The 144,179-nt window shown below is 44.3% G+C and overlaps 2 protein-coding genes across 2 annotated transcripts; both read left to right on the forward strand.

Annotated features, from left to right (window-relative positions):
• The first annotated feature begins 9,357 nt into the window (after positions 1 to 9,357).
• LOC139539326 (protein TsetseEP-like) lies at positions 9,358 to 9,987 on the forward strand. The gene has a single exon (XM_071342150.1). It carries the CDS (start codon positions 9,358 to 9,360, stop codon positions 9,985 to 9,987), a length of 630 nt encoding a protein of 209 aa, XP_071198251.1.
• A 22,009-nt stretch (positions 9,988 to 31,996) lies between these two features.
• On the forward strand, positions 31,997 to 92,588 carry LOC139540015 (transcription factor Maf-like). Its single transcript, XM_071343504.1, has 3 exons — positions 31,997 to 33,434; positions 42,607 to 42,681; positions 86,161 to 92,588. Exons 1-2 carry the CDS (start codon positions 32,455 to 32,457, stop codon positions 42,632 to 42,634), a joined length of 1,008 nt encoding a protein of 335 aa, XP_071199605.1. The 5' UTR covers positions 31,997 to 32,454; the 3' UTR covers positions 42,635 to 42,681; positions 86,161 to 92,588.
• Positions 92,589 to 144,179: the final 51,591 nt, after the last annotated feature.

The raw sequence follows: 144,179 nt of genomic DNA on the forward strand, positions 1-144,179 counted from the left end.
ATAAAAAACATTTGACATGTTTCTACGAACATTACGGATACTTATTGGAATTTTCGTCGAACGGAACGAGGCTGTAGTTTTCTGAACATAACGCGCAACCCAAATGGCGTTTTTTTTGTGATTGCATGATTATAAATATTTTTAGTAATATTTTGTGCCCTGCAATTCAGCGGTTGTTTAGGAAAATGATCCCGCTAAAGGGATCCGTAGCGCAGAGAGGTTAAACAACCTCATTTGGATAGGCGTGCCGCTAGAGGGACACCTCGACAACATCCGGTGAAATTGCAGAGCGCCAAAAGCGTCACAAGTGCAATACATCAAAATAAAGCTCAACTTGTTGTTAATCCAGCCGCCGTGTCAGATTTCAAAAAGCGAAAGCAAACCTTGCAATTAGGAGGACAGCGCACCGCATACCAACACATGAAAAACATATTTCAACCAGGCAGGTGCGACATGAAAGTCAGAAATAGCGATATAAAAAATGTATTACCTTTGATGATCTTCTTCTGTTGGTACTCCAAAAGGTCCCAGTTACATCACAAATGGTCCTTTTGTTCGATAATGTCCTTCTTTATATCCATTAAAACTCAGTTTAGCTGGCGCGCTTCAGTCAATAATACATTTAGTTTCCCTCCATCAAAATGCATACAAAATGAATCCCAAATGTTACTAATAAACTTTTCCAAACAAGTCAAACAACGTTTATAATCAAACCTTAGGTATCCTAATACGCAAATAAACAATCAAATTTAAGACGGAGAATAGTATGTTCATTACCGGAGATAAATAAGAAAGAAGGCGCTTTCCTCCACGCGCTTGGAAACACTACAGCCAAAATGGGAGCCACCTAGAAAAACTACAATTTCTGGGTCATTTTTCCAAAAACCATCCTGAAACTCTTTCTAAAGACTGTTGACATCTCGTAGAAACCCTAGGAACTGCAATTAGGGAGGACCTGGGCTTATAATTATAATACTAGCAATTGCAAACAGTGGTAAGCTGAATTTTTTTGGGGGGGGTGGTTTGTCCTCTGGGTTTCGCCTGCCATATCAGTTCTGTTATACTCAAAGACATAACAGTTTTAGAAACTTTAGAGTGTTTTCTATCTAAATCTACCAATTATATGCATATCCTAGCTTCTGGGCCTGAGAAACAGGCAGTTTACTTTGGGAACGCTTTTCATCCGGACGTGGAAATACTGCCCCCTATCCCAATTAAGTTTTAAGATAGCGATGTGGGACAACCACATATCACAGTTATAGAAAGGATTTTTTTTTCTCAATATTGGAGGAGAAGCTGGTTAAGTTGTGTTTGGGGGGAGGGGGGGGGGGTCGAGGTGAGGAGGAGGATTATGTAAGATATTGTTTGAAGAGGTAGGGTTTCAGATGTTTTTGGAAGATGGGCAGGGACTCTGCTGTCCTAGCTTCAGGGGGAAGCTGGTTCCACCGTTGGGGTACCAGGATAGAGAAGAGCTTGGACTGGGCTGAGCGGGAGCTGCCCTCCCGTAGGGGTGGGAGGGCCAAGAGACCTGAGGTGGCAGAACGGAGTGCTCGGGTTGGGGGTGTAGGGTTTGAGCATAGCCTGAAGGTAGGGAGGGGCAGTTCGTCTTGCTGTTCCGTAGGTAAGCACCATGGTCTTGTAGTGGATGCGAGCCTTAACTGGAAGCCAGTGGAGGAGGAGCGGGATAACATGAGAAGGTTGAAAACTAGACAGGCTTCAGAATTCTGGATAAGTTGCAGGGATTTGATGGCACAAGCGGGGAGCCCAGCCAACAGCGAGTTGCAGTAGTCCAGACGGGAAAGGACAAGTGTCTGGATTAGAACCTGCGCCACTTCCTGTGTGAGGTAGGGTTGTACTCTACGGATGTTGTAGAGCATGAACCTGCAGGAGCGGGTCACTGCTTTGATGTTTGCAGAGAAAGACAGAGTGTTGTCCAGGGTCACGCCAAGGTTTTTTTCACTCTGGGAGGGCGACTCAGTGGAGTTGTCAACCGTGATGGAGAGGTCTTTGAGCGGGCAGGCCTTCCCCGGGAGGAAGAGCAGTTTGTCTTGTCGAGGTCGAGGTGGGGGGCCGACATCCAAGTTGAGATATCTGCCAGGCATGCAGAGATGCGTGTCAAAAGGGGGGGGAAGGATGTCAGAAGGGGGGGAAGGAAAAAAGTAGTTGAGTGTCATCCGCATAGCAATGATAGGAGAGACCATGTGAGGATATGATGGAGCCGAGTGACTTGGTGTATAGAGAGAAGAGGAAAGGGCCTAAAACTGAGCCCTGGGGGACACCAGTAGTGAGAGTATGTGGTACAGACACTGATCCTCTCCACGTCACCTGGTAGGAGCGGCCCGCCAGGTAGGATGTAATCCAAGAGTGTGAAAAGCCTGAGACGCCCAGCCCTGAGAGGGTGGAGAGGTGGATCTAATGGTTCACAGTGTCGAAGGCAGCGGATAGATTTAGGGGGATGAGAACAGGGGGGGGAGAGTCAGCTTTGGCAGTGTGGAGAGTCTCCGTGACACAGAGAAGAGCAGTCTCGGTTGAGTGACACGTCTTGATTCCTGACTGGTTAGGGTTAAGAAGATTGTTCTGAGAGATAACGAGAAAGTTGAGACAGCACGCTCAAGTGTTTTGGAAAGAAAAGGAATACAGGTCTGTAGTTTTTGACGTCAGATGAGTCAAGTGTTGGTTTCTTGAGGGAGGAAGCAACTCAGGCCTTTTTGAAGTCTGAGGGGACGCAGCCAATGACGAGGGATGTATTGATGAGAGAAGTGAGGAATGGGAGAGATGGTCTGGAGAAGGGAGGAGGGGATGGGGTTGAGCAGGCAGGTTGTTGGACAGCCAGACCTTACTAGTCACAGGATGTCATCTGGAGAGAGAGGGGAGAAATAGGTCAAGGCGTAGGGCAGTTCTGTGTGAGTGAGACCATTGGACTCAATAGGAGTGTGTCATGGACCCACCTCTCACCAGAGGGCATCAGAGATCATCCTAGAGACACCTGGGTGGATGCAAGGGGTTCCTAACTCAGTGTTCTCTGGTATTTGAGCTACAATCCTCACTGTTCCACACCGATCGGGCCATGATCACCTACATCATCTCTCTACACTCGGGCAAGGCCCTGGCATGGGCAACGGTGGTGTGGAACAGCAGCCACCATACTGCAGCTCCATATTAGCCTTCACTGCCGGGAAGCGGCCAGCCGACTGTTCAACATCCGCCAAGGGGCCAGACCACTGGCTGACTTCGCCATTGAGTTCTGCACCCTTGCCGTGGGTGAAATACGGAGACCCTGGTCACCGCTTTCCACCAGGGTTTGTCTAACTCCATCAAGGATGAACTGGCCTCTCGCGAATTGGGAGAGGACCTCGAGTCCCTGATAACGCTGGAAATCTGAATCGACAACCGCCTCCGAGAACACGTGAGACAGTGCCTTTTTGACACCAACCCAGTATCCTGGTTTCCTAAACACCCCAAGCCCCCCCGAACCCATCATTGAGGAGCCCATGAGGCTGGGACACACACATCTGAGCCCACAGGAGCGTGACAGGTGCATGCGCGAAGACTGCTGCCTCTATTGAAGAGGTCTCGGCCATCTCCGAGCTACATGCCCAGAGATGACGGGAAACGCCAGGGCTCGCCAGGACAAGGGCAGACCCTGACGAGCTGTGCTGTCACCGTCTTTCATTACCAACAACCCTCCACTGGGACAACCTTCAGCACCATATTCAAGCTTTTGTGGACTCCGGGGCCGCAGAGAATTTCAATGATCAAGACTTCGCCAGAGAATTACAAATCCCATGCATGAAATGTCCCATCCCTCTAGATTCAAGCCCTCAATGGACGCCCCATTGGCTCCAGCCAAGTGGAATATCAGACGAAGCCCATTCTACTGCAGGTTGGGGTGAATCATTTAGAGACTCTTATTTTTCTTTTGATCACGACTCCCGAGAACCCCCTTATCCTAGGGTACTCCTGGCTAGTGCTACATAACCCACTATTCTCCTGGTCCACGGGACACCTACTATACTGGGGTGAGGACTGCCAGACTAAACTTCTAAGACCCCCACCAAGAGCCTCACCATGTCCTCCTGCATCCATTGATCCAAAGTTTTTCATCCAAAACTTCTCCGCTCTCCCTCCCGAATACTTCGACCTCCGGGAAGCCTTCAGTAAGAGGCCATCGTCTATAAGACTGTGCCATAGAACTCCTCCCCGGGGCCGTCTGTACTCCCTCTCGACCCCTGAAGAAGCAGTCATGGACAATTACATCCGGGAGTCGCTGGAGGCAGGTTTCATTCACCCTTCACACCCCCAGCTGGTGCAGGCTTCTTCTTCGTGGGTAAGTAGGATGGAGGCCTGCATCCTTGCATCGATTACAGAGGACTGAACCGGATTACGATCAAGAATCCTTACCCCCAACCCCTGATGTCCGCCGCCTTAGAGTTGGCCCAAGGGGCCCAATTTTTCACCTGAGAATCAGGGAGGGAGATGAGCGTAAAACTGCCTTTAACATCCGTAGTGGTCATTATGAGTATTTAGTCATGCCCTTTGGATTATTGAACTCACCAGCAGTCTTGCAAGCATTGGTCAATGACACACTTAGGGATATGTTGAATCGGTTTGTCTTTGTTTACCTCGACGACAACCTGATCTTCTCCTAAACACCTCTGGAACACATACTGCCCTTCCGCTAAGTCCTGAGACGTGGATGACAAGAAACTTCACCCATGCGTTCACCCTTTTTCTCCAAGCAGTTCTCGCCAGCATAACGCAACTATGATGTAGGCAACCAAGAGCTCTTGGCAGTTAAATGGGCCCTTGAGAGGTGGAGACACTGGTTGGAGGGGGCACCTCATCCTTTCGTGATATGGACGGGCAATAAGAACTTTGTCTCCATTCAAGAAGCCAAGAAGTTGATCGTTCGCCAGGCTAGGTGTGCTCGATTTCACACTAGCCTCTCGCCCGAGATCCAAGAATCAGAAAGTGGAAACCCTGTCCCGCCAACACGATATCTCTAACAAAGAGGGAGACTCCAAGCCCGTCATCCCCAGCTCCCGCGTTGTGGCCCCTGTGATATGGAGTATTGAGACCACGGTACGACAAGCCCAGGCCCGAGAACCTAACCCCGGCGGAGGTCCACTAACAGACTTTTTGTTCCGTAATCAGCCCATTCTCGAGTGCTACAATGGGGACACTCCTTTAAATTAACTGGACATCCAGGGGTCAATGGGACACGGGAGTTCCTGAGGTGGAAATTCTGGTGGCCCAACATGATTGAGGATGTGAGATCCTTTGTTGCGGCCTGCTCCACCTGTGCCCAAAGCAAGTCCTCATGACAGCGACCAGCTGGGTTGATCCAACCTCTGCCCATCCCCAGCTGGCCCTGGTCCCACCTGTCTGTGATTTTATCACAGGGTTACCTCCATCCCAAAGGCTTACCACTATCCTGATGGTCGTTGATCGGTTCTCCAAGGCAAACCGTTTCATCGCCTTACCCAAGTTGCCCTCAGCAAATGAGACCGCTGATCTCATGATTACCCACGTCTTTCGACTACACAGACTTCCCCAGGACATTGTATCAGATCGTGGGCCCCAGTTCATCACACAGTATTGGAAGGCCTTCTGCTCCCTTTTGGGGGCGTCGGTGAGTCTCTCCTCTGGGTTCCACCCATAGGCTAATTGGCAAACTGAGTGTGCCAACCAGGAGCTGGAGAAGTTCCTCCACTGTTTTGTCTACACTTAGGCCAGCAACTGGAGCAAGTTCCTCGTCTGGGCGGAATATGCTCAAAACACACTAACGAATTCGTCCACTGGACTGTCGCTGTTCGAGTGTCAGTTCGGGTTTGCCCTCCCCTGGTTCCTGAACAAGACACCAGGCAAATCGACATTGAAGGCCTCTTCGGCTCCTCCGACTGTGTCAATGAGTGTGGCTCTCCACCCGTGATCTTCCCTTAAAGGTGGATTCGCGGAAGCTCGCTCCACGCTACATAGATCCTGAGTCGTATCAACCCGTTCACCTATTGTCTCCAACATCCCAGGTCTTCCCAGGTCAAGATACTGAGTCGAATCAACCCGGTCACCTATTGTCTCCAAGTTCCCAGGTCTATGAGGGTCTGCCCATCCTTTCATGTCTCCTGTCTCAAGACAGGAGTTAGGACCAGTCCCTTCTCTCCCCCCACACCTGCCCCTCGTCCCCCTCCACTTGTGGATGGCCGCCCAGCCTTCACTGTCCGCCATCTGTTGGAGGCTCGTCAGGTCCGAGGCACCCTGCATTACCTGGTGGACTGGGAGAGCTACGGTCCCGAGGAGCGGGCGTGGGTGCCTGCCCGGGACATCCTGGATCCGGGACCTGTTCGGGACTTCAACCAACTACTTGGTGGTCGCCCTGGCTCCGTGGCTGGAGACACTCCTAAAAGGGGTACTGCCGTGGTTCCACCTGTCACCAGAGGGCGGCAGAGACCGTCCTAGAGACATTAATGACACTCAGGTGGGTCATATTACACATTATGATTTCCCTGTTAAAATAGGTGTGTTTTCTGGTGTCCTTTGCAGAAGCTTGAGTTGTTGACGTGTGCGTTTGTTTCCTGAGTGAGTTTGAGACTTAGTGTTTGTTGTTTTTCCAGTGTACTGTGATCCTACGGCTACTGTTTATCAGCAAAGTATTTATGTTTATCCTTAACCACTGATTCCTCGTCTAGTCTCTTCTCTGCACCTGGGTCCGACCTCACCACGTCACAGATTGAATGAGTAGCGGATGTCGTCAAGCTTTTTTTCAAAGTGGTTGACAAAGTCGTCCACAGAGAGGGGGGAGGGGGAGGATTAAGGAGGGAGGAGAAGGTGGGAAAGGGTTTCCTAGGGTTAGAGGCAGAAGCTTGAAATTTAGAGTGGTAGAAATGGGCATTAGCAGTGGATACAGAGGAAGAGAAGGTAGAGAGGAGGGAGTGAAAGGATGATAGGTCCTCCGGAAGTTTTGCTCAGATGCCCGTAGCCTTGTTTTGTAAGCTCACAATGAGTCACTCAGCAACAGAGCAGGGGGGGAAGGTCAACCTGGCCGAGAGGAAAGGGGGCCGTGCGAGTCATAGGATGCGGAGAGGGAGAGTAGGGTCAAAGAGATCAGGAGACAGGAGGGAGAAGGATTTAGCAGAAGGGAGAGAAGAAGGGATAGAAGAGGACAGGAGTGGGAGAGAGAGAGAGAAGATTGCGATAGAGCATGACCATCTGGGCAGGGGCTGAGTGGTTAGGGTTGGAGGAAAGGGAGACAGAAAAGGAAACAAAGTAGTGATCAGAGACCTGGAGGGGGGTTGCAGTGAGATTAGTAGGTGAGCAGCCTCTAGTAAAGATGATGTCAACGTATTGCCTGCCTTGTGAGTTGGAGGGAATTGGGAAAGGGTGAGATCAAGAGGCAAGGAGGAGAAAGAGAGGGTTGGAAAGAAATTAATTGAAGACAGACGTCAGGAGGTTGAAGTTGCCAAGTAACAAAGAGCAGTACGCCATCGTCAGGAAATGAGCTTATCAAGGTGTCAAGCTCATTGAAGAACTCTCTAAGGACACCTGGTGGGCAACAGATGACAACAATGTTAAGCTTGAGTGGACAAGTGACAGTGACAGCATGGAATTCAAATGAGGAGATGGACAGGTGAGAGAGGTAGAAAAGAGAAAATATCCATTTAGGAGAAATTATTAGACCTGTGCCACCACCGTGACGACCAGATGCTCTCGGACTATGAGAAAAAACATGGTCAGATGAAGAAAGAGCAGCTGGAGTAGTGGTGTTCTCTGGGGTGATCCATGTCTCTGTCAGGGCCAAAAAGTCAAGGGACTGAAGGGCAGCATAGGCTGAGATGAACACTTGACCGCAAATAGGCTATTCCAAACGCTGTCAGAGACCCGCAATTCCACATGGGTTGTGTGGGCAGGCTACACTAAATTAGAAGGGTTGCAGCCAAGGGGTGGGGAGCGTCTGTAAAGCCTACAGGTATAGAAAACACACATATAGTTGAAAACGCTACAAAAGAGCAAAATGAGATCATCTGTAAATAACTAGGTAAAATACTCAAGTGAGAGAGTGGTGTGGAGCCTTCCTCTCTATCCTTCCTCGAACAACTCCACAGAACAGTCTGCCTCGGCAACGGTCTTAGTTTTACGACAAGACCACCGCTTACAGCTGCCGCTGAGAAACCGGGGAGATTGAAGAATAAACGCTAATTGCCTAGCAGAGGTGGAGAGCATACCTCCCTGTACTAATTGCTGATTGCCTAGCAGAGGTGGAGAGCATACCTCCCTGTACTAATTGCTGATTGCCTAGGAGAGGTGGAGAGCATACCTCCCTGTACTAATTGCTGATTGCCTAGGAGAGGTGGAGAGCATACCTCCCTGTACTAATTGCTGATTGCCTAGGAGAGGTGGAGAGCATACCTCCCTGTACTAATTGCTGATTGCCTAGGAGAGGTGGAGACCATACCTCCCTGTACTAATTGCTGATTGCCTAGGAGAGGTGGAGAGCATACCTCCCTGTACTAATTGCTGATTGCCTAGGAGAGGTGAAACCACTCCCCTTCCAATACAGCCACTGATTACCAAAGCACATCACAAATTGCCCTGCCCCTTGATCCTGGTTGATGTGTCAACAACCATCTGCAAGTTATGAGCAGTCAGCAGTTCCCACACCAAGTAGACCACTAGGAAGACAGGCAGCACTTAAAGTAGATGTCCCTAGCTAGCAAAAATACAGTACTAGACCACAACAGATAAAGACATAAAGTGCTTTTCAGAAAAGTGGGAATAACATACCTTGTCATTTGAAAGAGAACGATAGAGATGTTTGAATGTGATGTATTTGAAAGTTAACTGTCTTTGATAAACACCTAATTAACAACAGAACCCCTTTACTTCAAAGACATACTGTAATGTATCGTCTTTACTGTCTGGTTATACATAAATGCCCTGTTTGCTCTTTGAACAAACAAAGCAGTTAGACTAATATGCTCTCTAAACTTTCTTATACATAAAGGAACGGGATTTATTTATATTCTGTGCAGTAGATCCTTGTGGCTGATGCCAAATCAAAGCTTTACATGAAAAACAAAAATAGAGGAATTACCCACATCCAGGAAAAAATAAATACAGCAATGAGAGACAATTTTGCAATGTACCATTTGCTACTCTTAATACATGATCAACATTCTAATTGAATAGAGCTGAAATACTGTAGACTGAGATTGATGCTACTGATTAGAATCATTGACAGTGTTCCCCTCAGTCTGTGCTTGAAATCTTGCAGAAGTCAATGAGGCCAGGGTGACAGTCTGCCTTTACGCAACTTAAGTCAACTCCCTGCCCCTACAGTAACAGGGACAAGGTGACTTACAGATGATCTATAAGAATAAGGAGCCAGGCGGGCGCCAGTCTTTTATTAGATCTCCAATACCCCTCACACACAGACCCTCAGTCCCAACCTTTTCCTCCAACGCTATCCCCCAGCCTCAGCCTCAATCCCAACACCAGCCCCAGCCCTATCCCCAGCCTCAGCCTCAATCTCAACACCAGCCCCAGCCCTATTCCCAGCCTCAGCCTCAATCTCAACACCAGCCCCAGCCCTATCCCCAGCCTCAGCCTCAATCTCAACACCAGCCCCAGCCCTATCCCCCAGCCTCAGCCTCAATCCCAACACCAGCCCTATTCCCCAGCCTCAGCCTCAGCCTCAGCTTCAATCCCAACACCAGCCCCAGCCCAACCCCCAGCCTCAGCCTCAGCCTCAGCTTCAATCCCAACACCAGCCCCAGCCCAACCCCCAGCCTCAGCCTCAATCCCAACACCAGCCCTATCCCCCAGCCTCAGCCTCAGCCTCAGCTTCAATCCCAACACCAGCCCCAGCCCAACCCCCAGCCTCAGCCTCAATCCCAACACCAGCCCCAGCCCTATCCCCCAGCCTCAGCCTCAATCCCAACACCAACACCAGCCCTATCCCCCAGCCGAGCCCCAGTCCCGGCATATAAATAACTAAAGCTCTGCTATAGGGTCCACGTGGAGAAGGGCCATATCACAGTCACACCACAAATCACCTCGGACAGTTGCTTTGACACACGGTAGAATTCTCCCGTCCCTTTAACTGAGGGGCAGGGGAGCAGATAATAGAGATCTGTCAAAGCCTCCTTACACTCCTTCTCTGAGACAGAGAGAGTGAAAGAGACAGAGAGAGGGATCTATCTGTCAGAGGAGCGTAAGGAGTTTTCTAACAGTAGTACATTGACCTTGAGTGGCTACCATTGATTTCCAGTAACGCCTCCCAAACAGCGCTCCGTACCCCGCCTCGCGCTGCAGGTCTTTGATTGGGAACACATTTCCCAAATTCCGATATCGTGCCTCCTGCCTGGGATGATGGATAGTCCTCCTGTATCCCATCAATCCTCACCTGCCTCTGAGGAGGTGACACCTTGGTCTGATTTATCATCATCTACGACACCCTGCCAACCGGCCAACCAGAGGTGGGCATCCTAAACGAAGGCCCCTCCCCCACCCGGAGGGTTTCACTGTGACAAGAGGGAGGGGGTGGGGAGAACGGGGGAAGAGACGGTTACACTGTGAGGCATGGTGAACTAGACCTACAGATCATTGGACAACATGGAAGTGAAGTCTCTCTACTTTACTGTGTCGAATTCATGTATTTGACTCAGGTCTGCAGACCTACTGAAACTGTCTGATCCCTTATTGATCATCAACTCCTTGGACTGAACACCACACCCTGTATTTTCACACACATGTATGTCTTCTTATGTATGTCTGTGTTACACTTCATTTTTTTATGAGATGAATTAATCTGATATTCACCTCTCCCCCAAAACAGAGCATGGAAGCAGAAGAGAGAATCACAGAGCCATGAATTAACTAATCTAATTAATGTCCCAATGTTCCTCCTGCTGCTTTTATGGCTAGTTAAGAACCTTCTGCTATTTTTACGGCCATTACAAGCCAAGTGTGAGCTATCTATCTTTCACTCTATTCTATTCTCTCTCTCCATCAACGGTTGGCCAAACTCTAATCAAAAGCCTTTTAGCCGTTATTCAATGAATTTCCCGATAGTAATTTCAGAAGTGCGTTCTAAATTTCTAAATCAAGTGTCAACTCCCGCCATCCGGAACACGTAGCTCCGCAAATCAAACACACCTCTGAACTTGCTATCCGGAAATCCACTATCTACATTTACATTTACATTTAAGTCATTGAATTCCAGCCTCAGAGCTATCTTCCAAATGAACTTCCTTTAGAGGACTTAGAACTTGTCGGACAAAGAGAACAACCAGTGCTGGAGTGGCTGGAACAATTCACTGACGAGGAATTCAAACTCAGACCAGAGCCCAGTCCAGAACAGCCACAATATGTCTTGGCAAAGCCTCAGGTCTGGCTTGGTCCTTGCCAGGAGTTCCCCGATCACTCTCCCTCTCTCTTTCTCTCTCTCATTCTATCCCTTAACTATTTTTCCTCTCCCTCCCCTCTACCCTATCCCATCCATCCCTCTCCCACTCGCTCTCTTCTCTCTCTTCAGAAGTGGCAGTAGTTTTAGTGAGATTGACTAGGCTCTGTGCTTTACCCTATTGCATTGTCCAAGCAAACTAAACAGCTTAACTACGCAGACCCAGCACCAAAACAGAAAACCGCAGAACAGAAATTCCTCAGAATACGTGGCCACTTAGCCAATACCCCCCAACTCTCTCTATCTCATTCTCCCTTACTCCTTTCCCTTTCCTGCCCCTTTCTGCCCCTCTCCTCTCTCTCTCTCTCTCCCTCCCTCTCTTTCCCTCTTCTTGCCAAAGGAGCCCATGCAGAATGGATTAGAGATGGCATCAAGAGGATAAGACGTATTACCAATCGATTTAAGGGGAACGTGCATTTGTTCTCCTCACAGTGAAACTTTGGATCTGGGCTGAGCACTGATGTCTAATGCTGCTGATTTGGTGATGAAGTTGGAAGGATGGAGTGTTTATCTCAGTCTGCAGCCAGAAATACTGCTGCTGTTAAATCAGTAGAGTAGATGGAATGCGCTATTGGGCTATTGTACTATTGTGCTATTGTCTTATAGCAGAGATGTGTAGCATATAAAAGCTAGCAGATTAGAGCTTTGCGTCGCTCTTAGGAGAGTAACGAAGTTAAACAGGCAGATTGAGAGAACTCTGATCAGAGCTATTTGTGATGATTTTGACTTTCCCCTAAACTGTTTCTATACCAGCCAAACCCTCTCTGAAACCAGTGAAAGACTATATTCTACTGTAAGTACTGTTGGAGCACTAGAAACACCATCAAGCCAGCTTTGGCACATCAGTTGCAGAGATCTGAGAACTAATAGATGTCAATGATTTCACACCTCAAAACCTTTCATATGAATGACTTCCACTCTAATCAAACTGCTCAGTTCACATTGTTCCTGCTTACTGGTTCAGTAAGTGACAAAAAAGAAGGGTTTCCTCACTAGCTGGTAACCGACCTAAAGCCCTGACTCAAGTGGGTCTTGACTTGGGAAGGATTGGTTTTGAGTGGTGTGTATTCTGTGCCCCCTGACTCCATGGTACACCCTATTGACCCTATAGTGTCAGGTTATTAGGGGGAGGGGGGACGGTCATTGAGGGAATGATGCCATGCAGCGTTAGGTCAGATTGTCATTGTGAAGAGGGGCAGGGATGGAGGTGTAGGGCAGAAGGGGAGTAAGGTACAGATGAGGGGTGGAGGTAGGAAAGGAGGGAGGTGGAACAAGGGGGACAGAGGCTGCTGCCATATTTCTTCATGAGGGAAAGAGACAGTGACATAGCAGCACCTTTATGAATGGCCTGTCACAGGAAATGAGGACGGATAGTTCCTGTGTTCTGCGGCAGAAGAATCAAGCATCAACGGGGTGGACGCTCGCTAAGAGGAGGACTCCTAAACCAGCTAATGCATGTGCTAACTGCTAACACTGTGTGACCGCTCCTCTTTCTTCTTTGTGCTCACTATAGGACATTCCACAGTATGTGTCCAACTGTGTTTGACAATTTGAGAATACAAGATTGGGTCAGCCCGCTAAGTTAAAGTCTAGGCATTCATTCAGGGAGCTGTGTCCCTGCGTCAGCTTTTTGTCTCCTCTCTCTCTCCTGCTCCCTTCCCCTCTTTATTATCCTCTCTCTCCCATAATTATTAAGTGAGTAATCTGAATGACATCCCAGTCCATGCATCTCTCTCTCTCTCTTGTTCTTTCTGTCTCTCTGAATCCCTCCATCCCTCCCTCTCTCTAGCATCATTAGTGAATGTCCAACGTTGAGAGCTGAAGGGAGTTTAATGTGAACTACGTCTCCCAGGGGCCCACTCCTTTACTTCCTGCCGGAGGAATAAGCTGCCTATTGATTAGTTATCAGGACCTAATTGGGCTGCGATCTCCCTTGCCACCACACCGCCCTAGATGCAGTATATGACACACACACAATTTACCCAGATGACAACTTCAGCCTCTTTATTCTCTCTCTCCCTTTTCTCTCTTGTCCTCGTCATATACCAGGGGAAGATTATTCAATCTCTCAAATGATATGGCCAGAATGAGGCCCAGTCAGATTTGATGCACAGCGGAAACTATGATCAACTATTTCTGGTAATTTTCTCCCTCCAAATAAACTCTTGCCATTCTAATCACATTTTTGAAATGAGAACGACGCTGCAGCTTACAGAGAGAACTTCTCAGAGCTCAGTAAGCTCACCGCTAGCGCTAGGATAATTCCCTGGGAGGGATTTCAATACAAAGTGAGGCGTTGGAAGCGGATAAGCAACAGGAAGGGTGTGTGTGTTGCTGTGTAAGAGCATCCAAATCTACAGTGAGTGAGCAAAGAGCCATGACTAACCCTGGTTAAGACTGTTCGCCTGTTTTAGGGAGAGCTTATAGAGACTTTTCTCTCTCTCTCTCTCTCTCTCTCTCTCTCTCTCTCTCTCTCTCTCTCTCTCTCTCTCTCTCTCTCTCTCTCTCTCTCTCTCTCTCTCTCTCTCTCTCTCTCTCTCTCTCTCTCTCTCTCTCTCTCTCTCTCTCTCTCTCTCTCTCTCTCTCTCTCTCTCTCTCTCTCTCTCTCTCTCTCTCTCTCTCTCTCTCTCTCTTTCTCTTTCTCTCTCTCACTAGCTCTCACCCTCCCTCCCTCCCTCCATCTCTCTCTCTCTCTCTCTCTGACTCTCTCTGACACTCACTAGCTCTCACCCTCCCTCCCTCCATCTCTCTCTCTCTCTCTCTCTCTGACTCTCACTAGCTCTCACCCTCCCTCCCTCCCTCCCTCCATCTCTCTCTCTGACTCTCACTAGCTCTCACCCTCCCTCCCTCCATCTCTCTCTCTGACTCTCACTAGCTCTCACCCTCCCTCCCTCCCTCCATCTCTCTCTCTGACTCTCACTAGCTCTCACCCTCCCTCCATCTCTCTCTCTCTCTCTCTGACTCTCACTAGCTCTCACCCTCCCTCCATCTCTCTCTCTCTCTCTCTCTCTCTGACTCTCACTAGCTCTCACCCTCCCTCCCTCCATCTCTCTCTCTGACTCTCTGACTCTCTCACTCCGTGTGTCCTAAATGGAGCTTCTCTTCTCTTACTCTCTGTATCTCTCACCCTCCCTCCATCTCTCTCTCTCTCTCTCTCTCTCTCTGACTCTCACTAGCTCTCACCCTCCCTCCCTCCATCTCTCTCTCTGACTCTCTGACTCTCTCACTCCGTGTGTCCTAAATGGAGCTTCTCTTCTCTTACTCTCTGTATCTCTCATCCTCCCTCCATCTCGCTCTCTGAATTTGACTCTCACTCTGTGTCCGAAATTGAGCTTCTCTTACTTGGCTCTATCAATCCCTCTCCTCTCTCCTGCAACTTCCCCAGAAATTAAGACCATTTACACTTAAATTTTCTGAGAAAACACATATACACATGCACACACACCCCCTGAACACACAGACACTTTGCTTGGCTCCCCAGACAGAAACAACATGGCCAACTCTCCATTTAGCAGCTAGATGAACGCCTTTTACAATCCCTCCCACTGCTCTATCGCTCCTTCAAAACCACATCTGACAAACATCTCATTTCTACACTCAATATTGCCATCATCAAAAGTCTACTCGTTACATCCGCTCTGTTCATCATTCAGCCTTCCTTCATCCCACCGTCCACCACAGATCAACCCTCCTCTCTCCTACTCTCCTCATCCCTTCTTTTTCCAGGAGGACAGTGGCTATCCCAGTGGAAGGGTACTTTATTAATTTTTTGTCTAGTACACACACACACACACACACATTCCATCCTAATTACCGCCAGCCTTCTATGTCTTGTCCTCTACACTTCAACTGTCCAATGAAGGTCTTTTGGGCCTCAACGTCATGGTTTTTAACTACAACTTAATAAAATCAAAATGTCTGCTATTGAGCGAGCGTAGTGGCTATCTGTGTTGATGGATGGTTGTGTGAGGCCAGGCCCCCTGTGGGTTCTATTGTCTCTATCTCCCTCTGATGGAGTAGAGAGTGAAACAGAGAAATCTGAATTTAGTGTGTATGGTGACTCACACGCACACCTCCAATCACAGAGCTACTGGGATGATGTTCCAATGAGAAGAACTGATGAGGGAATTATCAGGGAGAGCAACGCCAGCTTTAATGAAACTGTGTGTTGAGGTGTTTGTATTAGGCCTGCTCCTCTCTCTCTCCTCTCTTTCTCTGAAGGGGAAGCAGTATGGTTAGTAGTGCAGAGGGTTAGGCTGGGCACAGGTGTCGTTTGTACGCTGTTACTTGTGAGAAGACAGGAAAATATTCACATACTGATGCATACATCTGAACCAAATAGGATAGCAGACAGGGTGGCATGTAGCCTACTTTACTGTACTGTGCTGTCTCACAAAGACTCACTGTATGTGTTTGACCCACTGAAAATAGCCACGGTGTTCTTGCAGTTTACAGAGAAAGAGAGGGAATGGGTATTTCTGCCATCATTTGGCCTGTCCTGCCCACTCCGTGCAGATGGTGCAGAGTGCCGACATAGCGCCCCCCCTCCCGATGACAGAGGTAGGGGTCTCTGACTAATGAGGAACTTCATATGTATACCGACCACATAAATAATATCCTACAGCATACACACCATATAAATAACAGCATGCACACACGCACGCACAAAAGCACGGACGCACATACACATACACACATACACATACACACACACACACATACACACATACACACACACGTACTGATCATACGTATACATTTGAGTCATTTAGCAGACACATATACAGCAGCTCCCAGCCCAGGCCTCCCTCGGCCTGCAATATGAATCACAGTAGATGATGTTACACTGCTATAATAAGGCATAGTCGCAACACAAACACAACTTGTGTCATAGAGCTAGAAAAATGTGCATATTTACAGGGAAACATCGCATATGAGGATACACATTGCGAACATGTACAAAGCCCTTACATAAAAGTGACTGTGTGGACTAACTTTACCTTTCAGATGTTCTCCTGCATTGGGCACAGTGTTAGCAACTACCTGCACCTCTCTACATGCACACACACACACACACAGGCACACACACAGGCACACACACACATGGGGTGACACATGGTGTGGTTCACTAATGAGCCTAATGATGTAGCAGTGTGTGTCTAATGAGAAAGGATGAGCTCAGGGCCTAGGTGTTATGCTGATGAATGAGGACCCAAAAGCGACGTAATAGTAACAGAGTCTTTATTCCAGTATTAAACAAATAATGATTCTCCTGGATATAATCAATGGTAATCCAAAACAGGAAACTGAAATCCTCTCGTCAATAGAGAGGAACGCCTGGAGACGCGACCACAGACTGCAGGTCGCTTCGGGAAGGCACTGGCCGTAGCTGACATTGACACCTGCTCACACGCAGCATCTGAAGAAGGCAAAGAACACGACAGGGCGAAACAAGGACACAGGAACAGCAAACATCAAACAAGAATCCGACAAGGACAGGAGCGGAAAACAGAGGGAGAAATAGGGACTCTAATCAGAGGGCAAAATAGGGGACAGGTGTGAAAGAGTAAAAGAGGTCGTAGGGAGAATGAGAAACAGCTGGGAGCATGAACGGAACGATAGAGAGAGAGAAAGAGAAATAACCTAATAAGACCAGCAGAGGGAAGCACAGGGACAAGACATGATCAAAGACAAAACATGACAGTACCCCCCCACTCACCGAGCGCCTCCTGGCGCACTCGAGGAGGAACCCTGGCGGCAACGAAGGAAATCATCAATCAACGAACGGTCCAGCACGTCCCGAGATGGAACCCAACTCCTCTCCTCAGGACCGTAACCCTCCCAATCCACTAAGTACTGGTGACCACGTCCCCGAGAACGCATGTCCATGATCTTCCGTACCTTGTAAATAGGAGCGCCCTCGACAAGGACGGGGGGGGGGGAGGGAAGACGAACGGGGGCGCGAAGAAAAGGCTTGACACAGGAGACATGGAAGACAGGGTGGACGCGACGAAGATGTTGCGGAAGAAGCAGTCGCACAGCGACAGGATTGACGACCTGAGAGACACGGAACGGACCAATGAACCGCGGAGTCAACTTGCGAGAAGCTGTCGTAAGGGGAAGGTTACGAGTGGAAAGCCACACTCTCTGACCGCGACAATACCTAGGACTCTTAATCCTACGTTTATTGGCGGCTCTCACAGTCTGCGCCCTGTAACGGCAAAGTGCAGACCTGACCCTCCTCCAGGTGCGCTCACAACGTTGGACAAAAGCCTGAGCGGAGGGAACGCTGGACTCGGCGAGCTGGGACGAAAACAGAGGAGGCTGGTAGCCAAGACTACTCTGAAACGGGGACAGCCCGGTAGCAGACGAAGGAAGCGAGTTGTGAGCGTACTCAGCCCAGGGGAGCTGTTCTGCCCAAGACGCAGGGTTTCGAAACGAAAGGCTGCGTAAAATGCGACCAATCGACTGATTGGCCCTTTCTGCTTGACCGTTAGACTGGGGATGAAACCCGGAAGAGAGACTGACGGAAGCACCAATCAAACGACAGAACTCCCTCCAAAACTGTGACGTGAATTGCGGACCTCTGTCTGAAACGGCGTCTAACGGGAGGCCATGAATTCTGAACACATTCTCAATGATGATTTGTGCCGTCTCCTTAGCGGAAGGAAGCTTAGCGAGGGGAATGAAATGTGCCGCCTTAGAGAACCTATCGATAACCGTAAGAATCACAGTCTTCCCCGCAGACGAAGGCAGACCGGTAATAAAGTCTAAGGCGATGTGAGACCATGGTCGAGAAGGAATGGGAAGCGGTCTGAGACGACCGGCAGGAGGAGAGTTACCTGACTTAGTCTGCGCGCAGTCCGAACAAGCAGCCACGAAACGACGCGTGTCCCGCTCCTGAGTAGGCCACCAAAACCGCTGGCGAATAGAAGCAAGCGTACCCCGAACGCCGGGGTGGCCAGCTAACTTGGCAGAGTGAGCCCACTGAAGAACAGCCAGACGAGTAGAGACAGGAATGAACAGAAGGTTACTAGGACAAGCGCGCGGCGACGCAGTGTGAGTGAGTGCTTGCTTTACCTGTCTCTCAATTCCCCAGACAGTCAACCCGACAACACGCCCTTCAGGGAGAATCCCCTCGGGGTCGGTAGAAGCCACAGAAGAACTAAAGAGACGGGATAAGGCATCAGGCTTGGTGTTCTTATTTCCCGGACGATAGGAAATCACGAACTCGAAACGAGCGAAAAACAACGCCCAACGAGCTTGACGTGCATTAAGTCGTTTGGCCGAACGGATGTACTCAAGGTTCTTATGGTCAGTCCAAACGACAAAAGGGACGGTCGCCCCCTCCAACCACTGTCGCCATTCGCCTATGGCTAAGCGGATGGCGAGCAGTTCGCGGTTACCCACATCATAGTTGCGTTCCGATGGCGACAGGCGATGAGAAAAGTAAGCGCAAGGATGGACCTTATCGTCAGACTGGAAGCGCTGAGACAGAATGGCTCCCACGCCCACCTCTGAAGCGTCAACCTCGACAATGAATTGTTTAGTGACGTCAGGAGTAACAAGGATAGGGGCGGATGTAAAACGCTTCTTGAGGAGATCAAAAGCTCCCTGGGCGGAACCGGACCACTTAAAGCAAGTCTTGACAGAAGTCAGAGCTGTGAGAGGGGCAGCCACTTGACCGAAATTACGAATGAAACGCCGATAGAAATTAGCGAAACCGAGAAAGCGCTGCAACTCGACACGTGACTTAGGGACGGGCCAATCGCTGACAGCCTGGACCTTAGCGGGATCCATCTGAATGCCTTCAGCGGAAATAACAGAACCGAGAAAAGTGACAGAGGAGACATGAAAGGCGCACTTCTCAGCCTTCACGTAGAGACAATTCTCTAAAAGGCGCTGGAGTACACGTCGAACGTGCTGAACATGAATCTCGAGTGACGGAGAAAAAATCAGGATATCGTCAAGGTAAACGAAAACAAAAATGTTCAGCATGTCTCTCAGTACATCATTAACTAATGCCTGAAAGACAGCTGGAGCATTAGCGAGACCGAACGGCAGAACCCGGTATTCAAAATGCCCTAACGGAGTGTTAAACGCCGTTTTCCACTCGTCCCCCTCTCTGATGCGTACGAGATGGTAAGCGTTACGAAGGTCCAACTTAGTAAAGCACCTGGCTCCCTGCAAAATCTCGAAGGCTGACGACATAAGGGGAAGCGGATAACGATTCTTAACCGTTATGTCATTCAGCCCTCGATAATCCACGCAGGGGCGCAGAGTACCGTCCTTCTTCTTAACAAAGAAAAATCCCGCTCCGGCGGGAGAGGAAGAAGGCACCACGGTACCGGCGTCGAGAGAAACAGACAGATAATCCTCGAGAGCCTTACGTTCGGGAGCCGACAGAGAGTATAGTCTACCCCGAGGGGGAGTGGTCCCCGGAAGGAGATCAATACAACAATCATACGACCGGTGAGGAGGAAGGGAGCTGGCTCTGGACCGACTGAAGACCGTGCGCAGATCATGATATTCCTCCGGCACTCCTGTCAAATCACCAGGTTCCTCCTGAGTAGAGGGGACAGAAGACACAGGAGGGATAGCAGACATTAAACACTTCACATGACAAGAAACGTTCCAAGATAGGATAGAATTACTTGACCAATTAATAGAAGGATTATGACATACTAGCCAGGGATGACCCAAAACAACAGGTGTAAAAGGTGAACGAAAAATCAAAAAGGAAATGGTCTCACTGTGGTTACCAGATACTGTGAGGGTTAAAGGTAGTGTCTCACATCTGATACTGGGGAGAAGACTACCATCTAAGGCGAACATGGGCGTGGGCTTCCCTAACTGTCTGAGAGGAATGTCATGTTTCCGAGCCCATGCTTCGTCCATAAAACAACCCTCAGCCCCTGAGTCTATCAAGGCACTGCAGGAAGCAGCCGAACCGGTCCAGCGTAGATGGACCGACAAGGTAGTACAGGATCTTGATGGAGAGACCTGAGTAGTAGCGCTCACCAGTAGCCCTCCGCTTACTGATGAGCTCTGGCTTTTACTGGACATGACATGACAAAATGTCCAGCAGAACCGCAATAGAGGCAAAGGCGGTTGGTGATTCTCCGTTCCCTCTCCTTAGTCGAGATGCGAATACCTCCCAGCTGCATGGGCTCAGTCTCTGAGCCGGTGGGAGGAGATGGTTGAGATGCGGAGAGGGGAAGCACCGTTAACGCGAGCTCTCCTCCACGAGCTCGATGACGAAGATCTATCCGTCGTTCTATGCGGATGGCGAGTGCAATCAAAGAGTCCACGCTGGAAGGAACCTCCCGGGAGAGAATCTCATCCTTAACCTCAGCGTGAAGTCCCTCCAGAAAACGAGCGAGCAACGCCGGCTCGTTCCAGTCACTGGAGGCAGCAAGAGTGCGAAACTCTATAGAGTAATCCGTTATGGATCGATCACCTTGACATAGGGAAGCCAGGGCCCTGGAAGCCTCCTTCCCAAAAACTGAACGATCAAAAACCCGTATCATCTCCTCTTTAAAGTTCTGATAATCGTTAGAACACTCAGCCCTTGCCTCCCAGATAGCTGTGCCCCACTCCCGAGCCCGACCAGTAAGGAGTGATATGACGTAAGCGATCCGAGCTCTCTCTCTTGAGTACGTGTTGGGCTGGAGAGAGAACACAATATCACACTGGGTGAGAAAGGAGCGACACTCAGTGGGCTGCCCAGAGTAACATGGTGGGTTATTAACCCTAGGTTCCGGAGACTCGGAAGACCAGGAAGTAGCTGGTGGCACGAGACGAAGACTCTGAAACTGTCCAGAGAGATCGGAGACCTGAGCGGCCAGGGTCTCAACGGCATGACGAGCAGCAAACAATTCCTGCTCGTGTCTGCCGAGCATTGCTCCCTGGAACTCGACGGCAGTGTTGAGAGAATCCATAGTCGCTGGGTCCATCTTGGTCGGATTCTTCTGTTATGCTGATGAATGAGGACCCAAAAGCGACGTAATAGTAACAGAGTCTTTATTCCAGTATTAAACAAATAATGATTCTCCTGGATATAATCAATGGTAATCCAAAACAGGAAACTGAAATCCTCTCGTCAATAGAGAGGAACGCCTGGAGACGCGACCACAGACTGCAGGTCGCTTCGGGAAGGCACTGGCCGTAGCTGACATTGACACCTGCTCACACGCAGCATCTGAAGAAGGCAAAGAACACGACAGGGCGAAACAAGGACACAGGAACAGCAAACATCAAACAAGAATCCGACAAGGACAGGAGCGGAAAACAGAGGGAGAAATAGGGACTCTAATCAGAGGGCAAAATAGGGGACAGGTGTGAAAGAGTAAAAGAGGTCGTAGGGAGAATGAGAAACAGCTGGGAGCATGAACGGAACGATAGAGAGAGAGAAAGAGAAATAACCTAATAAGACCAGCAGAGGGAAGCACAGGGACAAGACATGATCAAAGACAAAACATGACACTAGGGTTCACAGCTAGGTGTGTGTGCGTGCGTGCGTGTGTCTTTTCTTTTTAAAATAAGGCATGGCTCTCGTCCACAATTAAAAACAGATTATTATATTATACTATTCGAGATAAAAGTGATGTCTGATGAACTGGAATGTATCATACCTTTGAGCTAATTTGGTATCTCTCTGATAGTCCGGCAGTGAGTGTAAACTTCAACCAACAGTCATATTTACACTGTAATCAGACGGAAAAAACACAAAAAATAGGAAAGTACAGTACCAGTCAAAAGTTTGAACACACCTACTCATTCAATGGTTTTTTGTTATTTTTACTATTTTCTACATTGTAGAATAATAGTGAAGACATCAAAACTATGAAATAACACATGAAGCAACCAAAAAAGTGTTAAACAAATCAAAATATATTTTAGATTTTAGATTCTTCAAAGAAGCCACCCTTTGCCTTGATGACAGCGTTGCACACTCTTGGAATTCTCTCAACCAGCTTCATGAGGTAGTCACCTGGAATGCATTCAATTAACAGGTGTGCCTTGTTAAAAGTTACTTTGTGTAATTTCCTTTCCTTCTTAATGTGTTTCAGCCAATCAGTTGTGTTGTGACAAGGTATGGGTGGTATACAGAAGATAGCCCTATTTGGTAAAAGACCAAGTCCATATTATGGCAAGAACAGCTCAAATAAACAAAGAGAAATGACAGTCCATCATTACTTTAAGACATGAAGGTCAGTCAATTCAGATAATTTCAAGAGCTTTGAAAGTTTCTTCAAGTGCAGTCACAAAAACCATCAAGCACAATGATGAAACTGGCTCTCATGAGGGCCGCCACAGGAAAGAAAGACCCAGAGTTACCTCCGCTGCTAAGGATAAGTTCATTAGAGTTACCAGCCTCAGAAATTGAAGTCCAAATAAATGTAAAAAGTAACAGACACATCTCCACATGAAGTGTTTAGAGGAGACTGCGTGAATCAGGCCTTCATGGTCGAATTGCTGCAAAGGAACCCCTACTAAAGGACACCAATAAGAAGAAGTGGCTGGCTTGGTCCAAGTAACACGAACAATGGACATTTGTTTTGATGAATCCAAATTTTAGATTTTTGGTTCCAACCACCGTGTCTTTGTGAGATGCAGAGTAGCTGAACGGATGATCTCTGCATGTGTGGTTCCCACCGTGAAGCATGGAGGAGGAGGTGTGATGGTGTGGGGGTCCTTTACTGGTGACACTTTCTGTGATATATTTAGAATTCAAGGCACACTTAACCAGCTTGGCTACCACAGCATTCTGCTGCGATACGTTATCCTATCTGGTTTGTGCCTAGTGGGACTATCATTTGTTTTTCAACAGGACAATGATCCAACACACCTCCAGGCTGTGTAGGGGCTATTTGACCAAGAAGGAGAGTGATGGAGTGCTGCATCAGATGGCTTGGCCTCCACAATCACCCGACCTCAACCCAATTGAGATGGTTTGGGATGAGTTGGACCGCAGAGTGAAGGAAAAGCAGCCAACAAGTGCACAGCATATGTGGGAACTCCTTCAAGATTGTTGGAAAAGCATTCCAGGTGAAGCTGCATTCCAGGTGACTACCTCATGAAGCTGGTTGGGAAAGTGCCAAGAGTATGCAAAACTGTCATCAAGGCAAAAGTGGCTACTTTGAAGAATCTAAAATCTAAATTATATTTTGATTAATTTAACACTTTTTTGGGTACTACATGATTCCATATGTGTTATTTCATAGTTTTGATGTCTTCACTATTATTCTACAATGTAGAAAATAGTAAACATAAAGAAAAACCCTTGAATGAGTAGACGTGTCCAAACTTTTGCCTGGTACTGTATGTGGACACCTCTTCAAATAAGTGGATTGTGCTATTTCAGCCACAATAGTTGCTGACAGGTGTATAAAATTGATCACACAGCCATGCAATCTCTATAGACAAACATTGGCAGCAGAATGGCTTTACTGAAGAGCTCAGTGACTTTCAACGTGGCACCATCATAGGATTCCACCTTTCTAACAAATCAATTTGTCACATTTCTGCCCTACTAGAGCTCCCCCGGTTAACTGTAAGTGTTGTTATTGTAAGTGGAAACGTCTAGGAGCAACAACGGCTCAGCCGCGAAGTGGTAGGCCATACAAGCTCACAGAATGGGACCGCCGAGTGCTGAAGCGCGTAGCGTGTAAAAAGCGTCTGTCCTCGGTTGTAACACTCACTAGCGAGTTCCAAACCGCCTCTGGAAGCAACATAACTGTTCGTCAGGAGCTTCATGAAACGGGTTATCATGGCCGAGCAGCTGCACACAAGCCTAAGATAACCATGTGCAATGCCAAGCGTCTGCTGGAGTGGTGTAAAGCTCACCACCATTGGACTCTGGAGCAGTGGAAACGCATTCTCTGGCATGATGAATCACACTTCACCATCTGGCATTCCGACAGACTAATCTGGTTTTGGCGGATGCCAGGAGAACACTACCTGCCCGAATGCATAGTGCCAACCGTAAAGACTGGTGGAGGAATAATGGTCTGGGGCTGTTTTTCATGGTTCGGGGTAGTCCCGTTGGGCCAGTAACCGTAAGATTGCTGGATCTAATCCCTGAGCTGACAAGGTAAAAATCTGTTGTTCTGCCCCTGAGCAAGGCAGTTAACCCATTGTTCCCCGGGCGCCAAAGACGTGGATGTCGATTAAGGCAGCCCCCCGCACTTCTCTGATTCAGAGGGGTTGGGTTAAAAGCGGAAGACACATTTCAGTTGAAGGCATTCAGTTTTACAACTGACTAGGTATCCGTCTTTCCCTTTCCCTTTGTTCCAGTGAAGGGAAATCTTAAAGCTACAGCATACAATGACATTCTAGACGATTCTGTGCTTCCAACTTTGTGGCAACAGTGACCTGGCCTGCACAGATGAATTGGAACACCGACTGCGAGCCAGGTCTAATCGCCCAACATCAGTACCCAACCTCACTAATGCTCTTGTGGCTGAATGGAAGCAAGTCCCAGCAGCAATGTTCTACCATCTAGTGGGAATCCTTCCCAGAAGAGTGGAGGCTGTTCTATTAGCAAAGCAGGGACCAACACCATATTAATGCCCATGATTTAATGCCCAGGAGCAGGTGTCCACATACTTTTTTCTCATCTCATAGTATTTCATATAGAAGTGTGTAAATACACTGGTCCAACGCAGATAAACTGAAGGGAAAAGGTGAGGCGGAGGTCTGATGAATGAAGGTTTGAATTAGAGTGCAATAGAGCCAGATGGTGCAAGTGGAGGGGTATTAGAGAGAGAGAGAGAGAGAGAGAGAGAGAGAGAGAGAGAGAGAGAGAGAGAGAGAGAGAGAGAGAGAGAGAGAGAGAGAGAGAGAGAGAGAGAGAGAGAGAGAGAGAGAGAGAGAGAGAGAGAGAGAGAGAGAGAGAGAGAGAGAGAGAGAGAGACGGTACTTTGTTTCCGTGGAGTGGAAGCTTATTATCTTAATATGCATTATTTTATTCCCTTCATAAAACACTGGCAGAGAAAAGTGTGTTACCCATTCTTGTAATAGCTATTCACAGCTCCCTCATTCTATTACAGAAGATACAACACTTAGTTAAAACCCCCCCAAAACACTTCATTCTCTCTGCTGCTAATTAAATGAGTGTCTGAGATCTGATGAGGCCCATTGGAACAGCAGCAGTCTGGTCCTTCCCCATTATGAGCGAGACTAGGATTTAATATACATATTAAATAGAGTTAATACTTGGCATTACATTGTGATTCTTAGTTCATATGAAGCCAACCTCCCATTGGGGCTATAATGAGAGATTATGAAGCACAAGCTCAGTAATGGTGGATTCCTTACATTAGTTAATGTGGGTTTATTGAAGTTACATTGAGTTTATCTGCCATAATAAAGTGTACTGTGAAGTGAACACACAGTATTGTCAGATGAATCGTTAGTGATTCTCCCACACAGACACACACCTCTCTCACGCCCCTTCCAGAGCAACGGAACAACACAACTACAGATGTAGATTAGAAAACATGAACATTACAGGAAAAGAAAAACTTCAAAATGAAGCAGTGCTCATACGATCAGGAGAACCCGGTCACGGATGTAATCATTTGTAAAGTCACAGCAACAGTAAATCACAGGCCAGCCCTGAAAAGAACACTTTTACCCAGGATACATCAGTGCTCTCCTGCGGTGAACTCAGAAAGGTCACATTGTCTCTCATTAACACTATGGGTATTTGGGATAAAGCCGCTCATAGTTTCTGATAAACCCACCCACAGTTTCTGAGAGGACACAGATTGGACAGGCAATTTTTTTGACAGTCCGGGAGCCCTTCTATTTGAGCAGGCCCAGACTGAATCAGTGAAGTGAAACAACAGTGAAACGAAGGGATAGACTGTGTGGATTCCAGGCTAGAGAAAATATCATGACCTAGAAGATCTGTAGGACTACATATGGCTTCCAGAAAATGTTAAAACAATGGAATCTTAGATTCCTGCTTTGTATGGTCCATCCATTCTCAGCAACAATATGAATCATATACATTATTGAAAACGAATAATTACATTATTGCTAATTGCATTATTAGAAGGAAATACCATGTGCATTAGTATTATAGCTATTACTGTGTAGTAAAAATCTACTTGGATGAAGAAATATCATGTTGATTATACGAACAAGATAGTCTAAATTACATTGTTTAAAAATGTGTTTGACTGTTTCATAAGACACTTCATTTACAGAGATTTATCGCAATTACACTTTACAGTTCTTCTGCTAACTAATGATGACTAGCTATGTGTTTACACAACAGCAGCACAGTGGTATCAGAAAGGACAGCTCTCCTCTCTGATATTTATTCAACCCATCAGAGACTCCTCCTCAGAGAGAGCCTCCTCTGTTTGGTGTTTTAATGAATAAAACAGTGTGTTTATCCTCTGTGTTTAGCGTTAAGTCCCCATGAACAGTCACAGGGACCAGGAGAATATGTACTTGTTTTGAGGCACAGGGGACTTGGTGCTGCTGGAGGCTTTGTACTTCTAGATGTTGCTTCCTCGTGAGAATCGCTCCACAGAGAGACACGTTATTTACTCTCCTCTCCTCCGAGGAGTAGCCTGTTCTGTTCATTAGAAGGGGAACAGGCTCTACTGGGGATTCCTCCATATCAGAGCAAAGAGACAGAGAAGTATTTTATGGCCTGAAGGCTGACATTGTGTGTTATGTAGAGTTATGAAGAGCTTATAGTGAAAGTGGCATATATGACATAAAAGTCCTGGTCCTATGTTTGCCTTGTTTTTCTTCTTTCGTCTGTTTAAAATAAGAAATGATCACTTTACCTGCTCTCACATCCAGACTCGAGGATGTGTGGAATTTAGGCAGAACCTGTAGGGGGGAGCAAGTCAAGTCCAAAAAACATGTTTTCACCAAGTCAAATTAATTTATTGTGTGAGAGGTTTTATGATGCTTGTATTTTAACTAGGGATGGGCAACTGGTGGCCATGCGGATCAATTTTCTTTTTTTAGGTACTCGGTCGGGGTCTCAACTTACTGAATAGTAGAATACACAAGGTGCAATTCTACATTTGGTTGTGCATCAGCAGTTTTTCTCTTGCTACGTCAGTCACTGATAGTCATTCAATTAGGCCATGTCAGCTAAACATTTTTAGATAGGTAAGTTAGTCTAGTGGCCAGCTATCTAAACTGGTAACAATCGTGGGCCAGCTCTAAATGCATGTGTGGGTGTAGATGTGTGTATGCAGACTCGCAAGCCTCCGTGGCCCATCATGATGAGGTCAGATCTTTTCTGACCTCCAACCCCATAAAAGTTGCCCATCCCTGCAACAACATTTTTACTAAATTAAATGCTATTTGGAGTACAGCAAAAACAAACTAAAAGGAGCCCAGCAATTATCACTTTGGCTGCTGTAGGTTAATTCACCTCAGTCAATCTACAAACACACTGATCAAAAATATTAATGCAATATGCAGCAATTTCAAAGATTTTACTGAGTTATTGTTTATATAAGGAAAGAAGTCACTTGCAATAAATACATTAGGCCCTACTCTATGGATTTCACATGACAGGGAATACAGATATGCATCTGTTGGTCACAGATACCTTTAAAAAAAAGGTGGGAGCGTGGATCAGAAAACCAGTCAGTATCTGGTGTGACCACCATTTGCCTCATGCAGCCCCACACATTTCTTTCACATAGAGTTGATCAGGCTGTTGATTGTGGCCTGTGGAATGTTCTCTCACTCCTCTTCAATGGCTGTGTGAAGTTGCTGGATATTGGCGGGAACTGGAAAACGCTTCCATTTTCAGCTTCCAGTAATTGTAAACAGATCCTTGTGACATGGGGCTGTGCATTATTATGCTGAAACATGAGGTTATGGAGGCAGATGAATGACACGACAATGGGCCTCAGGATCTCGTCACGGTATCACTGTGCATTCAAATTGCCATCGATAAAATGCAATTGTGTTCGTTGTCCATAGCTTATGCCTGCCCATACCATAATCCCATTGCCACCATGGGGCACTCTGTTCACAACGTTGACATTAGCAAACCCCTCACCCACACAATGCCATACACACTGTCTTGCATCTGCCAGTACAGTTGAAACTGGGATTCATCCATGAAAAGCACACTTCTCCAGCGTGCCAGTGGCCATCGAATGTGAACATTTGCTCACTGAAGTCGGTTACGCCAAACTGTAGTCAGGTCAAGACCCTGGTGAGGGTCTTGCATGCAGATGAGCTTCCCTGAGATGGTTTCTGACAGTTTGTGGAGAAACTCTTCGGTTGTGCAAACCCTCAGTTTCATCAGCTGTCCGGGTGGCTGGTCTCAGACGACCCCGCAGTTTCATCAGCTGTCCGGGTGGCTGGTCTCAGACGACCCCGCAGTTTCATCAGCTGTCCGGGTGGCTGGTCTCAGACGACCCCGCAGTTTCATCAGCTGTCCGGGTGGCTGGTCTCAGACGACCCCGCAGTTTCATCAGCTGTCCGGGTGGCTGGTCTCAGACGACCCCGCAGTTTCATCAGCTGTCCGGGTGGCTGGTCTCAGACGACCCCGCTGGTGAAGAAGCCGGATGTGGAGGTCCTGGGCTGGCGTGGTTACACGTGGTCTGCGGTTGTGAGGCAGGTTCCCGGAGTGGCGCAGTGGTCTAAGGCACTGCATCTCAGTGCAAGAGGTGTCACTACAGTCCCTGGTTCGAATCCAGGCTGTATCACATCCGGCTGTGATTGAGAGTCCCGTAGGGCGGCGCACAATTGGCCCAGCGTCGTCCGGGTTTGGCAAAGGTAGACCGTCATTGTAAATAAGAATTTGTTCTTAACTGACTTGCCTAGTTGAATACAGGTTGGACGTACTGCCAAATTCTCTAAAACAAGGTTGCTTGTGGTAGAGAAATCAACATTAAATGCCCTGGTGGACATTCCTGCAGTCAGCCAATTGCACACTCCCTCAAAACTTTAGACATCTGTTGCATTGAGTTGTGTGACAAAACTGCACATTTTAAAGTGTTCAAGTGTTCAAGCACAAGGTGCACCTATGTAATGATCATTCTGTTTAATCAGCTTCTTGATTTGTCCCCAGCACAAGGTGCACCTATGTAACGATCATGCTGTTTAATCAGCTTCTTGATATGCCACACCTGTCAGGTGGATGGATTATCTTGGCAAATTATAAATGCTCACTAACAGGGACGTAAACAAATTTGTGCACAAAATTTGAGAGAAAAAAAGCTTTTTGTGCATATGGGAAATTTCTGGGATTTTTTATTTCAGCTCATGAAACATGGGACCAAAACTTTACATGTGTTTATATTTTTGTCCATGGTAGTAGCCTATTTTTTGCTCCTGCTGAGATATGCTCCATCTAACGTTAGTTACTTACTTCATTCTTAGCTGGCTAAGTAATACTAGCCAGAGACCTTCAATGTTACTGCAATATAAGTCTCTGCCAGCAGCTAGCCACCTGACTGACTGACATAGGCCTATCAATAAGCGACTATTTACCAGTTGTGCACAAATTCTCAGAGAGACAGTTTTTATTTGTTTAGGGGATGTCTGTAGACACGGCAGGAGTCACGGGACAGTTTTTAAATTGCCTTTTTCCGGCATCTCCCAAACACAGGCACGATTAGAACTGTCAGATCAAGAATATAAGTGTTCCTAAGCTTCAACACTGGGAGCAATATTTACAGTGGGGAGAACAAGTATTGGATACACTGCCGAACCCAATAGAAAATCTTTGGAGGGCGCTGAAAATCCGTATTGCCCAGCGACAGCCCCGAAACCTGAAGGATCTGGAGAAGGTCTGTATGGAGGAGTGGGCCAAAATCCCTGTTGCAGTGTGTGCAAACCTGGTCAAGAACTACAGGAAACGTATGATCTCTGTAATTGCAAACAAAGGTTTCTGTACCAAATATTAAGTTCTGCTTTTCTGATGTATCAAATACTTATGTCATGCAATAAAATGCAAATGAATTACTTAAAAATCATACAATGTGATTTTCTGGATTTTTGTTTTAGATTCCGTCTCTCACAGTTGAAGTGTACCTATGATAAAAAGTACAGACCTCTACATGCTTTGTAAGTAGGAAAACCTGCAAAATTGGCAGTGTATCAAATACTTGTTCTCCCCACTGTACTTTATTGTGTACCAGATATAATTTTGTGTTTTTAATTCGAAAAAATTACCGATGTCCGGACCTCGGTGTCCTCATATCTAGTTATGGCCCTGGTGGTAATATTTAATTCAGTATAGAAATGTGAAGGCGGCTTAACTTACCCTGTCCCATGGCTCAACTTACCCCATACCTGGGTAAGTTTTACAAAGAAACCAGTTTTTTTGGACAAGCTATGTTTTCAAAAATAGTAATGTTTACATTAACTATTTCCAGAGATACACAACATCCTGAAATATATATAGATATCTTTGTTAGAAAGAATACTTGATTTCCCTTGACGGAGTGATGCTGAATGTAAAAGTGACTTAATTTACCCCAATCTCCCCTAATATGTGTTATCGTCAAACAAAGTAATGATAAACAGAAACAGAGAACCCTTGCATCTTCAGAGGGGACCATATCACCCACCTGCCATTACTAATGTTCGTTACCTAGGCCTACTGTCTTATTCCAAAGGGTGGCGCTGTTGGGTTTGCTATCAGCCATGCACATGGCCGGACCCATGCTTTCACTACCCTATCGACAAAAACACAAGTGTACAGTACTTTAAATGACTTCCCTGACCAAGAACTGCTACCAGAGAATATGAAAATCGTCAAAGACAATACGTAGGCTATCAGTAGAACATAGAACGCATAATTGAACATGTCCATAAGGCCAGAGCTGTATAAATAGCTCTGAATTAGGTTTCATACACGCATAGGCTGAGAGAAGTGAGTGCATTGACTGGTAAATGTTCCAAGATGAATCGGTGTTTACGTTAATGTATCTACATCGTTCCACAATGAAAGATGTATTAGTTCTAAATAATTACACGCAACATAATATTCCTAGGGCCTACTAACTACCACCTAGCACTACCCTTCGAGATATTATAAGCAATTGGATATCTTATATTCGTTATAAAACCCCAATGTTTAAAAGGTATAGCCTATACCTCTTTGTTATGCTGACAAAAATAGCCTACAGTTTGATTGATTAACGTCAATAGTGTCATAAACTTCTGGAAACCTGTAAACCTCTGTAAATTAACTGTCTTTTTTATGTTGCTTATAGCCTATGTAGGTATTTATAGACAACTTTATTGAAAGAAACGGGATGAACCTGTTGAAAATCGTTATAACCAATAGGCTATGTATTGTAGTGTTTCTTTATTTTGTTTTTACTGTGTTTAAGTTCTAGTCCGGAGAGAGTTAACTGATAGGCTCGGTTCTTTCCCAAAATATTGGATCATCTAATATTATGCTAATTGTCCCTCAGAGCGAGATAGCCCATTGGCTGTGAGTCCAATACCATTTCATATTTGAGCCCTGACGTCAGGACGCCTATAAAACTCAGCAATGCATTTAAACTCGTCTGCGGGGGTTGATCCCTTTAAAAAAAAAATCTCTCTCCGTCAAGCCTGGCGTGGAGTTTTTTTTGGTATTATTCTCTTCAAGGCACGAATTTGCCAGTGACACCTCACGTGAACCTCCTTCAATTTCGCGCACTAATCCTAAAAGAAGGCATGAAGTGTTAAATGTTAGAAACACACAGAACCGCGTGCAGACAAGGAGAGAGAGGGCGAAAAACGAGAGAGCGACGCACGCGCTGCTCTAGTGCGTCTGTGCAAACACTGCGTTAAAGAGAGAGAGAAAAAGATCCAATTTCAAAAACCAAAAACGTGCGCAGCACAATTAGGCTATAAAACCCCTTATTTTTCCAAATTTTTTAGAAAATAAAATAAATAAAGAAGTCAAGCTGGCTCAGTGCGTGTCACCGCAGCCCGCTTTGACAGGTGCTGGTCAACCCGTTTGGAGGACTGCTGTCAGCAGCAGCAGCAAAAGGATGGCATCAGAACTGGCAATGAGCAACTCCGACCTGCCCACCAGTCCCCTGGCCATGGAATATGTTAATGACTTCGATCTGATGAAGTTTGAAGTGAAAAAGGAGCCGGTGGAGCCGGATCGCAGCATCAGCCAGTGCAGCCGTCTGATCACCGGGGGATCCTTGTCTTCCACCCCGATGAGCACGCCTTGCAGCTCGGTTCCCCCTTCCCCAAGCTTTTCGGCGCCCAGCCCGGGCTCCGGGAGCGAGCAGAAGGCTCACCTGGAGGATTTTTACTGGATGAGCGGCTACCAACAGCAGCTGAATCCCGAAGCGCTGGGCTTCAGCCCCGAAGACGCGGTAGAGGCGCTGATCAGCAGCAGCCACCAGCTCCAGTCCTTCGATGGCTATGCTAGAGGGCAGCAGTTTGCCGGGTCGGCCGGGGCAGGAGGCGGCATGGCCGGGGAGGAGATGGGCTCAGCAGCCGCTGTGGTATCGGCTGTTATCGCCGCAGCAGCAGCGCAGAACGGAGGTCCCCACCACCACCACCACCACCATCACCACCACGCCGGGGGACACCACCCCTCCACCGGGGTCCCGTCCAACGCTAGCTCGGCGGGCAGCCACCAACACATGGGACACCTGGACCTGGACGACCGGTTTTCGGACGACCAGCTGGTGACCATGTCAGTACGGGAGCTGAACCGACACCTCCGCGGGGTCAGCAAGGAGGAGGTGATCCGGCTGAAACAGAAGAGGAGGACCCTAAAGAACAGAGGCTATGCCCAGTCATGCCGCTACAAGCGGGTCCAGCAGAGACATGTTCTGGAGGGTGAGAAGACGCAGCTGGTCCAGCAGGTGGACCACCTCAAGGCGGAGATGTCGCGGCTGGCCAGGGAGAGGGACGCATACAAGGACAAGTACGAGAAGCTCATCACCAACGGCTTCAGAGAAAACGGATCCAGCAGTGACAACACCCCCTCATCCCCAGAGTTCTTCATGTGAGTTTCACAGTTTAGAAAATAGTCACTTTTTTAAAAAAGAGGAAAATAAACTGTTGTTAGTTTTGTCTGGATCGTAAAGTTTCCGTGCGTAAAGGTGGGGATTGGCAAAGACACACATTTATATATTTTTTATTTTCTTTACACATTTTGTGGTGATATTTAATGAGAATGCGGTTAGGTAAATGTTCCGTGTTAAATTAGGTTTGTAATGTAAAGTGTTATAAACTGGCCTTATAGGGTTTGATCACTGGATTACATTTTTAGAAATAGCCTGTATAGATCTTATTCGTTGTGTTTTGCCGTCGTTATTTTGTATTTTAAAAAGGATAAAGAAAACATTTGTGTGCATTTTGTTTCGTGGGGCATCTCCCTCAAAAGTGACAAGTGATCCTTAATAATCTGTGCGTACAAAACTTGCTCAATCGGCCTAAATCTTAAATTTTAAATTTAGGCCTACAGTACATTTAGTCAAATTTAACTGAAAGGTAACTCTTAAATATTTATTTTGTTTTAATGTCTTCTTTGTAGGCTATAATTTACCCCATTTTCATATAATCTATGTTTTTCATGTTTTGAGCATTCAAACAGTAGGCCTATGGCATAATATAGAGACGACGTTATATAGCCTAATCAACCATGCAGGTCATGTGCGGTATTTTGCTGTCCTTTCAGGAATACTTTAGTTACATTTTCTTGGATGACAACTGCATGTTATGTATTTTTATGGACTCATCGCTTTTTGGGGGATTTGGGACCAAAAAGTGTGAGGGACTTCATCCTCCATCAGTCTCCTCAACCCTCAACTCACCTCTCATCCCCTCCTCACCTCTCGCCGTCCCTTCTGACATTGAGCCTCATTCTCTACACACAAAGCCGCTGACGCATTACCTTTCACTTGTCAGGCTCGGATTATGCCTGGAGAAAGACAGACAGGACATTTGGAATTCTATCTTCTCTTGAACGGAGTGCGGTGTGTTACACGGTCGTGCATATAGCGGTGTGTAGCCCACGATTCATCTGATGCCATTTTGTACCCTACTTCTGAATTCCTGTGGATTCCTTTATCATTTAAAAAGGCATATTTTAATTCAGTCAATATTCAGTCAATGTGGTTTTTGTTACGCAACAGGTTGCTTTTTATGTTTGAATATTGTAAGATTATTTTGATTAAATGTAGGCATACTTTTGTATAATTTTTGTCCAAATGCACAACATTTTTTCCTTCTTCTTTTCTTGTCTTTGATACAAGTATCGAAGAAGGACATTACGTAAAGGACAAATCAGATATAGGCTTATATGCATACTCTTAAACCAGGTGAAGCTTCAGTCTGTCTTTATCAAAAGTGTTATGACGAATCACCATTAAGAGGTGGGGAAATCTCTTCATCTGAAAATGTGTCATTCTCTGAAAAAGGAAGGAATTGATGGACTGTATTGCACGCATGTTACCCGAAACCCCGTGGGTCTAAACCGATCGGAAAACTGTTGACTGCTGGGAATTGTTGGAAATATTTAGGTGATATTCAATAACTTTAATGTTGCTATATAAAATGTAATCATGGTGAACTATGGAAATATTCTTAAAAGATGTCCTGGTGTCGAAGGAAATGACTTAAACATTGTTTGGACAACACAGTGTTCAAACTGGAATATCCAAATTCCCACCATTCAACAATAAATGTTTATGAATGGAAACTTAAACTTTCATTAATGTTCATTTTTATTAATGCATGTTTAAATTATTGTTATGCTGACTTTATCACAGGTTTTACTTGCCTAATAGGCTACACTTGTGGATAAGGCCAAATTAGTCCTAATTCTTGGTAAAAATTAAGTTCATAAAAGCATTCGGGAATTGCCTATAGGCCTATAATTTCTGTGTTTTAGTATTATCCCTTTCGTGTAAGCTCAATACACCTTTGCCTCCTGCTGTGCTGTAGGCTATAGACAAATCTTAGGAGGACAATATAGACCTAAAGCAACAACAAAAAAATGTTTCTTGCTTATAAAAGCATACAGTAACTTTATGTTGTGTTGAAGACGCTGTAATAACGTGTCGTATTTAGCTCTTCCGCTGTGTTGTACAGAAATAAGATTTATTTCACCTGTTGCTTAATTGCTTATTAAAGAGAATTACAACAGTCTAAACTAAATATTCCAGTTTATTTAGACATTAGGCCTAGGCTACATATGCGGATTGTTTTATGCACATCACGCCGGGCACAGGTCCCCAGTCCCATTTTGTTCATAATTAATATAAAAGCAAACGTTTGCTCTTTGCTCCGTAGCAGTCGAAAAACTCGACCCTGAACCCTTTAACTCAAAAGTTAAATTCTAAATATGGCATGGAGATATAGCCTAGTATTTAGTTCAATAAAAACGGTCCCTATATTTACCTAAGGTCAATTGAAAGGGAATTAGGCTACTTGATGCGCAGAGGGTAGCCTGGAACGAAGTTCAACATGTCATATTTTTCCCCGAAATAATTTTTAACGAATAGGCTACACATCGCTCACTGTTTGCTTATGGTGGAACATAGGCTATTAGTCCAGTGTAAAAAAAATGAACATGTTTGGAGTCGGAAGATTTTTAATGCAGGGAAAGTCAGATCGTGAACCTCTAAATGGTTGTTCCATTTCATTATCATTCTTGTCAAATTTCTTCGTTCGATTTTGAAATTGGAAAAAGGCTAATCAAATGAGTAGACGAAAGAAATACATATTTCGTTATGACTTTGACAATGTTACAACTACGCGGGACAGTTTTTTAAATGGAAGAATCCAGCATGTGGTGCATGTCTTTGTGTGCTGTGTCTGTTTCGTCCCTTTTTACCCGCAATGCTTGATTCTTTTTACTATCCCATTCTTCTGCATAATAATAGATAATAACATTATCTTCTTACTAATGTTGTTAAATTCTGGTTTGCATAATCATATGTACAGTGCTGACTGGTATGAAGGCTAGGTTATAACAGAACGCGCGAGCCTTAAAAGGAAGGCAAGGCTATGCATTCCTCAGAAGCAGACCTAGTACCTATGGGGACATTGAATGATTTTGTTATTGGCTATCACTTTTTATTTCATCATTACTTCTTAATCTGTAGACATTCTAGTTTGGAAAGAGTGAGAGGCATAGATGGAATGCTTTTCCACATGAGATCACCTGCTGCACCTGCTTTTTGGGCTGTGCTCGTTTGCCTGTGTGCGTGCGAGGTTGTGTGTGAGGGTGCTAAAGAGAGTGAGCTTTTTTTAAGCATGCATGAGTTTGAAACACTTTGGAATAGATATTCAAAAAGCAAATTCATTCTATTTAAGCAGATAACAGTTAACTGATGGTTTCCCTTTACATCCTGGGTTAGCAGCATGGTTGAGATAAGTGTGTGTGCGTGTGTGTGGAATTCAGAACAATCAAACTGATACTGCATCGTAGCTCACTGTCTCTGTCTGTTTGTCCTCAAACTTTGATACCTCCCCCATCTCTCTCTAGTTTTGATACCTCTGCAACTTTAAGGGAAGATGGCCGCAGTCTGTTCCCCACCCCCAGGTGCTGCTCATACACAGAGCACAGAGAGGTGCAGGCTGGGATATCATGGTCCTCCCCCGGCCGGAACGGACTATTTCCCCTTTGACTGAGAGAGAGAGAGAGAGGGAGAGGGAGAGGGAGAGGGAGAGGGAGAGGGAGAGGGAGTGAGTGAGTGAGAGAGAGAGAGAGAGGGAGAGAGAGGGAAAGACAGAGGGAGAGGGAGGCCTTTTGCTTCTTTAAGATGATAAACGATGGGAGAAGCGTCCAGGCAGAGGGGAGAGGGCCTTTTAGTGGTCCCGTGCCATTAATTTATAGCCCTGCCTTCTGATTAAGTCAATACAGTGTGCTATTTAATTACATTTGTGTTCTAACCTGGAACTGGAGACACCATACTTATTTCATGGCACCTCTTTACTCCTACAAGCAGATAGAATTAGTGGGGTTTGCTGTGTGAGTGGAGCTCTGGCTCGGGCACAAGGTACAGGAAATTAGCGTGAGTCTATATACCTTACTTGTGTTAATAATCATATGAAATCATACATTCAAACATTTGGTGTGGAATGCCAGTGTGATGCTTTTTTCAGTAGAACTACGTTAATCATGAACAAGTTTTCATCCTATTTTGGTGAACTTCATATTTTAAGCCATATTTATTTTTCTACATTTCTACACATTACGGTGTTCTTACTCATTACATTTCTGTAATTTGGCCATGGGAATAAGGCAGGTTGTGTATTGGTGCAAACTTGGCGCTAAGCCCCTTTTGCAGAGTCTGTTTTGTTTGTCCACTGAAGTCAGTGTGTATATTTGTGTGTGTGTGTGTGTGTGTGTGTGTGTGTGTGTGTGTGTGTGTGTGTGTGTGTGTGTGTGTGTGTGTGTGTGTGTGTGTGTGTGTGTGTGTGTGTGTGTGTGTGTGTGTGTGTGTGTGTGTGTGTGTGTGTGTGTGTGTGTGTGTGTGTGTCTTTGCTGCTTGTGTGTGTGTGGGAGCCAGAACCAGTATGAGGTAGGATGCTGTGTTACCAGATCACTTCCTGTGTAAGAGCAGCCAAGGCAGAACAGAACAGAGAGGACACAACATGGTCTTTACACCTGTGTTACCGGATGACTTCCTGTGTAAGAGCAGCCAGGGCAGAACAGAACAGAGAGGACACTAGTACCTCTTTACACCTCAGCATCACAACAGATGTACCATACACACACACACACACACACACACACACACACACACACACACACACACACACACACACACACACACACACACACACACACACACACACACACACACACACACACACACACACACACACACACACACAGATATTATATTAGGATTAATTGAATCAGCATGAAGTGTAATTCCATTCTCTGTCCCAGCATATTGACTGGTGTGCTGTGATCATTTCTACTATGTCCAATGATCAGGTTATTACAGATAATGCAGTTGTCTCCTGTCACAATATTGGACTTTCTCTCTGAGGTCAACAATGGGAAATCACTTTGAAATACATTCTTATTGACATTTCAATCAACATGATGTACTTCACTTTAATGCCTTTATTAATGGCACAATGGCTCTGTGTGCATTGTGTGTTTCAAGTTGTATTAGTCGAATGAGCTGTCGTATGCACTGGATACACATGGTACACACCATCCAACGACAGTGCAACAACAATAAGAGATAAGAAAATATGAGAATATGAACATAAAGTACATGGCTCAGTAGAATAGAATACACATTTTAGCATCAGTATGATACAGGAAGTGTGTGTGTGTGTTCTTGTGTGCACATGCGTGTGTGTGTGACTAAGTGGATGTGCTAGGAAGTCAATGTCCAGCATTGCGTCTTTTATTTGACCTTGCGGTGAGAGAGAGTCTATCAAAGCATCCATTCCTCCAATCTGTCTGTCTATTGAGTGTTCAGTGTAGACAATCTATATGAGCAGATTACTTTCTCCCTGTATTATAATGCATTTAATTCAATATATGCATTGTTAGGAAGAAATCTGAGATCATCCAAATGCCCTCAATTCCTCTGCTTGCATATTATATCCTCCAAGAACGATCTTTTGGTATTTGTTTCATTAGTACATTGTTGACATAGTCCCAAAATGTTTTGCTTGTCAGCAATCTATTTTTCAAGAAATGTAACTTTCAAAATACAGAAATCATCCCCGTATGATGCATTTTTCATCATATGATGCTGCATTTTACGTCATATGATGCAAAATGCATCCTACAGGGATGATTTCTGTATTTTGGGACTATGTCAACAATGGACTAATGAAACAAATGCCAACATATAGTTTTTGGGTGGAGTTTTCCTTTAAGAAACTCAGCAACAGAGCAAAGGTTGTAACCACCTCCTCACTTAGTCAAATGTTTCTGTAGTTGTTTCTGAATGCATTATGAAAGCTCCTTTTGTTTAAACCAATTATGCTATTATTAATATTAATTAATAGGAACCCCCCTACACACACACACACAGACACACACACCCAGACTTGCCCTTACAACGGCACCACAAAGGGTTAAACACATAGTATTCACATTCAAAAGAGGAAACAATTTCAATCTCTTCCACTCACTCCCCATCTGCATCTCTCTGTGCGTTGCGATAAACATTTACATTTAAAGTGATTTAAATCAACCGCGTTTATGTACCTCTGTACTGCGTCCATCACTCTGCCCTAGAAATGCAGGAGTGTCTCTCTCTCTCTCTCTCTCTCTCTCTCTCTCTCTCTCTCTCTCTCTCTCTCTCTCTCTCTCTCTCTCTCTCTCTCTCTCTCTCTCTCTCTCTCTCTCTCTCTCTCTCTCTCTCTCTCTCTCTCTCTCTCTCTCTCTCTCTCTCTCTCTCTCTCTCTCTCTCTCTCTCTCTCTCTCTCTCTCTCTCTCTCTCTCTCTCTCTCTCTCTCTCTCTCCCCGACGGCTGAGTTATGTGTCATTTATTTGAAAAGCTAATAATTTAGCATTTCCCCCCTCCTGTCGCGGTGCGGGCTGCAGGGTGAGGAAGCTGTATATTTATACAGGGTCGTATTGCCTTCTCTCTGCCGACTGGCTTGGTGAGACAGCTCCTGGATAGCCACAGATATGTTTGGGTGTTTGTGAATGTTTGATACTGTCGGGTTGTATAACATCTGTCGAAACCCAAATCACCCATACATGTGATACATACACATTTGTTGTAAAATATGAATTTACAAAATCATTTAGCAATATGTGCTCTACAATCCATCTCATGCAGTACTGTACAATCTTAGAAAAAAGGGTTCTAAAGCTGTCCACGTAGGAGAACCCTTTTTGGTTCCAGAGAGAACCCGTTTTGGTTTCAGGTAGAACCCTATGTGGAAATGGTTCTACATGGAACCGAAAAGGGTTTTACCTGGAACCAAAACTAGTTCTGGACAGCCGGATAACCCTTTTAGGTTCTAGATAGCACCTTTTTTTCTAAGAGTGTACTGTGCTCATCCTTTCACTCACATTTGAATCTGTTGGAGAACCCCTCCTGATCAGAATATATAACTAAAGGGCAATAGATGAATGCTAATTATGATAGAGTTCTAATTTAGCAGCACAGTCTTCTGAAACACAGATAAACATTCCTTCAGATTGTTGAGTTGCAGGTCAGAGAGTCTGCTCTGTCTGTGTGTGTGTGTGTCTGTGTGTGTGTGTGTGTGTGTGTGTGTGTGTGTGTGTGTGTGTGTGTGTGTGTGTGTGTGTGTGTGTGTGTGTGTGTGTGTGTGTGTGTGTGTGTGTGTGTGTGTGTGTGTGTGTGTGTGTGTGTGTGTGTGTGTGTGTGTGTGTGTGTGTGTGGAGTAGAGTTGGAGCTGAGCCCGACCCCTGTGTGTTTTACCTGCAGCTCATTGAAGCTGTGAGGTGATTTACCCTTCTACTGCAGTCAGACACTGATTTAAATCAACCGCGTTTCTGTACCTCTCTGCCCCAGGAATGTAGGAGTCAGTCTCTCTCTCTCTCTCTCTCTCTCTCTCTCTCTCTCTCTCTCTCTCTCTCTCTCTCTCTCTCTCTCTCTCTCTCTCTCTCTCTCTCTCTCTCTCTCTCTCTCTCTCTCTCTCTCCTCTCTCCTCTCTCCTCTCTCCCCTCTTCCTCTTCCTCTGTCCTCTCTCTCTCTCTCTCTCTCATCTCCTCTCCTCTTCTCTCTCTCTCTGTCTGTCTGTCTGTCTCTCAATTCAATTCAATATGCTTTATTGGCATGACGTAACAATGTACATTTTGCCAAAGCTTAATTTGGATATTTACTATTTACTATATTTAATATGAAAATAATAAGAATCAAAATTGTCAACGGGACAACAGTAACAACAATAACCAAGGGTCAAAATAACCATACATTGAACAATAACAATAGTGGAAGACATGTGCAGGTTGGTTGGTCTGTCAGACACTGTCCCTCAACTTATGGCAGGCAGCAATGTAGTGCGCTGCCAACCTACAGCTCTCTGCATTCTCCCCCAACAGGACGGGTAACCTACTCTCATCAGAGAGGTCTTTGAAACCGAATAAGGGTTTCAAATTTGGGGAAATGACACTTTCTAATTGTTTTATATTTTTCACATTTTGTCAGGAAATGCAGCTCCGTCTCAGGTTCTGCTGTTGTGCAGTGGCTCCGTCTCTCTCTCGCTCTCTCTCTCTCGCTCTCTCTCTCTCTTTTCTCTCTCTCTCTTTTCTCTCTCTCTCTCTCTCTCTCTCTCTCTCTCTCTCTCTCTCTCTCTCTCTCTCTCTCTCTCTCTCTCTCTCTCTCTCTCTCTCTCTCTCTCTCTCTCTCTCTCTCTCTCTCTCTCTCTCTCTCTCTCTCTCTCTCTCTCTCTCTTTTCTCTCTCTCACTCACCAGTCTAACAGACATTGATCTCCAGCCAGACAAGGTGACCCAAAGTGTTGTTCAGCTCTTCCGCTGTCTCTCTCCTCCTCTCTCTTTTATCTGTACATGGGAAAGACCCTGACCTCACACACTGGTGCCATGTCCTAGCATTCTCTCTGTGTCCCACACTGATGGGTGTGCATGCACCTGTTTGTACGTGTGTTGCTTTCGATTATATCTACCTTCTTATTTATCTGCACAATGTCTGCAAATGAATATCAATTTCTACAGCTCCTGGTCAACTTCCCACTCAGTAGCACACATTAGCAGTGCACATAACAGGACTCAGTAGGCTACTGCACCTTCAATCTCTACAGCAAGTGGTGAAGGGTGTGTGTCATTACCGTCCTGCTTTCTCTCAGAGTGGTGTGTGGTAGTGGTAACTCCTGGCTAAGCAGGACATGGTCCATATGGTCTCAGTGTTAATGACATTACTAGAAAAATGAATGGCTGTCATTGTTGCTTAAATATGTATAAAGAGGCTTTAATGTGCTCTTTCTCGTTCTCTCTCATTCGCCTCCATCCACGCTACACTCTTAGAAAAAAAGGGTTCCAAAAGGGTTCTTCGGCTGTCCCCATAGGGGAACCCTTTTGCGTTCCAGGTGGAACCCCAAAGGGTTATTTTATGGGGACAGATTAATAACCCTTTCAGGTACTAGATAGCACCTTTTTTTCTAAGATTGTACAGACGCTTAGTGTATGTTTTAGTGAAACTATTTTCTGCCTTTTTTACTATGTTTTAATCCTTGCTTTTATTATCTCTACCCTTAGGACGTCGAGAAAGTTCCTGCATCTGTGATAGTGACCCCTGAACCCTGCCCCCTGACCCTTGACCTGGAGTCTGAGGTAACATCCGCCATCTTGTCCCTTCTCCTCCTCAGCTCACTGATCACCTGGTTCATAACACACACATTACTGTTTTAAGCTAGCTATAATATTGCTTTAAAACAATTCTGGAAAAGATGAAAAGTGTACACATTCACAACAAAATCTGTATTGTATTTAATATAATAGTTATTCATATAATTGTATATTATTGTTAGATTATTATTGTTATTTCTAATATTTATTAAACAAATATTTAGCATTTTATGAAGCACAATTGTACAATTTTACTGAAGGATATACATGTTAATAGTATTTACAATTTTGATTCTCATCTTTGAATGGTCTTTAAAAAATATTTATCAAATAACTGTCAGTGTCTCTTATAAAATGGGTTCACTATTTTACAAAATAATTTTGCACATTTCAATAGGGGTTGACTTTGCTGATTTAATTTGAGAAATGTTATAATAATTGTTCACAATCTTCAGAGTGATAAAAACACACTTCCTTACCTCAGAACCTTTTCTGTGTTGATTTTGTTTAGATTTTGGAAGATATTACCACAGGATGTAACCCTCTGAATGTGTCTCTATTCAGTGAGACAGTCCAGACGATAGGTTGGCCTCTGTTTTCTATACCTCTGGTGAAGCTGTGTGTTGATAGTCTGAGATTTCTGGTTGTGAAGGCAGGCAGCGGTAGCTGTACAGGCTCCATACAGATTCCAGTTAAGTGCTAATGATTTTAATGGTCGGCGCGACCAGAGGACAGACAGGCAACTCAGGAGGACGCCTTTCTTGTTGGGACTTCTTTCACCTTCTATATCAGGGATCATCATCTGGCGGCTCGCATCAATTTGCAGAGTACAAATGATTTAGAAGTATGTTCCAGCCCCCCGACCATCCACTCAAGAACATATCTGCTCGTGGCTGAATCTAGTTGATGTTCCCTGCTCTATATGTTGTGATAATCACAATACAAATCTCCCAACAAAGTCCTCACTTTTCACTATGCAGAAATCTGAGGACAGTGACTGTACATAAGGTATCTTTTGAGGAATGTTACAGCATATATTTGACAGGCTCATGTCTCTGTGGCCTGTGTCTGTGACGGAATGCAATTCTCTGTCTGGTGTCCGACAGCACAGGCTGATTGACAGGTGAGGTGTGACATGCCCTCTCTGCTCCCTAGTGGTCATTGGATAGGGTCACGACCTTTCATCTCTCAGCTGACCCTTGACCCTGGGACTCTGTCTCCTGTCTCCATGGGGACAGACTTCACTTCTCACACTGACAGACAGAGGGACGGGTGGGAGTATGGGAGGAGATTGAGGGAGAGAGAGAGGGATGGAGGGAGGGACCTCTCTATCGGGGCAGACAGACAGCCAGGCAGTGAAGGATGGCGTGCGGAAGGAGGAAGGGAGAGGAGGAGGGAAGAAAAAGAGTTAGGGATGGAGGGATCTGGCAGTGGGTGCAGCCAGACAGGCAGGCAGACAGGGAGAGCGCAGGCAGTGACCTTACTGTTGTCCCAGTAGGATCGAAGGGCTTATTTAAAGGCCTGGTCAATGTGGAGTATCACCCTCACATATCACTGTGTCTGAGATAACAGCCTCAAAGCCTGACGACTCATCACCACTGTAATACAACGCTCACATACACACTCAGACACAGTGTGTGTGTCCACTTCGTGAAATAACTCTCCGAAAAGCCCCGGAAATTTTGAACAAAGACAGCATCAATATCAGCGTCACAGTTGCTCTGTGTGTTTGTTAAGTATATGCCCTCAGGAATCGTGTGGCAGTGACAGGGTTAACGCCGATCAGTGCAATATAAGACAGCGGTGTGTGTGTGTGTGTGTGTGTGTGTGTGTGTGTGTGTGTGTGTGTGTGTGTGTGTGTGTGTGTGTGTGTGTGTGTGTGTGTGTGTGGCTGCGACATTAGGACACCTGCATACTTCAGCATTTTCTGCCTGTCAGGAGTTCTGAGGTCACTGGTTGGGGGAGAGGGGAGGTGGGGATTGGAGGAAGGCGGAGAAGAGGGAGGGGGAGGGAGAGAGGGGGGGTTTCAGAAGCAGGCTCAAGCTATAGAGTACGTTACAGGGTGTGAGTGTGTGTGCGTGCGTGCGTGTGTGTGTGTGGTGCCTCCCAGGCTGCCAGCAGGCAGGTTAGGTTGTTATGGAAGGACATAGACACAGCAACATCATGGTGTGTGTATGTGGGGAGGTACTGTATGTGGGTGAGTATATGTCTTTTTCTTCATTAATACAGTATTTGTCTTTGTCTCCTTGTACAGAAAATTCCTTGCATATATATATATATATATATATATATATATATATATACACATAATGTCTCAGAGCACCCCTCTTCTCCTTTCAAATTATGTTAATGTCCAATGCTGTATGTCTCTCCTCCCATGTTTCTAGTTGTGTGAGTACAGAGCCCAAATTTAGTCTGTTTTATTCAGATGTATTTTAATGAGTCTTTGGTGGAGACTTGGGCAGAGTGTGTGGGGCACGTGTGTGTTGTGAGAGGGAAGGTGGGGCAGGCAGAGACACTGTCCTCAGGTAGGGAATGTCTGTTCACAGCATGATTGAGAGAGATGCAGTGATTAGTTGTGAGTTAGTTCAGGGGAAATACATTACACTATCATAGTTCTTAGCCTTAGGGTCTTCCTGTAGCCCACAGCGTTCCCTCATCTCCTCCCTCTCTCCTCTTTTCTTCTATGTTCATCCTCTCCTCACACACACACACACACACACACACACACACACACACACACACACACACACACACACACACACACACACACACACACACACACACACACACACACACACACACACACACACACACACACACACACACACACACAGCCACATTTCTCCTTCCTCTTGTCTTCCCTCTCCTCTCTTCCCTGCAGTGTCTCCCCAGCACTAGCTCGTTAGCTTTGCACCCCGTGTCTAATTAAACTCCAGCAGCCCTTGTGTTAGCGCTGATGCTATAGAGTTGTTAACATGGCACAATACCAACACTCCTCAGGATATATCTCAATACACAGTCCTACAGGAAGAATCCATCTAGCTGCAATACACACCCTGGCCCCGATGCTAATGTTTATTAAAAACCCAACTAGCTACCATTTGAACAGCCACACAATGCAGCACTCTACATCTAAATAGAGATTTGCCTCAGCATAATTGAGCATGGATCCCTGTACTGGGACGTCCTAGCTGTACTGGATATGTGCTTGCGCGTGTGCAAATTCCTGCACGGACTAAATCTTTCACCTTGGCATATAGTGCATCCATAACATTGTGTGTTTATGTGTGTGACTCCTGTCCCTCCTTATATAAATGTACCTACTAGTCCCAGTGCATCCATAACCAGATGCAGCCGTCCATCCCCTCTCTCTAACACCCTTTTATTTCCCTCTCGCAGGGCACACACACACACACACACACACACACACACACACACACACACACACACACACACACACACACACACACACACACACACACACACACACACACACTGGGAACATATTGCCTAGGCCTGGCTGGAACAGGAGGCTTCTCCTGCTTGTTATCTTGATAAATAACCAGGCTGCAGGGAAACTGCTGAATTCTAGCTTTCTCCCTCTATATCCTCAGGATGACATTCATTTGAAGTGTTGCGAGGGAACTAACTAACACAGAGATAAATAAGGAGATGCCAGTGCTAAACACACTCTGCTGTTCCCATATATAAACTGAGTGTACAAAACGTTAGGAACACCTTCCTAATATTGAGTTGCACCCCCTTTTGCCCTCAGAACAGCCTCAATTCATCGGGGCATGGACTCTACAAGGTACTGAAAGCGTTCCACAGGGATGCTGGCCCATGTTGACTCCAATGCTTCCCACAATTGTGTCAATTTGACTGGTTGTCCTTTGGGTGGTGGACCATTCTTGATACACACAGGAAACTGTTGAGTGTGAAAAACTAAGCAGCGTTGCAGTTCTTGACACACTCAAAAGTGGCATGGTGCGTATATCCAAGGAAGCACATATGCCTCAATGCAGTCATATTTGTGGCTAATTGGGGGTGTGACTTTCAGTTAGTTATTTTTGGCCACCCATTCCACGGTCTGTCTCTCTTCCTGTACCCCCCCCCCCGCACCCCCTCCCAGGTTGGAGCATCCTGCTATAAGACACCCCATTATTTTAACAATGTATGGTGTGGTGCATAAAAAGGTCACTCCCTGATATCTAGCTCCATGTAACAACAAGATGTATGGACTAAACCCTGCAGACTCTTCTGTCACAGTCTCAATGTTTTACAGTGAGATAGAAAGAGGGATTCATATACCCACTGGAGTTGGTACATCACACTGTGTGTTAAAGCTTCCTAGCAAAAAGGCTTTGACAAGTTCTGGGTTAACAGTACTGTTGTCATCTGTTTGTGTGTGTTTGGTTCCCCTATAAAGCAGTGTTTTAATTATCCTGCTGTATTTATCACATGCTGTCATGACATGGTCATGTGATCACATGAACCACTGCCAGCAATTAAGCCCTATAAATCACTCATTCACAGAAAGAGGTAGAACATAGGAGAGACAGAGAGAGAGAGAGAGAAAGAGAGAAAGAGGGAGGGAGAGCACAATGGGTGGGTAAGGGAGAGAACAGCAAATAATAGACGTTTGCATTATTCTTCTAAAGTAAGTCATTTCGTTATTCTATTGTATATTAATGTGCTTCCGCTATGTGTTCATGCTAAATTAATTATAGAGAGAAAGAGACAGAGACAGACAGAGAGAGAGAGAGATGTGAGTGAGAGTGAGCCAGCCGCAGAGGCTATATATCAGCTGTACATCTCTCTCTCTCTTTCCTGCTAGACTGACTTATCACTGACGTATCCCCCTCTCCCCTCCTCAGCACATGCTAGCTAGACTGATGGATTCCTCCCTGTACACAGTAGAGTAGACCTACAGACTGACGGATGGCTCTCAACTGATGGCTCTCTTCTCTGCTGCTAGCATCCAAAATTGTACAGCTACTGTACATTACCATATAAGATAGCCTATCTCTAAATAGTCTCTTTAATTTGGACTATTCTCACTTGGCCCTGATTTATCATGGTAAAAGTGGTTCCAGTTGTAATCAGTGAGTTGATGTACTGAAGCTACTACTCAGTGCCTGCAGGGCACGGTGGCTTGCTGGCTGGACCAGGGCTGACCTCTGCATTGCCTGTATCAGTTTCTTCAAACCTGGAGGCAGGGTACATACAGAGACTCAGCCTGGTCACTGGCTTTTAAATGGCTGATTAAACTTTCATGACAGGAAAAGGACAGGTTCTGGTGATGGAAGAGGAGAGTAAAGAACACACATTCACACTCCTAATAGACTACCAAAAATCCTTTAATGCATGCTCCGATTGAGCCTGTTTAACACACACACACACACACACACACACACACACACACACACACACACACACACACACACACACACACACACACACACACACACACACACACACACAGTGTTTAACAAGCAGGTATTCGAGGGATAAGAGTGTTTTAATGATTGGGGAAGTGATTCCCAGCAGATCTGCTCTCTCTGGTTTCCCAGTCCTCCCCTCTGTCGATGTCTCAGATAATGATGTCAATGAGAACGGATGCAGTGAGAGAAGGAGGGAGGAGGAGAAACATGCTGCTAATCGCTAGGCCACAGAGGAATCTCTACATCAGAGAGAGAGAGAGAGAGAGAGAGAGAGAGAGAGAGAGAGAGAGAGAGAGAGAGAGAGAGAGAGAGAGAGAGAGAGAGAGAGAGAGAGAGAGAGAGAGAGAGAGAGAGAGAGAGAGAGAGAGAGAGAGAGAGAGAGAGAGAGAGAGAGAGAGAGAGAGAGAGAGAGAGAGAGAGAGAGAGAGAGAGAGAGAGAGAGAGAGAGAGAGAGAGAGAGAGAGAGAGAGAGAGAGAGAGAGAGAGAGAGAGAGAGAGAGAGAGAGAGAGGCAACGTATTCATGCTCAGAGTACTGGGTAGGCTACATTAACTGTTCCTGTTGTCACAGACACTTACGGGTTAATTCTCCCTTTCCCTCTGCTCCACTCTCACTGTTCTGTTAGTGACCATTTTGGAAGTGTGCTCAAATCTTACATTAACAGGGCAATGTGCCCTCCTCACTTTGCCTCCCCCTCTCTCTCTCCTTTCTCCCCTGCTCCCTCCCCCACTCAATGCTCCTGTGCTCTACTGCTCTGGGTCAAGGTTGACACACATACGGTACAGAGGGAGGGAGGAGAGGAGGAGGCATGCCGGAGGTGGAGCAAGAAAGAGGTGTGCATGAGGGATCTCTCTTTATCTGTATCTCCCTGCCTCCCTCACTATATTTATTTATTTCTCATATGCAAACACACGCGGGTCTATTTTAGAACAGGAAAGTTAAACACTTCCAGCAGGAGTGAACACCACCTGCTCACAAAAACACTTTATTTCCACTAAAAACTCAAATTCTGAGAAATATTTATTTGTTTACATTCATATACAGTAAATTATTTTCTGTCCTTCACATTGGCTTGTACTGTACGTTCTCCATGAGTTCCATTCCCCCAGTGATCTCCAGTGATTGGCTGTTAGATTTAGGGGTGTTGACCTGCTGTCAGTGTTAGATTGGACCAATCAGAGTCATGACAGCAGACAGACAGAAGAACACCTGCTAGACAACATCATGTCCCCTATCCCACCTATCCCACCTATCCCACCTATCCCACCTATCCCACCTATCCCACCTATCCCACCTATCCCACCTGTCTCACCTGTCTCACATATCCCACCTATCCCACCTATCCCACTTATCCCACCTATCCCACTTATCCCACCTGTCTCACATGTCTCACCTATCCCACCTATCCCACCTGTCTCACCTATCCCACCTGTCTCACCTGTCTCACCTATCCCACCTATCCCACCTATCCCACCTATCCCACCTATCCCACCTGTCTCACCTGTCTCACATATCCCACCTATCCCACTTATCCCACCTGTCTCACATGTCTCACCTATCCCACCTATCCCACCTGTCTCACCTATCCCACCTGTCTCACCTATCCCACCTATCCCACCTATCCCACCTGTCTCACCTATCCCACCTATCCCACCTATCCCACCTGTCTCACCTATCTCACCTATCCCACCTATCCCACCTGTCTCACCTATCCCACCTATCCCACCTGTCTCACCTATCCCACCTATCCCACCTGTCTCACCTATCCCACCTATCCCACCTATCCCACCTATCCCACCTGTCTCACCTATCCCACCTATCCCACCTGTCTCACCTATTCCACCTATCCCACCTGTCTCACCTATCCCACCTATCTCACCTATCCCACCTATCCCACCTGTCTCACCTATCCCACCTATCCCACCCGTCTCACCTATCCTACCTGTCTCACCTATCCCACCTATCCCACCTATCCCACCTATCCCACCTGTCTCACCTATCTCACCTATCCCACCTATCTCAGCTATCCCACCTGTCTCACCTATCCCACCTATCCCACCTGTCCCACCTATCCCACCTGTCTCACCTATCCCACCTGTCCCACCTGTCTCACCTATCCCACCTATCCCACCTATCTCACCTATCTCACCTGTCTCACCTATCTCACCTATCTCACCTATCCCACCTATCCCACCTATCCCACCTATCTCACCTATCTCACCTATCTCACCTATCTCATCTATCCCACCTATCCCACCTATCTCACCTATCCCACCTATCTCATCTATCCCACCTATCCCACCTATCTCATCTATACCACCTATCTCACATATCCCACCTATAGTTGTATCTCACCTATCCCACCTATCTCACATATCCCACCTATCTCACATATCCCACCTATCCCACCTATCTCACCTATCCCACCTATAGTTGTATCTCACCTATCCCACATATCCCACCTATCCCACCTGTACTCAGCTCGATACAGGGCCACACAGCTTGCTGAGCAGAGGTGTGTGTGTGTGTGTGTTCTGCAGCTGAGGGAGCCTTTAGAAGAGGTTTAGTTTGCAGTATCACAGAAAGATTGACTGACTGTGTGTGGGGGGGGGGGGCATTTATTTGATGCAGTTTCTGTTGCTTTGTTTTGCGGTGTAGTTGTATGATTAGGGAATACCTGGGACTGATAACACTGGACTGGCATTAGGGTTAGAGCATATGGGGCTCCCATCTGCAGACACACACACTCACGCGCTACCGAACGCACACACACGCGCGCACACTAACTAACGAACGTACGAGCGCACACACGCATGCACTAACGAACTAACGAACGCACACACACACACACGCACGCACTAACGAACGCACACACACAAATTCCTGCTGTGAAGAGCAAAGCCTGAGAGGTCAAGTCCACATTCCATGCCTTCAGTCCCAGAGGGGTCACAGGTGTCATGGGGTGGTCACTATGGAGTCAGAGGGGAGGTCATAGATCAGGTTAATAAGAATCAAAAGGGAAAGTCTACGTTTCTTTCATATCCTCTTGATGTTTTTCATGTAAGCCTTTGGCCGTGTCCAAATACCCATACTTTCTAAATAGTCGGCTTTTTGGGTATGTGAAAAAATTATTGTAAAATGTAGAAAATGTAGTTTGCTTTAAATGCCAGGATGTCATTCTCATTTCAGCTTTTCATCAAGTAGAAGTCGCTGCACATTATTGAGGAAGAGAATTGTCTTTTCACACTCGTGTTTGACAACAGCTGATAATCAGGGGATGCGCTTTACATAAACGAACATATGGTGGGGAACCAGCGTGATTGTGCATTAGATGACCCCTTGGATGAGTAGTATGTTGATATTTGTTTCTTACTGCATACGTTTTTACTAAACAGTATATTCTAAATACTTTGCAGTGCTATTAATACACAGTATGTTGTTTTAGTAAGTAGTAGGCAAGACAGATTTCGGACACAGTCTTTGTCTAAGCAGGGGTTATTGGCAGTGAGGGTTGTGAAGAAGGATAATTTTATTGCATGTCAGCAGAGTTGAAGTTTGCAACAAATAAATGGTATTGTTATTCTGCTGCTAGCTTCAGCATCAACATGTAATAAAGCAGGGTCTTTTCTTTTTTCTCCATGGCTCCTCTCCTCTACCAGGCGCGGATAATTACATGTTCTTTTTCATTTAAGTTCCATTAGAGCGATTTTCCAGAATGTCTTCGTTTTAACTTTATTTTTTTCCATCATCAAAGTGAAATCTAAAAAGGGCGATCATTGCAATTTAATCACGACAAATCCCTTTGTGAATTTCCTCTAGTGTTTGTTTACAAGTGTATTTGCCTGCTTCTGCAGTTTTTGTGAGGGCTTGTGTGTGTATTGCTTGTGTGCATCTCTGTGTGTATGTGTCTGTGTGTTTTAATGGCTACAGTGTGTGTGTGTGTGTGTGTGTGTGTGTGTGTATCAATCGCACTGGGCTTTATGTAAATAGATAAGATGGTGTTTTATTCCCAATCAGAGGAATCTCCTGTCGCATCCCAGTCTCTACATAATAACCTCCAGCATCGCTCTGTACCCCCGACACACATGCACACACACACACAGCATATTGCAGACACTGCACATTTCCTCTCTCAGGGGGGAAAGGCTTTGATAAATGAAAATAAATACTTTTCTTCACATAAAGAGCTAACAGGGAAAGGAAGGAGGGTAGGGGAAAGGGGAAAGTGGTAATGAGAGGGAATAGGGTGAAAGACAGTGAGGAAGAGGGGTAAAAGGGGTATTGAGGGGGGATAGGGTAAAAGACAGTGAGGAAGAGGGGTAAAAGGGGTAATGAGGGGAATAGGGTAAAAGACAGTGAGGAAGAGGGGTAAAATGGGTATTGAGGGGGGATAGGGTAAAAGACAGTGAGGAAGAGGGGTAAAAGGGGTAATGAGGGGAATAGGGTAAAAGACAGTGAGGAAGAGGGGTAAAAGGGGTAATGAGGGGAATAGGGTAAAAGACAGTGAGGAAGAGGGGTAAAAGGGGTAATGAGGGGAATAGGGTAAAAGACAGCGAGGAATAGGGGTTAAAGGGGTAATGAGGGGAATAGGGTAAAAGACAGTGAGGAAGAGGGGTAAAAGGGGTAATGAGGGGGGGTATGGTAAAAGACAGTGAGGAAGAGGGGTAAAAGGGGTAATGAGGGGGAATAGGGTAAAAGACAGTGAGGAAGAGGGGTAAAAGGGGTAATGAGGGGGGATAGGGTAAAAGACTGAGGAAGAGTGGTAAAAGGGGTAATGAGGGGAATAGGGTAAAAGACAGTGAGGAAGAGGGGTTAAAGGGGTAATGAGGGGAATAGGGTAAAAGACAGTGAGGAAGAGGGGTAAAAGGGGTAATGAGGGGAATAGGGTAAAAGACAGTGAGGAAGAGTGGTAAAAGGGGTAATGAGGGGAATAGGGTAAAGGACAGTGAGGAAGAGGGGTAAAAGGGGTAATGAGGGGAATAGGGTAAAAGACAGTGAGGAAGAGGGGTAAAAGGGGTAATGAGGGGGGATAGGGTAAAAGACAGCGAGGAAGAGGGGTAAAAGGGGTAATGAGGGGGGATAGGGTAAAAGACAGCGAGGAAGAGGGGTAAAAGGGGTAATGAGGGGGGATAGGGTAAAAGACAGTGAGGAAGAGGAGTAAAAGGGGTAATGAGGGGGGATAGGGTAAAAGACAGTGAGGAAGAGGGTTAAAAGGGTAATGAGGGGGGATATGGTAAAAGACTTTGAGGAGGAGGGGTAAAAGGGGTAATGAGGGGGGATATGGTAAAATACTTTGAGGAAGAGGGGTAAAATGGGTAATGAGGGGGGATATGGTAAAATACAGTGAGGAAGAGGGGTAAAATGGGTAATGAGGGTCTCTGACGTTTGTTTTGTAAATCCTCACATTTAGATTTTTTCCCCCAATTAATTTTCAAAAAGAGATTAAAATAATGATCTGACATTGGGACAGGACAACATTGTATTTATTGTTTTTAATGTTGATGGGAGAGAGAGAGTGAGTGAGTGAGTGAGTGAGTGAGTGAGTGAGTGAGTGAGTGAGTGAGTGAGTGAGTGAGTGAGTGAGTGAGTGAGTGAGTGAGTGAGTGAGTGAGTGAATGAGGTCTGACTGAGCACAGAGGTTATCATTCAGGAAGCTGCAGCATGCATCTCTTATCAGCTGATCAGTATCTAAAGCCAGACTAGAGAGAGAAAAAGAATGAGATAGAAAAGAGGGAGAAAGATACAGAATGAGATAGAAAAGAGGGAGAAAGATACAGAAAGAGAAAGAAAAGACACTGAAGGTGTAGGTGGTTTATACTGAGTTTAACTAAGAGAAAAACAACACATGATTTAGAGGAAACTGGTTTTTACCCTCCTCTTTCCTTCTGTCCATTTCTCATTCCGCAATGTCAGAGAAGCCCCTTTTTTCCATTATTTTTCTCTCTCTTTCTTTCACCCTCATATCTCTCTCTACCCTTGCTCTTCCAGACCCCATTTAAAAAACACTCCCAAACCATAGACAGCTCTATAACTATAACTCTTTCCACCTCTCCTCTCCACCTCTCCTCTCCTCCCTTCATCCAGAGCTAAATGACATAAAGAAATAAAGAACACTTATCTTATCTACTGCCTACATAGTACAGCCTATCACAGCCACTGTCTCTGGTCACAGCCACTGTCTCTGGTCACAGCCGCTGTCTCTGGTCACAGCCGCTGTCTCTGGTCACAGCCGCTGTCTCTGGTCACAGCCGCTGTCTCTGGTCACAGCCGCTGTCTCTGGTCACAGCCGCTGTCTCTGGTCACAGCCGCTGTCTCTGGTCCTACCATACACTATACTGGCAGAGTAATGTCTTATATTCAACCGTTTTCATTGTTGGGACGTAGTCTCTCTAGACCAGGAATGGGCAACTGGTGGCCCCCAAGACCCTCGAATGCAGCAAACGTGCTTTAAAACGGCAACCTTTTCTCTAAGCTGCATGACAAAATGTGTAGAATTGCACAAAAAATAAAAAAATAAAAAAATGCCTCTCCTCTCTCAAGATGGGGGTGTGTAACATGTAACATGTTTTGCTCACAAGGTAGGTGGGGGGTATGGATGTGGGTACGCAGACCCGCTAGCCGCTGCGGCCCCTCATGATGAGTTCAGATTTTGTGGCCCCCACCCCCATCAAAGTTGCCCATCCACCTGCTCTAGACAGACTGGTTGCCTCCCACGATCTACCAATGTTCCAGTTTACATGTCTAAGTATACCACGTCCGCTTGCCATAGAGGAAAAGGCCTTATCTGCTTGTTGCCCTAGCGTAAACAGCACAATTCCCACCCACATTTTAAGCCCCGCCTACCCAAAACTCTTGATTTGTTTGGAGAGTTGTCCTTTGAAGTTACCAAGAAAATCTGTCATTAATCCCAGACCTAGTGCTGTTGCCGCCCTAGGTCTGGGATTTCCGAGACTAGTTGGGACAGAAAGCTGACAAGAGACAGGTGTCCACTCATTCTGTTCTGTCATGCTGCTTTTCCTCTCTGTTCCTCTCTTCTTCTGCTCTGTGGTTGAGAGAGCCTAAAGCAGGGGATCTGTCTTAGGTGGGGACTTACCGTGTGTGTCCACTAACTCAGGCCCTCCTCCAGGCACTCAGCAGGGATGAGAGACAAGAAAGGATGATGATAGGAGAGAAAGAAGAGCAGTGCTACTAAATCTGTCCACAAGAACTCTATGTCACTAGATCCATCCTCCCAGGATAGAACACTGTGTGCGTACATGCTAATACAAACGCAAATGCACACGAGGCTTGGGCTGTATCCAGATTGACCTACCTTCATATCGACCTTGTAACATCCCGGGATATTCGGTAATACCGGCACTGAACACACGGGGCGCTATTTTCAAACCCCACTTTCTGATATCCGAAAGTTAGTAAGGTTAACAAGTACATGTAAAATCCCATAGCAACTAAATGCTAACGAGCGCATTGGGAACATTTTATACAGTCTCTGACCTAAACTATTTTCAGGATCAACATCCCAGCTCATAGAGTTATACAAGTAACTCAGAAATGCTACTCAGTTTGCTGCAAAAAAAACAAATATTACACAGCAAGACTCTTGATCCAGGAGGCGATCGTCTGCTGTTACTAAGCGAAGCTTGATTTTGCAGGAAGCTAAGCACTTAGCTAAATAGCTAACTAGCTACTAAATTAGCAAACCAAATGCATAACTGCAGAGCATTTAGCACATTTTAGACAGTTAACTTAATAGTTATAAGAGATCCAGCAGGCAAACAGTTAGTTGTGAATTCCATACTGTAACTAGATCACCTGGTGTGTGCTGCACCACGGTGAGAGGCTCACAAGGCTCCGGTCTCTCGTCCTTGTGTGCTTGTAAACAAACACCACGTGACTGGGGACTACCAGTAAGCTTCATAATGAAAAATGATGTGACAGGGGAAATGAAGAACGCAATCTTCTTTATCTCCTAAAATATTGCACAAGTTTATTGCAACTATTTACTTAAAGAGTAGCTACAAATATTCAAAAATATTTTTTTTAAATTCAAAGAAATAGTTTAAACTGTATTGACGGTATTGAAAAACCATCCCGTGGCTATTTCCAAATACCCCAGTATACCACCCAAGCCTAAAACACACACTTGACATGTTACTATAAGGTTAACGTGTTCTTTCCCTAGTGCTCTTTGCACATCCTCTGTTACCGTAGGTAGTATGTAGTGTAGGCGTGGCTATTGATCAGAGTTTACTGTAGGCAGATAGCTCTGCTTTCCTCTTACCATGTAGACAGCAGACACACAGCGCAGGCCTTTACAGGGATCAAAGGATAATAGTTAACTGCCATATTTCACATGCTTATGCATTTGCTTATTGATTAGCTACAGTATATCAACTACTTTACCTAAAGCACCTTGTTTGCTCTATTAGCATAGGCTTGGACTTTTCCTTTTGTTTGCAATTTTGATGGTGTGTGTAATGAGAGTGTGTGTGTTGGTGTGCGTGCGTTAGACAGAGGGATGAGAGGAGCAGTAATTCTCTGTCTACCCTGAGGTCCTCTCAGTCTTGCAGGCCCCCTCTGTATAGGCCCCCTGACACATGCCTGAGCAGAAAGCCAGGACCCACTAATTGGCCCCTGTATTAATGCCTGTGCGTGCGTGCGTGCGTGCGTGCGTGCGTGTGTGTGTGTGTGTGTGTGTGTTTGTGCGTGTGCGTAGAAAGCCAGTGGTGTCAGCACTTCGGGGTGAGAGACGTTCTCTCAGGGCAGACTGAGGGAGACAACATAGCTAATATGGACATTCTTAAACAATTAAAGATTAAGACATGCAATTCTGCTGTGTAGCCAATACAATCCTGACATTTTAAAAGCTTTCAAACACTGTAACTCCAACGCAAATTACAATGTTAGTGAACCGAGAGTGCATACTTCATTCTCTATTTATCTGCTTGTTTACAGAATAATACAATTCACATTTTATTCAATGTAAAATAATTGTGAATAAAAGTTTATTGCTTTGTTTTATGATATTGGTTATTATGCTGTTTGAATTTAATTCCATTCCGCCATAATTATGCTCATTGTTCAGAGGTTTGGAGACCCTTGTTAGCGCTAATTGGTTTGTTATCTCTCTGTGTTTATTAAATGCTCAATAATTGTTAATTACCATGTGAGGATTTCTAAGGATTTGTCTCCAGCATCAAAACAAATTAATTACAGAACACATTTAAAACTACAGTAATAATAACAGCAGGAGCATGGTGTGTGTGTGTGTTTGTTTTAATGCTTGCAAATTAGATTCATAACTGAATGTATCTGCTCAGGTAGTATGCGGATTGCATGCTGATGTCATTTATTTTGCTGTCTACTGAGAGTATGAATAGCAGGGAGGTGAGGTGGTATAGGGATATGAGTATATGGATATCATATGAAAATATCAAACTCATTCATACCTCAGGATAGTTTTGCTCTCTCTCTGTCCCTCTCTTTTTCTCTGTCTTTCTTTACACACACACACACACACACACACACACACACACACACACACACACACACACACACACACACACACACACACACACACACACACACACACACACACACACACACACACACACACACACACACACACACACACACACACACACACACACACACAAACACACACTGCATTCTCTGTCTTATTTCTCCCTCTCCATACTCTCTCTGTCTTATTTCTCCCTCTCCATACTCTCTATCTGTCTTATTTCTCCCTCTCCATACTCTCTCTCTGTCTTATTTCTCCCTCTCCATACTCTCTCTCTGTCTTATTTCTCCCTCTCCATACTCTCTCCCTGTCTTATTTCTCCCGCTCCATAGTCTCTCTCTGTCTTATTTCTCCCTCTCCATACTCTCTCTCTGTCTTATTTCTCCCTCTCCATACTCTCTCTCTTTCTTATTTCTCCCTCTCCATACTCTCTCTGTCTTATTTCTCCCTCTCCATACTCTCTCTGTCTTATTTCTCCCTCTCCATACTCTCTCTCTGTCTTATTTCTCCCTCTCCATACTCTCTCTCTTTCTTATTTCTCCCTCTCCATACTCTCTCTGTCTTATTTCTCCCTCTCCATACTCTCTCTGTCTTATTTCTCCCTCTCCATACTCTCTCTCTGTCTTATTTCTCCCTCTCCATACTCTGTCTATGTCTTATTTCATCTCTGTCTCTCCACAGTTCCAGTCATCTACCAGAGACTCCACACTGACTGATAGACTAGCCTTATGAATCCAGCTGCTGGAGGCAGCTGTGATAGTGTACACACACACACACACACACACACACACACACACACACACACACACACACACACACACACACACACACACACACACACACACACACACACACACACACACACACACACACACACACACACACACACACACACACACACACACACACACTCGCTTTCTCTCATTCTGTTTCTCTATCATTCCTCCCTCTACATATGTCCAGTCCAGCTGTGGTCCTGTTGAAACAGTATGTTTGTATGTAGTCTGTTTCCCATAATTAAACCGATGGGAAAAGGTGCTCTTCACCCATCAGTCTCATCTCTCCATGTGAGTGTGTGTCCTGCTGTGTAAAAAAAAAGTGTGTATTTTAATATCACTAGCTATATAATTTGTTTAATGCCAACAAAAACATTGGTTTGGATGTTGTGACACACACACACACGCACAAATATGGTACATCATTTTAGCTATGCAGTTCTTACCAGGGTCCAGTATCTCTGAGATAGGGTAGTGTATGCAGTTCTTACCAGGGTCCAGTATCTCTGAGATAGGGTAGTGTATGCAGTTCTTACCAGGGTCCAGTATCTCTGAGATAGGGTAGTGTATGCAGTTCTTACCAGGGTCCAGTATCTCTGAGATAGGGTAGTGTATGCAGTTCTTACCAGGGTCCAGTATCTCTGAGATAGGGTAGTGTATGCAGTTCTTACCAGGGTCCAGTATCTCTGAGATAGGGTAGTGTATGCAGTTCTTACCAGGGTCCAGTATCTCTGAGATAGGGTAGTGTATGCAGTTCTTACCAGGGTCCAGTATCTCTGAGATAGGGTAGTGTATGCAGTTCTTACCAGGGTCCAGTATCTCTGAGATAGGGTAGTGTATGCAGTTCTTACCAGGGTCCAGTATCTCTGAGATAGGGTAGTGTATGCAGTTCTTACCAGGGTCCAGTATCTCTGAGATAGGGTAGTGTATGCAGTTCTTACCAGGGTCCAGTATCTCTGAGATAGGGTAGTGTATGCAGTTCTTACCAGGGTCCAGTATCTCTGAGATAGGGTAGTGTATGCAGTTCTTACCAGGGTCCAGTATCTCTGAGATAGGGTAGTGTATGCAGTTCTTACCAGGGTCCAGTATCTCTGAGATAGGGTAGTGTATGCAGTTCTTACCAGGGTCCAGTATCTCTGAGATAGGGTAGTGTATGCAGTTCTTACCAGGGTCCAGTATCTCTGAGATAGGGTAGTGTATGCAGTTCTTACCAGGGTCCAGTATCTCTGAGATAGGGTAGTGTATGCAGTTCTTACCAGGGTCCAGTATCTCTGAGATAGGGTAGTGTATGCAGTTCTTACCAGGGTCCAGTATCTCTGAGATAGGGTAGTGTATGCAGTTCTTACCAGGGTCCAGTATCTCTGAGATAGGGTAGTGTATGCAGTTCTTACCAGGGTCCAGTATCTCTGAGATAGGGTAGTGTATGCAGTTCTTACCAGGGTCCAGTATCTCTGACATAGGGTAGTGTATGCAGTTCTTACCAGGGTCCAGTATCTCTGACATAGGGTAGTGTATGCAGTTCTTACCAGGGTCCAGTATCTCTGAGATAGGGTAGTGTATGCAGTTCTTACCAGGGTCCAGTATCTCTGAGATAGGGTAGTGTATGCAGTTCTTACCAGGGTCCAGTATCTCTGAGATAGGGTAGTGTATGCAGTTCTTACCAGGGTGACCAGAGTTTAACTACAGAGTGGCCTATTGATAGATGCCACCTAGCCAACGTCTCCACTTTATTACAATTAAAGCACAGAAAGCAGCAAATCACCTGCAAATCAATGGTCCACTCTGGGGGACTGGAGAAGGATAACATTAGCTAGAATTTCACACTGCCATAGTGGAGAGAATACTTCTGGGATTCTGCTCTACTGTAATAACAATAGTCTGAAATTAAACAAATTAAGTAAAAACAGGATAGAATTGAATGGAATAGCAAACTTGCCACGCCCTGACCTTAGAGAGACTTTTTTATGTCTCTTTTTGGTTTGGTCAGGTTGTGATTTGGGTGGGCATTCTATGTCCTTTATTTCTATGATTTGGTTTTCTATGTTTGGCCGGGTATGGTTCTCAATCAGGGACAGCTGTCTATCGTTGTCTCTGATTGGGAATCATACTTAGGCAGCCCTTTTTCCCACCTGTGATTGTGGGTAGGTATCTTTGTTAGTGGCACTATAGCCCTCAGAAGCTTCACGGTTGTTTATTTTGTTTCTTGTTTTGTTGGTGACATTTTAAAAATAAAATGTACGCTCACCACGCTGCACTTTGGTCCAGTTCTTTCGACGGCCGTGACATAATTAAATCGTCATTATCATCATCATTTTTAATTCAGTTAATGTCTGGAAGAAGAGAAGCAATGAACATGGTGATACATTCAGTAAAGTAGTCAAAGGGGTATGTGTGTGCTCTCCCCAAAAATCTGTGTGCACATTAGTGTGTGTGTGTGCATGTGTATTGCCAGCATGTGTGTGTGTGTGTGTGTGTGTGTGTGTGTGTGTGTGTGTGTGTGTGTGTGTGTGTGTGTGTGTGTGTGTGTGTGTGTGTGTGTGTGTGTGTGTGTGTGTGTGTGTGTGTGTGTGTGTAGCTTATTTTAACAGAGCTAGATTATCACCCTAGTGAGCGATGCTGCTGATACAGAGAAGATGCTGTAGTAATTAGTATATTGTACCTAGCATACAGAGCCAGGGTCAAACACAGAGCAGTGTATAATGGTATGATGCCTTACCAGCAGTAAACCAGAACAGACAACACTATAAACCTGGGACAGAAACTACACATGGAATCACAACTTACTACAGAAACAGTATATTATAGTGAGAAAGAGTGACGGAGAGGGAGCGGGAGAGAGAGAGTCAGAGAGAGAGTCAGAAAGGAGAGAGGAGAGAGAGAGAGCGAGAGATGGGTCAATATAAATGGCAACCAAGTGAAATATAGTATGGAATCATATCAGAAAACACAACCAAGTGAAATATAGTATGGAATCATATCAGAAAACACAACCAAGTGAAATATAGTATTGTATCCAATCAGAAAACACAACCAAGTGAAATATAGTATTGTATCCAATCAGAAAACACAACCAAGTGAAATATAGTATGGTATCCAATCAGAAAACACAACCAAGTGAAATATAGTATGGTATCCAATCAGAAAACACAACCAAGTGAAATATAGTATGGTATCCAATCAGAAAACACAACCAAGTGTGCACTGCACTTACACACTACATCACACACACACACACACACACACAGTGGCTGCGTTGGTAATTTGTTGGTTGTATTGGCGCAGTGGACTGTAGCGGTGGAGCAGTAACAGTTTGATGGTAGGCTTTATGAGGACAGTATATAATGTGTGTGACAGCGAGTGCCAGAGGGGGAGATATGTGACGCTACGGCAACCAATGCTCCTTTGTGGCCCTACTGGACTCACCTACTACTTGACTAGCTACTGTGAATTAGCCCTCTGATTGGCTACTGAATTAACTCTCTGATAGGCTATATCAATCAATCAATCAAGTTTATTTTATATAGCCCTTCGTACATCAGCTAATATCTCGAAGTGCTGTACAGAAACCCAGCCTAAAACCCCAAACAGCAAGCAATGCAGGTGTAGAATTAGTCCTCTGATTGGCTACTGAATTAATTATGTGTTTCTTTATAGAATTAGCTCTCTGATCTGTTGTATTGCCTCCATTACTCACACAAAAAGTACTACATGTGGGTTATTTGGTAACTCCGCTCTGGGTACAGGGCCGTGCACAGAACTTTCAGGGGGCAGGTGTTCAAGTTGGGTTGTTGGGATGTCCCAAACATGGGTTCATTTAACCATCAGTTGGGTAAACACATTCTTCCATAATATTAAGATCATTTATTACATATTATAATAAGGTATTCCACCTTACTGTATCCCCACAATGGGGAACTGTAAGCGTAATTGAAGCTACAAAAATGTAAATGTTCGACCTTAACATGTGATAACTATACAACAGAACAGATTAACAGGAATGACATTTACTCTCTTGGGTGGCTAAAAATAACTATTTGAAAGCCACGCCTCAACTAAACTACACCTCCAGTCTTCTGGTCTTGTCACGGATCCCCCAGGGAACTGCTGCTCATTCTGTTCACCAGTTCCGGAGGTCGACGTCACCGGCCTTCTAGGCTTCACTGAACGGGATTCATTATCATTAACCCCGGACTGTCTTATTACACACACCTGGTTCCCATTTCCCCTGATCAGTATGTTATATATGTTCCCTCTGTCTTTGTCGGTTATTGTTCCATGTCTGTTGGTGGTGTGAGTACCTATGTGTTGGTGCAGCTGTTATGCTGCGTGCTTTATATATTGTGTATTACGGGTCTTGTCCCGTGTCGTTCAACGATGTTACCCTCGCTCTTTTGTTTGGGTACAGCCCAGTGTTTTGTATACGTGTTTGTTATGGGTGTTTTAAAAAACCCTATTGTGTATTCCTGCGCCTGTCTCCAAATCCTTTATACCAGCGTGACAGGTCTGACCTGCTGGGTCATATCTCAATAACCCAGAACCAATAACCCAGCATCAATAACCCAGTAGTTAAAAAAAGAAGAAAAACATCCCAACTAAGAGGCCCAACGCCTGCAACCCAGCAGTTGGGTCAACAAAACAACCCAGCATTTTTAGAGTGTAGAGCAGGGCTATACACACAAAGCATCAAACTGACATATACCTCTACAGTTGTTCTCTGGAGAGTCATTGTGCTAAAGAGACGATGATCACTGTATGCTGATAGATGTGTGTTTCATCCTAGAATAAAGATGATGGATTGTGGTATTGATTTAGCTGAGCCGTGGCCATGACTGGACTGGCTGTCTCAGACTGACTGGGAGAGAGGAACTTTCACTTATTATTATTCTCTGACTCATTGGGGATCCGTGTGCTGACCCGGGGTGTGTGTGTGTGACAGGCTTAGATCCTCCGTGTCAGGGACAGCGCTGAAAATGAAACACGGCCTCTCTCTCTGTTCTGCTGCTGTTCTCTCTGTCTGTCCCTCACTATCCCAGAGGAGGCTAGGAACACACAGACACAGAGGGAAAGAAAGACAGAGAGAAAGAGGAGTTGAGGATGGAGTTATCGACTCTCCTCTGTTCCATCACCTCCAACCCCTCTAAAGGTGTACCGAGACACACGTCACATGAATACTGAAACACACACACTCCGTTTCTGCATAAGGCAGAGGAAGAGGGATATTGTAATATCAGTAGGCTATCTATTCTCTACTCTGCTAGTGGATCCCAATCCTCTTTGGAAATAACAGCAGCAGCACAAATCTGTGTGACTGGCTGAGACAGAAAGATAGGGCTGGGCTCTGTTTAATACCCTTATGTAAACCAGTAGCAATCAACCCTAACACAGCACCACACAGCACCACTCAGGGAACAATAAAGGACACTCTCTATTCTCTCACCAGATAGCAGCGCTGTGTGTGTGTGTGTGTGTGTGTGTGTGTGTGTGTGTGTGTGTGTGTGTGTGTGTGTGTGTGTGTGTGTGTGTGTGTGTGTGTGTGTGTGTGTGTGTGTGTGAGAAAGAGAGGGAGAGAGAGAGATACTGTACGGTTGTTTCTTTCAGCAGTTAGAGGACAATGCGGCCTGGTTCCCAAGCGTTTGTTGTGCTAGTTTAGAATGTATCTTAAACCTGACCTCAGAGACTAACTACTGTATGTCTGATACGCTCCTTCATTCAGCCCCCACTATCCCTCCTTTCTGATATCTCACTCTCATCCCTCAGCATCCCTTTGTTTACTTCTTCTCCTCATCCCTCCCTCATCTCTGACTCTGGTTCAGTAAACAAAAAGCAGAAAAACAGTCAAATAGAGCGAGGCTCAGATTGTCCAATCTAAATTTTAAAAAACAGCAGTGACACAAATATCCCTCATCTCACCACACCAGTTAGAGCCAAGACAGCAACAAAGGTCAAAGTATTGTATGCATGTGCGTGTGTGTTTCTGGTGTATGAGTGTGTGTACAATTTTGACAGAAAACATATTATAGTGAAATATCTTTATTTCCGGTTGTCAACTTGTCACAATGTCCCTGTGTTTCAGCCATATAGACCCTGTCATAATGTCCCTGTGTTTCAGCCATATAGACCCTGTCATAATGGCCCTGTGTTTCAGCCATATAGACCCTGTCATAATGGCCCTGTGTTTCAGCCATATAGACCCTGTCATAATGTCCCTGTGTTTCAGCCATATAGACCCTGTCATAATGCCCCTGTGTTTCAGCCATATAGACTCTGTCATAATGTCCCTGTGTTTCAGCCATATAGACCCTGTCCGGCTGTATCACAACCGGCCGTGATTGGGCGTCCCATAGGGCGGCGCACAATTGGCCCAGCGTCGTCCAGGTCATTGTAAATAAGAATTTGTGCTTAACTGACCTGCCTAGTTAAATAAAGGTTCAATAAAAATAAATAAATAAATAAAATAATGGCCCTGTGTTTTAGCCATATAGTCCCTACTAGGAAACCATATAATATTCACACAAACTCGGTCCTGCCCGAGTGCCAGGGCAAAAACCAAAACGTACACACACACACACACACACACACACACACACACACACACACACACACACACACACACACACACACACACACACACACACACACACACACACACACACACACACACACACACACACACACACACACACACACACACACACACACACACACACACACACACACACACACACACACACACACACACACACACACACACACTAGCCTGAGAGGGAGAGGGGCATGTGATGAGCTCCTAGAGAATTATTACACTTAAAAGAAACAGAGAACAGGAGAGAGAGATTTAATGTTCTTATTCCAGCAGAGAGAGATCAACAGCTCCGCTCATGATTAAGAGAGGGTTGTTCTGTAAAGACAGGAGAGTCTTGAATTACGACACAGAAGCGTGTGTGCGTGCATGTGTCTCTGTGCTACTAGTGGCTCTCTGGCTCTCTGTCACAATAGGCTTACAGAACTCAGTCACAGCCAATGAGAGGGTGTGTTTGTGTTGCTTTGATCCTTATATTAATGATAATATCGCCAGGTTGGAGAGTTGTGAAGTCATTGGGATTCAACCTAAGAACCAGATTGGTTTGTAGCTGCTCTGGGAAATGGTGGTTGTTGTTATTGATAAAATAGAAGCAGTGTTCCTAGTGTACAGTATGCGTTTGTATTCAGGTGAGATTTTGTTTCTGCCTTTGATCAGGCAGTGTGCAGTATACATCACACAGTTTTATGGCAAGAGCGAGAGATAGAAGAGAGAGTATTATTTCAGAGTCCCAGGCATTGCGGCTGTTGTTGTTCTATAGGCGGTTTTATGGAGCAGAAACCAACTGCCTGTTCTCTGGGTTGTTTTCGCACTGATTGATTGCTCTGGCCTGAGGCTCCTCTGAGTGTGTTGCGTCTTGTCTGGGTGTTTACCGGAATGTTTGGAGGATAAAAACCTGAGTCCTCGACATCAGACTAGACTAGAGTCAGGGAGGAAAAGAGACAGAACGAACGAAACAATGAATGAAAGAGAGAAAGAAAAACAACAGTTCTCCTTTGGCCCAAAGGAGTACATAGCCCATAGAGAACCCATGCTTTTGTCTGTCTCTGTGTGCTGTGGTAGACTGAGCTGCATTCTCAGTCTCTGGACGGTTCTGACTGTGTTCTCCAGTGCTGCAGACCTGTCAGTGGGTCAGAGACAGACTGACACTGAGGCACCAGAAGGGTCACAGTTGTCTGTCCCTATATGTATCACTTTTTTTCATTCAAACTGTCATCCCTTTTATTTAGTCTATCTCTCTCTGTCAGGGAAATTGTCAAGGACCATTTGAAAAAGTTGGAAAAACAATATTTTGCTAGGACGTGTGTGTTCAGTGAAGAAGAAACTATAGTTTGTATAGAGTGTGTCAAACACTGACATCTCAAAGGGTGTTCATGTGAAGTGTGTGTGTTTCCATTGGGCCCGTAGCAGTGGATTGATTTTGATTGCACAATGCTTCAAACCACTGTGTTTTCAGATGATAATCTGCTCACGCCGCAGATTATAACTCAGATCATCTATTTCACAATAAACACAGAAACTATGTGACACTTGTGTGTGGTGCGACACACACACACACACACACACACACACACACACACACACACACACACACACACACACACACACACACACACACACACACACACACACACACACACACACACACACACACACACACACACACACACACACTAGCCTGAGAGGGAGGGGCATGTGATGAGCTCCTAGAGAATTATTACACTTAAAAGAAACAGAGAACAGGAGAGAGAGATTTAATGTTCTCATTCCAGCAGAGAGAGATCAACAGCTCCGCTCATGATTAAGAGAGGGTTGTTCTGTAAAGACAGGAGAGTCTTGAATTACGACACAGAAGCGTGTGTGTACGTGCATGCATGCGTGCGTGAGTGTGTCTCTGTGCTGTGAGTTTTCTTTCTGTTATGTTTCTTAATTAGCTGACAAAGGTTACTAAAGGTCAAGGCGTCTCAGGCAGGGGGGCCGGCACATGCAAATGAGGCAGGAGGTCAGACGGCTTAGTGACCTGCCTTTCACAGCCCATATATGGGCGCAACCACATGCTGTACTGACATACAAATACCCTCAATTCTAAAATACTATCACTGATCTAGGTGATGTATTTACACCAATCACACACAGGCACTGTACTGACATACAAATACCTGAACTAATATTAATACTGAGTTGATGAGAATACTGTAACGGATTTCTATGTAGAGTAATTACCACGAATGCATCACACCTTTGCCATGCCAAACACTCTATCAGATCATTATCACACCTGCAGCCCAATGGGTTTCTGCCTCAGATTGGCCCAGAATAATATTGATACAACCTTCATATCTACCACTTTCACATGACCTACTTATTATTCATGTCTTTAAACACATGACATGTACTCTTCTAGTTCTCTCTACAGCTCAGTAGGCACTACATGAACACCCAGATAGGGTGTCAGTGAGTTCAGGGAGTTGGAGAGTGTTGAAGGAGATAAGATAAGAGGTGAGACAGCAGTAGGTAGTCGCCTGTGCATAAAAAAATGATCCTTGTAGGCTTAGGCAAGTTCTAGTGGTAACACACACACACACACTGTTCCACTATGCTCTGGTGATAAAAGTGATAGAGCGTTAGACAAGCTCTAATGCTGGAGGTGAGAGACAGATACTAGTAGTGACAGTAGATGTGAAGGGTTTTATCTGGCTCTGCTGTAGGTCTGATACCTCCTGCAGCAGACCTTGTCTAAGTCTCCTTTAGACTGTGGGCCAGTGTATCAGGACTATGTCACTGGGAGTTGTGGGAGGTGGTTGTGTGATGATCTGTGATAGGTCCTCTAATAGATGTGTGACTGTCTGAACTATCGCCCCGATAGTGACTCTGGACTAGACAGGACAGCAGGACTGAGACAAGAGCGCGGGAGAGAGGGAGAGACAGAATATAAAAGTAACAGAACGTTATAATCCTCTGAAATAATAAATCATACAATATTCAGGGAGTATAAAGTTCATATTTTCCAGACTAGCGGTTCAAACGTTTAGCCGATTTGGTTTTAGACAAACTCAGCACATCAACATGAATACAAAATAATACTAGTGAGATAATGATTTGTGAATTAATCCAAAACACACTTAAATTGTCACTGATGCTTTTGGGTCCACCGTATTAAAAGTGAAATTGAGAGTCAGTGAAACTTTGACAGGTCCACATCTTCAGTCAGGCAGTAAGGGACTTGACTGTTTCTAGTGCTCCTCCTCATCTCTCTATCAACGAAACACAACCCTGCTATAGTTCTAATCCACTGGCCAGACTCCGCTGCCCCAAAGTCTTAAACCCCAAACTCTCAATCTCTGACTCAGAGAGCACACACACACACGCGCATACGCACACACGCACACGCACACACGCACACACACACACACGCACACACACACACGCACACACGCACACACACACGCACGCGCACACACGCACACACACAGACACACACACACACACACACACACTGTGCATTACTACACAATGAGCTGCTTCTCCAGCACATCTACAACTGTTAATGAGCAGTGCATTAAATAGACTGTATTTCATATAGCTTGTTGTGTCAGTGTGTCTAATACATACATTACCAGTGTTGCCCCTACTCTCCCAGCCTGTGTATGTGATTACAGTACCTCTTTCATCACACTGTACAATAGGCTTTACAATAATAGACCATAAATTAATCCAGTGGCCAGACCAGCTAGCTGTAAATAGTAAGTAGTGATTGTTTACAGTGCAGACATGTCTATGAGTGGGCTGGCTACACAATTATCACACACAGCAGCACTCAATCCTCAACTGCCACTGTGTAGCATCCCATTGAACACTGCCATGATCTCTCACCAGGCTCACAATAACCTTGTCAGTTAGTATTATATCGCTTTTACATAGAGTAATAGTAATATACTCTACATTCTTTCTTAGAGGATTTCTGGGATGAGACTAGCAGGGTTTTTATTTATTTACTTATTTAGATCTGTAACCTTTATTTAAACAGGCAAGTCAAATAAGAACAAATTCCTATTTACAATGATGGTCTGGCAAGAGGCGAGGGGCACTGAATAAATCAAAGTAAAAAGGGTCCTGGCTCCAAGGCTGGGTGAGGGTTATAGCTCTGCTGTACCCTCTTAACGGCAGTGGAGCTCTCTGTCTCTTTAATCCTGCTAGTCTAGAGCAGATGAGAAGGCCTTATTAAAGATTGATTTACTCCACTGTCTGTGCAATCTGGGCTCAGGTTATCAGGGAGATCAGTCAAACACACACACACACACACACACACACACACACACACACACACACACACACACACACACACACACACACACACACACACACACACACACACACACACACACACACACACACACACACACACACACACACACACACACACACACACACACACACACACACACACACACGCTCTTGCTTCACTTCATTATCTCTAATACTGCTAGTAAACGTTTAGCGCCAGCGAGTGTTCTCCCATATGGAGCGCACACAGCTCTGAGCCTCAGTGATGTTAATGGGTTTTTAAATGTCAGGGAATGATAACAGGGGGATCTGTTGTTCTATGTCCTCACGATCATCATCATCGCAGAGCGGAGCAGAGAGTGGTCGCTGTGTGTGTGTGTGTGTGTGTGTGTGTGTGTGTGTGTGTGTGTGTGTGTGTGTGTGTGTGTGTGTGTGTGTGTGCGGCACCCAACCCATGTGTGTGTGCGCAGGTGCGGCCCTACTTCCACCAGTGCTGATGTCAGCATGATTTATGCACCAATCAGATGAGGAGAGAGCGAGAAAGCGAGAGAGAGGGCGGAAGGGAGGGAGGGAGAGAGAGAGGGAGATGGACGGAGGAAATACTGTGTTCTTTAATCATACCTTCTGCTTTCTCACCATAACATTCGAAGGCTCTGGCCTGGTCTTTATTGGTCTCAATATGTGATTCTCCCAGCAGGCTTTGGGTAGTCTGGTCAGTTGGCCCTGCTTCCTGTAACCTAGATCTGCAGAGGGACCTAAAAGGATTCCCTTCATTGAGCCCTGTGTAAGTGATGGACACAGACATACATGCATACGCATGTGCACTCACACAGTGAGAAGAGGGCAGACAACGTTGTCAGGCTTGAGATCTGTGGGAGGAATCTCTTCTCTAGTCCCACCAGGTAAACAGTAAAGCCAGAAGTCTAAGTCATACTTAAGCTCTGACGATAGACTGACTACTAAGGGTGAGAGATAGAGAGGCTGTCTGACACATGAAATAATGGCCCTGTGTTTTAGCCATATAGACCCTACTAGGAAACAATATAATATTCACACATTAGCCTTTATCCCCTAGTCCAGGGGTTCCCAAACTCGGTCCTGCCCGAGTGCTAGGACAAAAAACAAAACGTACACACACACACACACACACACACACACACACACACACACACACACACACACACACACACAGGAATTGATTCTCATTGTGAGAAGCAGAATTGCTGCAGGGACAGTCACTGTTTACTGTAAATAATCAAGTGACACACACAGTCTCCAAGGGGGAAGAGAGCTTAACTAACCATTTACAGGGAAACCACTGGGGTAAATGTCTCACTTTAGTCTGTTTGTAGTATTTTTTTGTTTTGTTTTCATTACTGTTAAACAAGAGCCAATTATAGAAAGAGAGGGACTAAAACAGCAGTATTCTGTGGTAATTATTTGTTTATCTCGTAAAGCTCAATTACATCATGTAGACCAGGGATCATCAACCAGATTCAACCGCGTGGCAATTTCTTCTTGAGTGGGTGGTCAGAGTGCCGGGAACATAATTACAAATCATTTGTAGACTGCAAATTGACCACAAGAAGCCCAAACCAATGTAATGTTTGACTAAAACATCATCATTTCAATCCTTGCTTCCAGTTGCATACGATCATGTGTCTCTCCATTAAGCATGGGGATACTTGGGAACACATTTCCATAATTAAAATCACTTGGAGCTGGTTTTTACAGTCTTATGTTCCCCCCTTTTCCGCGCTACGGATTGAATCGAGCTCTTTCTGTTTCTATACTCCCGCTCTTCCCTTTTGTGTGCTCTCTCACCTAAGTTCTTAAGTGATCAATTCTTCTTCAGACATCGTATTATCATACTTACTGGGAAATACACACACACACACACACACACACACACACACACACACACACACACACACACACACACACACACACACACACACACACACACACACACACACACACACACACACACACACACACACACACACACACACACACACACACACACACACACACACACACACACACACACACTCAACATAAATCAACAGCCTGTCACTCTCACACTGCTGCTTACAGACATTTAAACTCTGTTATGATATTCTATTGTTGGCTAATTTATTAGGATCGAGCTCCATTAGTCTTCTTTACACACAGGTTGTGGTCTCTTGCCAATAACACCATTAGGTCTACTGTCTTTATGTGATCAAACATACAGTAGTAATGGGGAGAGTACAGAGGTAGACAGGAGGGAGTTTCTCCCAATGAGCTGATTATCACACACTGCTGGATACCAACTGTTTTCTGTAATAACCATTTTACTATTGTCACTGATCTAGTCCAGCAGCAGCAGTTTGTCTTTCATGGTGCGCATGAAGAGATCTAGACATAATCAGAGGTCTGAGGACAGAAAGAGGGGAGCTACCCGCTGTTGAGTGGGACTTCAATTTAGTAATTAGATCATTCAATATAATCATTCAATTATAATTTTTTTAAAGTTATTTCAATATAAATATTGACAGCTAACCTTTGTATTGAATGAGAACCTATTTCTTAGGGTTGAACCGGGATATGGGTATGAAGCTAGGGTTATGGTTAGGGTTTAGGTCACAGTTAGGGTTGAACCGGGATGTGATGTGCACATGAAGCTAGGGTAAGGGTTGGGGTTAGAGTTAGGTTATGTTAGGGTTGAACCGATGTATCAGTTTACCCAAATGAAAATAAAGGTTTAGAAACACCAAAATCAGGCCCACAAAATCTTTAAATCTTATGCAGACACACACTCACACAGCCCAGCCCATCTCCAGTGCTGAAGCTGTTTGTAAGGATAAGTAAGCGGCGCCCAGGGTTATGCATCATTTACCAAGGCTCAATAACAACCTCTTTTTCACCGCTCGACCTACCTGGCCACACTGAATGGCGTGCGCACACACACAGAGCACAGCGTATCTCTTCTCCCTTGGAAGCCTTAACCAGGCACGTTATATCTGTGTTGCAGCTATCTGGCCATGACATTATGTATTGTTTTGATAGATATTGATACTCACGGCAGAGAAAGTTAAACAGAGGAGAAAAATATGCTTTGAAAAGCAACATGGCTGCTGAGAGAGCGAGGGTAACGGGTTGCTAACTAGAGAACAGGGGAAAGAGACATGAAGAAAGAGAGAGAGGGAAACAGATAGGGAGGGAGGGATAAAAAGAGAGAGAGAGCAGGGTGGTTTATAAAAAGATTGGTGTCACAACAGAGAAGAGAGAGGACGACAATGGAACTGTGACCTAAAAGAGAAGAGATTAGAAAAGTTGATTTGGTAGTAGAGAACAGTTTATGTGAACAAGGTACCGTGGTAGAGAACAGTTTATGTGAACAAGGTACAGTAGTAGAGAACAGTTTATGTGAACAAGGTTTCGTGGTAGAGAATAGTTTATGTGAACAAGGTACAGGAGTAGAGAACAGTTTGTGTGAACAAGGTACCGTGGTAGAGAACAGTTTATGTGAACAAGGTACCCGTGGTAGAGGATAGTTTATGTGAACAAGGTACAGTGGTAGAGGATAGTTTGTGAACAAGGTACAGTGGTAGAGAATAGTTTATGTGAACAAGGTACAGTAGAAGAGAACAGTTTATGTGAACAAGGTACCGTGGTATAGAATAGTTTGTGAACAAGGTACAGTGGTAGAGAATAGTTTATGTGAACAAGGTACAGTGGTAGAGGATAGTTTATGTGAACAAGGTACAGTGGTAGAGAATAGTTTATGTGAACAAGGTACAGTGGTAGAGAACAGTTTATGTGAACAAGGTACAGTGGTAAAGAATAGTTTATGTGAACAAGGTACAGGAGTAGAGAGCCATGTATGTGAACAAGGTACAGTGGTAGAGAACAGTTTATGTGAACAAGGTACAGTAGTCAAGGATATTTTAATTGAACAAGGTACAGTAGTCAAGGATAGTTTATGTGAACAAGGTACAGTAGTCAAGGACAGTTTATGTGAACAAGGTACAGTGGTAGAGGATAGTTTGTGAACAAAGTACAGTAGTAGAGAACAGTTTATGTGAACAAGGTGCAGTGGTAGAGAACAGTTTATGTGAACAAGGTACAGGAGTAGAGAGCCATGTATGTGAACAAGGTACAGTGGTAGAGGGTACTTTATGTGAACAAGGTACAGTGGTAGAGGATAGTTTGTGAACAAGGTACAGTAGTAGAGAACAGTTTATGTGAACAAGGTACAGGAGTAGAGAACAGTTTATGTGAACAAGGTACAGTGGTAGAGAACAGTTTATGTGAACAAGGTACAGTGGTAGAGAATAGTTTATGTGAACAAGGTGCAGGAGTAGAGAACAGTTTATGTGAACAAGGTACACTAGTAGAGAATAGTTTATGTGAACAAGGTACAGTGGTAGAGGATAGTTTGTGAACAAGGTACAGTAGTAGAGGATAGTTTGTGAACAAGGTACAGTAGTAGAGAACAGTTTATGTGAACAAGGTACAGTGGCAGAGAACAGTTTGTGTGAACAAGGTACAGTGGCAGAGAACAGTTTATGTGAACAAGGTACAGTAGTAGAGAACCATTTATTATTAACAAATACAGTTTTTGTGAACAAGGTACAGTAGTAAAGAACGGTTAATGTGAATAAGGTACAGTAGTAGAGAACGATTAATGTGAACAAGGTGCAGTGGTAGAGAACAGATTATGTGAACAAGGTACAGTGGTAGAGAACAGTTTATGTGAACAAGGTACGGTAGTAGAGAACAGTTTATGTGAACAAGGTACAGTGGTAGAGGATAGTTTATGTGAACAAGGTACAGTGGTAGAGGATAGTTTATGTGAACAAGGTGCAGGAGTAGAGAACAGTTTATGTGAACAAGGTACAGTAGCAGAGAACAGTTTATGTGAAAAAAATAGAGTGGTAGAGGACAGTTTATGTGAACAAGGTACAGGAGTGGAGAACAGTTTATGTGAACAAGGTACAGTAGTAGAGAACAGTTTGTGAACAAGGTACAGTAGTCAAGGATATTTTATTTGAACAAGGTACAGTAGTCAAGGATAGTTTATGTGAACAAGGTACAGTAGTAGAGAACAGTTTATGTGAACAAGGTACAGGAGTAGAGAGCCATTTATGTGAACAAGGTACAGTGGTAGAGGGTCGTTTATCTGAACAAGGTACAGTGGTAGAGGATAGTTTGTGAACAAGGTACAGTAGTAGAGAACAGTTTATGTGAACAAGGTACAGGAGTAGAGAACAGTTTATGTGAACAAGGTACAGTGGTAGAGAACAGTTTATGTGAACAAGGTACAGTGGTAGAGGATAGTTTATGTGGACAAGGTGCAGGAGTAGAGAACAGTATATGTGAACAAGGTACAGTAGCAGAGAACAGTTTATGTGAACAAGGTACAGTGGTAGAGGGTAGTTTATGTGAACAAGGTACAGTGGTAGAGGATAGTTTGTGAACAAGGTACAGTGGTAGAGAACAGTTTGTGTGAACAAGGTACAGTGGTAGAGAACAGTTTGTGTGAACAAGGTGCAGTGGTAGAGAACAGTTTGTGTGAACAAGGTACAGTAGTCAATGATTTTTTAAATGAACAAGGTACAGTAGTCAAGGATAGTTTATGTGAACAAGGTACAGTAGTCAAGGATAGTTTATGGGAACAAGGTACAGTAGTAGAGAATAGTTTATGTGAACAAGGTACAGTAGTCAAGAAAAGTTTATGTGAACAAGGTACAGTAGTCAAGGATAGTTTATGTGAACAAGGTACAGTAGTAGAGAACAGTTTATGTGAACAAGGTACAGGAGTAGAGAGCCATTTATGTGAACAAGGTACAGTGGTAGAGGGTCGTTTATCTGAACAAGGTACAGTGGTAGAGGATAGTTTGTGAACAAGGTACAGTAGTAGAGAACAGTTTATGTGAACAAGGTACCGTGGTATAGAATAGTTTGTGAACAAGGTACAGTGGTAGAGAATAGTTTATGTGAACAAGGTACAGTGGTAGAGGATAGTGTATGTGAACAAGGTACAGTGGTAGAGAATAGTTTATGTGAACAAGGTACAGTGGTAGAGAACAGTTTATGTGAACAAGGTACAGTGGTAGAGAACAGTTTATGTGAACAAGGTACAGTGGTAGAGAATAGTTTATGTGAACAAGGTACAGTAGAAGAGAACAGTTTATGTGAACAAGGTACAGTAGTCAAGGATATTTTAATTGAACAAGGTACAGTAGTCAAGGATAGTTTATGTGAACAAGGTACAGTAGTCAAGGACAGTTTATGTGAACAAGGTACAGTGGTAGAGGATAGTTTGTGAACAAAGTACAGTAGTAGAGAACAGTTTATGTGAACAAGGTGCCGTGTAGAGTACAGTTTATGTGAACAAGGTACAGGAGTAGAGAGCCATGTATGTGAACAAGGTACAGTGGTAGAGGGTACTTTATGTGAACAAGGTACAGTGGTAGAGGATAGTTTGTGAACAAGGTACTGTAGTAGAGAACAGTTTATGTGAACAAGGTACAGGAGTAGAGAACAGTTTATGTGAACAAGGTACAGTGGTAGAGAACAGTTTATGTGAACAAGGTACAGTGGTAGAGAATAGTTTATGTGAACAAGGTGCAGGAGTAGAGAACAGTTTATGTGAACAAGGTACAGTAGTAGAGAATAGTTTATGTGAACAAGGTACAGTAGTAGAGGATAGTTTGTGAACAAGGTACAGTAGTAGAGAACAGTTTATGTGAAAAAGGTACAGTGGCAGAGAACAGTTTGTGTGAACAAGGTACAGTGGCAGAGAACAGTTTATGTGAACAAGGTACAGGAGTAGAGAGCCATGTATGTGAACAAGGTACAGTGGTAGAGGGTACTTTATGTGAACAAGGTACAGTGGTAGAGGATAGTTTGTGAACAAGGTACTGTAGTAGAGAACAGTTTATGTGAACAAGGTACAGGAGTAGAGAACAGTTTATGTGAACAAGGTACAGTGGTAGAGAACAGTTTATGTGAACAAGGTACAGTGGTAGAGAATAGTTTATGTGAACAAGGTGCAGGAGTAGAGAACAGTTTATGTGAACAAGGTACAGTAGTAGAGAATAGTTTATGTGAACAAGGTACAGTAGTAGAGGATAGTTTGTGAACAAGGTACAGTAGTAGAGAACAGTTTATGTGAAAAAGGTACAGTGGCAGAGAACAGTTTGTGTGAACAAGGTACAGTGGCAGAGAACAGTTTATGTGAACAAGGTACAGTAGTAGAGAACCATTTATTATTAACAAATACAGTTTTTGTGAACAAGGTACAGCAGTAGAGAACGGTTAATGTGAATAAGGTACAGTGGTAGAGGATAGTTTGTGAACAAAGTACAGTAGTAGAGAATGGTTAATGTGAACAAGGTACAGTAGTAGAGAACGGTTAATGTGAATAAGGTACAGTAGTAGAGAACGATTAATGTGAACAAGGTGCAGTGGTAGAGAACAGATTATGTGAACAAGGTACAGTGGTAGAGAACAGTTTATGTGAACAAGGTGCAGGAGTAGAGAACAGTTTATGTGAACAAGGTACAGTAGCAGAGAACAGTTTATGTGAACAAAATACAGTGGTAGAGGACAGTTTATGTGAACAAGGTACAGGAGTAGAGAACAGTTTATGTGAACAAGGTACAGTAGTAGAGAACAGTTTATGTGAACAAGGTACAGTAGTCAAGGATATTTTATTTGAACAAGGTACAGTAGTCAAGGATAGTTTATGTGAACAAGGTACCGTAGTCAAGGACAGTTTATGTGAACAAGGTACAATGGTAGAGGATAGTTTATGTGAACAAGGTACAGTAGTCAAGAAAAGTTTATGTGAACAAGGTACAGTAGTCAAGGATAGTTTATGTGAACAAGGTACAGTAGTAGAGAACAGTTTAAGTGAACAAGGTACAGGAGTAGAGAGCCATTTATGTGAACAAGGTACAGTGGTAGAGGGTCGTTTATCTGAACAAGGTACAGTGGTAGAGGATCGTTTGTGAACAAGGTACAGTAGTAGAGAACAGTTTATGTGAACAAGGTACAGGAGTAGAGAACAGTTTATGTGAACAAGGTACAGTGGTAGAGAACAGTTTATGTGAACAAGGTACAGTGGTAGAGGATAGTTTATGTGGACAAGGTGCGGGAGTAGAGAACAGTATATGTGAACAAGGTACAGTAGCAGAGAACAGTTTATGTGAACAAGGTACAGTGGTAGAGGGTAGTTTATGTGAACAAGGTACAGTGGTAGAGGATAGTTTGTGAACAAGGTACAGTGGTAGAGAACAGTTTGTGTGAACAAGGTACAGTGGTAGAGAACAGTTTGTGTGAACAAGGTGCAGTGGTAGAGAACAGTTTGTGTGAACAAGGTACAGTAGTCAATGATTTTTTAAATGAACAAGGTACAGTAGTCAAGGATAGTTTATGTGAACAAGGTACAGTAGTCAAGGATAGTTTATGGGAACAAGGTACAGTAGTAGAGAATAGTTTATGTGAACAAGGTACAGTAGTCAAGGATAGTTTATGTGAACAAGGTACAGTAGTAGAGAACAGTTTATGTGAACAAGGTACAGGAGTAGAGAGCCATTTATGTGAACAAGGTACAGTGGTAGAGGGTCGTTTATCTGAACAAGGTACAGTGGTAGAGGATAGTTTGTGAACAAGGTACAGTAGTAGAGAACAGTTTATGTGAACAAGGTACAGTAGTAGAGAACGGTTAATGTGAATAAGGTACAGTGGTAGAGAATAGTTTGTGAACAAAGTACAGTAGTAGAGAACAGTTTATGTGAACAAGGTACGGTAGTAGAGAACGGTTAATGTGAACAAGGTACAGTAGTAGAGAACGGTTAATGTGAACAAGGTACAGTAGTAGAGAACGGTTAATGTGAACAAGGTACAGTAGTAGAGAACGGTTAATGTGAACAAGGTACAGTAGTAGAGAACGGTTAATGTGAACAAGGTGCAGTAGTAGAGAACGGTTAATGTGAACAAGGTGCAGTAGTAGAGAACGGTTAATGTGAACAAGGTGCAGTGGTAGAGAACGGTTAATGTGAACAAGGTACAGTAGTAGAGAACGGTTAATGTGAACAAGGTGCAGTAGTAGAGAGCGGTTAATGTGAACAAGGTGCAGTAGTAGAGAACGGTTAATGTGAACAAGGTGCAGTAGTAGAGAGCGGTTAATGTGAACAAGGTGCAGTAGTAGAGAACGGTTAATGTGAACAAGGTGCAGTAGTAGAGAACGGTTAATGTGAACAAGGTACAGTAGTAGAGAACGGTTCATGTGAACAAGGTGCCGTAGTAGAGAACGGTTAATGTGAACAAGGTGCAGTAGTAGAGAATGGGTAATGTGAACAAGGTGCAGTGGTAGAGAACGGTTAATGTGAACAAGGTGCAGTAGTAGAGAACGGTTAATGTGAACAAGGTGCAGTAGTAGAGAACGGTTAATGTGAACAAGGTGCAGTGGTAGAGAACAGTTTATGTGAACAAGGTACGGTGGTAGAGGATAGTTTATGTGAACAAGGTACGGTAGTAGAGAACAGTTTGTGTTAACAAGGTACAGTAGTAGAGAACAGTTTATGTGAACCAGGTACAGTAGTAGAGAACAGTTTATGTTAACAAGGTACAGTAGTAAAGAACAGTTTATGTGAACAAGGTACAGTGGTAGAGGACAGTTTAGGTGAACAAGGTACAGTAGTAGACTAAAAAAATCATTAACACTAACCCCTTGATTTCTTTTGATATAAATCACTTCTATGTGTGCGCACACACACACACACACACACACACCGGAAGTGTGTTAGTTCCCCCATTTGACCTGTGCTTGTCTCATACACTGTGTGTGTGTGACCTTGGCTTGGCCCGCTGGTAAAGTGGAGCGTAGGAGAGAGGGTGTGTGAGCAGCCAAGCGTACTCCTCCAGATTAGCAGGCTTTATTACTGCCACCGACCACAGCCCCTACAAATCCTCTTATTTCATTTTACCTCCCGCTACCTCTCTCTTTAACACACTTGCTCCCGCGCCCTCCTTTCTCCCTCACTTTTCTTTTTCCGCTCTCCCTCTTCCCCTGAACTCTCTCTTTCTCTCCTGTTCTCACACACTTTCTTTCCCCATTCCACTTTCACTTACTTGTTCTCCTTTCTCTCCCTCATGTGTTTCTGCCTTGCTGACATCTTTCTCAGCCTCTTATTCCCACTTTTCCTCATTCTTTGTTTGTCTTCCTCTACATTTTTCCAAAGTCGTACATTTTCTCTATACCTTCTCTTTCTTAGCCTCTCCTTCCCCTGCTCTCTTCCTCCCTCATTCTCTTCAGTGTGATGAATCTGTAGACAGGGCCTAATAATTGTACTTCAGCCCAAGTGCTCATTTTTCTCCATGTTTGAAAGCCGTGACAAGCAGCAGTTCTTTCTCTATCCACCTTCCTCTACTCTCTTTCTCCCTCGCTCTCTTTATTTCTCTCTCCCTCTCCCCTCTATTCCTCTCATACAAAGGGGTGAATAGAATAACTGATGGTTTACAAGGTCATGCTGTCTAGTGAGGACACACAGGGGGTTTCTACAGGAGCTATGTCCTCCCAGGTGCCATGTTCAGCCTCAGATATAGAGTTTTGGATAGCACACAGCAATATATCTAGGGGGAAATAACCATGGTGCTCTCAAAGCTTAAGTAAAGGAATGTTCCCTTAAATTCCAGATACCTTTATCTTTAGATAGCTAGGTGACACAACAACATCAGTCAAATATATGAGACACGAACATTCCATTCCAGCTAAACAATGGATATATAGTGTTTTGCAAAAAAAAAAAAAATTCATACACAACTAAAATCTAGGGAAAATAATCTGAGAACAGTAATATATTACACACACATGAAGGTACCCATAAGCAATCATTTCTGGTGGAAGAACACAAATGTGAAAAGTTGGTGGATAAAGCGTTTTGGAAATAAACTCTTCATGTATTGAATGTCACATGTTCATTTCTGTAGAATATTACCCAGCCCCAATCACACAACCACATAGCAGTGTTAAACGCAACCTGTACAAGGAGTGCCAGAACACCCTGGGACTAAACATATGGGCTCCTCTAGAATATTCTCACCAACCTCAACCTCACGCATGCGCATATTCACTCACACACACACACACACACACACACACACACACACACACACACACACACACACACACACACACACACACACACACACACACACACACACACACACACACACACACACACACACACACACACACACACACACGCTCTTTCTTGCTCGCTCTCTCCTCTTTCTCTTGGATCATGCTAGATTCCGAAAACTAGAACATGGTAACGCTTTACTGGATCATTTCATTGAGGAGACATTGTATTGATATAGTATGTGTGTGACTATGTGGTGTGAGCCTGGTTAAAGTCTAGCTGGTGATGTGCTGTTCCACCTCAGGTATTTACATGTCAGAGAAAAGCATCCGGCAGAGATACAGGGGACAGTCCCACTGCAGTAAACGCCAACGCCCCATACACACACACACACACACAAATGCAGCCACATGCGCATGCAGACACACGCACAGCCTCGGCCCAGATCTCTATCTCATACCCCCACACACACACTATAGTTACTGAGGCAGCTTTCTGTACACATCAGCAGAATGTAAAGGTGCAGACAGCAGGATAAATAAAGACCAACATACCATCATTATACCATTAATAATGCTGTTTAATCAACTACACAATTCAATATTGTCATGTTGATATTTTAACATAATTATGGTTCATGGCTGTAAATTGCATATTTTATTTTAAACATTACATGAGTTAAATTAAATTAGGTTTTGTCCAATAAGCACTTTCACAAAAACTAATATTTTCAGGGATGACGGGATATTCTGAAACTTGTGTAAATACAGAGGCTTGCTTGATTGACAACAATTGAATTACTCTACAATAGCACTTAATAAATATCAGTCATTTTAATAAGAGAGAGCGAGAGAGAGAGAGAGAGTGTACAGTATATTTTCTCCCTCTCAGTAGATATGTATCGAGTTAGTCTTGTCCATAGAGGGCTTTAACATTGATTGTGATCATTAAATATATCCGTTCCAAATGGCAGCATGGCGTTCCAGACGTCAATACTACCAATATAAGCAACACAGACATATTCAAATCAATCCACCCATAAATATGAGCGGGGAAATGAATCTTATGGGAAATAAAAAAACAAAAAGGGAAAATAGCAGTCAGCCAGTACACATTACATTGCAATATAGATAAACATTCATTTAACAAACTGTTAATGTCTAAATGTTTGTATGCTATCTTTTAGTTTCCTATTTTTAATTGTATAAATGATATTTATATTCAGTATGTATTGGATTCTCTTCTGATCTGCATCTACTCTTCAGAAGCATGATGGGAAGTATCTTGGCCTCATTTATAAAATGTATTTTCATTTTCATGATTCTACATTTCAAAGCATGATCAGTGTATGAATGCAAAGGATGATTCATGATTCTACATTTCAGAGCATGATCAGTGTATGAATGCAAAGGATGATTCATGATTCTACATCTCAGAGCATGATCAGTGTATGAATGCAAAGGATGATTCATGATTCTACATTTCAGAGCATGATCAGTGTATGAATGCAAAGGATGATTCATGATTCTACATTTCAGAGCATGATCAGTGTATGAATGCAAAGGATGATTCATGATTCTACATCTCAGAGCATGATCAGTGTATGAATGCAAAGGATGATTCATGATTCTACATCTCAGAGCATGATCAGTGTATGAATGCAAAGGATGATTCATGATTCTACATCTCAGAGCATGATCAGTGTATGAATGCAAATGATGATTCATGATTGTACATTTCAGAGCATGATCAGTGTATGAATGTAAAGGATGTAAAGGAACACAAATCATATTTTTAAACACATTGATGAATTCCCACAAGCATGTTTGAATTATTAATCACACATTAAAAAAAATACATTCAACCACAATGAGAGATAAATAGAGGGATGGTGGGAGGGAGAGGTAGAGAGGTAGAGAGAGAGGAGAGAGAAAGAGAGACTGAGGGGCCTCGGTGAGTCAAAGGATCAAGGTCTTCCTCCTCAGAGACGAATGCTTTCCTCTCTTCTCTCCTCTCCTTTCCTCTCTTCTCCTTTCCTCTGTTCTCTAAGCATTGGGAGGAAGTGTAATGTATTGATTAACTATCAGATGATTCCGATAGGGCCTGATCAATAAGACTTTGTATGAAAGCCAGGCAGGAACCTCCCTCTACAGTCAGAACACACGCACCCACACCCACACATGCAAACAAACACAATCATAGATCCACGGCAGCGATGCACTCCCAGAGGACATCTTAATGCTGTTTCCTCTTTGTTTGTTGTCTGCCCAGCATCTCACTCTCTCTCTCTCTGTGTCATTGACTGGTTATAGTGAGGGGCTTATATGCTGTTGATGTCTCACTCACTTCTTCTCTGAAGGAGCTCAGTGACATGCATCAATCAAATCAAATGATCAGTACGGTATGTGTGTGTGTGCATGGTGTGTGTAGAGGGGGGAGAGGGGTGTAAGAGAGAGTCTCAGCTTGCTGCTAGAGCAGAGGAAGATGGTGCAAGGGGCTCAGCTGTAGCACTACTGCCCCTAGGGGCCACAGAAGGGGGTGCTGGGTCTATAACTGGGTGTACCTCGTCCTCCTGTATCCCTCTCTCCCTGAGGATAGTGTGTGTGGTGTTTGTTGCAGCCGGTCCTTACATGCCCTCACACACCCTAAAAAGAAAAAAAAGAAACATTTCTAGAAAGAATTGTAGAGCTTAGGGGATGGAAGGTGTGTTGTTTCTTCTCTATCCTAGTGAGAGATTCCTTTATAAATTGCTCTAAATCTCCCGGTCCTCAATTCCTTGGGTGTTTGTGTATGTGTGTGCGTATGTATGGGTGTTTGTGTTTGCGTGTGCGTATGTATGGGTGTTTGTGTGTGCGTATGTATGGGTGTTTGTGTATGCGTGTGCGTATGTATGGGTGTTTGTGTTTGCGTGTGCGTATGCGTATGTATGGGTGTTTGTGTTTGCGTGTGCGTATGTATGGGTGTTTGTGTTTGCGTGTGCGTATGTATGGGTGTTTGTGTATGCGTGTGCGTGTGCGTATGTATGGGTGTTTGTGTATGCGTGTGCGTATGTATGGGTGTTTGTGTATGCGTGTGCGTATGTATGGGTGTTTGTGTTTGCGTGTGCGTATGTATGGGTGTTTGTGTGTGCGTATGTATGGGTGTTTGTGTATGCGTGTGCGTATGTATGGGTGTTTGTGTTTGCGTGTGCGTATGCGTATGTATGGGTGTTTGTGTTTGCGTGTGCGTATGTATGGGTGTTTGTGTTTGCGTGTGCGTATGTATGGGTGTTTGTGTATGCGTGTGCGTGTGCGTATGTATGGGTGTTTGTGTATGCGTGTGCGTATGTATGGGTGTTTGTGTATGCGTGTGCGTATGTATGGGTGTTTGTGTATGCGTGTGCGTATGTATGGGTGTTTGTGTTTGCGTGTGCGTATGTATGGGTGTTTGTGTTTGCGTGTGCGTATGTATGGGTGTTTGTGTTTGCATGTGCGTATGTATGGGTGTTTGTGTATGCATGTGCATATGTATGGGTGTTTGTGTTTGCGTGTGCGTATGTATGGGTGTTTGTGTTTGCGTGTGCGTATGCGTATGTATGGGTGTTTGTGTTTGCGTGTGCGTATGTATGGGTGTTTGTGTTTGCGTGTGCGTATGTATGGGTGTTTGTGTATGCGTGTGCGTGTGCGTATGTATGGGTGTTTGTGTATGCGTGTGCGTATGTATGGGTGTTTGTGTATGCGTGTGCGTATGTATGGGTGTTTGTGTATGCGTGTGCGTATGTATGGGTGTTTGTGTTTGCGTGTGCGTATGTATGGGTGTTTGTGTTTGCGTGTGCGTATGTATGGGTGTTTGTGTTTGCATGTGCGTATGTATGGGTGTTTGTGTATGCATGTGCATATGTATGGGTGTTTGTGTTTGCGTGTGCGTATGTATGGGTGTTTGTGTATGCGTGTGCGTATGTATGTGCAAGAGCAGTAACAAGACCGCTGTGGTGTACAGATTAGAACAGACCAGTTCATTGTGCTTCTACATATGAATTGCTTGCTGTTTGGGGTTTTAGGCTGGGTTTGTGTATACTCACTTTGTGAAATCTGCTGATGTAAAAATAGACTTATAAATACATTTGATTTGTATATAGTAGGGGAGAGTGGGGTAAGTTGAGAAGAGAGTGGGGTAAGTTGAGTTTTTACATTCAGCATCACTCCTTCAAAGGAAATATACAACAATATCTACATATATTTCAGGATGTTGTGTATCCCTGGAAATAATCAGAATTCATGTAAACATAGCTTGCCCAAAAAAAGTGGTCTATTGGCACAATTTACCGCGGGTATGGGCCGCAGGACAGGGTAAGTTGAGCCACTTAATTGTACTGAATTAAATATCACCACTAGCTTTTTAAAACCGTGTCTCTTTATTTGCCAAACACAGTTCAACATAATCACAAATAGTTTTTTGTATTTTAATCAACTTTTAACACAAGTTTAACACTTAACAAACACTTTGTACTTTTTTGTACACTTTAAACATAGGCCCTGTTGTTACCTCATATCCCAGTGATAATGACTTGCATTACACCTGGGAAGAAAACACTTACATTTTGTCACGCCCTGACCATAGATTGCTTTGTATGTTTCTATGTTTTGTTTGGTCAGGGTGTGATGTGGGAGGGCATTCTATGTTGTATGTCTAGGTTGTCTATTTCTGTGTTTGGCCTGGTGTGGTTCCCAATCAGAGGCAGCTGTCTATCGTTGTCTGTGATTGGGAGCTATATTTAGGTAGCCTATTTTCCATTGTGTGTTGTGGGTGGTTGTTTTCTGTTTAGTGTATGTTCACCTGGCAGAACTGTTCGTTTATCATTTTTGTTGTTTTGTTAGTATTCATTAAAAGTAATTATGAGTACTTACCACGCTGCACCTTGGTCTTCTCCTTCTCCTCGATACGACGATCGTTACACATTTGCTCAACTTGCCATTGGCTCAACTTACCCCCAAGGCAAACATTTTTACTATTAGCTCACACAGCTACGAGGATGTACTGCATGCTAGGTTTAGGACATCATATAGAAGCTTATAGAGACCCCAACTGATGTATAGAACAATCTTAAATTATCTACTTTGGTTAAAATACAAGCACCATGAAACCTCTAACACAAATTCCTTTGATTTAGTGAAAATAGTTTTTTTGAAGTGAACTTGCTTACCACTTTTTCCATGTGGTTTCTTCCTTCACAGACTCCATTAAAAATGAGCATCTCTTCCTAAATATTTGGTTAATGATACATTTTGTGTATGGATGCCTAGAAACAAAGGTGGCTAAACTTACCCCACTCTCCCCTACAGTGCTGAACTGCTGTTGAACATCATGCAGGGAACAAAGCAGTGTTTAACAGTGAGAGGGACTCTTTCAGGCCTCAGCTGACTAACCAGTCGTGAGAATGATGCAGGTCAGCCGTGTGATTGCTTGGTCAATGTGTCAATCACTCTTTGGCCCGTCCCAATGTTCCTGGTAGAGAGGGTTGAGTGGAGAGTAGTTCCAGGTCAAAGGGCGCTGTGCTGCTCACTGACCACAAGAAGCAGCCTTTCTAGGCCAATTCTGATTCGTCCCCTTCTCCCTGATATGTACACTCGTCTTGATTCCTTTCAATAGGATCCTGTCAACTGCGTGAAAGTATTGAAATGACCACAGACACATACTACAACAACAGTCTTTAATGAGTCCTCTCTCTTCCTTTACAGAAACCATGACAGAGGATTGGTGATGTCTTACCAACGTCGCTCCATGGCACCGGAATGCGACAAAGCACAACGTCCACACAACGTCTCCAAACCACCCATAAACCAACCAACAGTCCCTGTACAGAAGTCCAGACAGACCCAGTCACACAACACTCTGTCTGTCATGACGAGATTATTGACAGAAACAAATGACAACAAAACTAAACACCCAAGAAAAAGACTTCATGTTTTATTCAACTACTAAAACTCCTGGATTCCCTCTTCCTCTGGCATCACCAGTAGCTACGGACGCAATTCTGACTCAACATGACAAAGATACAGTATCTCCTCATTGTAAATAGCATTTTGTAGAGTATTCTATGTAATAATATGTAGGTTGGAGGTCTTTAACTGTAGACAGATACTGTAGAGGGGAGAAGCGATGACAGCGAGTCCCATTTAGCCCATGATGTGAATGTAAATAATATATAGTAGGGCATCGTATGAAACAAAACTACTGCGTCTGTATATAGCCACGAAACCATACCTCTCTGTATATAGGCATTACATTATACCTCCTTATTTCTCCTACCCCCCTTCAATCCCCCTAAACTAGCACAATGATACTCACCACTCCCTATATCTCTGTAGACAGACATAGAATAGATATATACAGGAGGAGACTGGAGACACAGAGGGAAGATACACAGTGTGTGTGATGCAGGTGGCAACACACTGGAGTGAAAAACACAGGCCCACTTTGGCTGGAACTGGTGAACTCTCCCTGCCCTGCCATAAAGACGGTCAGAGGGGATGTGTTGCCACTCAGACCATCTCTCTTCTCCTCTCCCTTTAGTGTTAAACTACCACAGTTCAACCTGTAGCTATTAGATAAGATGTATTTGTACATGTATTTTACTCCTTAGTGAAGTGACGGGTCCAGTTCAAAGGTTTGGCAGCTTTCTACAGTCCACTCAATGTACAAACTTGATTGGTTTTCATCTCCACTCCCTCCCCCTCCATTCCTGATTGGCTAGTCCTCCTCGCCTATCTAGTCCTGATGAGGCTGTTGATAATCAGTGGGAATGTCCATCAGACGGCCTGTAGGCCCGAAGGCCTCTCTGAGACCAGGCGCTCGCTTAGCTCCCACAGGCTGGCTGCAGTGGCCTGGTCTTCGGCCTGGGAGGGTAGGCAGCGGAAACAGTTGTTGAAGTACATGCCTCCAAAACCCTCCAGCTCCGGAGCTACTGCACAGTACACTGTGGTGGCTGCCCCCTGTTGCTGTGAACACACAGACAGAGAGAAAGAGTGAGAGAGAGATACACACACAGGTCAACATGGAGGACCCTGAGAGGACCATCAGAGAGATACACAGAGACCCTCCCGTCCGCCAAGACACAAAGGAGATCCTGCCACCCTAAAGATGCTGCCAAGACCTCCACCAGAATAACCCCCCCTCCCATCTTTCCTGCATGACCCCAGAGCATCTGTACAAGACAGAGGAGGAACTCCATACAAATGGAGAGAGACAGATAGAGATATGGAGAGGATAAACTCCAGAGAAACCCCTCTCTGCCACAGCCCATAATGATGGGACAGTGTTACCATGGGGACCATGGCCCTGTATATATATTTATATACATATATTTATTTATATATTGTGTGTGAACAGGACTGCTAACTATCCAGAGTGCATGCTGATGTATATGTGGTAAATACAATGCTAACTGTCCACAAAACAGCACAGATCTCCGCAAAAAAAAAGACTACAATTTTAGAACGTCACAATCTCCATGGGATGGTGACGACTGTTCATTCAGATTTAAAGCAAAACACACCAAAATATGTTGGACTTGCAATCTCTATAGCTGCAATATTTTGATGTTATTTTGTGGAGGTTTGCGCACCGCAAGGGCTGTTTTCTGGACAGAAGATGTGGCCCACGGTGTTCTAGACTGGGGAGGAGGGAGCAGCTCCTCTCATTGGAGTGGAGAGACAGAGGGTTCTATAAATAGACTCTATAAGAGAACATACAATATAGATGTGATGATTACACATTGGTTTATGTTCACATCATCTCGGGATTCATGAGGGAAGTCAGACATTTGGCTTTTATTCCAGAGGTTTGCCAGGGGAAAGAGAGATCTACACCCCTTAATATGTTGAGAATAGTGCTCTTGTAAACACACACACACACACGCGCACACACACACACACACACACACACACACACACACACACACACACACACACACACACACACACACACACACACACACACACACACACACACACACACACACACACACACACACACACACACACACACACACACACACACACACACACACACACACACACACACACACTATGCATGCATGCACACGCTCGTAAGCCCCACTGCCCCTTACCCGTCTCTCTTCTCTCTCTTAAAAAGAGCAGACAACCCTCCCTACCCTATACTCTCTAATTAAGTGGGAAATTACTTCTGTATTTCTCAGTTTAACACCTCAAATCCAGTATTCCGTAGTCTGTAGTCATACTGTACTGAGACATGCCTCCCTAATTACCGTCACAGTCGGTAATTAGGAGCGGAGAGGGGGAACGAGAAGGAGAGAGAGAGCGACAGGAAGAGAGATTCCACAGCATTTGAAACAGACGTCAGAGAGAATTACAGCCAGAAGTCAGGCACTCAGAGGGATCTTTCATATAGCCCTGCTGCTGGCTAAAAGCTGCTGTGACGTTGTGAGAAGAGAAGAGACTGTTCCGGAGCTGACTTCTATAGACACACATTAAATAGTTATCCCTGGCTCACTGCTATTTATCTCCAAATGAGACTGGTGGAGAGCACTGATGAGAGACTGCAGAGCACAGTTTAGTGCAGTGCACTGACACAGCAGCAAAAGTCTGTACACACACACACACACACACACACACACACACACACACACACACACACACACACACACACACACACACACACACACACACACACACACACACACACACACACACACACACACACTAATATACACCCACTTCAAAGGCCCAGCCTCATTGAGACTCATTTTAGCATCCGCAGTCCAAGCTGGCAGAGCTTAACACAGGAATAGACACACATACTGAAATATGCCCAAACTGCTCCGGCGCGCACACTCACTGACACTCATTAAAATCTAGAAAGACACACTCTCAAACACACCTATTCACAGAATAAAGTGTATGCACACTTACACACTCTCATTGAGAAATACAGACACACTAAACAAACTTCCTACTCAGTGTTGGTAGTAGCAGATCGAGGCAGTTAGAAACAGCAGATGAAACAACTGCATCTCTCTGCTGTCTCCCTCCCTGCCAGTACACTGATAACTCTACACACCTCACAGGACTGGCATATCAAAGGCTTACAAATGTCACTCAGTGTCTAACAGACACGCAGACCCATACCCAGACATGCACACTTCAAAAGCAGGGTGGCACATCATTTAGCTAACTCTCAGTTAAGGTATTTGCTTTAGAACCTACACACAAACTCATTGGAAGATGGAATATATTTGCCTGCTCAGTTCACTCTGCTTCCAGGGTCCTCGTTTTCACACTGTTTTAGGTAAAGGGTGGTCAAGCAATACATTGGAATGATTTACACCTGATCTGAAAATACTACACTGCACAGCTGTGGACTCTGTGTGCTCTGAGGGAAACTGTACACACAGCAGAGAGAAAGGGAGGGAAGAAGAATTGAGGAGAGAGTGCGTGTGTGTACACAGGGGTTATCTTCTTGGTGTTTAGCGCTGCCCTCTCACTACTTGACCTGGTGACCCCTGTAATAGATAAACCTGATGAGATTAGACATTAACAAGCTGAACCACCCACCACCAGTGTCTGTCTGTCTGTCTGTCTGTCTGTCTGTCTGTCTGTCTGTCTGTCTCTGTCTCTGTCTCTGTCTCTGTCTCTGTCTCTGTCTCTGTCTCTGTCTCTGTCTCTGTCTGTCTCTGTCTGTCACAGGAAGAGAGAGAGAGCAGGGGAATGGGCTTGGTCAAAGACATGCACACACAAACCTCACAAACACACGCACGCACACACGCACGCACACACACGCTCTCTGATTTAAACACTCTTATACATTCTCACAGACACACCCACTCATTCACTCCAGACATGTACAGTAACCCAACAGATGTGTTGTATAATCATGTAAATTATAGATAATACCTTTACATTTTAGGCGTTGACCAACCAATGTCTCTTTCTGTTTTTCTACTCTTGTCAATGTCAATTCTGATTCTGAAATACATAGTTTTACAGAGAAATGGCTGCGTTTTCTTAGGGTTGTTATGTTCCTGTTAGACCGAACTGACCACCACACACTGGTGAGTGGAGAGGAGAGGGTTAACGGAGTATACACCAACTGTCCCCTAGACAGTACACAAATAACCAGAACTGAAAAGGGGGAAAAGGGAGAAGACTAAAATCACTCCCGCAATATGCTAGAAATGTAGCAGGGTCCTAGCCAACCAGAGCCATCTCCAATACATTTACACACACAGAAACCCAACCTCTGCATAGGGAGAATCTATACGCTTTAAGAGACGAAAAAATAGGCACTAAATCAGCAGCAGTAACCTGACCCTGTCTAGCCAGAACCCTCACTGCTCTGGAAACTGCTCACGGATCACATTTATGTCTTCCAATTTTCAAAATACTGAAAATATACGTTGGAAAGTATTGTGCAACATTTAACGGTTAAACAGCCACAATTTGGGCCTCCCGAGTGGCGCAGCGGTCTAAGGCACTGCATCACAATGCTAGAGGCATCAGTACAGATCCGGGTTCGATCCCGGGCTGTATCACAGCCGGGAGACCCATGAGGCGGCACACAATTGTCCCAGCGTTGTCTGAGTTAGGGGAGGGTTAGGCCGGCTGGGATGTTCTTGTCCCATCGTGCTCTAGAGACTCCTTGTGACGGCCGGGCACATGCACACTGACTTTGTTCGCCAGCTGTATGGTGTTTCCTCCGGCACATTGGTGCGGCTGGCTTCCGGGTTAAGCGAGCAGTGTGTCAAGAAGCAGTGCGGTTTGGCTGGGTCGTGTTTCGGGGGACGCATGGCTCTCGAGCTTTGCCTCTCCCGAGTCCGAACGGGATTTGCAGCAATGGGACAAGACTGTAACTACCAATTGGATACCACAAAATTGTGGAGAAAAGGGGGTTACATTTTTTTTCCTAAAACAGCCACAGTTCATTGTATTGAAAAGCAAGGTGGGAGAGAACAGAGATAGTGTTGTGTTGAAGTAGTGTTGAAGCAGTTTACTGTATCTCAGTTATTTTGCGTTGTCTTCATAGTATAACATGTTACTGTGGTGATCTTTAACCATGTCCAATCACTCTGCTTGTGTACTACAACAATAATATAACAAGCATTGTGCTATTTGTTAGCATAGAGGTATTGTACCAGAGAAAAAAAACAGGTCAGAAAAAACATGTTTTCTTTCTGCCTCATCAAGGTTGTGCTCTGTCATTCTGTCTCTGATAATATGCGTGACACTTTACCCAGATGTCTGTAGTTATGTAATTGACCTCTAACCCCTGACCCCTGACCTGTAAATACACCCAGTACTGTAGAGCAGTCTGTTTTTGTCCCACCCCGTCCTGTCCTGTACATAAGAACATGTAAATACCAAACAGCTATGCATGCTGACACTCTAGCACTTCTTTCAGGTACTTTTATAATCCCAAACTTCTCATATGGCATGTGCTGAAAATCAACTATAAAAAAAGTTATAAAAAAAATGAAAAGAGAATAATAAAAAAGAACCAGACGATAATTTCCTGGACAACGTGTAAAGTCTTACAGTTTTCTGACTCCTGTGGGTGGTTCTCTTCTGTTCCTTTAACTGTCATTCTTACTGTGGTCGAACCGTTCTGGTCGAACCGTTCTGGTCGAACCGTTCTGGTCGAGGTTCTGTTCAGTTGTGTTGATGTGGGAAGGGTTGAAGCAAAGCAGAGAGGCAATCCAATCTGTACAGAGTTACCAATTAAAGCCTGGTTAAGTGGCTGCGTCCACAACTATCGCCGGAGAGCATACTCCTTTCCTCTGGTGAAGAGAGCAGACAGGGGAAAGGGATTGTGGTGTGGTCTTGTTCTTTTTTTATAGATCAAGAATTGGAACTGTGTCGGCTACAGAACAAGCTGACATGATAAAAGGGTCACTGAAACTAGGAGCAATATATGAGATTTGCCTCAGCCCTAGGACCCAGCCTGTCTGAGATAACAGTCTAACATGAAGATCTATCTATGCCATGAAGGAGAAGATAGGACTGGGTGCTTTTGTTGATCCTTGTGGAATGTTTATTTTCAACCCCATGGCGTTCACAATAGATGGAAGTGTGTGATTGTCAATCTGTGCTAAAGATATTTTACATTTAATAAATGATCATTGTAACAAAAACATCTGCTTGCTTGTCATCTCTCGCCCGTGTTTGCGTAATATATATATATATATATATATATATATATATATATATATATATATATATATATATATATATATTGTTCAGCACAACAACACCCCCTCAACCAGACCCAGAGAGCTGAAGGTGGAGAGAGACATGTCTGCACTCTGGACTGTGGTGAGACAACATTAACAGGAGAAAAAGCAGAGGCAGGAGAAGAACAAAGGACTAGAGGAGTGGAGGAGAGGGTGAGGCAGATGACGTGTGACAGAGAACAACCCATTAGAGAGCTGGCCACTCCCGCAGAGAAGCCAGCAGAACAGCCCACCTCAGATCCTGACCCAAGCCCAGGGGATCCCATCCACTCTGAGCACCCCCTCTGTCAGCCATCCTGATAGCTCTCCTGACAACCCCCCCCCCCCCCCCCCACCCACCACACCCACTGAGGACATACACAAGTCATAGATTGTACTGCATATGGCCTCAAACGGGAAATATATATCAGAAAATTAACTTTTTCGCAAACACAGTGTGTCTAAACTCTGGTGTCCAAACACCCAGCGCACCCTAGACCTTCTGTCTGAGGACCAACTAGGGTCACCCAGCCACATAATAATACACACAGGCACAAACCACCTGAGAGCACAGCAGGAAAGTAAGGCCACAGCACTCAAGGGAGTGAAGTCAGGCGCACAAGTGGTTATCTCCACCCTGCTACCACGAAAATACTTCCACCCTGCTACCACAAAAAGACTTCCACCCTGCTACCACGAAAAGACTTCCACCCTGCTACCACGAAAAGACTTCCACCCTGCTACCACGAAAAGACTTCCACCCTGCTACCACGAAAAGACTTCCACCCTGCTACCACGAAAATACTTCCACCCTGCTACCACGAAAAGACTTCCACCCTGCTACCACGAACAGACTTCCACCCTGCTACCACGAAAAGACTTCCACCCTGCTACCATACAGTGGGTAAACGAAAGTATTTCCCGTGACTGTGCCTCAAAACCAAATGTTTACCTGGCCCACCACTCCACCCTGGACTTAAACAGCTTTTACGACCAGGTCCACCTATACAAGGCAGCAGTGCCCACCTTCACCAGGGCCCTAAAGGTCATTGCCCTCAACCGCAGCCCCAACACCTCACACAGGAGCAACAGATCAACTGACACCCCGCCCAGACCAGCAAGACTCTCCCCGACCTGCAGGACCCCTCAGATCAGACCTATGCCCCTCCTGCCCACCCCATGCCCCCCACTCCCGCAAAGAGGGCCTCAACATGAAAGTCACACATACGCACGCCCAGGCCGTGAGCAGGCAAACAGGCCCAATCCCCACTCTTACACTAGCCCAAGCCAATGGCATGTACCAGATGCTCAGCAGGCTCTGCTCACACTTACTGGTCTGAGGCCAAACCACACGACTAACAACATTGGACACTTTATGGAACACAAAGCCTTCACTATCTCATCCTGGAATATCCAAGGCGTGAGGTGATCTGCCTTTGGCCTAAAGTGGACTTCACCAAAGAAATGAGAAGTACTGACATTGTCATCCTACAAGAAACATGGTATAGAGGAGATGGACCCACTGGTTGCCCTCTAGGTTACAGAGAGCTGGTAGTCCCATCTACCAAACTACCAGGTGTGAAACAGGGAAGGGACTCAGGGGGGTATGCTAATTTGGTATAGAGCAGACCTAACTCACTATTAAATGAATCAAAGCAGGAACATTTTACATTTGGCTAGATATTCAAAAGGAAAGTATCTCAACAGAGACAAATGTCCTCCTGTGTGCTACCTATATCCCCCCACTAGAATCCTGATACTTTAATGAAGACAGCTTCTCCATCCTGTAGGGGGAAATCAATCATTCCCAGGCCCAGGGACATGTACTGGTCTGTGGCAACCTAAATGCCAGAACTGGACAAGAACCAGTCATTGTAAATAAGATTTTGTTCTTAACTGACTTGCCTAATTAAATAAAGGTTAAATAAAAATATAAACCTGACACACAGGGGGACAAACACCTACCTGAATGTGACAACATTCCCTCCTCCATATGCCCCCCTAGGCTCAACTATGACAACATAACCAACAAAAACAGGTCACAACTCCTGCAGCTCTGTCGCACGCTGGGTATGTACATAGTCAATGGTAGGCTTCGAGGAGACTCCTACAGTAAGTACACCTATAACTCATCTCTTGGCAGTAGTACTGTACACTACTTTATCACTGACCTCAACCCAGAGTTTCTAAAGTGTTCACAGTCAGCCCACTGACACCCCTATCAGATGAAAGCAAAATCACAGTCTACTTGAACAGAGCAATACACAATCATGAGGCATCAGAGCAAAAGGAACTGAATAATATAAAAAAATGCTATAGATGGAAGGAATGTAGTGTGGAAACCTACAAAAAAAACAGTTAGGCAACAACAAATTCAATCCCTTTAGACAACTTCCTGGACAAAACATTTCACTGTAATAGCAAAGGTGTAAACTTGGCAGTAGAAAACCTAAACAGTATATTTGACCTCTCAGCTTCCCTATCAAATCTAAAAATGTCAAGCTGAAAACCTAAGAAAATTAACAACAATAACAAATGGTTTGATGAAGAATGCAAAGAAAGAAAAAAAGAAATTGAGAAACCTATCCCCCAAAACCCCGAGACCCATAAAACCTGAGCCTACGCCTTCACTATGGTGAATCACTAGAACAATACAGAAATACACTACGGAAAAAGAAGGAACAGCACGTCAGAAATCAGCTCCAATGTAAATTAAGAATCCATAGACTCTAACCACATCTGGGAAAATTGGAAAACACTAAACAAACAACAACACAAAGTGTTATCTATCCGAAATGGAGATGTATGGGTAAACCACTTCTCCAGTCTTTTTGGCCCTATAAAAAAAGAACATATAGCAAAAGCATACATGATCAAATACAAATCTTAGAATCAACTATTAAAGACTACCAGAACACACTGGATTCTCCAATTACATTGAAGCAACTAAAGAGGCCTTTGGTGTTGATGGTATCCTAAATGAAATGACAAAATATACGGACCACAAAATCCAATTGGCTATACTTTTTAACATCATCCTCAGCTCTAGCATCTTCCCCAATATTTGTAACCAAAGACTGATCACCCCAATCCAAAAAAGTGGAGACAAATTTGACCCCAATAACTACAGCACCGTGGGATATGCGTCAAAAGCAACCTTGGGAAAACCCCCTGCATTATCATTAAACAGCAGACTTGTACATTTCCTCAATGAAAACAATGTGCTGAGCAAATGTCAAATTGGCTTTTTACCAAATCACTGTATGACAGACCACGTTTTCAACCTGCACACCCTAACTAACAAAGAAACAAAACAAAGGCAAAGTATTCTCATGCTTTGCTGATTTCCAAAAAGCTTTTGACTCAATTTGGCATTAGGTTCTGCTATACAAATTGATGGAAAGTGGTGATGGGGGTAAAACATATGATATGTCCCCAACCAAGGAGGGCCTACAGCAGCACCTAGATCTTCGGCCCAGATTCTGTCAGACCTGGGCCCTTGACAGTGAATCTCAGTAAGACAAAAATAATGGTGTTCCACAAAAGGTCCAGTTGCAAGGACCACAAATACAAAGTCCCTCTGTTGCCCTAGAGCACACAAAAAATGATACATACCTCAGCCTAAACATCAGCGCCACAGGTAACTTCCACAAAGCTGTGAATGATCTGAGAGACAAGGCAATAAGGGCCTTCTATGCCATCAAAAGGAACATCAAATACTTGTATCAGTTATAGAATCCATTTCCCTTTATGGTTGTAAGGTCTGGGGTCCGCTCACCAACCAAGAATTCACAAAATGGAACAAACACCAAATTGAGACTGCATGCAGAATTCTTCAAAAATATCCTCTGTGTACAACGTAAAAGTGCATCAGTAGAGGTGCATCAAAGCTGGGACCGAGAGACTGAAAACAGCTTCCATCTCAAGGCCATCAGACTACTAAACAGCAATCACTAACTCAGAGAGGCTGCTGCCTACATTGAGACCCAATCACTGGCCACTTTAATAAATGGATCACTAGTCACTTTAAACAATGCCACTTTAAATAATGCCACTTTAATAATGTTTACATATCTTACATTACTTATATCACATGTATATCCTGTATTTTATACCATCTATTGCACCTTTCCTATGCCGCTCATCCATATACTTATATGTACATATTCTCATTCACCAATTTAGATTTGTGTGTAGTTGTTGGGGAATTGTTAGATTACTTGTTAGTTATTACTGCACTGTCGGAACTAGAAGCACAAGCATTTCGCTACACTCGCATTAACATCTGTTAACCATGTGTATGTGACCAATACAATTAAATTTGGTTTGAAAACACCAAATAATGCATGCTGAGTAGAATTAGGCTGATACCCGCTAATGATCAAAATCCAGGAAAGAGCTGTTAAATTCTACAACCCACTAAAAGGAAGTGATTCTCAAACCTTCCATAACAAAGCCATCACCTACAGAGATATGAACCTGGAGAAGAGTCTGGTCCTGGGGCTCTGTTCTCAAACACAAACAGACCACACAGTGCCCTAGGACAGCAACACAACCAAATCACGAGAAAACAAAAAGATAATTACTTGACACATTGGAAAGAATCAACAAAAAAACTGACCAAACTAGAATGCTATTTGGCCCTAAACACAGAATACCTGACCGCTGTGACTGACCCAAACTTAAGTAAAGCTTTGACTATGTACAGACTCAGTGAGCATAGCCTTGCTATTGAGAAAGGTCACGGTAGGCATACCTGGCTCTCAAGAGAAGACAGGCTATGTGCACATTGCACACAAAATGAAGTGGAAACTGAGCTGCACATCCTAACCTCCTGCAAAATGTATGACCATATTAGAGACACATATTTCCCTCAGATTACACAGACCCACAAAGAATTTGAAAACAAACCCAATTTTGATAAACTGGGTGAAATACCACAGTGTGCCATCACAGCAGCAACATTTTGTGACCTGTTGCCACAAGAAAAAGGCAACCAGTGAAGAATAAACACCATTGTAAATACAACCATATTTATGTTTATTTATTTCCCTTTTGTACTTAATTATTTAATTATTTGCACATAATGACATTTTAAATGTCTTTTTTCTTTTGGAACTTTTGTGAGTAATTTTCACAGTTAATTTTTGTTTTTTTAATTTAACTTTTATTTATTATCTATTTCACTTGCTTTGGCAATGTAATTGGCAATGTTTCCCATGCCAATAAAGCCATGGAGGCTCCTCAGAGGAGGAAGGGGAGGACATCCTCCTAAGTGAATTTCAGAAACATAAAAAGTGATCATTTTTATATAAAACTATACTAAATATATTCACGTCACTAAATAATTGATTAAAACACACTGTTTTGCAATGAAAGTCTACAGTAGCCTCAACAGCACCATGGTGTAGCCGGAGGACAGCTAGTTTCCGTCCTCCTCTGGGTACATTAACTTCAATACAAAACATAGGAGGCTCATGGTTCTCACCCACTTCCATAGACTTACACAGTAAATATGAAACTTCCGGAGGACGTCCTCCAACCTATCAGAGCTCTTGCAGAATGAACTGACATGTTGTCCACCAAATCAAAGTATCAGAGAATGAATCTAGTACTGAAAGCATAAACTACAGCTAGCTAGCACTACAGTGCATAAAATGTGGTGAGTAGAGGCATGAGAGAGAGAGCTATATTTTGTTGTATTTTTTTCACTTTCAATTTCACTTAGCTAGCGAATGCAGCTAGCCTACTAAAACACCCTGCACAAACAGAGAGGGATGCTATGTTAGCTAGCTGGCTATGGCTATCCAACATTGGAACTCTTCCAAGTCAAGGTAAGCTTTTGGTTTTATAAATGTATTGCCACCAGGACTAGCCATTGTAACTGCTAAACTGATTGCTGACTGTACTGCATGATTGTAGCGGGTTTATTAACGCATTAGTTCTAGTAGCTATGTTGACGGTGACGTTAGCTAATATAGTGACAACGATGTAGGCTGTGTGTAGCGGTTATGATATGGTTTGGCCTGGAAAGGTTATTTCACCTGGTCACAGACAGCTGATTTCTTGTGCACTGAAGTCTACAAGCAAAGGCAAAAGGTGAGAGGAAGAGAGCGAGTAGATGCGAGAATGAATTATACAACGAGCAAAGTGATCCTACTGTTTGTATGTGGCTGCTATGAAAATGAACAGTGTTGGCGTGTGATAAGGGGTGAATTCATTCTGACGATTCGGTTGAAAAAAGTTTCTTATGTGTAAGCAAATGAGGAACAACATACCTGAATTTGTCCAATAGAAACTTGCTTGCAACTTTTGCACTAATGACTACACAGGAGATCAGCTAGATGCAGGCAAGAGGGTGCAAGGCGGTCTTGAATGTGTAACTGTCTTTCACCTTCATTACTCTAATTCTTCTCTCGACCTGTGCAACTACATTGTAAAACTTTCATTCATAGGCTAGGTTGTAGCAACCTCATGTTGGGTATAGAAAAAATGTGAATATCATGTAGTATCCTAAACCTATCGCTGTTACATTGAACTGGGTGAATAGAATATGAATGACAGTCATCCAATGTGCTGTAATAGAAATAAGGCCATGCTCCTTATCGTCCTCCCTCATCTTAAATGACACTGACCGCCACTGGTCTGTGTGTTTGAAGCGGCGTTAGCCTCTGCGAGCCGACAGCCCATCTGAGCGTGCCCGTCCAGCTGTGAGGGGAATCCTGGGTAACGCGGTCCAGTCAGATAAACAGCCTGGCCCTCCATTCAGCCTTATCAACCAACCGCGAGGGGAGGGATTAACACCACAAACAGACCTCTAAAAACACCCCAACGGTCCCCCTCAAGACTCCACAGTCACCCCATAACCTCAGCACACTAACGCATAAGCGCAGCCATCCCCACCACTGGAAACAAATGGCCTGTCCAGCGTAATGCTGTTCTTGCCATTCTAATGGGGGAGCCCTCTAAGGCGCTGGCCTCTGCTCCTCAGTATGTTTTACACTCTATTAAAGAGCCGTCATTAGCCCCTAGGCCTGCTGGGTAATACAGAGCCCTGGGCGGCCTAGTCCCCTGAGGCCCATTAGGGACAGGATGGAGAGACCACACACCTAACACTGGCTCCCCCTGTCTCCACATCTCTCCATCTGAAGAACATTAGAGAATGGAGAGACTGTATACCTCCAGCCCCCGCTACAGCTGCCTCCTATGTCTACCCTCTCTGTTTGCCACACTCCGCCATCTTTTCCTCACGTCCAACTCCTGCAGCGTGTGTGTGGGGGGTGTGGGAACATATGCTTAGGTGGTGAACAAAAGGAGGTAAGAATGAGCGAGGAGAGAAAAGAGTAGGGAAGAAGGGGATGAGACAAGGGGGGACAAAATGAGAAAGGAAGAGAGGGGAAAAGAAAGGAGGGTGTTGGGAAACGATGAGTGTGAGAAGGACTGAGTGTGAGAAACTGGTTTTTATCTTGGGAGAGGACTTGTGAAGTGATGGGCTTCAGCTAGTTATTGTCTCCTAATAAAAGCAACATATGCCAATACAATAAAAGGCCTTATTGGACAGCTCTTCATTAAAGAGCGGCAGTAAAGAGAGAGGAGCTCTGGCACAGGGAGGAGATTAAAAGGCCTGGTCTGAATGGGAAAATAGGAGTTTCTCCATAGAATGGCACTATGGGGGCATGTAGGACTATAAAACAGCTGAATTAAACATGAAAAGGACTGGACGCTTTATTGGGCATGATCTCTCACTCTCTCTCACTCCCTCCCTCTTACTCCCAATCTTCCTCACTTTCTCTTCTAACCTCTCTCTCTTTCTCCCTGTCACTCCCTCTCTTTCCCACGTCTACGTCCCTTATAAGATCCTCTTTAACTTTTACAGATGCACCATTGAGAGCATTCTGTCGGGCTGCATCACCGCCTGGTATGGTGCATCACCGGGGGCACGCTGCCTGCCCTCCAGGACATCTACAGCACACAGTGTCAAAGGAAGACAAAACAGATCTTTAAGAACCTCAGTCACCCGAGCAATAGACTGATCACTCGGCTATCGTCCGACAGACGGAGACAGCACTGGTGCATCAGAGCCAAGACCGAGAGACAAAATAACAGCTTCTATTACCATCAGACTGTTGAACAGCTTATATTACCAGACCATCAGACTGTTGAACAGCTTCTATTACCAGACCATCAGACTGCTGAACAGCTTCTATTACCAGACCATCAGACTGCTGAACAGCTTCTATTACCAGACCATCAGACTGCTGAACAGCTTCTATTACCATCAGACTGTTGAACAGCTTCTATTACCAGACCATCAGACTGTTGAACAGCTTCTATTACCATCAGACTGTTGAACAGCTTCTATTACCAGACCATCAGACTGTTGAACAGCTTCTATTACCAGACCATCAGACTGCTGAACAGCTTCTATTACCAGACCATCAGACTGCTGAACAGCTTCTATTACCAGACCATCAGACTGCTGAACAGCTTCTATTACCATCAGACTGTTGAACAGCTTCTATTACCAGACCATCAGACTGTTGAACAGCTTCTATTACCAGACCATCAGACTGCTGAACAGCTTCTATTACCAGACCATCAGACTGCTGAACAGCTTCTATTACCATCAGACTGTTGAACAGCTTCTATTACCAGACCATCAGACTGTTGAACAGCTTCTATTACCATCAGACTGTTGAACAGCTTCTATTACCATCAGACTGTTGAACAGCTTCTATTACCAGACCATCAGACTGTTGAACAGCTTCTATTACCAGACCATCAGACTGTTGAACAGCTTCTATTACCAGACCATCAGACTGCTGAACAGCTTCTATTACCAGACCATCAGACTGTTGAACAGCTTCTATTACCAGACCATCAGACTGTTGAACAGCTTCTATTACCAGACCATCAGACTGCTGAACAGCTTCTATTACCATCAGACTGTTGAACAGCTTCTATCACCAGACCATCAGACTGCTGAACAGCTTCTATTACCATCAGACTGTTGAACAGCTTCTATCACCAGACCATCAGACTGTTGAACAGCTTCTATTACCATCAGACTGCTGAACAGCTTCTATTACCATCAGACTGTTGAACAGCTTCTATTACCAGACCATCAGACTGTTGAACAGGTTCTATTACCAGACTATCAGACTGCTGAACAGCTTCTATTACCAGACCATCAGACTGCTGAACAGCTTCTATTACCATCAGACTGTTGAACAGCTTCTATTACCAGACCATCAGACTGTTGAACAGCTTCTATTACCATCAGACTGTTGAACAGCTTCTATTACCATCAGACTGTTGAACAGCTTCTATTACCAGACCATCAGACTGTTGAACAGCTTCTATTACCAGACCATCAGACTGTTGAACAGCTTCTATTACCATCAGACTGTTGAACAGCTTCTATTACCAGACCATCAGACTGTTGAACAGCTTCTATTACCAGACCATCAGACTGCTGAACAGCTTCTATTACCAGACCATCAGACTGTTGAACAGCTTCTATTACCAGACCATCAGACTGTTGAACAGCTTCTATTACCAGACCATCAGACTGCTGAACAGCTTCTATTACCATCAGACTGTTGAACAGCTTCTATCACCAGACCATCAGACTGCTGAACAGCTTCTATTACCATCAGACTGTTGAACAGCTTCTATCACCAGACCATCAGACTGTTGAACAGCTTCTATTACCATCAGACTGTTGAACAGCTTCTATTACCAGACCATCAGACTGTTGAACAGCTTCTATCACCAGACCATCAGACTGTTGAACAGCTTCTATCACCAGACCATCAGACTGCTGAACAGCTTCTATTACCATCAGACTGTTGAACAGCTTCTATTACCAGACCATCAGACTGTTGAACAGCTTCTATTACCAGACCATCAGACTGTTGAACAGCTTCTATTACCAGACCATCAGACTGCTGAACAGCTTCTATTACCATCAGACTGTTGAACAGCTGCTATCACCAGACCATCAGACTGCTGAACAGCTTCTATTACCATCAGACTGTTGAACAGCTTCTATCACCAGACCATCAGACTGTTGAACAGCTTCTATTACCATCAGACTGTTGAACAGCTTCTATTACCAGACCATCAGACTGTTGAACAGCTTCTATCACCAGACCATCAGACTGTTGAACAGCTTCTATCACCAGACCATCAGACTGCTGAACAGCTTCTATTACCATCAGACTGTTGAACAGCTTCTATTACCAGACCATCAGACTGTTGAACAGCTTCTATTACCAGACCATCAGACTGTTGAACAGCTTCTATTACCAGACCATCAGACTGCTGAACAGCTTCTATTACCATCAGACTGTTGAACAGCTTCTATCACCAGACCATCAGACTGCTGAACAGCTTCTATTACCAGACCATCAGACTGTTGAACAGCTTCTATTACCAGACCATCAGACTGCTGAACAGCTTCTATTACCATCAGACTGTTGAACAGCTTCTATTACCAGACCATCAGACTGTTGAACAGCTTCTATTACCATCAGACTGTTGAACAGCTTCTATTACCATCAGACTGCTGAACAGCTTCTATTACCATCAGACTGTTGAACAGCTTCTATTACCATCAGACTGCTGAACAGCTTCTATTACCATCAGACTGCTGAGCAGCTTCTATTACCAGACCATCAGACTGTTGAACAGCTTCTATTACCAGACCATCAGACTGTTGAACAGCTTCTATTACCATCAGACCGCTGAACAGCTTCTATTACCATCAGACTGTTGAACAGCTTCTATTACCATCAGACTGCTGAACAGCTTCTATTACCAGACCATCAGACTGTTGAACAGCTTCTATTACCAGACCATCACTGTTGAACAGCTTCTATCACCAGACCATCAGACTGTTGAACAGCTTCTATTACCAGACCATCAGACTGCTGAACAGCTTCTATTACCAGACCATCAGACTGTTGAACAGCTTCTATTACCAGACCATCAGACTGTTGAACAGCTTCTATTACCAGACCATCAGACTGCTGAACAGCTTCTATTACCAGACCATCAGACTGTTGAACAGCTTCTATTACCAGACCATCAGACTGCTGAACAGCTTCTATTACCAGACCATCAGACTGTTGAACAGCTTCTATTACCAGACCATCAGACTGCTGAACAGCTTCTATTACCAGACCATCAGACTGCTGAACAGCTTCTATTACCAGACCATCAGACTGCTGAATAGCTTCTATTACCAGACCATCAGACTGTTGAACAGCTTCTATTACCAGACCATCAGACTGCTGAACAGCTTCTATTACCAGACCATCAGACTGCTGAACAGCTTCTATTACCAGACCATCAGACTGCTGAACAGCTTCTATCACCAGACCATCAGACTGTTGAACAGCTTCTATTACCAGACCATCAGACTGCTGAACAGCTTCTATCACCAGACCATCAGACTGTTGAACAGCTTCTATTACCAGACCATCAGACTGCTGAACAGCTTCTATTACCAGACCATCAGACTGTTGAACAGCTTCTATTACCAGACCATCAGACTGCTGAACAGCTTCTATTACCATCAGACTGTTGAACAGCTTCTATTACCAGACCATCAGACTGCTGAACAGCTTCTATTACCAGACCATCAGACTGTTGAACAGCTTCTATTACCAGACCATCAGACTGCTGAACAGCTTCTATTACCATCAGACTGTTGAACAGCTTCTATCACCAGACCATCAGACTCTTGAACAGCTTCTATTACCAGACCATCAAACTGTTGAACAGCTTCTATTACCAGACCATCAGACTGTTGAACAGCTTCTATTACTAGACCATCAGACTGCTGAACAGCTTCTAATTACCAGACCATCAGACTGTTGAACAGCTTCTATTACCAGACCATCAGACTGCTGAACAGCTTCTATTACCATCAGACTGTTGAACAGCTTCTATCACCAGACCATCAGACTGCTGAACAGCTTCTATTACCAGACCATCAGACTGTTGAACAGCTTCTATTACCAGACCATCAGACTGCTGAACAGCTTCTATTACCATCAGACTGTTGAACAGCTTCTATTACCAGACCATCAGACTGTTGAACAGCTTCTATTACCATCAGACTGTTGAACAGCTTCTATTACCATCAGACTGCTGAACAGCTTCTATTACCATCAGACTGTTGAACAGCTTCTATTACCATCAGACTGCTGAACAGCTTCTATTACCATCAGACTGCTGAACAGCTTCTATTACCAGACCATCAGACTGTTGAACAGCTTCTATTACCAGACCATCAGACTGTTGAACAGCTTCTATTACCATCAGACTGCTGAACAGCTTCTATTACCATCAGACTGTTGAACAGCTTCTATTACCATCAGACTGCTGAACAGCTTCTATTACCAGACCATCAGACTGCTGAACAGCTTCTATTACCAGACCATCAGACTGTTGAACAGCTTCTATTACCAGACCATCAGACTGCTGAACAGCTTCTATTACCAGACCATCAGACTGTTGAACAGCTTCTATTACCAGACCATCACACTGCTGAACAGCTTCTATTACCAGACCATCAGACTGTTGAACAGCTTCTATTACCAGACCATCAGACTGCTGAACAGCTTCTATTACCAGACCATCAGACTGCTGAACAGCTTCTATTACCAGACCATCAGACTGCTGAATAGCTTCTATTACCAGACCATCAGACTGTTGAACAGCTTCTATTACCAGACCATCAGACTGCTGAACAGCTTCTATTACCAGACCATCAGACTGCTGAACAGCTTCTATTACCAGACCATCAGACTGCTGAACAGCTTCTATCACCAGACCATCAGACTGTTGAACAGCTTCTATTACCAGACCATCAGACTGCTGAACAGCTTCTATCACCAGACCATCAGACTGTTGAACAGCTTCTATTACCAGACCATCAGACTGCTGAACAGCTTCTATTACCAGACCATCAGACTGTTGAACAGCTTCTCTTACCAGACCATCAGACTGCTGAACAGCTTCTATTACCATCAGACTGTTGAACAGCTTCTATTACCAGACCATCAGACTGCTGAACAGCTTCTATTACCAGACCATCAGACTGTTGAACAGCTTCTATTACCAGACCATCAGACTGCTGAACAGCTTCTATTACCATCAGACTGTTGAACAGCTTCTATCACCAGACCATCAGACTCTTGAACAGCTTCTATTACCAGACCATCAAACTGTTGAACAGCTTCTATTACCAGACCATCAGACTGTTGAACAGCTTCTATTACTAGACCATCAGACTGCTGAACAGCTTCTAATTACCAGACCATCAGACTGTTGAACAGCTTCTATTACCAGACCATCAGACTGCTGAACAGCTTCTATTACCATCAGACTGTTGAACAGCTTCTATCACCAGACCATCAGACTGCTGAACAGCTTCTATTACCAGACCATCAGACTGCTGAACAGCTTCTATTACCATCAGACTGTTGAACAGCTTCTATTAACAGACCATCAGACTGTTGAACAGCTTCTATTACCATCAGACTGTTGAACAGCTTCTATTACCATCAGACTGTTGAACAGCTTCTATTACCATCAGACTGCTGAACAGCTTCTATTACCATCAGACTGTTGAACAGCTTCTATTACCATCAGACTGCTGAACAGCTTCTATTACCATCAGACTGCTGAACAGCTTCTATTACCAGACCATCAGACTGTTGAACAGCTTCTATTACCATCAGACTGCTGAACAGCTTCTATTACCATCAGACTGTTGAACAGCTTCTATTACCATCAGACTGCTGAACAGCTTCTATTACCAGACCATCAGACTGTTGAACAGCTTCTATTACCAGACCATCAGACTGCTGAACAGCTTCTATTACCAGACCATCAGACTGTTGAACAGCTTCTATTACCAGACCATCAGACTGCTGAACAGCTTCTATTACCAGACCATCAGACTGCTGAACAGCTTCTATTACCAGACCATCAGACTGCTGAATAGCTTCTATTACCAGACCATCAGACTGTTGAACAGCTTCTATTACCAGACCATCAGACTGCTGAACAGCTTCTATTACCAGACCATCAGACTGCTGAACAGCTTCTATTACCAGACCATCAGACTGCTGAACAGCGTCTATCACCAGACCATCAGACTGTTGAACAGCTTCTATTACCAGACCATCAGACTGCTGAACAGCTTCTATCACCAGACCATCAGACTGTTGAACAGCTTCTATTACCAGACCATCAGACTGCTGAACAGCTTCTATTACCAGACCATCAGACTGTTGAACAGCTTCTATTACCAGACCATCAGACTGCTGAACAGCTTCTATTACCATCAGACTGTTGAACAGCTTCTATTATCAGACCATCAGACTGCTGAACAGCTTCTATTACCAGACCATCAGACTGTTGAACAGCTTCTATTACCAGACCATCAGACTGCTGAACAGCTTCTATTACCATCAGACTGTTGAACAGCTTCTATTACCATCAGACTGCTGAACAGCTTCTATTACCATCAGACTGCTGAACAGCTTCTATTACCAGACCATCAGACTGTTGAACAGCTTCTATTACCTGACCATCAGACTGTTGAACAGCTTCTATTACCATCAGACTGCTGAACAGCTTCCATTACCATCAGACTGTTGAACAGCTTCTATTACCATCAGACTGCTGAACAGCTTCTATTACCAGACCATCAGACTGTTGAACAGCTTCTATTACCAGACCATCAGACTGCTGAACAGCTTCTATTACCAGACCATCAGACTGTTGAACAGCTTCTATTACCAGACCATCAGACTGCTGAACAGCTTCTATTACCAGACCAAAAGACTGCTGAACAGCTTCTATTACCAGACCATCAGACTGCTGAATAGCTTCTATTACCAGACCATCAGACTGTTGAACAGCTTCTATTACCAGACCATCAGACTGCTGAACAGCTTCTATTACCAGACCATCAGACTGCTGAACAGCTTCTATTACCAGACCATCAGACTGCTGAACAGCTTCTATCACCAGACCATCAGACTGTTGAACAGCTTCTATTACCAGACCATCAGACTGCTGAACAGCTTCTATCACCAGACCATCAGACTGTTGAACAGCTTCTATTACCAGACCATCAGACTGCTGAACAGCTTCTATTACCAGACCATCAGACTGTTGAACAGCTTCTATTACCAGACCATCAGACTGCTGAACAGCTTCTATTACCATCAGACTGTTGAACAGCTTCTATTATCAGACCATCAGACTGCTGAACAGCTTCTATTACCAGACCATCAGACTGTTGAACAGCTTCTATTACCAGACCATCAGACTGCTGAACAGCTTCTATTACCATCAGACTGTTGAACAGCTTCTATTACCAGACCATCAGACTCTTGAACAGCTTCTATTACCAGACCATCAAACTGTTGAACAGCTTCTATTACCAGACCATCAGACTGTTGAACAGCTTCTATTACTAGACCATCAGACTGCTGAACAGCTTCTAATTACCAGACCATCAGACTGCTGAACAGCTTCTATTACCATCAGACTGTTGAACAGCTTCTATCACCAGACCATCAGACTGCTGAACAGCTTCTATTACCAGACCATCAGACTGTTGAACAGCTTCTATTACCAGACCATCAGACTGCTGAACAGCTTCTATTACCATCAGACTGTTGAACAGCTTCTATTACCAGACCATCAGACTGTTGAACAGCTTCTATTACCATCAGACTGTTGAACAGCTTCTATTACCATCAGACTGCTGAACAGCTTCTATTACCATCAGACTGTTGAACAGCTTCTATTACCATCAGACTGCTGAACAGCTTCTATTACCATCAGACTGCTGAACAGCTTCTATTACCAGACCATCAGACTGTTGAACAGCTTCTATTACCAGACCATTAGACTGTTGAACAGCTTCTATTACCATCAGACTGCTGAACAGCTTCTATTACCATCAGACTGTTGAACAGCTTCTATTACCATCAGACTGCTGAACAGCTTCTATTACCAGACCATCAGACTGCTGAACAGCTTCTATTACCAGACCATCAGACTGTTGAACAGCTTCTATTACCAGACCATCAGACTGTTGAACAGCTTCTATTACCAGACCATCAGACTGCTGAACAGCTTCTATTACCAGACCATCAGACTGTTGAACAGCTTCTATTACCAGACCATCAGACTGCTGAACAGCTTCTATTACCAGACCATCAGACTGTTGAACAGCTTCTATTACCAGACCATCAGACTGCTGAACAGCTTCTATTACCAGACCATCAGACTGCTGAACAGCTTCTATTACCAGACCATCAGACTGCTGAATAGCTTCTATTACCAGACCATCAGACTGTTGAACAGCTTCTATTACCAGACCATCAGACTGCTGAACAGCTTCTATTACCAGACCATCAGACTGCTGAACAGCTTCTATTACCAGACCATCAGACTGCTGAACAGCTTCTATCACCAGACCATCAGACTGTTGAACAGCTTCTATTACCAGACCATCAGACTGCTGAACAGCTTCTATCACCAGACCATCAGACTGTTGAACAGCTTCTATTACCAGACCATCAGACTGCTGAACAGCTTCTATTACCAGACCATCAGACTGCTGAACAGCTTCTATTACCAGACCATCAGACTGTTGAACAGCTTCTATTACCATCAGACTGCTGAACAGCTTCTATTACCATCAGACTGTTGAACAGCTTCTATTACCAGACCATCAGACTGCTGAACAGCTTCTATTACCAGACCATCAGACTGTTGAACAGCTTCTATTACCATCAGACTGTTGAACAGCTTCTATCACCAGACCATCAGACTCTTGAACAGCTTCTATTACCAGACCATCAGACTCTTGAACAGCTTCTATTACCAGACCATCAAACTGTTGAACAGCTTCTATTACCAGACCATCAGACTGTTGAACAGCTTCTATTACTAGACCATCAGACTGCTGAACAGCTTCTAATTACCAGACCATCAGACTGTTGAACAGCTTCTATTACCAGACCATCAGACTGCTGAACAGCTTCTATTACCATCAGACTGTTGAACAGCTTCTATCACCAGACCATCAGACTGCTGAACAGCTTCTATTACCAGACCAGCAGACTGCTGAACAGCTTCTATTACCATCAGACTGTTGAACAGCTTCTATTAACAGACCATCAGACTGTTGAACAGCTTCTATTACCATCAGACTGTTGAACAGCTTCTATTACCATCAGACTGTTGAACAGCTTCTATTACCATCAGACTGCTGAACAGTTTCTATTACCAGCACACTGTTGGACAGCTTCTATTACCATCAGACTGCTGAACAGCTTCTATTACCATCAGACTGCTGAACAGCTTCTATTACCAGACCATCAGACTGTTGAACAGCTTCTATTACCAGACCATCAGACTGTTGAACAGCTTCTATTACCATCAGACTGCTGAACAGCTTCTATTACCAGACCATCAGACTGTTGAACAGCTTCTATTACCAGACCATCAGACTGTTGAACAGCTTCTATCACCAGACCATCAGACTGTTGAACAGCTTCTATTACCAGACCATCAGACTGTTGAACAGCTTCTATTACCATCAGACTGTTGAACAGCTTCTATTACCATCAGACTGTTGAACAGCTTCTATTACCATCAGACTGCTGAACAGTTTCTATTACCAGCACACTGTTGGACAGCTTCTATTACCATCAGACTGCTGAACAGCTTCTATTACCATCAGACTGCTGAACAGCTTCTATTACCAGACCATCAGACTGTTGAACAGCTTCTATTACCAGACCATCAGACTGTTGAACAGCTTCTATTACCATCAGACTGCTGAACAGCTTCTATTACCAGACCATCAGACTGTTGAACAGCTTCTATTACCAGACCATCAGACTGTTGAACAGCTTCTATCACCAGACCATCAGACTGTTGAACAGCTTCTATTACCAGACCATCAGACTGCTGAACAGCTTCTATTACCAGACCATCAGACTGTTGAACAGCTTCTATTACCAGACCATCAGACTGTTGAACAGCTTCTATTACCAAACCATCAGACTGCTGAACAGCTTCTATTACCAGACCATCAGACTGTTGAACAGCTTCTATTACCAGACCATCAGACTGCTGAACAGCTTCTATTACCAGACCATCAGACTGCTGAACAGCTTCTATTACCAGACCATCAGACTGTTGAACAGCTTCTATTACCAGACCATCAGACTGCTGAACAGCTTCTATTACCAGACCATCAGACTGCTGAACAGCTTCTATTACCAGACCATCAGACTGCTGAACAGCTTCTATCACCAGACCATCAGACTGTTGAACACCTTCTATTACCAGACCATCAGACTGCTGAACAGCTTCTATCACCAGACCATCAGACTGTTGAACAGCTTCTATTACCAGACCATCAGACTGCTGAACAGCTTCTATTACCAGACCATCAGACTGTTGAACAGCTTCTATTACCAGACCATCAGACTGTTGAACAGCTTCTATCACCAGACCATCAGACTCTTGAACAGCTTCTATTACCAGACCATCAAACTGTTGAACAGCTTCTATTACCAGACCATCAGACTGTTGAACAGCTTCTATTACCATCAGACTGTTGAACAGCTTCTATTACCAGACCATCAGACTGTTTAACAGCTTCTATCACCAGACCATCAGACTGTTGAACAGCTTCTATTACCATCAGACTGCTGAACAGCTTCTATTACCAGACCATCAGACTGTTGAACAGCTTCTATTACCAGACCATCAGACTGCTGAACAGCTTCTATTACCAGACCATCAGACTGTTGAACAGCTTCTATTACCATCAGACTGTTGAACAGCTTCTATTACCAGACCATCAGACTGCTGAACAGCTTCTATTACCAGACCATCAGACTGCTGAACGGCTTCTATTACCAGACCATCAGACTGTTGAACAGCTTCTATTACCAGACCATCAGACTGTTGTACAGCTTCTATCACCAGACCATCAGACTGTTGAACAGCTTCTATTACCAGACCATCAGACTGCTGAACAGCTTCTATTACCAGACCATCAGACTGTTGAACAGCTTCTATTACCATCAGACTGTTGAACAGCTTCTATTACCATCAGACTGTTGAACAGCTTCTATTACCAGACCATCAGACTGTTTAACAGCTTCTATTACCAGACCATCAGACTGTTGAACAGCTTCTATCACCAGACCATCAGACTGTTGAACAGCTTCTATTACCAGACCATCAGACTGTTGAACAGCTTCTATTACCAGACCATCAGACTGCTGAACAGCTTCTATTACCAGACCATCAGACTGCTGAACAGCTTCTATTACCAGACCATCAGACTGTTGAACAGCTTCTATTACCAGACCATCAGACTGCTGAACAGCTTCTATTACCAGACCATCAGACTGCTGAACAGCTTCTATTACCAGACCATCAGACTGCTGAACAGCTTCTATTACCAGACCATCAGACTGCTGAACAGCTTCTATTACCAGACCATCAGACTGCTGAACAGCTTCTATTTCCAGACCATCAGACTGTTGAACAGCTTCTATTACCAGACCATCAGACTGTTGAACAGCTTCTATTACCAGACCATCAGACTGCTGAACAGCTTCTATTACCAGACCATCAGACTGCTGAACAGCTTCTATTACCAGACCATCAGACTGCTGAACAGCTTCTATTACCAGACCATCAGACTGTTGAACAGCTTCTATTACCAGACCATCAGACTGCTGAACAGCTTCTATTACCAGACCATCAGACTGCTGAACAGCTTCTATTACCAGACCATCAGACTGCTGAACAGCTTCTATTACCAGACCATCAGACTGCTGAACAGCTTCTATTACCAGACCATCAGACTGCTGAACAGCTTCTATTACCAGACCATCAGACTGTTGAACAGCTTCTATTACCAGACCATCAGACTGCTGAACAGCTTCTATTACCAGACCATCAGACTGCTGAACAGCTTCTATTACCAGACCATCAGACTGCTGAACAGCTTCTATTACCAGACCATCAGACTGCTGAACAGCTTCTATTACCAGACCATCAGACTGCTGAACAGCTTCTATTACCAGACCATCAGACTGTTGAACAGCTTCTATTACCATCAGACTGTTGAACAGCTTATATTACCATCAGACTGTTGAACAGCTTCTATTACCAGACCATCAGACTGTTTAACAGTTTCTATTACCAGACCATCAGACTGTTGAACAGCTTCTATCACCAGACCATCAGACTGTTGAACAGCTTCTATTACCAGACCATCAGACTGCTGAACAGCTTCTATTACCAGACCATCAGACTGCTGAACAGCTTCTATTACCAGACCATCAGACTGTTGAACAGCTTCTATTACCAGACCATCAGACTGTTGAACAGCTTCTATCACCAGACCATCAGACTGTTGAACAGCTTCTATCACCAGACCATCAGACTGTTGAACAGCTTCTATTACCAGACCATCAGACTGCTGAACAGCTTCTATTACCAGACCATCAGACTGCTGAACAGCTTCTATTACCAGACCATCAGACTGCTGAACAGCTTCTATTACCAGACCATCAGACTGTTGAACAGCTTCTATTACCAGACCATCAGACTGTTGAACAGCTTCTATCACCAGACCATCAGACTGTTGAACAGCTTCTATCACCAGACCATCAGACTGTTGAACAGCTTCTATTACCAGACCATCAGACTGCTGAACAGCTTCTATTACCAGACCATCAGACTGCTGAACAGCTTCTATTACCAGACCATCAGACTGTTGAACAGCTTCTATTACCAGACCATCAGACTGTTGAACAGCTTCTATCACCAGACCATCAGACTGTTGAACAGCTTCTATCACCAGACCATCAGACTGTTGAACAGCTTCTATTACCAGACCATCAGACTGCTGAACAGCTTCTATTACCAGACCATCAGACTGCTGAACAGCTTCTATTACCAGACCATCAGACTGTTGAACAGCTTCTATTACCAGACCATCAGACTGTTGAACAGCTTCTATCACCAGACCATCAGACTGTTGAACAGCTTCTATCACCAGACCATCAGACTGTTGAACAGCTTCTATTACCAGACCATCAGACTGCTGAACAGCTTCTATTACCAGACCATCAGACTGCTGAACAGCTTCTATTACCAGACCATCAGACTGCTGAACAGCTTCTATTACCAGACCATCAGACTGTTGAACAGCTTCTATTACCAGACCATCAGACTGCTGAACAGCTTCTATTACCAGACCATCAGACTGCTGAACAGCTTCTATTACCAGACCATCAGACTGCTGAACAGCTTCTATTACCAGACCATCAGACTGCTGAACAGCTTCTATTACCATCAGACTGCTACCAGGTGATGCACTCACTCACACAACACACACACAAACTATCAAACACACACACACACACATACTCACAAACACACACACACACACACACACACACACACACACACACACACACACACACACACACACACACACACACACACACACACACACACACACACACACACACACACACACACACACACACACACACACACACACACACACACACACACACACACACACACACACACACACACTGGTCACTGGTCACTTCCCGTTTCAAAAACTATATCCTCTGACGAAGGCCGTGAGGCCGATACGTATGCTTTTTAAAGATCTTGATACTATCAAGAGTAGTGTACCGTTTCCTTTTTCCTTCATCTTGTTCAACTGTTGCCATGCACCTGCAAAAAAGATTGCTCAGATGTGCGAGTCACTTTTGAATTTTGAAATACTATATCCCCGACATAGCTCATTCTAATATTTCTAATACTGATTTTGTGTCACTGATCTACACACAATACCCATAATGTCAAAGTGGATTTTTTTTCCCCAACGTTTTTTAAATTTAATAAAACATTTCAAGCTGAAATGTCTTCATTCAATAAGTATTCAACCCCTTTGTCATGGCAAGCCTAAATGAGTAAAAATGTGTTTAAGAAATCGCATAATAAGTTGCATGGACTCATTCTGTGTTCAATAATAGTGGTTAACACAAGTTTTTAATGACTACTCCATCTCTGTACCCCACATCTGTAAGGTCTCTCAATCGAGTAATGAATTTCAAGAACAGATTCAACAACAAAGACCGTGATGTTTTTCAATGCCTCACAAAGGAGGGCATGTGTAAAAAAAGAAATTAAACGCAGATGCTGAATATCCCTTTGAGCATGCTGAAGTTATTAAGTAGGCTTTGGATTAGATACAGGCGTCCTTTCAAACTCAGTTGACGGAGAGGAAGGAAACTGCTCAGGGATTTCACCATAATCAATGTGATTTTAAAACAGTTACAGAGTTTAATGGTTGTGATATGAGAAAAGCTAGTTACTCCACAATACTAGCCTAAATGACAGAGTGTAAAGAAGGAAGCTTGTACATAATACAAAATGTTCAAAAACATGCATCCTGTTTGCAACAAGGCATACTGCAATACATTTGGCAAAGAAAATAACTTTTTGTCCTGAAAACAAAGTGTTATGTTGGGGCAAATCCAACACAACACATCACTGTGTACCACTCTTCATATTTTCAAGCATGATGGTGGCTGCATCATGTTATGGGTATGCTTGTAATTCGCAAGGACTAGGGTTTATTGGAGGATAAAAATAAATGGAAAACAAGCACAGGCAAATAAGCACAGGCACAATCCTACAAGGAAACCTGGTACAGTCTGCTCTCCAACAGACACTGGGAGACAAAATCACCTTTCAGCAGGACAATAACCTAAAACACAAGGCCAAATCTACACTAGAGTTGCTTACCAAGACGTCATTGAATGTTTCTGAGTGACCTCGTTACAGTTCTTACTTAGATCTGCTTGTCAATATATGGCAAGGCTTGAAAATGACTGTCTAGGAATGATCAACAGTCAACTTAACAGAGCATGAGGAATGTTTTTAAAGAATAATGGGCTAATATTGTACAATCCAGGTGTGCAAAGCTCTTAGAGGTTTACCCAGAAAGACTCACAGCTGTAATCACTGTCAAAGGTGCTTCTATAAAGTATTGACTCAGCGGTGTAATACTTATGTAAATTAGATACAGTTGAAGTCGGAAGTTTACATACACTTAGGTTGGAGTCATTAAAACTTGTTTTTCAACCACTCCACAAATGTATTGTTAACAAACTATAGTTTTGGCAAGTCGGTTTGGACATCTACTTTGTGCACGACACAAGTAATTTTTCCAACAATTGTTTACATACAGATTATTTCCCTCATAATTCACTGTATCACAATTCCAGTGGGTCAGAAGATTACTTACACTAAGTTGACTGTGCCTTTAAACAGCTTGGAAAATTCCAGAAAAATATGTCATGGCTTTAGAAGCTTCTGATAGGTTAATTGACATAATTTGAGTCAATTAGAGGTGTACCTGTGGATGTATTTCAAGGCCTACCTATAAAAGTATCTATATCCACAGTAAAATGAGTCCTATATCAACATAACCTGAAAGGCCGCTCAGCAAGGAAGAAGCCACTGCTCCAAAACCGCCATAAAACAGCCAGACTACGGTTTGCAACTGCACATGGGGACAAAGATCGTACTTTTTGGAGAAATGTCCTGAACTGTTTGGCCATAATGACCATCGTTATATTTGGAGGAAAAAGGGGGAGTCTTGCAAGCCGAAGAACACCATCCCAACCGTGAAGCATGGGGGTGGCAGCATCATGTTGTGGGGGTGCTTTGCTGCAGGAGGGACTGGTGCACTTCACAAAATAGATGGCATCATGAGGGAGTAAAATTATGTGGATATATTGAGGCAACATCTCAAGACATCAGTCAGGAAGTTAAAGCTTGGTCGCAAATGGGTCTTCCAAATGGACAATGACCCCAAGTACACTTCCAAAGTTGTGGCAAAATGGCTGAAGGACAACAAAGTCAAGGTATTGGAGTGGCCAATCACAAAGCCCTGACCTTAAGTTCCTCAGCGTACACATCATGGACAAACTGAATTGGTCCACCCACACAGACAGCGTGGTGAAGAAGGCGCAGCAGCGCCTCTTCAACCTCAGGAGGCCTGGTACGGCAACTGCTCCGCCCACAACCGTAAGGCTCTCCAGAGGGTAGTGAGGTCTGCACAACGCATCACCGGGGGCAAACTGCCTGCCCTCCAGGACACCTACACCACCCGATGTCACAGGAAGGCCATAAATATCGTCAAGGACAACAACCACCCGAGCCACTGCCTGTTCACCCCGCTATCATACAGAAGGCGAGATCAGTACAGGTGCATCAAAGCGGTGACCGAGAGGCTGAAAAACAGCTTCTATCTCAAAGCCACCAGACTGTTAAACAGCCACCACTAACATTGAGTGGCTGCTGCCAACATACTGACTCAACTCTAGCCACTTTAATAATGGAAAAATGTATGTACAAAATGTATCACTAGCCACTTTAAAAAATGCCACTTAATATCATGTTTACATACCCTACATTACTCATCTCATATGTATATACTGTACTCGATACCATCTACTGCATCTTGCCTATGCCGTTCTGTACCATCACTCATTCATATATTTTTATGTAGATACTTCATCCCTTTACACTTGTGTGTATAAGGTAGTTGTTGTGAATTGTTAGGTTAGATTACTCGTTGGTTATTACTGCATTGTCGGAACAAGAAGCACAAGCATTTCGCTACACTCGCATTAACATCTGCTAACCATGTGTATGTGACAAATAAAATTTGATTTGACCTCAATCCTATAGAACATTTGTGGGCAGAACTTAAAAAGCATGTGCGAGCAAGGAGGCCTACCTAACTGACTCAGTTACACCAGCTCTATCAGGAGGAATGGGCCAACATTTACCCAACTTATTGTGGGAAGCTTGTGGAAGGCTAGAAACACTTGACCCAAGTTAAACAATTTAAAGGCAATGCTACCAAATACTAATTGAGTGTATGTAAACTTCTGACTCACTGGGAATGTGATGAAAGAAATAAAAGCTGAAATAAATAATTTCTCTCTATTATTCTGACATTTCACATTCTTAAAATAAAGTGGTGATCCTAACTGACCTAAAATAGGGAATTTTTACTAGGATTAAATGTCAGGAATTGTGACAAACTGAGTTGAAATGTATTTGGCTAAGGTGTATGTAAACTTCTGACTTCAACTGTATTTCTTTATTTCGTTTGCAAACATTTCTAAAAACATGCTATCACGTCGTCATTATGGGGTATTGTATGTAGAGAGAAAATAAATATTGAATACATATTTATGTGGAATAAGTCAAGGGGTATGAATACTTTCCTGAGGCACTGCAGATTGCATTTTTATACAGCGCTATTTGGGTTGTTAATTGGATTCGCCATTCTTGAAAAAGGAAATTCTTATTATTTTAGTTGTTTGACATTTTACTGCATTGTTAGGAGCTGGTAACATTAACATTTCGCTGCACCCGCTATAACACCTGCTAAACTGTGTACGCAACCAATAAACTTTGATTTGATTCGACTTTCTCATTTAATCTCAATCATTCTCCTTCTTTACTCCCTCTCTTTACCACTTTCCCATTTCATCTCTCTCCCTCAATCCATTCCCTCACTTTCTCATCTCCCTCCCTCCCTCAATCCATTCCCTCACTTTCTCATCTCTCTCCCTCAATCCATTCCCTCACTTTCTCATCTCTCTCCCTCAATCCATTCCCTCACTTTCTCATCTCTCTCCCTCAATTCATTCCCTCACTTTCTAATCTCTCTCCCTCAATCCATTCCCTCACTTTCTCATCTCTCTCCCTCAATCCATTCCCTCACTTTCTCATCTCTCTCCCTCAACCCATTCCATCACTTTCTCATCTCTCTCCCTCAATCCATTCCCTCACTTTCTCATCTCTCTCCCTCAACCCATTCCATCACTTTCTCATCTCTCTCCCTCAATCCATTCCCTCACTTTCTCATCTCTCTCCCTCAACCCATTCCCTCACTTTCTCATCTCCCTCCCTCAATCCATTCCCTCACTTTCTCATCTCTCTCTCTCAACCCATTCCCTCACTTTCTCATCTCCCTCCCTCAATCCATTCCCTCACTTTCTCATCTCTCTCCCTCCCTCAATCCATTCCCTCACTTTCTCATCTCCCTCCCTCCCTCAATCCATTCCCTCACTTTCTAATCTCTCTCCCTCAATCCATTCCCTCACTTTCTCATCTCTCTCCCTCAATTCATTCCCTCACTTTCTAATCTCTCTCCCTCAATCCATTCCCTCACTTTCTCATCTCTCTCCCTCAATCCATTCCCACACTTTCTCATCTCTCTCCCTCAATCCATTCCCTCACTTTCTCATCTCTCTCCCTCAACCCATTCCATCACTTTCTCATCTCTCTCCCCCAATCCATTCCCTCACTTTCTCATCTCTCTCCCTCAATTAATTCCCTCACTTTCTCATCTCTCTCCCTCAATCCATTCCCTCACTTTCTCATCTCTCTCCCTCAATCCATTCCCTCACTTTCTCATCTCCCTCCCTCAATCCATTCCCTCACTTTCTCATCTCTCTCCCTCAATCCATTCCCTCACTTTCTCATCTCTCTCCCTCAATCCATTCCCTCACTTTCTCATCTCTCTCCCTCAATCCATTCCCTCACTTTCTCATCTCTCTCCCTCAACCCCTTCCCTCACTTTCTCATCTCTCTCCCTCAATCCATTCCCTCACTTTCTCATCTCTCTCCCTCAATTCATTCCCTCACTTTCTAATCTCTCTCCCTCAATCCATTCCCTCACTTTCTCATCTCTCTCCCTCAATCCATTCCCACACTTTCTCATCTCTCTCCCTCAATCCATTCCCTCACTTTCTCATCTCTCTCCCCCAATCCATTCCCTCACTTTCTCATCTCTCTCCCTCAATTAATTCCCTCACTTTCTTATCTCTCTCCCTCAATCCATTCCCTCACTTTCTCATCTCTCTCCCTCAATCCATTCCCTCACTTTCTCATCTCTCTCCCTCAATCCATTCCCTCACTTTCTCATCTCTCTCCCTCAATCCATTCCCTCACTTTCTCATCTCTCTCCCTCAATCCATTCCCTCACTTTCTCATCTCTCTCCCTCAACCCCTTCCCTCACTTTCTCATCTCTCTCCCTCAATCCATTCCCTCACTTTCTCATCTCTCTCCCTCAACCCCTTCCCTCACTTTCTCATCTGTCTCCCTCAACCCCTTCCCTCACTTTCTCATCTCTCTCTATAGAAGTAGGATATAACTGTATTTGTACCAGAGATCCAGTATAGGGAAGGCAAAAGCATCCTAATACACCCATCACAATAAGATAATTCTCTGTCTCATTGTTATGTTAACAACAGACAGTACAGGCTATTGCTCCATTTGTAAATGGAACATAATCACTCAGAATACGACCACAATGATCAACAATATGGATGGGATGGGGAGTTATTGTTCAACTATGTATGCATTCAGACTGTCAAACAATAGACAATATGCCAGTTGTATTATAGAATATGAGTTGATATTGAAAGTATTTTAATTCAAGAGATAAAGAGATTAAGAGATTAATATTTATTATATTAGATACTATGAATTACATTTTTTTATCAAGACTAAATGGGATATCTGTGTGCAACCTCCCTCCCTCCCTCCCTCCCTAGCTGGAGGTCATCAGAGGGGTGTTCTGGTTTTAATAAGGAGGCAGCTCTGGCCCATTAAAGTCTGCTAGTAATGATAGTAATTTGGCAGGGATGTGTCATTTTCACAGGAGAGCAACTAGCACCATCATCATTACAAGAACTGACGTTTTACGGGCTCCTAACCAACTGTGCTATTTTGAGTGTTTTTTCGCATTGTTTGTAACTTATTTTGTGCATAATGTTGCTGCTACCGTCTCTTATGACCGAAAAAAAGCTTCTGGACATCAGAACAGCGATTAATCACCACAAACTGGATGAAGATTTTTCTTTAAAGAGTCTGACGCTAAGGATATACCGCTTCTCCGAGACCAGGTCCAAATCCCGGTCTCGGATTTGGACCTCATTTGCGTGAAGAAAAGATGGAAATACAGGGGGCGGAGATCGGGGTGCCTTGTGAGAATTAGTCAGCGAGTGGGTAACCCACCTCTACCATCCGTTCTATTGGCCAACGTGCAATCATTGGATAATAAACTGGATGAGCTCTAATCAAGACTATCCTACCAACGGGACATAGAAAACGAATATCTTATGTTTCACTGAGTCGTGGCTGAATGACGACACGGACAATATACAGTTGGCTGGGTTTTCTGTGCATTGGCAGGACAGAACAGCTACGTCTGGTAAGACGAGGGGAGGGAGTGTGTGTCTATTTGTCAATAACAGCTGGTGCACAATGTTTAATATTAAGGAAGTCTCGAGGTATTGCTCGCCTGAGGTAGAGTACCTCATGTTAAGCTGTAGACCACACTATCTACCGAGAGAGTTTATATCTATATTTTCGTAGCAGTCTATTTACTACCACAAACTGATGCTGGCACTAAGACCGCAATCAACAAGCTGTATAAGGCCATAATCAAACAAAATGTTCATCAAGAAGCAGGGCTCCTAGTGCCCGGGGACTTTAATGCAGGCAAATTTAAATATGTTTTACCTCATTTCTACAACCATGTCACATGTGCAACTAGAGGGGAAAAAACTCTAGATCACCTTAGCTTCACACAAAGAGACGCATACAAAACTCTAGATCACCTTAGCTTCACACACGGAGACGCATACAAAACTCTAGATCACCTTAGCTTCACACACAGAGACGCATACAAAACTCTAGATCACCTTAGCTTCACACACAGAGACGCATACAAAACTCTAGATCACCTTAGCTTCACACACAGAGACGCATACAAAACTCTAGATCACCTTAGCTTCACACACAGAGACGCATACAAAACTCTAGATCACCTTAGCTTCACACACAGAGACGCATACAAAACTCTAGATCACCTTAGCTTCACACACAGAGACGCATACAAAACTCTAGATCACCTTAGCTTCACACACAGAGACGCATACAAAACTCTAGATCACCTTAGCTTCACACACAGAGACGCATACAAAACTCTCCCACGCCCTCCATTTGGCAAATCTGAGCATAATTCTATCCTCATGATTCCTGCCTACAAGCAAACACTAAAGCAGGAAGTACCAGTGACTCGTTCAATAAGGAAGTGGTAAGATCCAGGCTACGCTACAGGACTGTTTTGCTAGCAGAGACTGGAATATGTTCCAGGATTCATCCAATGACATTGAGGAGTATACCACCTCAGCCACCAGCTTTATCAATATGTGCATCAACAAAGTCGTTCCCATAGTGACCGTATGTACATAGCCCAACCAGAAGCCATGGATTACAGACAACATCTGTACCGAGCTAAAGGCTAGAGCTGCCGCTTTCAAGGAGCAGGACACAAATCCAGACGTTTATAAGAAATCCCGCTATACCCTCCGACGAACCAAACAGGCAAAGGGTCAATACATGACTAAGATTGAATCCTACTACACTGGCTCTGACGCTCGTCGAATGTGGCAGGGCTTGCAAACGTCCCCAGTGACGCGAGCCTACCAGATGAGCTAAATGCCTTTTATGCTCACTTCAAAGCAAGCAACACTGAAGCATGCATGAGAGCACTAGCTGTTCCCGAACGACTGTGTGATCCCGCTCTCCGTAGCCGATATGAGCAAGACCTTTAAACAGGTCAACATTAACAAGGCCGCAGGGCCAGACGGATTAACAGGACGTGTACTCATGACATTTTCAACCTCTCCCTGACCGAGTCTGTAACACCTATATGTTTCAAGCAGACCACCATAGTCCCTGTGCCCAAGAAAGCGAAGGTAACCTGCCTAAATGACTACCGCCCGTAGCACTCACGTCGGTAGCCATGAAGTGCTTTGAAAGGCTGGTCATGGCTTACATTAACACCATCATCCCGGAAACCCTAGACCCACTCCAATTTGCATACCGCCCCAACAGATCCACAAAAGACGCAATATCTATCGCACTCCAAACTGCCCTTTCTCATCTGGACAAAAGGAACACCTATGTGAGAATACTGTTTATTGACTACAGCTCAGCATTCAACACCATAGAATCCACAAAGCTCATCACTAAGCTAAGGACCCTGGGACTAAACACCTCCCTCTGCAACTGGATCCTGGACTTCCCGACAGGCCGCCCTCAGATCGTAAGGGTAGGCAACAACACATCTGTCACACTCATCCTCAACACGGGGGCCCCTCAGGGGTGTATGCTTAGTCCCCTCCTGTACTCCCTGTTCACCCATGACTGCGTGGCCAAGCACGACTCCAACATCATCATTAAATTTGCTGACGACACAACAATGGTAGGCCTGATCACCGACAACGATGAGACAGCCTATAGGGAGGAAGTCAGAGACCTGGCAGTGGGGTGCCATGACGACAACCTCTCCATCGATGTGAGCAAGACAAAGTAGCTGATCGTGGACTACAGGAAAAGGAGGGCCGAACACGCCCCCATTCTCATCGACGGGGCTGTAGTGGAGTGGGTCGAGAGTTTCAAGTTCTTTGGTGTCTACATCACCAACAAACTATCATGGTCCAAACACACCAAGACAGTCGTGAAGAGGGCACAACAACACCTTTTCCCCCTCAGGAGCCTGAAAAGATTTGGCATGGGTCCCCAGATCCTCAAAAAGTTCCACAGCTGCACCATTGAGAGCATCCTGACTGCATCACCGTCTGGTACGGCAACTGCTCGGCATCAGGCCATAAGGCCCTACAGAGGGTAGTGCATACGGCCCAGTACATCACTGGGCCCAATCTTCCTGCCATCCAGGACCTATATACTAGGTGGTATCAGAGGAAGGCCCAAAAAATTGTCAAAGACTCCAGTCACCAAAGTCATAGACTGTTCTCTCTGCTACCAAATGGCAAGCGGTACTGGAACGCCAAGTCTAGGTCCAAAAGGCTCCTTAACAGCTTCTACCCCCAAGCCATAAGACTGCTCTATAGAGCCTCGTTATTGTTATTTTATTGTGTTACATTTAATTACATTTTTTACTTTAGTTTATTTACTAAATATTTTCTTAACTCTATTTCTTGATCTGCATTGTTGGTTAAGGGCTTGTAAGTAAGCATTTCACAGTAAGGTCTACAACTGTTGTATTTGGCGCATGTGACAAATACAATTTGATTTGATTTGACAGACAACTGGGTCGTCATTTACATGTGTGTGTAATGACGTTGCTGGGTTGGTATTGTGAGTATGTGTGTGTATGTGTGTGTGTGTGTGTGTGCGGTACAGAGTGTTGAGCGTAGGGCCGTGGTGTTGGGATTAAGTAATGGCAGGCAGTAAGCAGAAAGCTTTGCATTTAGAGTAGCAGTCACCGTAGAACACAGAGAGACCAAGAGTTACTGTTACTTGGCCCACCACCACTTCCCTCAGGACAACAGTCCTCTGAAACAGCCCACAGCCTCAACAACATCAACTTCATCACAAGCACACACTGCAGACACACACGTTCATGAATATACACTGAGCGTAAAAAACTTTTGCCCTCAGAACAATTCGTCAGGGCATGGACTCTACCATGTGTTGAAAGCGTTCCACAGGGATGCTGGCCCATGTTGACTTCAATGCTTCCCACAGTTGTGTCAAGTTGGCTGGTTGTCCTTTGGGTGATGAACCATTCTTGATACAACTTTTGCAGCAACTTTTGCAGTTTTTGACACAAACCGGTGCACCTGGCACCTACTACCATACCCTGTTCAAAGAAGCTTAAATCGTTTGTCTTCCCCATTCACACTCTGAATAGCACACATACACAATCCATGTCTCAATTGTCTCAAGGCTTAAAATCCTTCTTTAAATTGCCTCCTCCCCTTCATCTACACTGATTGAAGTTGATTTGACATCAATAAGGGATCATAGCTTCCTCCTCAATTCACCTGGTCAGTCTATGTCATGGAAAGAACAGGTGTTCATAATGTTTTGTACACAGTTTATGTTAGTGACAGTGTTTGCATGAGTGCATGTGTGTGTGTTCCCGAGCTCCTGTCTATGTGTGTGTCAATGCTGACCCCATCGATGTGCTGCTGACCGGTTGAATGCGGTGTGAATAAATTAGTACTGTTCAGCTCCTCCATGTAATTATGCTGCTGTCAGAAAGGCCTCTCCTCAACACTCATTTTAATAAAGTTGGCCTCACAGGTCACGAACCACCTTCAGTGTCAGTCCAGGGGGCTCTCGCTCTCTTTCAAAGACACTCACACACACAGGCACGTACACACACAAATTCATGCACGCACTCACACAGACACATACACAGGAACGTATACACACATACACATACTTTCACACAGGCATGTACACACACCATTCTCCTGTGACTTACATGAGATGGACAGAGAAGAATGGGAGAGGAGGAGGGAAGAAGAGAAGGAGAGATACAGAGTTGAGGTCTTAAAGGTGGAGACAGAACAGTAAATGGTAGGGGAAAAGAAGAGAAGGAGAGATACAGAGTTGAGGTCTTAACGGTGGAGACAGAGCAGTAAATGGTAGGGGAAAAGAAGAGAGGGGACAATAGAGGGGAGGTGGTGTGATACTGTCCCTCTTGGCCAGATGGCTGTGTGTAGTCTAATTTGTCCTGGTGCTAATACTAACCTTTAGATGTGTGTGTGTGTGTGTGTGTGTGTGTGTGTGTGTGTGTGTGTGTGTGTGTGTGTGTGTGTGTGTGTGTGTGTGTGTGTGTGTGTGTGTGTGTGTGTGTGTGTGTGTGTGTGTGTGTGTGTGTGTGTGTGTGTGTGTGTGTGTGCGTCAGAGGAGGAAAGGGAGGACCATCCTCCTCAGTGAATTTCAGAAAAATTTAAATAGTTTAACATTAAATAAACTATACTGAATATATTCACGTCACCAAATAATTGAATAAAACACAATGTTTTGACATTAATTTCTACAGTAGCCTCAACAGCACCCTCTAGGGTAGCACCATTGTGTAGCCAGAGGACTCCTGTTTTCCAGCCTCCTTTGGGTACATTGACTTCAATACAAAACCTAGGAGGCTCATGGTTCTCAAAACTGAACTCTTGATTACACCCCAAATTATTAATTGTAACATTCCTAGTGTTGATGCAAGAGTTGTAAAAGAACCCCCAGTGTTGGTGTTCACTCTCTACAGTCTAACCCCTGTCTACTAAGCTAACATATGGAATTGTTTTAAGAAGGTCATACCAAGGATCGTTTAGCGATTTGATTTAGAACGTTAAGTCCCCTTGAAGTATAAAAAATATATAGATAAAAATAAAATAAAAAAATCGGGGAGGTCTTGTCTTTCCATAGAGGGGTCATAATAAACGGCCAAACCATTGGAACGCTACAGACGAGTGAGAACACCGATTTTCAGGATGTCTCATGGTCTAACAAACACCACTCTAGCTCTGTCACTTTTCACCGCAGATGTGGAAGTGCGACATCAGTGGATGTTGTAGATTGAGAAGCATCCAATGCAACAACAAAAAAACGGACTGTTTGATGGGGACTATTTGACTATTTTATTATGCTAAGTAGATTTCCGTGGGGCATCGAAAATCAACTCTAGGCGTTTAATAACCAGAGATATTATTTTACACATTGGAGATTAAAACAGTCCCATCAAAACCACACCCATCATCATATTTCCCAGCATTACCTACTGCAGGTAGATTTTTGTAGGATTATTTTTAATGTCTGTGTTTTTACATGTATATTGACTGATTGATTAATCCTATGCTACACAAAGATGAACAACAAACATTTTTCTAAACTAATCCAATCAGTTGGTTAGATTTATTGCACCTGTTGCTGAAATGGCTGTTCCAGTTTAAATGGTTTAGATAGTCGTATCAACTTTCCTAACCCTGACAGTGATTCTGAATGCAGGTTGCGGGTGAATAAAAATTCCAACTGTTGGATAACCGAACTCACTTTGCAAGCCAGCATAATGTGACTTGCAGGCCTGATGTGGCACCTTGATTACTCCAACTTGTCTCTCAACCTGTGCACCTATTTACAAACTTTCATTTGTGGACTAGGTTGTAGCAACCTCATGACGGGTATAGGGCAAACTCGAGTATCATGTAGTAGCATAAACCTATCGATGTTACATTGAACTGGGTGAATGGAATACGAATGACAGTCATCAAATCTGCTGTAATAGAAATAAGGCCATGTTCATTAAAATAAACAAGTCACACAAACGTATGTGCAGTGATTATGTTAATGAGCTCCAGCAGTGAACCGCTATCGCCCGTGGCTACGCCTTGTTACCGTCAGGTGTGCAGGGTCACTATGAGACCTGTGACGCAAGGGACACATCACATATCTATCTCGCCCTCTACTTCTATCTCCCTTTCTCTGTCTCTCTCTTTTTCTGTTTCTCTTAACAGCTTTCTAACCTGGTTCCGGCTTTCCAGTTTTTTGAGATTTCAAGAGTAAACAGTGGAAGTTTCAATGAAGAGAAAGATATAAACTGGCTATTGAGGAAGCCAATATGAAGCCGATGTATTGACAATGGGTTTGTTGTCAGTTTTCAAGTTCTCTGTAAGTGTGTGTGTGTTCATCTGAATTAACCTTGTATCCCCACTCCTTCCCTCTCTCCCCACTAAGCCAGTAGAAGTGTTTACCCTTGTTGTGCCAGGTGACTTTGCCTGCCTGTGTAATGATTACAGCATCATGCTTTGTTGACTGCAGGTCATTTATAAGAGGACTGTGCTGATGGCCTAATACGATTGGCTGCCCACACTGTCTTCTTTAACACATATGGGCTCGCGTACACACAGTTTATGAGAGAATTGACGACACTTTTGCAGACTCGATTAGAGTCTAAAGCCCACTACGAGTCGATTAGACCAGAGAACCAGAAGAGAGAAGAAAATAAGTGAGAGAAAAAGAGGGGATGCAGTAGGAGGTACAGCGCATTTAGAAAGGATTCAGACCCCTTGACTTTTTCCACATTTTGTTACATTACAGCCTTATTCTAAAACAGATTAAATAAAAAAATCCTCATCAATCCACATAAAATACCTCATAATGACAAAGCAAAAATATGTTTTTTTTCATGTTTGCAAATGTATTACAAATAAAAAACATAAATACCTTATTTACATAAGTATTCATACCCTTTGCTATGAGACTCGAAATTGAGCTCAGGTATATCCTGTTTCCATTGATCATCCTTGAGCTGTTCCTACAACTTGATTGGAGTACACCTGTTGTAAATTCAATTGATTGGACATGATTTGGAAATGCACACACACCTGTCTATATAAGGTCCAACAGTTGACAGTGCATGTCAGAGCAAAAACTAAGCCATGAGGTCAAAGGAATTGTCCGTAGAGCTCAGAGACAGGATTATTTGCCAAAAGGCACCTAAAGGACTCTCAGACCATGAGAAACAAGATTCTCTGGTCTGATGAAACCAAGATTGAACTCTTTGGCCTGAATACCAAGCGTCACGTCTGGATGAAACCTGGCACCATCCCTATGGTGAAGCATGGTGTTGGTAGCATCATGCTGAGGGGGATGTTTTTCATCGTCAGGGACTGGGAGACTAGTCAGGATCGAGGGAAAGATGAACGGAGTAAAGTACAGCGAGATCGTTGATGAAAACCTGCTCCAGAGCACTCAGGCCCTCAGACTTGGGCAAAGGAGACTGGGGCGAAGTTTTATATTTCAACAGGACAACGACCCTAAACACACAGCCAAGACAACGCAGGAGTGGCTTCAGGACAAATCTCTGAATGTCCATGAGTGGCCCAGCCAGAGCCCGGACTTGAGCCCAATCTAACATCTCTGGAGAGACCTGAAAATAGCTGTGCAGTGACGCAACCCATCCAACCTGACAGGGCTTGAGAGGATCTGCAGAGAAGAATGTGAGAAACTCCCCAAATGCAGGTGTGCCAAGCTTGTAGAGTCATACCCAAGAAGACTTGAGGCTGTAATCGCTGCCAAAGGTGCTTCAACAAAGTACTGAGTAAAGGGTCTGAATACGTACAGTTGAAGTCGTAAGTTTACATACACCTTAGCCAAATACATTTAAACTCAGTTTTTCACAATTCCTGACATTTAATCCGAGTAAAAATTCCCTGTTTTAGGTCAGTTAGGTTCACCACTTTATTTTAAGAATGTGAAATGTCAGAATAATAGTAGAGAGAATTATTTATTTCAGCTTTTATTTCTTTCATCACATTCCCAGTGAGTCAGAAGTTTACATACACTCAATTAGTATTTGGTAGCATTGCCTTTAAATTGTTTAACTTGGGTCAAACGTTTCGGTAGCCTTCCACAAGCTTCCCACAATAAGTTGGGTGAATTTTGGCCCACTCCTCCTGACAGAGCTGGTGTAACTGAGTCAGGTTTCTAGGCCTCCTTGCTGGCACATACTTTTTCAGTTCTGCCCACAAATTGTCTATAGGATTGCGGTCAGGGCTTTGTGATGGCCACTCCAATACCTTGACATTGTTGTCCTTAAGCCATTTTGCCACAACTTTGGAAGTATGCTTGGGGTCATTGTCCATTTGGAAAACCCATTTGCGACCAGGCTTTAACTTCCTGACTGATGTCTTGAGATGTTGCTTCAATATATCCACATAATATTACTCCCTCATGATGCCATCTATTTTGTGAAGTGCACCAGTCCCTCCTGCAGCAAAGCACCCCCACAACATGATGCTGCCACCCCCGTGCTTCACGGTTGGGATGGTGTTCTTCGGCTTGCAAGCCTCCCCTTTTTTCCTAAAAACATAACGACGGTCATTATGGCCAAACAGATCTATTTTTGTTTCATCAGACCAGAGGACATTTCTCCAAAGAGTACGATCTTTGTCCCCATGTGCAGATGCAAACCGTAGTCTGTCTTTTTTATGGTAGTTTTGCAGCAGTGGCTTCTTCCTTGCTGAGCGGCCTTTCATGTTATGTTGATATAGGACTCGTTTTTACTGTGGATATTGATACTTTTGTACCTGTTTCCTCCAGCATCTTCACAAGGTCCTTTGCTGTTGTTCTGGGATTGATTTGCACTTTTCGCACCAAAGTATGTTCATCTCTAGGAGACAGAACGCATCTCCTTCCTGAGCGGTATGATGGCTGCGTGGTCCCATGGTGTTTATATTTGTGTACTATTGTTTGTACAGATGAACGTGGTACCTTCAGGCATTTGGAAATTGAATTGAATTATAAATAAAATAATCTGTCTGTAAACAGTTGTTGGAAAAATGACTTGTGTTATGCACACAGTAGTCCAAACCGACTTGCCAAAACTATAGTTTGTTAACAATACATTTGTGGAGTGGTTGAAAAACGAGATTTAATGACTCCAACCTAAGTGTATGTAAACTTCCGACTTCAACTGTATCTCTGTAACACACCTCCCTTCCTCTTATATCTCCCTCACTAAATGTAAGCATCAGCTATCAGAGCAGCTTACCGATCACTGCAACTGTACATAGCCCATCTGTAAATAGCACACCCAACTACCTCATCCCCATATTGTTATTTATGTTTGCTCCTTTGTACCCCAGTATCTCTACTTGCACATCATCATCTGCACATCTATCACTCCAGTGTTAATCTGCTAAATTGTAATTATTTCGCCACTATGGCCTATTTATTGCCTTACCTCCCTAATCTTACTACATTTGCACACACTGTATATAGATTTTTCTATTGTGTTACTGACTGTACGTTTGGTTAGTCCTATGTGTAACTCTGTGTTGTTGTTTTTGTTGCACTGCTTTGCTTTATCTTGGCCAGGTCGCAGTTGTAAATGAGAACTTGTTCTCAACTGGCCTACCTGGTTAAATAAAGGTTAAATATTTTTTTTATATATCAGCAATTAAACAGTTAAACAGGGAAACCACCTGCTATCACCAGCCCTCTCATCTCACACCTTTAAACAGAATACAACAGCTTTTATAGCACAGCATTAATGACAATCACTAGTCTGACTGAGGATCAGAAGGGTGTGTTTGCATACGTGTAGCTAGAAGGTAGGGGGTATTAAAATGTCTGCCTACAGTACTGTATACTAGAAGGAGCAAGGTCTGGGTTGTTCCTCCCACTACCTTGGTCTCTGATCTCTGAGACTGGCATCATTAGCTCAGGATACCTGAAGGATTGGTTTGGTCTTTCAGACTGGATGATAGTTTCTGATGAGCAGGAAGACACTTCAGACTCTTCACAAGTCTCTCTAATTGTTACAAAAAAGGTTAGAGAGACAGAGACTAACAAACCACAAGGTTAAACTTCACTAAGGACACTAATGCTACTGTATGTTATTGAATATAAACGCCGGAATTGGGCTCATTGTGTTAAAACCCAACTGACTGTAAACAAACATTCACACGGGATACAGGAACAACCAGAGCCCCTGGAAAATACCATACTGTCTAGGGCTCACACACACACACACACACACACACACACACACACACACACACACACACACACACACACACACACACACACACACACACACACACACACACACACACACAGTGGAGTGAACTAATAAGGTTGTGTTAAAAATATGAATAATGTAATTAGCTAAATGTTCCTTCTGCTGGGGGCGCAGATGAATGGACTGTCACTCTGTAATGCAATACTCTGAATGGTCAGAGAGGGAGAGAGAGAGAGCACTCAACACAACTATACAGTGCATTCGGAAAGTATTCAGACCCCTCGACTTTTCTACATTTTGTTACGTTTCAGCCTTATTCTGAAATGGATTCAAAAAAACTTTATCCATCATCAATCTACACACAATAGCTGACAATGACAAAGCAAAAACAGGTTTTTAGACATTTTTGCAAATGTATTACAAATAAAAAACTGAAATATTGGATGAGTTGGACTGCAGAGTGAAGGAAAAGCAGCCAACAATATGTGGGAACTCCTTCAAAACTGTTGGAAAAGCATTCCAGGTGAAGCTGGTTGAGAGAATGCCAAGAGTGTGCAAAGCTGTCATCAATGCAAAGGGTGGCTACTTTGAAGAAAATCAAACATATATATATATATTTTTAACCTTTTTTGATTACTACAGTTGAAGTCGGAAATTTACATACACTTAGGTTGGAGTCATTAAAACTAGTTTTTCAACCACTCCACAAATGTATTGTTAACTAACTATAGTTTTGGCAAGTCGGTTAGGACATCTACTTTGTGCAAGTAATTTTTTCCAACAACTGTTTACAGACAGATTATTTCACTTATAATTCACTGTATCACAATTCCAGTGGGTCAGAAGTTTACATACACTAAGTTGACTGTGCCTTTAAACAGCTTGGAAAATTCCAGAAAATGATGTCATGGCTTTAGAAGCTTCTGATAGGCTAAGTGACATAATTTGAGTCAATTGGATGTGTAACTGTGAATGTATTTCAAGGCCTACCTTCAAACTTGGTCGCAAATGGGTTTTCCAAATGGACAATGACCCCAAGCATACTACCAAAGTTGTGGCAAAATGGCTTAAGGACAACAAAGTCAAGGTATTGGTGTGGCCATCACAAAGCCCTGACCTCAATCCTATAGAAAATTTGTGGGCAGAACTGAAAAAGCGTGTGCGTGCAAGGAGGCCTACAAACCTACAGCTCTGTCAGGAGGAATGGGCCAAAATTCACCCAACTTATTGTGGGAAGCTTGTGGAAGGCTAGAAACACTTGACCCAAGTTAAACAATTTAAACACTATGCTACCAAATACTAATTGAGTGTATGTAAACTTCTGACTCACTGGGAATGTGATGAAAGAAATAAAAGCTGAAATAAATAATTCTCTCTACTATTATTCTGACATTTCACATTCTTAAAATAAAGTGGTGATCCTAACTGACCTAAGACAGGGAATTTTTACTAGGATTAAATGTCAGGAATTGTGAAAAACTGAGTTTAAATGTATTTGGCTAAGATGTATGTAAACTTTCGACTTCAACTGTCGGACAGGACAGAGACAGTAATAAGGAGATGCGCAGTAGGTGACATTAGCCTACAGACTACAGACCAAAGAGGACATAGCCAACAGTCCTGTACTACACCTACAATACTCTGGGAAATATGTTTGGGTGCTAAACAAGGATGGAAAATCAACCAGGTACATGAAAGGTTAAGCTTAGGAAAGTAGGGTAGAATTGGAGACAGTCAGTTAGCTATAGAATAATAGAAGAGGCATCACACACTGTAGACTAGACGTTATAGCTTTAGACCAGGGATTCCAATTTCAGTCTAATACACAACTCACCTCTGGTTCATAACCTGCATTCCATACATGCCCTCTGAATTAAAACATATCTTACGCCTTACATCCCTGGATAGATGACACTTGCATATGGTAGGAGGGACACAAATAGGGTTTTGAAAAATAAGCAGGTATATAACTAGGTTTGGGGGGAAGCAGGGCTAGCTAAATAACACTGTAACATATAGAGGGTGTTTAATAGGACCAGAGAGTTAGAGGTGTGAGACCATGTCCCTACGGCCCTGTGGAGCTCTCTGGAGGATTGGGTTGCTGTGTGTGCGGGGCTGTGTGTGTGTGTGGCCCTCGAAAGGCCCTTAGGGTTTAGTCAAGTTTGACCTCTTTTGCCCAGGTACAGGATCTGCCTATTCCTCCCCTGTTCTGTCTCTGTCGCTCTGTTTCTCTCGCTCTGTTTCTCTCTGTGTGCGTGTGTCTCTCTCTCTCTCTCTCTCGCTCTCTGTCTCTGTTTCTCTGTCTCTCTGTGTGCGTGTGTCTCTCTCTCTCTCTCTCTCGCTCTCTGTCTCTGTTTCTCTGTCTCTCTGTGTGCGTGTGTCTCTCTCTCTCTCTCTCTCGCTCTCTGTCTCTGTTTCTCTGTCTCTCTGTGTGCGTGTGTCTCTCTCTCTCTCTCTCTCGCTCTCTGTCTCTGTTTCTCTGTCTCTCTGTGTGCGTGTGTCTCTCTCTCTCTCTCTCTCTCTCTCTCTCTCTCGCTCTCTGTCTCTGTTTCTCTGTCTCTCTGTGTGCGTGTGTTTCTCTCAATTCAATTCAATTAGCTTTTTTGTCATGACATAACAATGTACATATTTCCAAACGCTTACTTTGGAGATTTACAACATTAACATGATTAAAATAATAATAATAAATATTGTTAATGGGACAACAGTAACAACAATAATCAAGGGTCAAAATAACCATACATTAAACAATAACATTAATAATAAGCATAGAGGACATGTGCAGGTTGGTTGGTCTGTCAGACACTGTCCCTCATCTTATGGCAGGCAGCAATGTAGTGCGCTGTCAACCCACAGCTCTCTGCGTCCTCCCCCAACAGGACGGGTAGCCTATTCTCATCAGAGAGGTCTTTGAAACCTTGAATAAGGGTTGAATAATTTGGGTAAATGGCATGCTCTAGTTGGTACATAATAAAAAAAAACATTTTATCAAGAAATTGAGCTCTGTCTCGGGTTCTGCTGTGGTGCAGTGGTTGCACAGCCTTTCCTCTACAGGGAGCCAGGTTTTCCTGTGTCTACCTTCTCAATGGCAAGACTGTGCTCACTGAGCCTGTACTTTGTCAAGGTTTCTCTAAGGTTTTGATCAGTAACCATGGTCAAATAGTTTGTACTGGTGTACTGTTGATTTAGGGCCAGATAGCACTGCATTTTGCTTTGTGCTTGTGTTTCCCAATAAGTAATGTAGTTTTGTTTTGACTGTGTTGAAATTTGGATTATTCTGATTGATTGGATGTTCTGGTCCTGAGGCTTCAGTGTGTTAGTAGAACAGGTTTGTGAACTCAGCCCCAGGACCAGCTGGATGAGGGGACTGAGGCTTCAGTGTGTTAGTAGAACAGGTTTGTGAACTCAGCCCCAGGACCAGCTGGATGAGGGGACTCTTTTCTTTGCTCAGCTCTTGGCATTGCAGGGCTTGGTAATGATATGAGAGGGGGTCACTGTATTTTAGATGTTTCCAAAACGTATTTGCTGTTTTTTGAGTTTTTATTATTAGTGGATATTGGCCTAATTCTGCCCTGCATGCATTGTTTGTAGTTTTCCTCTGGACATGTAGGATAAATCTGCATGCATGGTTTCAATTGGGTGTTTGTCCCATTGGGTGAAATCTTGTTTTGCAAGTGGACCCCACACCTTCTTGCCATAAAGTGCAATTGGTTCAATGACACATTCAATTCATTTTGGCCAAATTTTAATTGGTATTTCAATTTGAATTTTATTTTTAATTGTGTAGAATGCCCTGTGTGCTTTCTCTCTCAGTTCATTCACTGCCTCATTAAGGTGTCCAGTTGAGCTTATTTTTATACCTAAGTAATTGTAGTGTGTGCAGTACTCTATATATTTTGTACCAATTGAGAACGTTGATATAATTCCCTGAGATCTGGATCTTCTCTGGAAAATCCTTATTTTTGTCTTTTGGGGGTTTAATGCCAGGGCCCAGGCAGTACTGCTCTAGCAGGTCCAGGCTCTGCTGTAGGCCATGTGCTGCGAGTGACAGCAGACACAGGTCATCTGCAAAGAGCAGGCATTTAACCTCTAAATTGTGGAGACACCAGGGGATGAGGATTTTTCTAGAATAGTGCCAATTCATTGATGTAAATATTGAAGAGTGCAGGGCTCAGATTGCAATCCTGACGAATGCCCTGGCCCTGGTTAAAGAATTCTGTTATTTTCTTGCCAATTTTGATGCTGCACGTATTGCCAGTATAGATTGATTTAATTATGTCATATGTTTTACCCCCTACAAAACATTCAATATCTTTATAGAACAGTCCTGTATGCCAAATAGAATCAAATACTTTTTGGAAGTCGATAAAGAAAGTGTACATTTTGGTGTAAATATGATCGGTCGTGCGATGTTTTGGTATAAATCCAATTTGGCTTTTACTCAAGACATTGTGCTTATTAAGGAAGTTTAGAACTCTTACATTTATAATACTACAGAAAACCTTCCCCAGGTTACTGTTCACACAAATGCCTCAGTAATTGTTAGGGTCAAATTTGTCTTCATTCTTAGATTGGGGTTATGAGTCCTTGATTCCAGATGTCAAATTAAACAGTTTTAATATAGCCAGTTGAAATTTTGCGCTAGTGAATTTGAGCATCTCATTTAGGATGCCATCAGGTCTGCATGCTTTTTTTTAATGAGCTCCTGGTCAGTAATTGGGGAGTCTTATGGATTTTGATTGTCCTTCATAGCTTTTTCTAATCCATTCAACTTCTCACGAATTTGGCATTGTTCTGCGTTTGCATCAATTTGATGCAATTCCTCAATTCCTCTAGTTTACATTTTTTTAAAGGTTTTCCCAATTTTTCCAGAAGTTGTTTGTGTTTATGGACACCTCAATTAGTGTCAGCTGGGCCTCCCGGGTGGCGCAGTGGTCTAAGGCACTGCGTCGCAGTGCTAGCTGTGCCACCAGAGATTCTGGGTTCGAGTCCAGGCTCTGTCGCAGCCGGCCGCGACCGGGAGGCCCATGGGGCGGTGCACAATTGGCCCAGCGTCGTCCGGGTTGGGGAGGGTTTGGCCGGCAGGGATATCCTTGTCTCATCGTGCACTAGCAACTCCTGTGGCGGGCCAGGCGCAGTGCACGCTGACCAGGTCGCCAGGTGTACAGTGTTTCCTCTAGACACATTGGTGCGGCTGGCTTCCAGGTTGGATGTGCATTGTGTCAAGAAGCAGTGCGGCTTGTTTGGGTTGTGTTTTGGAGGACGCATGTCTCTCGACCTTCGCCTCTCCCGAGTCCGTACGGGAGTTGCAGTGATGAGACAAGACAGTAACTACTACCAATTGGGGAGAAAATAAATAAATATTTTAGTGTCTCTCTCTCTCTCTCTCTCTCTCTCTCTCTCTCTCTCTCTCTATCCGTGTGTGTGTGTGTGTGTCTCTCGCTCTCTCTTTTTGTTTCTCTCTCCGTGTCTCTCTCTTTATGTCTCTCTCTATCTCTCTATCTCTCTGTGTGTGTGTGTGTGTGTGTCTCTCTCTCTGTGTGTGTGTATCTCTCTCTCTCTCTCTCTCTCTGTGTGTGTGTGTGTGTGTGTGTGTGTGTGTGTGTGTGTGTGTGTGTGTGTGTGTGTGTGTGTGTATCTCTGTGTGTGTGTGTGTGTGTCTCTATCTGTGTGTGTGTGTGTGTGTCTCTGTGTGTGTGTGTGTGTGTGTGTGTGTGTGTGTGTGTGTGTGTGTGTGTGTGTGTGTGTGTGTGTGTGTGTGTGTGTGTGTGTGTGTGTGTGTGTCTCTATCTGTGTGTGTGTGTGTGTCTCTCGCTCTCTCTGTGTGTGTGTCTCTCGCTCTGCGTGTGTGTGTCTCTCGCTCTCTCTGTGTGTGTGTCTCTCACTCTCTCTTTTTGTTTCTCTCTCCGTGTCTCTCCCTTTGTGTCTCTCTCTGTGTCTTTCTCTCTGACGCACTGGTCCTCTCTCTGTTACCTTGACCATTCACCCTGCGGCTAGGAGCAGGTAAACACTCAGTCAGACTCAGCAGGAGGGGGGTGCCCTCCCTCCCTCCCTCCCTCCCTCCCTCCCTCCCTCCCTCCCACACACACACACACACACACACACACACACACACACACACACACACACACACACACACACACACACACACACACACACACACACACACACACACACACACACACACACACACTCCACCCGGCCCAGCGTGCTTCACTCCCCCTGGTAAAGGTCAAAGGTTAGAACTCTCTCACAGCAGACCCCCTGCTTCCATTAGACACTCACACCCAGCAGGAGAGAGAGAGAGTACAGAGAGATGCATTGTGCTGTCAGCACACACACACAGTTAGTGGAAACCTCAGACGTGCTGTGGGATTTCAGGAGTTCCTTTGTTCAGTGTGGTGGATGAAAACGTTCTCCTTTATCTACGATGAGGAGAGACAGGAATCTGTAGGTGTGAGTAAAAACAAAAACCACAAACACCAGATAGAGGACATGTTTTTCTTCTTCTCTCTCTCTCAACGGGTCAGTATGGGCTTTCCTGTCTGCTGGCTGAGGGGCCAAGGTCAGGGGTGAGAGAGCAGGACACAACCTAAACACACACAATGTGGGGAGATCCATACAATACCCTGTCATTCCCCACACAAGGAACCATCAAACAGTACATTTGTGTGTGCGTAATATTTGACAAGTTAACATGGCCATCATTCTAAATACAAATGTGTTCTTAATTGCCTTGCCTGGTTAAATAAAGGTTAAATAAATACAAAATACACATAGGATTCATGTATTAGCCTGTCATGACTTAGCATTGTAGGAACACAAACAGCCAAGGTCACTATGGACCACTATCAAAACATGATCTTTTCTAAAAGCCGCCCGTGTAGCGTTTTATGATCGATCCACTATCACACATTTGTTATTCCTGAATATAAAGGCATATTTAAGAGCAGGAACAAATAACTCCACAATGCTAGCACTCAGAGTAACTGATGTATAAATATGGCACAAGAGACTCTGTGAACAATCAGGGCTGAGTTACATATCACAAATCAAAATGTCTTGTGTCAGGTGTGTCCTTGCTAAACGGTTAGCATGCACATTGCTATATCATAAACTGTGACACATAAAACCTGCTTCGGCAAAAAACGTTGACAACACACACACACACACACACACACACACACACACACACACACACACACACACACACACACACACACACACACACACACACACACACACACACACACACACACTGATAGAAGAGAAGCGACAGACACCCCACCCATCATCCTCCTACTGCCTCTACTCCACTCCACCTCTGTTCCTCCTTTCACCATCCCCCTCTCCCCATCTTCCCATCCTCCAAAATTGGTTAAAAGTACTTTCATTACCCACGCAGGAAGCAAATATAGCACTTAAAAATCACCCGATTATCATTTTTCACACAGCAAACAGCATGCACACTTTCAAATACACACACACACACTCCAACATAATTACCTACCCCACCCTGTCATAGCAGTGAGATGGAGACTGCTGATATCCAGCCGGTGTGTGTGTGTGTGTGTGTGTGTGTGTGTGTGTGTGTGTGTGTGTGTGTGTGTGTGTGTGTGTGTGTGTGTGTGTGTGTGTGTGTGTGTGTGTGTGTGTGTGTGTGTGTGTGTGTGTGTGTGTGTGTGTGTGTGTGTGTGTGTGTGTGTGTGTGTGTGTGTGTGTGTGTGTGTGTGTGTGCATGTGTGTGTGTTTAGAAACTACTTGCCTGCCTCTTATTGATATTAAAACCTCTGCATAACGGCTGTTTATATGACTGTCAGAGAGAGAGAGAGAGGCTCCACTATCATCTCACCATGAACTGTATCTCTCCCTATTCTGATTTTTCAGACGCATGACCTTTGCCTTATCTGTCACGGCAGGAAGAGTTTACGAAGAGCATTCACTGGGAGTGTTCACAGAGAGGCGAGCGTTCACAGAGAGGCGAGCGTTCACAGAGAGGCGAGCATTCACAGAGAGGCGAGGGTTCACAGAGAGGCGAGCGTTCACAGAGAGGCGAGCGTTCACAGAGAGGTGAGCGTTCACAGAGAGGCGAGCATTCACAGAGAGGCGAGCGTTCACAAGGAGGGTGTTAAGTGAGTACATGTTTAAAACACTCTCCCTGCTCCCCCTGTCACCCTGGGCATTTATCACAGTGACAATGCATCCACACACACACACAGGGACAGCCACGGGTCCTGTGTGATTAACTGGGAGACTGTTTGATCACATTTTACTAATTTGTGGCATAAATCTTCAGCCTGCCATTCTTCAAGAAGACCATTAGCCCCCAGACTGACACACACACACACACACACACACACACACACAGTGCTTTTACAAGAGAGAAGGAAGGAAACTATGATAGAAAGAGAGAGAGGAAAAGAAAGAGCGAGGGAGAGAGGCGGAGGGAGAGAGATTGAGTGTCTGAGATGATGTGTATGAAACAGAGAGCAGTGTAATAACAAAACAACTCTCAGGCCTAATTATGACACGGGGGAGAGAGAGAACAGAGAGAGTAGAGAATAGAGAACCAAGCAGAAATCACTGGTCATTTGTAAACAAGTAACGACACAGGACAGGTGTGGGAGCATATGTACTGGTGACCAGGGAAGGGGAGGAATGAGTGAGGAGAGAGGGAGAGGAGGATGAGAGTGGGGGGACAATCTAATTTGTTTTTACTGTGCCCTGTGCCAAACGGCTAAAACGGCCAAAAGAGGCACAGAGGTGCAGTTGGGAGTTCAGCTCTGACCAGCATGTGTTGGCAGGACCGGCAGCTGTTGTTCTACGTACCATTTTGCGCACAGCAGGTTAAGGAGCCTATGGTTTCAGCATGGCCATCCCTATTCTAAGGAACACTCTCTATAAGTGACCGCCATTCATTTGGTATGTGGATGAACAGTTGTCACTCAGCAGTCTAACTATTAGACTTAATTCCTTTGGTCTCTAGAGCTGGACTTAACTACCATCAGCATCAGTGTCCTTGATGTGAATCTGCCACGTAAACAACTCTCCTGTCTAATGGGGATATTGCACTTGCAAATTCAGTTAGGCTCCCAGGACAGGGCTACGGCCTGACTCTGATACCGGGTGTGTGTGTGTGTGTTTGGCTGTGTGAGCTGAGAGCAAGGGCAAGGTGTGTAGAGCCAGCCAGCCCTGAGCAGAGCAGAGAAGTCATACTTTCATGGTCGGTTTCTGTTTAACTGTGGGAGTGACAGGGAACATGGTGCCATTAACACGTCCCACCGGCCTGGAGGAGAGGAAATGGACAGATAACACCTCCCTGGGGAGAGGAGGAGGTTAGAGAGAGGCTAGGACTTGGAGAGACCATTTAACCGAAGGCTCCACCTCTCTCTATCGCTCCCCTTCTCCACATCCAAAACAACCTTGTCTCTCTGGAACAAAAGCTGGATTTATCTAGCATGACTTATTTGCCTGCCTTTCTCTCTCTCCGTCTGACTGTAGTGTGTGTGTATGTGTGTGTGTGTGTGTCGTAGTAACCTCTGGAGGTTGTTCACCTCATAAAGAGTCTGACACCCTGGCTCCTCTCTGTAAAGTGCTAGTTAGCATATCCCCCAAACTGTACTTAATACAGTCCACAGTGTTAGCCATGCTACCCCTCAGCCAGGGTCAGTAAGCAGAGCTGCTGGTTGTGGTGCTGGCAGGCTGGCTGGCCCAGAGGTTAAGTGTCTGTCAGGGTGGGTGACACACGGCTCACAATGACTCTGTCACACAGGGACAAGACCAAACCAGCTAGGAGAGGAGCACCTCGGGGACTATAAAACCACTCAACTGCAGAGAGAAGCAGAGAGAGAGAGAGAAATAGAGAGAAAGAGAGAGATCCCAGCCAAGATTGAGCTTTGAATGCAAGGGCCTTAGAGAAAAAGAACGAGAGAGAGGGCGATAGAGAGATAAATAGAGAACAAGAGACTTTTTTCTAAATCATGGAGAACTCTCTACGCAAATCAAATCAAATTGTCTTTGCGCCGAATACAACAGGTGTAGACCTTACAGTGAAATGCTTACTTACGAGCCCCTAACCAACAACGCAGTTGAAAAAAAACAAATAATAAATAAAAGTAACAAGTACTGGAAGAGCAGCAGTAAAATAACAATAGCGAGACTATATACAGGGGGGTACCGGTACAGACTCAATGTGCGGGGCACCGGTTAGTCAAGGTAATTGAGTTAATATGTACATGTAGGTAGAGTTATTAAAGTGACTATGCATAGATAATAACAGAGAATAGCAGCGGCGTAAAAGAGGAGGAGCAATGCAAATAGTCTGGGTAGCCATTTGATTAGATGTTCAGGAGTCTTATGGCTTGGGGGTAGAAGCTGTTTTAAAAGCCTCTTGTACCTAGCCTTGGGGCTCCGGTGCTGCTTGCCGTGCGGTAGCAGAGAGAACAGTCTATGACTATGGTGGCTGGAGTTTTTGACAATTTTTAGGGCCTTCCTCTGACACCGCCTGGTATAGAGATCCAAATATTTTTTCCTGAGGGGGAATAGGTTTTGCCATGCCCTCTTCATGACTGTCTTGGTGTGCTTAGACCATGTTAGTTTGTTGGTGATGTGGACACCAAGGAACCTGAAGCTCTCAACCTGCTCCACTACACTCCTTTTCCTGTAGTCCACAACCATCTCCTTTGTCTTGATCACGTTGAGGGAGAGGTTGTTGTCCTGAAACCACATGGCCAGGTCTCTGACCTCCTCTCTATAGGCTGTCTCATCGTTGTCGGTGATGACACTGTCGTGTCATCGTCAAATTTAATGATGGTGTTGGAGTCGTGCCTGGCCATGCAGTCATGAGTGAACAGGGAGTACAGGAAGGGACTGAGCACGCACCCCTGAGGGGCCCCTGTGTTGAGGATCAGCGTGGCGGATGTGTTGTTACCTACCCTTAACACCTGGGGGTGCCCGTCAGGAAGTCCAGGATCCAGTTGCAGAGGGAGGTGTTTAGTCCCAGGGTCCTTAGCTTAGTGATGAACTTTGAGGGCACTATGGTGTTGAACGCTGAGCTGTAGTCAATGAATAGCATTCTCACATAGATGTTCCTTTTGTACAGCTGGGAAAGGGTAGTGTGGAGTGCAATAGAGATTGCATCATCTCTGGATCTGTTAGGGCGGTATGCAAATTGAGTGGGTCTAGGGTTTCTGGGATAATGGTGTTGATGTGAGCCATGACCCGCCTTTCAAAGCACTTCATGGCTACAGACGTGAGTGCTACGGGTCGGTAGTCATTTAGGCAGGTTACCTTAGTGTTCTTGGGCACAGGGACTATGGTGGTCTGCTTAAAACAGACTCAGACAGGGAGAGGTTGAAAATGTCAGTGAAGACACTTGCCAGTTGGTCAGTGCATGCTCGCTGTACACGTCCTGGTAATACGTCTGGCCCTGCAGCCTTGTGAATGTTGACCTGTTTAAAGGTCTTACTCACATCGACTGCGGAGAGTGTGGTCACACAGTCGTCCGGAACAGCTGGTGCTCCAATGCATGTTTCAGTGTTATTTGCCTCGAAGCGAGCATAGAAGTAGTTTAGCTCGTCTTGTAGGCTCGTGTCACTGGGCAGCTCTTGGCTCTGCTTCTCTTTGTAGTCTGTAATGGTTTGCAAGCCCTGCCACATCTGACTAGTGTCGGAGCCGGTGTAGTGCGATTCGATCTTAGTCCTGTATTGAAACGTTGCCTGTTTGATGGTTCGTTGGAGGGCATAGCAGGCTTTCTTATAAGCTTCCGGGTTAGAGTCCCGCTCCTTGAAAGCGACAGCTCTAGCCTTTAGCTCAGTGCGGATGTTGCCTATAATCCATGGCTTCTGGTTGGGGTATGAACGTATGTTCAAAGTGGGGACGACGTCATCGATGCACTTAATGACTGATGAGGTGTACTTCTCAATGCCATTGGAAGAATCCCGGAACATATTCCAGTCTGTGCTAGCAAAACAGTCCTGTAGCTTAGCATCTGCTTCATCAGACCACTTTTTTATTGACTGAGCCACTGGTGCTTCCTGCTTTAATTTTTGTAAGCAGGAATCAGGAGGATAGAATTATGGTCAGATTTGGGTGAGGGAGAGCTTTGTATGCGTCTCTGCGTGTGGAGTAAAGGTGGTCTAGAGTTTTCTTTTCCCTCTTGTTGCACATTTAACATGCTGATAGAAATTTGGTCAAACAGATTTAAGTTTCCCTGCATTAAAGTCCCCGGCCACTAGGAGTCCCGGATGAGCGTTTTCCTGTTTGCTTATGGCGGAATACAGCTCATTGACTGAGGTCTTAGTGCCAGCATCGGTCTGTGGTGGTATATAGACAGATACGAAAATTACAGATGAAAACTCTAGGTAGATAGTGTTGTCTACAGCTTATCATGAGATACTCTACCTCAGGTGAGCAAAACCTTGAGACTTCCTTAGATATCGTGCACCAGCTGAGTTTTACATATATGCATAGACCGCAACCCCTTGTCTTACAAGACATGTCTGTTCTATCCTGCCGATACAGCGTATAACCAGCCAGCTGTATGTTGATAATGTTGTCGTTCAGCCACGACTCCGTGAAGCATAAGATATTGAAGTCCCGTTGGTAGTTTAATCTTCCTCGTAGGTCATTGATTTTATTTTCCAATGATTGCACGTTAGCTAGTAAAACGGAAGGCAGTGGGGGTTTATGCGATCGCCTACGAATTCTCAGAAGGCAGCCCGACCTCCGTCCTCTTTTTCTCCGTTGTTTCTTCATGCAAATGACAGGGATTTTGGCAAGCAGTATGTCGTTCACGTCGGGATTGTCAGACTCGTTAAAGTAAAAAAAGCTTCTGCCAGTTCATGGAGAGTAATCGTTGTTCTTATGTCCAGAAGTTATTTTCGGTCATAAGAGACGGTAGCAGCAACATTACATACAAAATAAGTTACAAAATAAGTTACAAACAACGCAAAAAAACAAACATAAAAACATAATCGGT

The sequence above is a fragment of the Salvelinus alpinus genome, chromosome 15, assembly GCF_045679555.1.
Source record: "Salvelinus alpinus chromosome 15, SLU_Salpinus.1, whole genome shotgun sequence".
Classification (NCBI taxonomy): domain Eukaryota; kingdom Metazoa; phylum Chordata; class Actinopteri; order Salmoniformes; family Salmonidae; genus Salvelinus; species Salvelinus alpinus.

Excerpts from the sequence above, each read along its gene's own strand:
- LOC139540015 (XM_071343504.1), top strand. The coding sequence starts at position 32,455 with ATGGCATCAGAACTGGCAATGAGCAACTCCGACCTGCCCACCAGTCCC. Across the intron at positions 33,435-42,606 it reads TCATCCCCAGAGTTCTTCAT|GACGTCGAGAAAGTTCCTGC; the intron begins GTGAGTTTCACA and ends CTCTACCCTTAG.
- LOC139539326 (XM_071342150.1), top strand. The coding sequence starts at position 9,358 with ATGATCTATAAGAATAAGGAGCCAGGCGGGCGCCAGTCTTTTATTAGA.